The sequence below is a fragment of the Monodelphis domestica genome, chromosome 5 (assembly GCF_027887165.1).
Source record: "Monodelphis domestica isolate mMonDom1 chromosome 5, mMonDom1.pri, whole genome shotgun sequence".
In the NCBI taxonomy this organism is placed as follows: domain Eukaryota; kingdom Metazoa; phylum Chordata; class Mammalia; order Didelphimorphia; family Didelphidae; genus Monodelphis; species Monodelphis domestica.
The window spans coordinates 98,964,550-99,108,728 of NC_077231.1; the positions used below are offsets into that span (position 1 = coordinate 98,964,550).

Sequence of the window (144,179 nt, forward strand, 5' to 3'; positions counted from 1 at the left end):
GAAGTGGGAGCAAAGTGACTCTCTACCGGGGTAAGCACCTTGGTCTTGGAGTTAGGGAAGAGCCGAGTCCGAATCCAATTTTAGGGACTTACAGGCTATGTAACCCTAAGCAAGTCATCTACTCTCTCAGCCTCAATTCCCTCATCTGTAAAATGGGGATAATAATAGACTCTCCCTCACAGGGTTGTGGTAGGGAACAAATAAATGAATTAACCCTCGTTGTTTTGCAAATCTTAATGCCTGATATAAATGCTTGCTGTTATTCTTTCTACTCTCTTTCCTTTCCACTCACCTAGACCACAACAGGCATATATTACATCTTACCTGAACTATTGTAGTGAAGACATTTGAATTGTTCAAAAGAAATCTTGTCATTTCTGAGCCCTCACTGTTTTCCTCCTAACTTTTCAGTGCCTCCCCATTACCCAATAGCACTGGTCTCCCAAAGAGCTCCATTCCCTGACCAGTACTCCTCATAGACAGCTCAGCACAATGGAAAGTGGGTTGTGTTTTGAGTCCAAGGATCAGCTTTGCCACTTTTTACCTGGATAATGTTGGGTAAGGCCCATGGGGTGATGTAGAGTCCAGACATGGCTGAACAACAACAAAAGCTAATTAATATTAATTGATTAAATGATGCTGGGGCACTAATCGCTGGCAGTTAATATTGGGGAGAATATAAGGGAATGGGGACTCTTCTCAGTGGCATTAGAGAAAAATGACCCCAGTCCTTGAAGGGTATTCCTAAAACCCCAACAGAAGACATGGAACCTTATCTAAGGACTCCAGTTGTCGATGTGAATGGAATAAGAATATAATCAAGATTATATGGCGTACATAAGCATTGGAGGAAAGATTTGAACCCAGCTTCTCTGACTTTGGAACTCCTTGTTGTATCATACTACCTTCCATTAAAAGATTTTTATAGGTTCTTTTAAAAATTCCACAAGCTGGCTCCCAGGCCAGGAGGCTACAAGATGGCGGAGGCCGAAGGGGAAAGCCTGGAGTCCTGGCTTAATAAAGTCACCTATCCTTCCAACGGCCAGGAGGACTGGGAGTACATTATTGGCTTCTGCGATCAGATCAACAAGGAGCTTGAAGGGTGAGTCCCAAAGCTGTAGAGGGTGCATAGATCTCAGATTGCTGTCCGGCTGCTGGCTCACAAAATCCAGTACCCACAAGAATGGGAGGCAAACTAAGCCTTAATGATTATGCATGGAAATGCAGTGACAAGAAGTCCTGGCCCCTGCCTAACCACAGGCTGCATCCCAGATTGATACAGATATGCCACAGTATTTGGGGGACAGGATCTCAGAGAAAGTCATTGAGCTGCTATAAAGCTGGACAGTAGCCCTGTCGGAGGAATCAAAAATCCAGGATGCTTACCAGATGCTTAAGAGGCAGGGGATTGTGCAGTCTGACCCACTGATTCCTATGGATCCCCTCCCCACCACCTCGTCCCAAGAATCCCATTTTTGATGATGAGGAGAAATCCAAGCTCCTAGCCGAGTTGTTGAAAAGCAAAAATCCAGATGACCTTCAAGAGGCCAACAAGTTGATGAACTCCATGGTGAAGGAGGATGAAGCTAGGATCCAGAAAGTGACCAAAAGACAGCATCCTCTAGGGGAAGTCAATAACAATGTAAAACTTCTCAATGAGATGCTGGTTCCTTATAGTAAGGAGGACTCATGAGAGGCAGATAAAGAACTCATGAAGGAGCTTTATGATCATGTGAAACCAAGAGGAGAACATTATTCAAATTGGCCAGTGAGACTGAAGACAATGATAGCAGTTTGGGAGACATCCTGCAAGCCAGTGACAATCTTTCATGGGTTATCAACTCCTATAAAAAAATGCTTGAAGGACAGGTCATTAATGGTGAGGTGGCTTCCCTAGCCATATCTGACCCTGAAGGAAGCCACCCCTCCAGGAACCTCAACACCCTCATTGATCTTGCCAAACTGGATATATCCAGCAGCCCATCCCTAGTGTTGGCCCCACAACCCGCCCCCCCGCCCCCCAGACATCCCTATCCTTCCACCCCCTCCACCCCTTCCACTGCTCATCTAGTCAGACCAAAGTCTCCCCTGGGGCCAGCAGTGTGACCAACTCCCTCTCCTTGTTGGATGAAGAGCAGTTGTGCTTAGGCCTCACTCACCCAGCCCCTAGTGCTGCTCCCAAAGAGTCAACAAGGAATAGCCCATGGAACCTGTACCTGAACCTCTGGATTCTAATCCATTCTGCTATTTGTCTACGTTTTATGGGTGAGTCAGGGAAGCCCTCTGAGGGGAAATGGAGTCTCCCTGACTGATGTCCACATCCCATTGGAATCCATTAAACCCAGCCATGCTTTTCCAGTGACAGCCTATGACAAAAATGGCTTCCGCATCCTCTTTCACTTTGCCAAGGAGTGTCCACCCGGGTGGCCTGATGTGCTGGTTGTTGTTGTGAACATGCTGAACACAGCTCCATTGCCTGTCAAGAGCATCGTACTTCAGGCAGCCGTGCCCAAGTCCATGAAGGTGAAGCTGCAGCCTCCATCAGGAATAGAACTATCACCATTCAACCCTATCCAACCTCCTCAGCCATAACCCAAGTTATGTTGTTGGCCAACCCACTGAAGGAGAAGGTAAGGCTACGTTACTGGCTGACTTGTGCCCTGGGGGATCAGCTCAGCACTGATTAAGTGGGTGAAGTGGACCAGTTTCCCCCGGTGGAGCAATGGGGGAACCTATGGCCTATCAGGACAGCTATGATCGCTGCCAGGTGGACAAGGGATGCTGCCAGCTACACCAGAAAGGGAGAGGACCACAGTACAGTCCTGCTTTGTTCCTATGCTCCTCAACCACAGTGCTTGAGTGCATAGTGCTTAAGTACAGAGCATGAGGCCTGGGCAGTGCTAAACTGGCCACTCCTTCTTGGTCTTGAAGCGAACCACTCCCCACCCACCTCTTTTTTCCTACTTCTACTCTAGTAATAACTTGAAATTAGGGTACAGTTGAGGGGCAAAGTACAGTCGACTGCTGACGTGGCTGGTTCCCTCATCTCCTAAGCAATATCTGGCCTGGATCATTTTCTTCACTAGTTCCATGAGAACTCTGCCTGTAGAGAAAGATGTTTCCAGATCTTCTGTCCTCAAATTAACACGTGTTTGTTGCCACCACCAAAGACCCTTGGCACAGGGAGCATTCTGACCAAACCCTCCAACTGCTTCCTCAGTGTTATAGGCTGGAAGTGGATGGGAAATGTCACCAGGGTAACGAGCTGTCTTGTATTATTTCTGGTGTCTGCTGGCTCTGTGCTGTAGTTAGTTATAGCAAGAGAGCTAACTAGACAGCAGAGGAAGTTAAAACAACCAGTGTTTGCGCAGTGCAGGGATAGGGGAACGTGCTAGTTCTAGGCCTGAGCCAATGAACTCTGGTATAGAAATGATACCTCTTCTCCCTGCTTAGTGCAGAATAAAGAACTGCCTCCCCATCCTGCCATTCAGGCTTCTGAAGAATGCCTCTACATACACTTTGGAGCACTCTCGGGTGTATAGAATTAGTGATAACATCAGCAAGTTGCACTAGGCTTTGTCCAAAGCTGCAAGTGACAGTCTGGCCCCGCCACCCTCCTTGCAAGTGTCTGGGTACCATCACCAAAGTGTTGGGCCTGGAAGAAGAAGCTGATGAAAGAAGAGATTGACTGAAGCTCACCGACCAGCAACTGGCCCTGCTTGTAAGACTTTCTAGCTACAAATGGTAGCTAACTACATCCCTTCTGTTCTTTCCCAGCCAACATTAAATCTCAGTTTAGCTCCTGTATGCCCATTTAGAAAGCAGGTTTCCCTGTTCAGATATAGAAGTGAATGAAATGACAGATAAGGAATACCCGAGCTTTTCTGATGGCTGCACCACCCTACCCAGGAAAGACAGTTTAATGGTGTAGCAATGTAGAAGCTTCAGCTTCAGGCACTGAACCTAATGAAGGTAATTTGTTTGTATGTTGAGGTTGCATCTCTGATTCTGCCTTTGGTGCACTGGTTTTGCTGTATGTCAAATAAACATTTTCTGTAGATTTGAAAAAAAATTCCACAAGCTAGACTTGGTCCTCCAAAATTAATACACAAAACTCTTGCCTTCTCATCTTAAACCAGCCTTTACAACTTCCAATGTGGCGGGCCAGTTAATGACGCTGAAGTAAAGTTTATCACTACCTAAATGTTATGTCCATTTATACTCCTAATGAGTAATAGTCATAATAATAATAAATTATGCCATGCAGGACCCAGTCAGCCCATTTCATTCTACCAATGTCATAAAATGAGATTAAATGGTTTCTTGCTAAGAGTCTTCTTGAAGTTTATCTGAACTCCAGGGTCATAGGTGTGTTATGCTGGGTTAGCTATGGGCCTAGATATTTGGCATCCTACTCATTCTTCCTCTGAACCCTCGAAAATCTACAGGATACATCAGACTATTCCCAATTTTTCTTTCTCTATTACATATTCTATGTTGTGTTATTTCCCCTCAATGTCCCCATAATATTCATCCCAGAAACCAGTTCCTTCTTGCTATCGAGACTCAAATATAAAAGAGAACTTTCCCTTATTGGTTCCTAATAATCATAACAATTCCAATAATAAAGGGAATAATAAGAATATAATAAGAATAATAAGAGAAGTCACACACAGGGTGAGTCTGAGTGGGTGTTTCCATCATTCCTGGGGGCCGGGGCCATGCAGTCCCCAGTTTCCACCTGTGACTGTGTCAGACGGCATGGACTTGATGGCTACCAGCAATTTTACTTCAATGGATCTTGGTTTTCTCATCTGTAAAATAAGGGGTGGCTGGATGACCTTCAAGGTTCCATTCCAGCTCTAAATCTATGAAACAAGGATCATTGACAATCAGTCAATCACCAAGTAGTTATGTGCTGGTAATGGGCCTTTTCCCTCCCCCACAACAAACCTAGCTATTCTTCTGTCTCTCCAGATTTTACTATGATCCAATATCATAGAAGGGATGTCTTCTCTTTCTACCCTCTTTCCATCTCTCTCTCTTTCTCTCTCTGTTCCTCCTCTTCCAATGGAAGCTCCTTGAGGGCAAGGATTGTTCCTTTTTGATTCTATTTGCACCCCAAGTGCTTTGCTCAGTGCCAGCTATACAGTAAGTGCTTATTAAATGTTTATTGCCTGTTGCCTGATAGTTACCGTGCTAAGTACCAGGGGGTATAGAAACAAAGCAAAAAGAATCCCTGCTCTCAAGGAGTTTACATTCTAGGAAATTCTGGAGGCAGATTCTTCCTTTGAGGCAGCTTCCTAAGAACAGCAACCCCAAGACTCATGTAGGTCACCAATTTGACTTTGCCAACAGAAGGTCCTTTGAGTGAAGCCTAAGTAACAAAGATAGCCCAGGTGATATGGGATGGGCTCAGGCCACAGGGACAGTGATATGATGTGGATACCACTGGATTGGAGGGTCTGGGTTAGAAGCTTGGCTCTGCTGTTTTATTAATTGTGAACTAGTAATAGCAAATACCCTACCTTCTCTAAGCCTAATCATTGGCAAGATGAGAGTTGGATTGGAGGATGCCTAGGGTCTCTTCTGGTTCTAAATCCTATGGTCTTTAAGCCTCTTGCAAGAGTGAATCTATTAAAACCATATGATTATTTTAAGAGATACAGAAAAAAGCTTTTGACAAAATGCATCACCATTCCTGTAAAAAACCCTGGAGGACATTGGAATAAATGGAACATTCCTCTATCTATCTAAAAGTATCTGTCTAAAAACCATCAGCAAACATTATCTGTAATGGGAATAAGCTAGAAGCCTTCCCATTATCACCACTACTATTCAATATTGTACTAGAAAGCCTAGCTATAGCAATAAGAGAAGAAGAAATTAAGTAATTAGGACAGGCAATGAGGAAATTAAGCTATCTTGATTTTTTTAAACCCTTACCTTAGAAGTCTTAGAATCAATGCTGTGTATTGATTGGTTCCAAGGCAGAAGAGTGATAAGGGCTAGGCAATGGGGGTTAAGTGACTTGTGCAAGATCACACAGCTAGGAAATGTCTGAGGCCAGCTCAGATATAAAATAAACCCAGATAAATAATCAGCATTTCTCTATATTATCAGTAAAGCCCAACAGCAAGAGATAGAAAGGAGAATTCCATTTAAAAGAAATATAGACAATATAAAATACTTGGGAGTCTACCTCCCAAGACAAACCCAGGAATTATATGACCACAACTACAAAACACTTTTCACACAAATAAAGTCATATCTAAACAATTGGAAAAATATTAATTGCTCATGGGTAGGCCAGGCCAATAAATAGAATAAAAATGACAATTCTTCCTAAATTAATTTACTTATTTAGTGCCAAACCAATCAAACTACCCAAAAGTTATCTCATAGAGCTAGAAAAAAACAATAATGAAACTCATTTGGAAGAATGAAAGACCTAGAATATAAAGGAGATTAATGGGGAAAAATATAAAGGAAGGTGGCTTAGCTGTATATATTTCTATATATCAAACTATGTATCAACCATCAAAACAATCTGGTACTGTCCAAGAAATAGAATGGAGGACCAATGGAATAGATTAAGCATTCAACATGCCAGAGTAAACATTCAACATGCCAAACTAAACAGAGTAAACTAAAAAAAAAAAAGTTTGTGTGACAAACATAAAGTTTCAAGATTTGGAAAGAAGAACTCATTACCTGACAAAAATTGCTGGGAAAACTGCAAAATAGTATGGCAGAAATTAGGCCTAGATCAACACCTCATCACATATACATATACCATATGCAAGGATAAAATGAATACATGATTTAGAAATAAAAGGTGATACTAAATTAGGGGAAAATAAAATAGTTTACCTGTCAGACCTATCGACAAGAGAAGGATTTAGGTCAAAACAAGACATAAAGAGCATTACGAGATGTAAAATAGATAACCGTGACTATATTAAATTAAAAGGTTTCTGTGCAAACAAAATCAATGCAACCAAGATTAAAAGACAAATAACAAATTAGGGGGAAATCTTGAGAGCAAGTCTTTCTGATAAAGGCTTCATTTCTCAAATATGTTGAGAACTGAGTTAAATTTATAAGAATACAAAGCATCCCCCAAATGATAAATGGTCAAAGGATATCGTTAGTCTTCTCCTGTAGTATTCCTCATTCTATCCTTAGGCACTAATCTCTTTTAATTAACCCCAAATCTATAATATTCCCAATAATATGAACAGGCAATTCTCACATGAAGAAATTAAAACTATCTTCAGGCATATGAGAAAATGCTCCAAATCACTTTTAAAGAAATGCAAATTAAAACAATTCTGAGGCATCACCTCACATCCACCAAACTGGCTAACACAACAAAAAAGGAAAATGCTAAATGTTGGAGATGTGGAAAAATTGGGACTCTCATAGAGGGTTGATGGAACTATGAAATGATACAACCATTCTGGAGAATAATCTGGAACCATGCCCAACAGGCTATAAAACAGTGTATACTCTTTGACTCAGTAATACTATTATTAGGTCTACATTCCAAAGAGATCAAAGATAAGAAGAAAGAACCTACTTATAAAAAATATTTATAGCAGTTCTTTTTGTGAAGGCAAAGAACTGGAAACTGGAGGGTTGTCTCATCGATTGGGATGGCTGAATACTATTGGGTCATAAGAAATTACAAACAAGATGAGCACCAAAAAAAACCCCAAAAAACAAAACAAAAAAACTTGGAATGACTTATATGAAGTGATGCAAAGTGAAGTGAGCAGAACTGGGAGAACATTGTATACAGTAACAACAATAATGTACAATGATCAACTGTGAACGCCTTATCTATTATCAGAAATGGATAAATCTAGGCCAATTCCAAGGAATTCATGATGAAAAAGTATATCATCCACTGCCATAGAAGGAACAGATGAAGTTCAAATGCAAATTGAGACATAACCATTTTTCACTTTATTTCCTTTATTAATTTTTCTCTAGTGTAAGCAATATGTCTTGTTTCACAACATGATGAACATGGAAATATATATTATAGGATAATATAAATGTAACCTATATCATTTTACCTGCCTTCTTGGGGAGGAAGGAAATATGGGAGGGAAGGAGGGAATATAAACTGCAAATTGTCAGAAAAAATATTAAAAATTATATTGTCTTGTAATCTGGAAAAAATTTAAAATAAAAAAGTGAATCTATTGCTACCAAACCCACGATTCTATGTTGAGTCCTCCAGTATGACCTTGTAGACAGAGGAATTCTCTTCTCCCATTAACAAATTAGGGAACCAAATAATTTCCAAGTTCCTATCTCCATCTAGAGGACAGACAGATAATGAAGCACATTTATGCTGAGCCACAAGCATCATAGAATTAGAAGTATAGAAGCTTAGAGTCTAGTTGCTTACTCTGCTAACTTGGGGTGACCTTGGGAGAGGCACCTGTCCTGTTTGGGTCTTTATATCTAAATGGTCCCTAAACTTCCTGCTAGTTCTGAGATTCATTGTCATGGATGATGATTTTGAATGAAGTTGCCTGGCTGGGGGGGCTTTGCATGAACTCCATCCACCAATTGGGGTGAAGGTATGTCACTGTGGAGAGCACTACTTTTACAGACAGAGGATCTGAGTTCAAATTCTGGCTCTGCCAACTTAATGACCTACATGACTTTGGAGGAATTGGACTGAATAGGTATGAAGGTCCATTCCATCTCTAAGCCTATGCTCCCATGACACAGGTAGGACTACAATCTATTATGTACTAAATAAGAGTCCAGTTTATCCCCCATTCTTTCTGCCCCTTCCTTCAAGATTCACCTCAGAAACTACTCCATCCATGAAATCTTCACAGAAATACAGAATTTCAGAGCTTGAAAGGAATTCATCAGCCATCTGGTCTGCTCATAACAGGAAAGGGATTCTTCTAATAGCTCAGACCAGCTTCTGCTTGAAGGTCTCCAACGAGGGAAGCCATCCATTCTACCCTGAAATATTACTAAATATATTTTACCTAGGGATAGACCCAGAGAGTAAGTGACTTGCTTAGAGTCAAACAGCCAGCCAATTTCAGAGTTGAAATTTGAAAGCAGGGATTCCTGCGTCTACATTTTCCAATGATCCCTTTTGCTGACTCTCCCTAGCCATGATTTATTCTCCCAGGGGCTAGAGTTAGGAACAGAACCCCTCACCATAACCCTGGGAGAAAACATAGCCCAGCTCACCATACACTTTCCAGAAAGGGATTATGATCAACAGGAAGAACTTCTCTGATGGTGCAAACTAAGTACATTGTAAGGGTCAGGGAGAAAATACAGAATGAGCAAGGATCAGAAGGGTGGCTCCTTTATCCCTTAAGAGAAAAAAAGCAGAATTTCAGAACAATCTGGGACTTCAAAATAGGGAATGAAAATGGGAGGGGCCTAAGTAGAGGGGATGTCAGAGCTGAGAGGAGCCTTCAAACAGGGGATATCAGAAGGTGGCAGGGGATCCCCTACCTCCATCTATTTCCTCATCTGTAAAATTAGGGGGTTGGCTTCATTCATCTCTCAGGGTCCTGCCAGCTTTCAGTGTCTCTCTGTAAGAGGGTGAAGGAATAAGCAATGCACAGAGGGCCTCAGAAACAAAGACACAGTCCCTCTCTCTGCAGACCCCTCCAGGTCAAACATTGAAGCAGATTGTGAAATCCAGAGCCAGAGGCCCAGAGAGATGCAGGCTCAGGCTCTAACCCTCCTGCCCTCTCTTCCCCGTACTTGGCCCCACTCGCCTTTGGAGAGACCAATGAATGGTGCCACTAAGGAGCCTAATCAGGGAGCACCTCCAGGAGACCATTTGGATGTTAAGATGCTAGCTAATGCTTGCTAAGTCCTGAAGCCAGAACCCTCATCATACCCACCATGTGCCAGTGGGCTCCCATTTGGGCACCTGCCTAGTCAGCCGACCTTCTCTAGCCACCTATTTTATATGTTCCTCCTTTTCCATATTCAACTCTTCTGGACGGAGAGAATCACAGAGGGAGCACAGCTTGAGGGCTCACTAGCAGCCAGATTTTCCTCCTGCCCTCCCCCTCCCAGAGATCCCTTTTTTCCCCCCCACCCATCCCTCCACCACCTCACTGGAGTCACATGAAAAGCAGCACCTACTATGTGCATGGTCACTCCTAGACGTATCCCTATCCCCATGTGCACTAAAAGGCAATCTAACTTTCCACATGCATGAATCTGACAGTTTTCCTAAGCAATCTTTCCTAACATGCCTGCGAAATAGTTAACCAGCCTTTGCTTAAAGACTTTAGGAGGGGGAAGTCAGAACACAAGGCAGTCCAGTCCACTAAAATTTAGGCTTCTTTTCACTGACATAGGGAAGCTAGCTGGCGCAGTGGATAGAATGCTGGGCTTGGAATAAGGAAGACATCTTTTTGGATTCAAATTCAGCTTCAGACACTTCCTAGCTATGTGACCCTAGGCAAGTCACTTAACCTCTATTTGCCTCAATTTCTCAACTGTAAAATGGGGACACCCTGGAGAAAGAAATGGCAAACCACACCAGTATCTTTGCCAAGAAAACTCCAAATGGGGTCATGAAGAATCTGACACAACTGAACAAGACACTGCTTATTTTATTGGGTGTCAGTTCCTGGAAATCTTAGTAACTTTGCCCTTTTTGTATCCCCAGAGCTCAGTCCAGTGTCTTGATGATTGTCTTAATTTCCTCTTCATTGGAGGTGAGATCCCCCTTTTCATCCTTGATGCTGTTAATTTGCCTTTCTTCTTTCCTTTTTTAAATTAGATTAACCAGTACTTTGTCTATTTTGTCTGTTTTTTCAAAGTACCAGCTTCTAGTCTTGTTTATTAGCTCAATAGTTCTGTCACTTTCGATTTTATTAATTTCTCCCTTAATTTTTAGGATCTCTAGTATGGTTTTCTTCTGGGGGGTTTTAATTTGTTCGTTCTCAAGTTTTTTGATTTGCATTTCCAATTCCTTGATCTCTGTCCTCCCTAATTTGTTAATATATGCACTCAGGGATATGAATTTTCCTCTAAGTACTGCCTTGGCTGCATCCCATAAGGTTTGAAAGGATGTTTCGCCGTTGTCATTTTCTTCAACAAAATTATTAATTGTTTCTATGATTTCTTCTCTAACTATCCGATTTTGGAGTATCATGTTATTTAATTTCCAATTAATTTTTGATTTGGCTCTCCATGTACCCTTGCCGATCAATATTTTTATTGCCTTGTGATCTGAAAAGGCTGCAGTTATTATTTCTGCTTTTCTGCATTTGAGTGCCATGTTTCTATGACCTAGTGTATGATCTATTTTTGTGAATGTGCCATGTGGTGCTGAAAAGAAGGTGTATTCTTTTTTGTCCCTATTTATTTTTCTCCATATGTCTATTAACTCTAATTTTTGTAAGATTTCATTCACCTCTTTTACCTCTTTCTTGTTTATTTTTTGGTTTGATTTATCTAAATTTGATAGTGGTTGGTTCAAGTCTCCCACTAATATGGTTTTACTGTCTATTTCCTCCTTCAATTCTCCTAGTTTCTCCATCAAAATTTTGGATGCTATACCATTTGGTGCATACATGTTGATTAGTGATATTTCCTCATTGTCTATACTCCCTTTTAGCAGAAAATATTTACCTTCCCTATCCCTTTTGATCAGGTCTATTTGTGCTTTGGCTTTGTCAGATATCATGATTGCAACTCCTGCCTTCTTTCTATCAGTTGAGGCCAAAAAGGTCTTACTCCAACCTTTAATTCTAACCTTGTGAGTGTCAACCCGTCTTATATGTGTTTCTTGGAGACAATATATGGTAGGGTTTTGGGTTCTAATCCAATCTGCTATTTGTCTACGTTTTATGGGTGAGTTCATCCCATTCATGTTCAAAGTTATGATTGTCATTTGTGGATTCGCTGGCATTTTGATATCTTCCCCTAGTTCTGACCTTTCTTCTTTAGCTTTCTCCTTTTGAACCAGTGATTTACTTTAGGTCAGTCCCCCTAGTCCCCTCCCTTGAGATGCTTCCCTTTCTAGCCCCTCCCTTTTTGTGCTCCCTTCCCCTCCCCCCCTCTCCTTCCCTCCCTTTTTATATTCCCTCCCCCTCCCCCTCCTTAATTTTCCTTTCTTTCTTGCCCTAATGGGTAAGATAGAATTCAGGATCCCACTGGATCTGGATGTTCTTCCCTCTCAGATTTGATTTCACTGAGAGTAAGGTTTAAGTAATACCACTTCACGCTCTCTTCCTCTCCTTCTCATATGAGAGACCTTCCCCTCCCCTTCCCATGTGTATCTTTATATGGGAAAGATTATTCTATTGAGTCCCCCCCTATTTCTTGAAGTTAATCTTAGTATTATCGATGGTTCCCCCCTCCCTTTTCCTTTCTTTGCCCCCACTTTCCCCAAATCTTCTTAATGCCCCAATCTTTCCCTATGCATGTTTCTTCTAACTACTCTTATGATGTTACAATTTATGAGAGTTACACAAAACATTTTCCCCACATATTAATATATATAATTTGATGTAAATGTAGTCCTTATAGAAGAGTTTGACTTAAAGAAAAAGATAAGATTTACCTTTTCATGTTTCTCTTGCTTTCTGTGCTTGGATATCGAACTTTCCACAGAGCTCTGGTCTTTTCTTAGCAAATGCTTGGAAATCTTCTAGTTTGTTGAATGCCCATACTTTCCCCTGGAAGGATATAGTCAGTTTTGCTGGGTAGTTGATTCTTGGTTGGAGACCCAGCTCTCTTGCCTTTCTAAATATCGTGTTCCATGCTTTGCGGTCTCTTAGTGTGTTAGCCGCTAAGTCGTGTGTGATCCTTATGGGAGCCCCCTTATATCTGAAGCTCCTCTTCTTGGCTTCTTGTAGGATTTTCTCCTTTTCTTGGAAGCGCTTGAATTTGGCAATTACATTCCTAGGGGTTGTCTTTTGGGGATTTAGTATAGAAGGTGTTCTATGAAGCCTTTCTATTTCTATTTTTCCCCCTTGCTCCAGAACGTGGGGGCAATTTTCTTTTATAATCTCCTGTAGAATAATATCAAGTTTATTGTTTATCTCTGGTTTTTCTGGGAGACCGATAATTCGGAGGTTTTCTCTTCTCCCTCTGTTTTCGAGATCGGTGACCTTCTCAGTGAGATAGTTTATGTTTTCTTCTAATTCATTAATTTTTTGGGCTTGCTTTATTGATTCTTGCTGTTTTATCATCTCGCTTTCTTTGAGTTGCTTGATTCTGGTCGTTAGGGACTGGTTTTGCTTTTCAGCTTTGTCTGCCCTTCTATTGGATGCTTCGAGTTCTTTTTCCAATTGAGCAGTCTTATCTGTCAGACTGTTGATCTCTTTCTCCCATTTTTCTTTCCAGGTTTCCATCTTTTGGATAAGTTCCAGTTTGAGATCTTCCAGAGCTTGTTGATAGTTTCCATTTTGGGAGGCATGTTCTGATTTTTTTTGGATTTCCTCCTCATTCAGTCCAGTGTCTTGAGAAACAGTAAACACTTCAAACTTGTTGACTGACCTTCACTACTGGCCATTTCATGTAAACACTGGATAGGTCCAAGATTTTGCTATGGGAATGGGGAAAAAATTGCCCAGAATTTAAAAAATCACTCTTTCACCTGGCCTGGAAGGGCCTTCAAGCTTCCCTTTCACCTTTATTTCCTTATTCCCCAATTCATTCCTTCTGTAGTTCCAGCCCAAATCTTCCCCAGGCTCATTCTTGCCATCTCCCTCCTCTGGGCACTTCTGAGAGCATCAGGTCCTCCCTGCCCAGAACATTCCCTCCTTATCCTGACCTCTAGAAGATCTCCCCTTCCTTCAAGGCACAGCTCAAACATCACTTCCTCCATGAGGCCTTCCTTGATCTTTTCAGCTAAAAGCATTTTCTCCATCCTATGTGTACATCTTCCTTAATAGACTAAGAGCCGTGAGGGCTGCTTTTCAATGCCTTGTACACAGAAAATATTTAAACAAAAAACCTCCCAGCTCTGACATTCCCTGTTCTAAGCCCCCTCCCAGCTGCTATTCCATATTCTAAGTTCTTTCTCAATTTTGGCATTCCATGTTCTAAGATTCCTTCCAGCTCTAACATTTTACAATCTAACGCCTGTGAAAGGTCTGATATTCTAAGTTCTAAGTTCTTTCCCAGTTTTGACTTTCCATATTTGAAGTTCCTTTCCAGCTATCACTTTCTACAACCTCTTGTAAGTTCTGATATTCTAGATTCTAAGATCACTCTCAGCTCTGAGACTCCCAATTCTGACACTCTACCATAAGGCCTCTCCCACCTCCGATATCCCCTGTTCTAAGACCATCCCAAAGTTGCTCTAACTCTTTACTTACTGCAGGGGTTCCTTATCTGAACTCCCCAAAACTTTTAGGCATGTAAAACATTATTTTTAAAAGGGCATTAAAAGTCTTCACTATGCCAGGCCTAGAGACGGGAGGTCCTAGGTTCAAATCTGGCCTCAGACACTTCCCAGCTGTGTGACCCTGGGCAAGTCACTCAGCCCCCATTGCCTAACCCTTACCACTCTTGCCTTGGAGCCAATATACAGTATTGACTCCAAGACGAAAGGTAAGGGTTTAAAAAAAAAAAAGTCTTCACTAGCTTACCAAGAGATCCATGACACATACAAAAATGTTAAGGACTCTTCTCTAAAGAATTTTCCAGTTTTGGCATTAATGATAGTAGTTATAGAATTTTAAGATTTGCAAAAGGGGGAACTCTGTAATACAGTGGACAAAGCAACAGGTCTGGATTAGGCCCTGGGTTCAAATCTGACCAGAGATATGTCCTAGCTTTGTGACCTTGAGCAAGTCACTGAACTTCTAACTGATTCTAAGACAGAAGGTGGGAGGTTTAAAAGAAAAAAAGATTTACAAAGTACTTTCCTTTCCTGTTATCTCATTTGATGGCATCCTGGAATTCTACAATCGTGAAAGCAGAAGAGCAAACTCACACTTGCATTATCTTCCTGAGTCCTAGAAGTCCCTCTAAATAAATATGCTTTGATGTTAAAAATTAAATCAGTCTAGACTAGAGGGCCATGGACAGGGATTCCCATCAGTGATCCATGTCATCCCACACATGGGGAGGAGAGAATTTCTGAGGATATTGGTCCCATCCCCTGTTGCTCCCTGGTCAGCCTCCCCTTCTTCCTCAGAAGCAGACTCCCAGGGGCCACACCTGCCTGTCCAGCCTCCAGGGGGCCCTCCCTTGGGATGCCTGCTTTATTCCCAGCTGACTTCTGGAGCCACTCCCCCCAAGACAAGAGCTGTGAAAAGCACTTGAGGGGCAGGGGAGCAGTTTTCAGACCTAAACCTCAGGCCAGTCCACAGTTCTCTTCTTCCTGATCCATCCATCCTGTCCATAATTTTGGATCCAGTGTTGCTGGCTCCCTTGAGCACACTGAAGCATGTTCAAACCTTTTGCCTGGCATTCAAGGTCCTTATCACCTGCTATGGCCTTAATTTTCCAGCTTTAATGTGTTCCTTCATACTCCACACTCTACTCAAAATGTACACTTCTGCCCTCAGTTGCCCCATGAGGCAATTCACATCTTGTCTGCCTCAGTTTCCCTCCATGACAAAATGGAGATGATAGCACCTACCTCTCAAGGTTGTTGTGAAAAGCTCACCCTTAATAATAATGAGCTTTTCCCCTTCCTTCCTTCCTCCCACCCTAGAATGCTTCTTTCCCCCCAATTTTCCTCCAATCCCCGTCCTCTGCAGCCCAATTGAAATGTCTCTAGAGGTTCTGAACGTGTCCTCTCCCCTCTCCCACTCGGAAGGCAGTGATGGTGACCACATCTTCAATGCATCTTTCAACGTTGTCTACTTACATAAAAATGTCCCAGGGAGGTCACTTGCCCCTCACTGCTATAAAAATGGAGATTTTGAACCCTAGACTTCAATCCCCATAAGTCCTTGGTATTTCCCAGAATTCCCTATAATCTCTCCTGAGTCTCCACATAGGTGGGATCACAATTGGTATTTAACTGGCAGTAATGCCTACCATGCTCTCTTCTCTGCCATTGCAATGATGTGGGAAGTTAGTGGTAAGCTAAGTGTGGGGATTCTGAATTGGCTAATCAGCCATGGGCATGTGGTATTTAATTTTAATTCTTCTTTATTCCTTGATTTCTAATAATGCTTAATAAACCTCATAAAATATATTTTTATTATTAGATGTATAATTTAATTTTTATACTGCCTGGCCCTGATGGCTCTTCTGCCTTGGAACTAATACAAAGGAGTGAATCTGAGATGGCAGGAGTTAACACTCCTCCCCCGAATCAGGTAACCCAAAACAAGGGGCAGGGCGCCATTTCCCCTCCTTGGCACAATGATCATGTTGCACTTCCGCCCTACGGGGAAGGCAAGTGCTGCCACAGGGCTGGGAAGGTGTTCGGCACTTGGCTGGCACTTAAAATGTCCCACCAAAACAACGGTGCCCCACCAGAGGAGGTGTGGAGTCTGGGTCCCCTCGGCACATTTAAGATGCAATATGGACAAAGCTCCGGAGGCCAATGGGGGGCCTCGAGCCCCAAAACAAGCAAGCCAAGACCCAAAGCCAGAGATGAGCAGGTAAGCCGGCCCCCTCCAGCCTCAGCCCCCCTTCCTGCAGGACCCCAGGCAAAAGCCAGGACTTTTTTCTCAGTCCCCGCCATGCTCAATGAAGGGAACATGAGACCCCCCAGATGGGCTTTGAGACAATATGGCTCATCACCCAGGCTGGTGAGCTTGTGCTCTCTAATTCTGGGAGACTCGAGCCTTTCTTCTATGGCCGTGATGGAATGGGGAGAACTTGGATTCAAATCCCTCCTCCTACGTGTTCCTTGGGTTTGGGGGGATTGCACGCCTCCCCTCCCCATTTCCTTCTCTATAAAAGGGAGGGATCCTGGGAACCCCCAGGCCTGCCCTCTGAGCACAGCGCCAGGGAAAATGCTGCTTTTATTTTCACTCTACTGGAAATGGAGCCTTTCATTGGCAGAGGACGACGACGCACACAGAGGACACAGAGGACACAGAGGACCGAGGCAGGTCTGTAGCACGTGGTGCTCTTTATTGAGACGCGCAGGACACTGAGGGCCGCCGGGCGGGACGACGCTAAGGCACTTTTTCATATAAAAAGGGTGGGGCTCTCACTAGTTTCTCCGGGACAGCGACGGGACCTGAACTCGGAGCTCGGGGCTCCACAGGCAGGGGGCCAGCGAGGGCTTTTTCAGGTTCTCTTTGCTCTTAGGCAGGCGAGTCTGAGTAAATGCAGCACGTACATACATACAGTGAAAAATATGGGGAAGTCCAGCAACCAGTGTATGGTGGAGAAACAAAGACAACTGCTCTGCAGGCCGGGCCGCGGGGAAGGCAGTGACATGGTGAGGCGGCTGGGGGTCCTGCTCCCCAGAGGTGGGAGGGCAGGGGACTCGAGGAGGGGCCCTTCGACAGGTTTTTGGTCCCCAAGAGTTACTGTGGGCCTCCTCCCCACCTGTCCCTGTGCCTGTGGCCCACCAGGGCACCCCGAGCCAGCTCGGTCCTGGGGTTGGGGGGGAGCTTCATCATTGCACTTGAACAAGGAAAGGGACAAACGGCCGCCCATCTTCTCCCTTTCGAATCCTCCCTTCCCACTCCCCCGCCATCTCCCTTTCTCAGGGCTCCTGGGGCCAGGCAGGTCCCACAGGGGCACCAGGGACGTGATTGCCAACAGCAGAGGAGGGTGGGGGGTGCCAGGGACGCTCTGGGGTGCTCACTAGCAAAACTCTTAATTCCAAGAAAAATAGATGAATAGAAAACTCCTGCCCTCCCGGCCCGTGTCTGCTGGGAGAGCAGGTCCGGCTCCCCACCCGTGGAGGCAGGCTGTCCCAGGCCGGCCCGACACCCGGGCTCTTTGGTATGTGACTGGGGCAGGGAGAGAAGGGAGGGGAGGGGAGGGAACCGGGCAAGCGCCTGCACGGGCACACGGGTGGGAGGAGGAGCAGGAGGGTCACTGTCACAGCAGGGGGAGGGAGGCACGGCTCCAGCCGGGCGGGAAAGGGGACCTTATTCAGTAGCTTTGGCATCGCCGGCGTCCGCCTTGCCGTCCACTTCCTCGTCAGAGCATTCTCCAGGGCCTTTCCGGGCTACCCGGCGGGGCACGACAAAGGGCAGGTCCCCTCGCCTGTGGAGGGCACGAGGTGTCACAGAGGGCTCGGGGGGCGCCGGGATCCCCCCGGCCCCATCCCAGCCTGGGCCGCGGAGCCTCACCTGAGCTTGTTCTTGAGGGAGCTGACTTCGCGGTTCATGGCGTCGGCCGTCTCAGTGGCATCCTCCAGCTCTCTCTGAAGCTTCCTGCGGGACGCATTGGCCCGCTGAGCTTCCTCCTCAGCCTCCTCCAGCTGCCGTTTCAGCTGCTTCAGCCGCACGGTCACCTTGTCGGCCTGCGGAGAACACAGCAGGGCGGTCACGGGCCGCCGAGGTACCGGAGGGCCCATTGGGGCTCTGGGGGGTCGAGGACACCCACCTGGTCCTTGTACTGCTCTGCGTTGCGCCGCTCGTCGTCCACTTGCAGAATCACATCCTTGAGCTTCTTCTCAGCGCGCCGCACCTGCTTGCAGGCCGCCTGGCGCTCCCTGTCACCCAGAAAGGAGGTGGTCAGCCAGGGGTCTGTGGGGGGGCTTTAGCCCCACCATTTTGTAGGGACCAGCCCTCAGGCCCCCCACCCCCAGCCAGAGTGAGGCTGATCCTCATACTTGGTCTCGTTGTCCAGCTGCTCCTCCAGCTGGGCGATCTTGGCCTCCAGGGCGGTGATGGACGCCTTGTACTTGGACTTGACCGTGCTTTCCATCTCCTGCAGCTTCACTTTGAGCTCCTTGTTCTGCCGCTCCAGCTGCTGGCGGGCGTTCTCATTCTTCTGGCCGTGGCTACGTTCCATGTTCAGGTCAGTATTGATCTGGTCAATCTGAGGGAGGGAAGATGGGTCACTCTAGAGCTCGTGAGGGGACCTGGGCGCTGGGCAACATGGGAAAGTCGGAGAAGGTGATCAAAGCTGCCCTGGCCAGGAGACCAGCTCTGTGCTTACTGCCCCCAAGAAGGGCAGCTGACCCTGGCCACAGACACCACTGTAGCCCCTGAGAGCCCCTTCTCCCCTTCCTCCAAGGCCTAGGGTGTCTCCAGCAGGGGAGCAAGGTAATGGCTGGGCACACACCTGGAGGTTGGCTTTCTTGAGCCGGTCGTTGATCAGCTCTGTGTTGCCCTGTTCCTCCTCCAGCTCCTCCTCCAGCTGGGCAATGCGGGCCTCCAGGCGTCGCTTCTCCTCCAGGGCCAGGGCTCTAGGGGAACAGAGGCACCAGGCTGTGTCCCAGGCCTCTGAGAGCGCAGCCCCTGCCTGCCCTCCCAGCCAGCCCACCCTCCCCACTCACCCTTTGCCACTGCTGTTGGCGATCTCATCAGCCAGCTCATCCCTCTCCTGCTGGGCCTGACGCTTGGCACGCTCTGCAGCTGCCAGTTCCTGAAACGGGTAGGCCCGGGACCTTAGGCGTGCCATAGTCCCATCTTCCACACAGCCCCAGGCCTGCCTCTTCCTGGAGGCCTCTTAGGTCCACCCCCCACAGTGGTCACCTCCAGTCTGGCCCCCAGCCAGGTTGCTGTTGGGTGGGTATTGCTGACGTCTCGGGCCGGTCAGGAGAGGGGCCTGGACCCAACACCCTGGGACAGCCCCGGAAGGGCTTTGGCCCTCACCCAGACGGCTGCCCTTTCAGACCCTTTGGGCAACTCTCAGGGCATAGTCCTCATCCCTCCAGGCCCCTCCATCCAATCCTCACGTGGCACACTCTGGACCCCTGGCCATCCTGGCTTCCACCCCCAGCCCGGTTTGGCAATGTGATGAGCAGACTCTAGTGGCCCAGAGGTGACCTGAGCAGTGCCTGGCAGTGCTTGATGGGGCATCAAGGAAACACATTCTCTACGTTCACAGTCAGCTCAAACAGGGCGGCCTTGACCTTTCCTGTGGGGGATCTTCCAGACTGGTGAAGTGGCTCTGGTCAGCCTCCCTCCCACCACACTGAAAAAGCCCCTTTTCAGGCCGACTACAACTAGTTCTGATCAGACCTTGGAGGTGAGCACCTGAGACAGATGCCAGAGGCCCAGGCCACCTTTGCTTTCTGACTCACCTCCTGCAGCTGGATCATCTCTGCCTCCATGGACTTGAGCTTCTTCTCGTTCTCCTTGGACTGGGCTAGGATCTCCTCTCGGGAGGCCCGAGTGTCATCCAACTCCCGCATGTAGTCCTTCATCTGGGCCTGGGGTGGGGGGCAAGATGGTCAGTGGTTGGCACCCCCAAGCCACAGGCTGCCCCGGACTGAAGCCCCCACTGCTTCCCAGCCCAGAGGTGGGCTCCCACCTGTAGCTTGCGTAGCTGCTTGATGGCCTCATCCCGGCTCTTGTTGGCTGAGTCAATGTGGGCCTCCAGATCCTTCAGGTCCATCTCCAGCTTCTTCCTGGCAGCCACAGCCACAGACCGCTGTTTCCGCTCGTCTTCCAACTCAGCTTCCATCTCCCGAACCTTGGTGGGAAGGCACAAAAAAGGAGCTAAGCCTCCCTGACTCCCAAGCTGGCCTACAGGTACAATCCCATGCACACCCCAGTCCCTCTCAGAAAGAGATACTGAGCAATGGAAACGATTCAAGAATATTGGGGAAGAAGAGGGCCCCTCTTACAATCAGGAGGAGCCAGCTGGACAGAGGCCCCCCAGTAAGAGGGATTTGGTGGTGCTTCCCTCCTAGGGTATTCCAGTCTGTAATAAGGCTCTTCCCACTGACAGGAGAGATGGAGCAGATGCAGGAATCTGAACCTGAGGGAGGGAGCTTGGGGGCTCAAGGCAGGGAAGGAGCCTCACCTGCCGGACCAGCTGTTTCTTCTTCTCCTCACTCTGCTCATCACGGCCCTGGAGGTCCCGTTCAAATTGGGCCTTGAGGGCCTGCAGGTTCACTTCGAGCCGTAGCTTGGCATCCTCAGTGGCCTGGAGCTCATCTTCCAGCTCCTCCAACTGGGTCTTCATCTCTTCCACCTGCTGCTCTAGGGCCCGCTTGGACTTCTCCAACTCATGGACCTGTAGGCCAAGGACAGGGCTCAGGGCTGGGATGCCCCACCCACTGCAGGCTCTGGGGAAGGGGGCCAAACCAGTCAGGGATGCCCCTGTGTGGCAAATTTCAGAGATGTCTAAGCAATGTTCATCTCCAGACTTTGGGGCTCAGATGGATTGCCCCTACAAGCCTCACCCATGCTGGGGACATGACCTAATGCTGCTGGTAGGGGAGAAATGGGGGGAGGGGCACTGGTCAAGCCAAAGGGAGCCCAAGACCAGGCCTCTGGGTTCCCGGCTGGTCTTTCTGGTCTTTCTCTAATTCTTGTTTTTAAAGACCACGTATTTTCTCTGAAACTGTGAAGAAATTCCAAACTTTCTTCCTCGGGTCAGTTTTCTTTTGAAATGTTCCAACCTAGGGGGCAGCTGGATAGCTCAGTGGATTGAGAGTCAGACCTAGAGACAGGAGGTCCTAGGTTCAAATCTGGCCTCAGACACTTCCTAGCTGTGTGACCCTGGGCAAGTCACTTGACCCCCATTGCCTAGCCCTTACCACTCTTCTGCCTTGGAGCCAATACACAGTATTGATTCCAAGAAGGAAGGTATGGGTAAAAAAAAAATTTTTTTTTAAATAAATAAATAGTCCAACCTAGCCAAGTGTGAAGGACCCTTAATGACCTTTTGTTTTCCCTGAAAATCTGCTGCTAAGGTAATGTGCTTTGCACTTAAATCAGAATGATTAAGACAAAGTCTGCAAAGATGGCCAATCCCTAACACAGGAAATAACTGACTTCCACCCAAGAAAAGTCCCACACAGGTGAATAGCAAGACACTGGTGGGGTGAGGGGAAGACCTTTGCATCACACCACCAAAGGTTCAAATCAGGGTAGACCACCTGCACCTGGCTGGGTCATGGCTGCACCCCAGTATCCATCCTGCTTCTCTAGCCTGGATCCCTTCCAAGGTCAGCTCGTATTCCTCAGTCTCTTGACAACCTGCCTCGCAGACCACAGCTGAGGGCAGCTGATACCAGAACTAGTACCAGGCCCCACTGGCCCCAAAGCACACCCGTCCTCCCTCCCATCTGCACATGCTACCCCTCTGTGCTGCTGACCCCTAGGCATATGCACAGCAGGGTGGAAAGCACAGGAAACTCTGAGCCCAGGGACTCACACTCTTGCCAACGTCATCCTTGGAGCTCATCAGGTCCTCCATCTCAGTACGGAACTGTTTGTTGAGCCGCTCCAGCTCAGCCTTCTGCTCTATGGCCTCCTCCAGGGCCCGGGCCAGAGACAGGGCTTTGGTCTCCTTCTCCCGCGCCTCAGCCTCAGCCCGGTCCCGCTCCTCGGCATACTTGGCAGAGATGGTCTTCTCCTCTGCCAGAAGCTAAGAGATGACATGCCATCACCACCTGGTCAGTGCCCTGGGGATGGCTTCCCTTCCCAGCTGGGAGGGCAGGGGCAGGGCAGGCTCACCCACCTGGTCAAATTTCTTTTGCTTCTTCTCCAGATTGGACACAATCTGCCTCTGGTGGTCCAGGTCCACAAGAAGGTCATCCAGTTCCTGCTGCAGCCGAGTCTTGGTCTTCTCCAGCTTGTCATAAGCAGCAGCCTTCTCCTCATACCTCTGACTCACCCCCTCCAGGTCCTTCTGTAACCTCCTCTTGGTTTCCTCCATGGACTCCAGGCAGCCCACACCATCATCCATCTTCTTTTTCATGTCAACCACCTGAGGGCAAAAGAGGCACGATCAGCCTAAGTGAGCCCAGCGGCCTGGGTTCTGAGGCTACTGCATCCCACCTGGAGAGCAAGGTCTCAATCACAGCCAGATCACAGGCCCTGGCAAGGAGTCACGGTTAGTGACGTCTCCAAATAATTCCCTCCATCCTTGGCCATGGAAGGATGAGCTTTCCCTCCTGGTCTGAGAAGTCAGGGAGAAAGGTTCCAGGGGGGTGAAGTTCCTTACTCATAGACATGCCCCAATTTCAAACTGAGCTCAATTTTTGCTGAATAAATGTGAAGGTTTGTCCTGAAAGATCAGAGACCAAGAAACCCAACCCCTTCACTTGAGAGTCAAGGGGCCTGAGGCAAGGGCTTCCCTACTATCAATATTTTTCCTCCTAGCTAATGCCAGAGGGATGGTGCATAAAGGAAAGTTGCCCTCTTTAATTGATGGGAAGAAAGCAGCCCCTTTCCTAACTTCAGAAACAAAACCCCAAGCAGGCCCAGAAATGGGCCTTTGATGAGGATGAAGGCTCTCAGGCCCTCCTTGGGGATAGTTACCTCTTTCCAAGTTGGCTCCTGGGGGAAAGGGAGCCAACAGACCACCCTTGAGGGTGGAGTGGGAGAATAGAGCAGTGGCAGTACCCGCCTCCTCCAGCCCCAGCACCCCATACCTGGGCATGGAGGGTAGCAATCTGCTTCTCCAGATTCCGCTTGGCTTCCTCTTCCTCCTCCAGCTGCTCCCTCAAGGTACCCTTTTCATCCTCGGTCTGCTTCAGTTTGGTGCTCAAGCTCAGCTTCTGCCGAGTCTCCTCCTGCAGCAATTCCTATGGACAAAGAAGGACAGGCTACAGTGGTCCCCTGCTCCCCACACTGGGGTCAGCCTGCCTTCATTGGGACATCAGCAATGGAGGAAACTGCCTCCATCCATACAGAGCAGTATGTGCCCGAAGCTGAGGTCAGCTCTCTGACCATGAAGGCACGATGGCCCTCTAGACAAAAAGCCAAAGTGATCTCGAGGACACAGTGCCAGCCCCTGGCCCAAGCCCCACTATAGCAGGAGAACAGGGGAGAAGATGGTCACTAGGTGAGAAATAAGGACATCTCAGGCAGCTCTGAAGTTGAAGCCCTGGGTTGTACACTCACCTGTGTGTCTTGAAGCTGAGACTCCAGAGCGGAGAAGTCTTTAGCCAGCTTGCTGGATTTGCTGTCTGATTGATTTAGGAGGCCTGTGATATTATCCAGCTCAACCTGGCACACAAGAAGAGACCCAAAGTAAGAGCCTGGCCTAGGCACCCTGCACCACCCAGGCTCCCTCCATGGACACCAGAGAGCCTGATCTCAGGACCATCCCACAGCTGGGTCAAAGCAAAGTGGCCATCAAGGGCCTGTTCTCAAGCCACTGTTAAAAGCCTAAGTTTCTAGAACCTGACCAATGATCCTTTCAACATTAAATGTTTTCACTGCCAATATAAAATCTCTATCAGATTGCCTACTGATGGGGGAAGAGAGGAGGTAGAGAGGACAGAGGGTCAGAAGAAGGGAGGGAATTTGGAATTCAAAACTTAAAAAGGCAGAAACATGTTGAATGTAATTTGTTACACAGAATTTGTGAGAGATTTGAGCTTCATTAATTCCACTTCTCAAGCTTATTTCTCTTATTTCCCTAGTTTGGGGGAGGTGGGAAGAAATCAGATTTTCTTAATTGAAAAAGATCTCCCTACAATGGCATTAACATTTACTCATGGGAGGGGGGGTAGGGGAGAAGAAAGAGAGCAATGGCCTGAATCTCTGACTGTGCTGGATACAAGAATCATCCTGGAGTATTAACTCCCTACCTTGATTCCCCCTCCACCACCACCCTCCTCCTCCTTGTCCAAGGTCATATAGCTAGTGTATGTTACAAGAAGGAACCAATTCTTCATGGCTCTGAGGCCAACCACATCTCAATGGGCTTGTACTCTGTATCTTGGCACTGGGGACACCAAGTCAACAGGCCCTTGCCCTGAGGGGGCAAAGGAATGTACCGTGTTCACAGCTGTGTAAGTAGAGGGCAGGCACCCCCAAATCCCAAGTTAATGGGGGAAGAGAGGAAGGTTTGAGAGCACTGGCAAGACTTGGAGAAATAACCAAGTCAGTCTCTCCAAAGACCCCATGGTAACGAGGGAGAGCTCTGGGGTCAGCTGGGCCAATGGGTCATTTCATAGAACAGGGAAACCATTTCATTCTAATGTGTGGAGTGGGAGACGACAAAGAGTACTCAGCCTGGAAAGTTGGGTAGGAGCCAAGATGAGGAAGGGCCTTGGAGGGGAATTTATTTTTTAGTTAAGATGGAACGGGGAGTCCCAAAAAATTCCTTGAGCAGGAAGCCTTTTGGTCAGAACACCTCAGGAGAATCCTTTTGGATGCAAATGGGTGGGGATAGACCTCAGTCTATGGGTAAAATGAGGCAGGGAGGACCAGTCAATAGACACCAGGCAACAGTGTGGGCAAGAGGGGATGAGAGTCTGGAATAAGGCGGGGTTGGACCCAGGAATAGAGAGAACAGAGTGATCAGAGAAGGAATAACCTGGCAACTGAGAGGATGGGGCAGTGAGGAGGAATGGACTCCAAGATGCCTCCCAGACCCTCAAATTTGGGTGTGTGGCAAAGCCGTGGAGTTCTGGACAAACTCCAGTGAAGGAGGATCATTTAGAGGAAAAGTCCGCTTAGGACATGTGGAATCTATGAGACAACAAGGTGGAGAGGCCTAGCAGCAACAGCTGCAGATTGAGGAGTGAATCTTGCAGAAGTTGGACAAGTTGGACAAGCCCATGTCCAAGGGATTCGCAGCATAAAAATCAAAGGCATGGAGGCTGAAGAGATCATGGAGAGACAGGGCTCCAGTGTGACAGTGCCGAATGGCACAAAAGGATCACTGTGCCACAAAACACCCAAAAGGCAGAGTGCTTGCCAGGGTCACCACATAACAGTGACCTTGGCACAGAAGCTGAGATAGGAGATGACATGTGGGAAGGGGCACCAGGGGAGGACAACTGAAAACTGTAGCAAAGAAGTCACTCACTGGATTAGGAGAGGATGCAAACAAACGGGGAGGAGACAGGCCAAGGAACAGAGTTAAAGCCACTGAGGATGTCCAGAGCATCCCAGGGTGCCAGTCCAGGACACTCCTGCCCATCCCCCTATGCCCCCCATGGCACACCCACCTGTAGCTTGGTGACCTTGTCAGCCAGCTCAGTCCGCACCCTCTCGCCTTCGGTGAGCTTCACCTGCAGCTCCTGCAGCTGGGTTTCTACCTTCTTGCGCTTGTGCTCAGAGTCCCCTTTGCCTTGCAGAAGGGCCTTCACCTCGTTGGAGAGCTCCGCACGCTCGCTTTCCAGCGCCTGCTTGGCCTTCTCCAGGTTGGCTTTCACCTGGGGAGGAGAAAGTTGACACCAGGGCAAGGGGCCTGCATCATCAACAGAAATCAGACAAGATGGCCCCAGAACAGGGCGCCTCACTCAAAAGGCCTGGCAGATAGCACCAGAAGGGGCTGAGACCTCCCCAGCCCAACTCCCAATATAGCCTAGCACCCCCCCATGGGAGAAGCCAGGGCCAGGGCATTGGTGAATGGGGAGCTCACAGGGCTCCTTGCAACAGCTTCTGGCTGAGTCTGGGGCAGATATTCTCTGCAGCTCCTAGTGTTGCCCTCTGGGGCCAAAGGACCCTTGTGCCTCTTCCATAGGGCAGCCTTCAAATCTAGCCACATCAGAAGGGAGTGTGGTTTGGTGGTGAGGGAAGCCGGTTTGGTTTAGCAGCTCACCCTCTTACCAGGAGAGGTTGGCTAAGTGGCATCACCTTCCTGGGTAGCCCAGTGCTCTTAGCCCTAAAGCTAAGGCCCCAGATGGCATGGATTAGAAGTTTTCCCCAGCCTAGGGGCTGACTCTTCCTCTGAAATCTGCACATGCAGTTGGCCTCCCAAGCACTGCCAGACTACCATGCCAGCATGGTCAGGGCTTCCATACCCGCTTGGTTTGTTCCAGCTGCTCAGCCAGCTCCTCCACAGCCTGGGAGTGTTTCTGCCTCATCTCCTGAATCTGGGCTTCATGGGTCTTGGCTTCATCATCAAGAGTCTTCTTCAGAATGTTTACCTCCTGTTCCCGCTTTGACCTGGGCAGAGAAAGGTCAGTTCCTTACTCTGGGCTAAGGCAACCCAGTGACTGTCTCTTCCTAGGGAAACCCTGCACAAGGGACTGGGCACCTGCTGTAACCCCACTTCCACCCCTACACCCCTGTGTGCCCAGGGGCCTTCTCCTCCAGCCCACACACACTCACTGATGGGAGTGACTCAGAGGCCCTGTGGGGGTTTCCAAAAAGCACTGCCTGGCTGGGCCCCTAGGAACTACAGGTGTCCTACCCCCATCCCCTTCCCCTGAGGGTCCCTCAGAAAGGTTGCCCACTGTCCACCTGAGCTCCTGCTGGGCAGCAGTGGAATCCAGAGTGTCCTCCAGTTCAGTCTTGAGAGCCTCTAGCTCCTCTCCCAGATCCCGTTTCTGCTTTTCAGCCTTATTCCGGGAAGCCCGCTCAGACTCCAGGTCCTCCTGAAGCTCAGAGATCTGGGATTCCAGCTCCCGGATCTTCTTCAGGGCCATGTTCTTTTGAGCTGCTTCCTCCTCAACTCTGAAAGAGACCAGTGACAGCACATCAGGGCAAGGACAGCTTCCCTTGACACAGAACCGACCCACTGCTAGGGCCTGGCCACAGAGGTGCAGTTCCAAGAGCTTGCATCACCCTCCAAAGATAGACCCCCATTCCAGGCCCGCAGATCATCTTTTCCCACAAAAAGGCCTGGCCTTGCTCCATCTTGCCATCATCCGGCCCCCTCAGCTTGTGGGATCTCTCACACTGTCCTCCCTCCTCCTGCCTTGGACCCACTTGCTCCCGTCCTGATGCCCTGCTTGGGTGGTACCCGCTGGGTCTGATTGCTTTCTTCCCTCCAATCCTCCTTCTTCCCCTCCTGGTCTCACCCAGGGCTGACTTTCTATGTGAAGCTTCTCTGACCTCCTCCCCCTTTCCTCTTGGTCCACTTTCCTCTCTCTTAAAACTGTTACTTGTCTGTCTTTCTCCTTTATTCACTCCTAGGGTTTGGGAAAGGAAGACCTGAGCCAGCTCTGAGCATCCCAGGGAGCAAACCCTGCTGCCTTGATTTCCATAGGGAAATTGTGAGGTGAGGACTCTCAAGGCCACAGTGCAGGTGAAGAGATGGCAGGCCTCGGAGCTAGGGGAGCACACAGCCTGGGCCCTCACCTGGCCAGGGCAGCCTGGAGCTCCTCTTCTTTCTTGGCCAGCTGCATCTTGAGCTCAGCTATCTGGGCCTGCAGCTCAGCAATCTGGTCGTTCAAGTCCGTGGAGTCTCCCTCCAGCTTCCGCCGGGTCTTCTCCAACTCCTGCCGCTGCTTCTCCTCCCTGCGCAGGCGTTCTGAGGGGCAAAAGAGAGGAAAGGTGGATGTGTTGTGGCCATCTCTCTAAGATGAGGTGATGAACCACAAGACTCATGGCAATAAGGAGTGCCATCAGCAGCACAGCCTTCTTCAGGACATCAAGCAGGCCAGACCAGGCCTCAGGCAACTTGCTCCAGCTGCATTCTCTCCCAGAGAAGTGGCCCTCTGGCAGAAAATGTTGTCTGTCTCCCCCACTCCCAAACCTCATGAAAACCAAGTGCAATGACTCTAATCCTGGGCTTTGCTTGTTGGATGGATAATAGGAACAACAACAAGAATAATTCACAGAGTGTTCCCTTTAATGGTCCCAAACCCCTCCTAGGCCAGGGTCTGGTCTCCACCCTCTTACCTTCCAGATCGGTGATCATGGCCTCATGCTTGTTCTTCAGTTTGGCCAGGCTCTTGGACTTCTCCTCCTCTTCTGTGAGATTGGTGGTGAACTCTGATATTCTGTCCTCCAACAACTTCTTCTCCTGCAGGGGATAGCAATGTGCCCTGAGTGAGGTCCCCTCACTCACACTTCTGCTTTCCCTGGGTGCAGTTATCTATGCTTAACTGAAAGTGCCACTGCAGCTGCCGTAGGCTCTTCTGCTTTCCCTTTCCCTTTTTTGGGGGGAGGTAGGACTGGGACATCTCAGATTGCTGAACCACAGGGTGGGGAGAACTAGCATATCTATACGAGACCAGCTAACATTTGCTTATATCTGTGGCTTTAGCCATCTACAGTAGGCCTTGGAATGTATCCCCAGGGGATACAGGAGCCCTACTGTATTTGGTCTCGAAGATTCCCTTCTTCTAGGCCTCAAGAGAATTCCTAGAGGCAACCTGCCCCAGGAGAGTAAAGACACTGGGAATCAGGATTCAATGAGTTGATTCTCCCAGGATTGGAGCTCTGGCCAGCAGACAGAAGCTTGTTTCTGCAGTGGGGTGCAGCTCCTGACACCTGGTCCCCAGGGCTCCTAGTTCTGCCCAGGGCAACTAGCAGAACAGAAAAGGCCAATCCCACTTCCACAAGCAAACCTTTCCCATCTATGAAGACAGCTTTTCTTTCTCTAGTTTCTAGTTTCCATCCCTGCCATTCATACAGTAGAATGGGAGGCCCCCAGCCCTGCCCAAGGTACTCCCCTCCAGCTGATAGCACCAGGAGGAACTCTGCTGGCTGCACAACCACTCTCAATTCCAGCACCAAGCTAGAGCTGTTGGGCCAAATCCCCAGACAAACCTCCCTGGGTGACGGAAGCTGTTCCACCTATCTCCAGAGATGGCCTCGGAGGCACCGGCTGGGCTAGGCCTCCCCATGCCCTGGGCACAGGCTTCAAGCGGCTGCAGGCCAGCTCACCTTGGCAAGTTTGCAGTTCTGGTCTTCCAGGATAATCTGATCCTCCTCGAGCTTCTTCAGCTTGGCTTCTGTGGTCACCTTTTCCAGTTGTAGCTTTTGCCTGGCGCTCTCCTCTTCCTCTAGCTGTTCTTCCAGCTCCTGAAAAAGGGCCCCAAGACAATAGGAATGGACCACCAGCTCACCTGGTCCTTCTCATTCATCCCTTCATTCAAATGAAAGTTCCTCAAGGACATATTTATATTCCTAGCATACAGTAGGCGTTTAGATGTATTCTAATGGGAAATGTTTACAAAGCCTTCCCAGGCTTTAACCCCAACCCCCCCATTTCCTGGGTTTCAGGTGGGCAGGAAGATGCCCTTAAACATACTGGCTCCCTGGGCTCTCTCACCTGGATGTTCTGTTGCATTTTCTTCTTTTCTGTTTGCAGGTGTTGACAGCGCTCCTCCTCTTCCTCCACCCTGGCCTCCAAGTCATGGCAGATCTCCTCGAGCTCCTGCTTCTTGGCAGTCAGGCGGGCCCTCAACTCCTCGGCCTCAGCACAAAGCTCCGTCTCGGCCTGGAGCTGTTCCTGTAGCTGTAGTTTCTCTGCCATCAACTACCAAAGACACCCCAGAGATCCAGGATCAGTCTATTAGCAGTGGTCATCCTCCCACCTCGCTCCTTCAAAGGGAGCTCACTAGCCTTGGCCCCCAACACCCGGGAATGAACTGAGTCATGAATTCTTACAGCGACGCCACTTGCGGAATAGTGTCCCTAAAGGGGCCTCACCTCCAAAAGGCCGAGTCAAAGACCAAGTTGGTCTAGGGCACCAAAACAAGAGCAAGCTGACTATAACAGGGGTTGAAGTGTCTGGTGAAGTCCAACATTAGGGCAGCTGACAATAAAAACTACTGAGGACACTGGGCAAAGAGGCACAAAAGTTCCTTAGGGTGCAGGTAGGTGGCTCAGTGAATTGAGAGCCAGATCTAGATGTGGGAGGTCCTGAGTTCAAATCTGACCTCAAACATTTCCTGGTTGTGTGACCTAGGAAAGTCATATAACACCTGTTACCTAGCCCTTAGTGCTCTTCTGCCTTTGAACCAATACAGAGTATTGATTCCAAGATGGAAGCTATGAGCTTTGTTATAGGTTCTGTAGGACTGGAGCTGTGTGCCATTCAGTTTGCTGTCTCCCAGTGGCTAATGCATTTAGCAAATCTTGAATTCCATTAGCCACAAAGCCTCTTTTCCAATTACTCTTTAATCAAGGTAAAAAATGGAAAGTTGCAATCACTGCTTTGAGCCTGCAGGCCACAGCTAAGTGATAAAGGCTCCCAAGTGGCTGGTGCTCAGACCCTTTGGGAGTGGCTGTGGGCACTCACCTGAGATTGCAGGGTCTCCATTTCAGTCAGTCTGTTCTCTGCTGCCAATTGCTTCTCTTTAACCTTCACCAGTTCCTCCTCCTTGGCCATCATCTCTTCTTCCTGTCTGCTGACTTGGAGCAGGGGCTTGACCTAGAGAGACACAAATCAGAATCAACAGGCACATCAGCCCTCCAGTCCAGGGCCGGGAACACTCTCAGTCCATGCTGGAGCCTCTGCCTTAGCCCAGGGGTCATGGGCATCCAGCACCAAAAACACCTGGAAACACGAACTCCTCGAGATTTTGTTACTATGGATACTCTTACCACCCCTCTGTGCATCAGTGGGCAGCAAGATTGTGCACTTAGCAGGGTTGGTCTCCCAAGAAAGGACAAGGCCTATTGTTGACCCCAGCCAACACTAGAAGGAGCTGGCAAGGAAAGGCTCCCCCAGGCACATCCTCATCTCATCTCAGAGAAGGGCCGGAGAAGGAATTTGTTCAAGGTTCAAGAAGGCCACCTCTCGGGTCCTGCAGGTATCCCATGTGTCAGTGGGTGCCAGTCTCCCAGCCACCATCCCTGAGGTTCACTGAGCTCAGACCGAGTCAGTGTCCCAAACCCCTTCTCAGCCCACCTTGGTGAAGAGGCGCCACCACTGCCAGTTGCGGAGTTTCAAGTAGGCTGCACAGTTGCGCTGGAGCACCTTCATGGCCGTCAGCTGCTGCTGCCTCTTGGCAAAGGCCCTGGGCCAACAAGCATAGAGTGAGGCCTGGTGCCCCAAGGGCTACAGGCTTCCCAGGATCTGCTGGCTCCAAGCTTCCCCCCCTTAAAGAAAAATGACTGAGCTTGAAGCCAGGAAAGAATGGGGTCAATGCTGGCCTCAGACTCAATGTGGCTATGTGACCAACAGCCAGTCACTTGGCTTTCCTCCTCTATGTAACGAAGGGCATTAATGGGCCCCTTCTAGCTCGAATTCCATAATACAGAATTATGCCTATGCAAGTCTACGGCCAGTGGACACCTTACCCCCACCAACTAATAGCCCTGAAGGTGGCCGTGTAACTGCCCATCAAGGGGTGTGTCCCACACTGAGAGCCTCTATTTCCCAACCACGCATCTGGACTTTGCTTTGAGTAAAACTTCCTCCAGAAAATATTTCTTAAAACTGAATGTGGCACCAGCCACAGCAAGTAAAACCTGGAGCCCCCTACCCAGGTGGGCCTTGCTTGTTCCCAGGCTAATTAACCCATAGCAGCCAGCTATGCCTCTCTGCTAATTAGGACCTTAGGATTTCAGCCCCGAGCACTAACAGCTGCTATGTCTAGCAGGCTCAGGGCTCTCCAGCAGCTTCCTTCCCAAGGGAAATGAAATGACAGGAAGGGCCCAAGCAAACAATGGTTGGGGGGAGGTCAGCATACTTTCTGGCCAGATAGCCCCTGCAGCAGGCCTGGAAGCCTATGATGACATCTGTGATCTTCAAATCTCTCTCCTCTTCCAGGTGAGCAAGGACCCCAGCTCGGAAAAAGACTTTGCTCTGTCCAATGCGATACAGGTTGCTGTCGAGTTCTAAGGCTTTGATCTAAAGGACAGAAGATGACACTTTACTCTCCACCACGGGGGGGGGGGGGGGGGGGGGGGGGGGGGTCTGGGTCTGTTTCTGGATGCTCATCTTTGCAAGGCACATTGAGGCACATCTCTTGCTCCCTTTACTCCCTGCCTCTCCTGCCTCTTGCAGGCCAAGGAGAGGAGAAGGGGAATATGCATTCTTAGCACAGTAAGGGGAAGGAGATGTACCAACAAGGGGGAGAGAGGGTCCCTCTGATGCCCCCCCTACAGATATACTGTGAGCTCTGTGATGGCAGAGATAACAGAGCTGTCTACCTTCCCTAGTACCTAAAGCACCAGGATTCTTCTGCCCAATTAAAAGCTCCAAGGTTAGACCCTGGAAGTCCTGGTGAAGGGCCATAGAGAAAGCAGGGGGGACAGAGGAGGGCCAAGCTATGATTCTTCTTTCCTCTCTGAAATGCTTGACATTCACTCTACATTCACATGTAGAGCTAGAGTGGGAAACCTGAGGCAAACTGGTAGAATCCTCCTTCTCTTCCTCCTCCCTTGTAACTTTTAACATACCCATGCCCACACTCTTTAAGTTCTCAAGTAATTTAGCAATCTGAGACAACAGGAAAGCAGAGAGGGAAGGAAGGCTGGAAGGAGGGGAGAAGGAGAGGAAGGGAGGGAGGGTTTCAACCCCAACCCTGCTGCTAATTTGCCCAATTTCATATCACTGGCCACTTGACTTCCCTTTCTGTAAAATGGGAAGAATTACCTGCCCAACTTACCTTGTGAACTGCTGTGAATATCAAAGGATCCTACACTTAAAAGAGCCCCCAGCCCTAGTGCTTCCCCTTCCTTTTATAGGAGACTGAGAGGAAAAGTCTGGGTACTCTCACTGAACCACACTAGGCTTCCCGTCAAATGAGAATATCTCCAGCTATGAAACATTATACAAACATAGGAAACCCCTGTGGTGGCTCTCTAGCAAGAACAGTGCTAAAGAGTGAGATGGCAGCATTCCAATATCAGCCACTACTCTTGGGTGTCCTTGAACTCCCTGGGTCTCAGTTTCACCCTCTATAAAAGGGGTTAGGCAAGGTGAAATCCAAGTTCCTATCCAGCTTGGGGTCTTTTGACCTATTTGACCATCATGAGTCTCACTGCCTACCTGGCACTACAAGGAAACAGGCATGGTCTGACTGGCATTATGAGCATGTGGATCTACAGAGAGGAAGGAAGAGGAATTGGTAGCCTGACTTACCATCAACACACATGCCTGTTTTCCATCCATGAAACCTTTAGGGATTGAATTTGGAGTCAGGATCTCATATCTGAAGAAGAAATTACATTATTACAGATTAGACCTAATGGCCTCGTTTCTAAAATGCATTCTATCAGAAGTATGAAAATCATAAAAGAATTTGAGAGGAAAGTATGAAATGGGTCAGAGAAAAGAGAATCAGAAGATCTCAGATCTTCTACATGTGAGATGGTAGATGCTTCCCAGGAATCCAAGAGCCCAGGGTAGGACTGGTGAGTTACCTCCCATCACAGGCCAGTGATAGCCCCTATAATCCAAGAGATAAGCCATCAGGAGATGAACAAAGGGTTCTTAAAAAGGAACTGCAAAGTATTTCCAACCCCATGAGAAAGAATGTTCCAAATCACTAATAACAAATGCAGATCAAAAGAGTCTAGGTCTCATCTCACACCCTACAGTCTGGCAAAAATGGCCAAAGTCAATGCTGAAGGTGCTCTGAGAAGAGAGGCACAGTGAAACATTGTTGGCAGAGTTGTGAAATAGTTAAACCCTTTTGAAAAGCAATTTTAAATTATAAGAATAAACTCTCTGACAAAGACTCCATTACTGGGTTTATACCCCAAGGAAGCCAATGATAAGAAAAAAGTTCCCATTTACTCTAAACTATAGCTAAGAATTAGAAACAAAGCTGTTTGTTTAGAAAAAAAATTAGAAACAAAAAGTCAAGTGAGTAATGGTTTAATTGTGGGACATGAATATAATGGGATATTCTGGTGCTATGTGGATGTGTGTGAAGACAGAGAAGTCTGGAAAGAGCTACATTAACTGATGCAGAGAGAAGTTTGCAAGAAAACCATCTACCAGTGAGAACAATGATTAAAATGGAAAGAATGACGACACTCCAAAATCAAAACCTGTACAGATCAGGCAAGGACTGGGATGAAAAGGTATGACTAGAGAAGGGAGGCACCATAAGGTCTATAGGATACACACTTGGGGACTTTCTCATGTATTGATCAATTGTAGCTGTCAGCTATGCTGACTTTTCCTCTTTTTAAAAAATGCCATTTGTTAATGGAAGGGGATGAAGGAATAATTAAGATAATTATGTTGTTGCAAAAAAACTGAAAACCCTCAAGAAAAGCTTTAAAAAGAAGTGTTGGAGGGGGGAAGCTGGGTAGCTCAGTGGATTGAGAGCCAGGCCTAGAGATGGGAGATCCTAAGTTCAAATTTGGGCTCAGATACTTCCCAGCTGTGTGACCCTGGACAAGTCACTTGACCCTCATTACCTAGCCCTTCCCACTCTTCTGCCTTGGAATCAATACACAGTATTGACTCCAAGACAGAAGGTAAGGGTTTAATTTAAAAAAAAGAAGAAGAAGAAGAAGAAGAATTGGAGAAGTGAGATGTTTCCACTGCTCCCTCCTAGAGATGCTCAGGTAATTGAAAGGGACAACAGGAGTAGATACCATGGTGACTGGGTATCAACGCAGCCTCAGGAGTATAGGCTCAAAAGCACTGCCATGTATGACTGCCTAACTTTCCATTCAGGTTCCTTGAAGCCTCCCATGTCTGGGCTGAGCCTTCCAGGGATATTTTATAGCTCCTAATCACTGGAAGAGGTGGTAACTTGAGGACAGTAGAGGGCCAGATCCCAGCTCTGCTGGGGACCAAGTAAGGGCAAATGAAGGATGGCCCCAAGGAAACCATTTCTAACTCATGTCCCAAACTGGCTACAGAAAGACATGGGAGATGCTGATCCAAACTGACCTCTGCCGGAACTCCTGGAAGACAACCCTATTGGGGAAGCCCTGGCGGCAGATCCGGATTCCCTCCAAAACACCGTTACAGCGCAGCTGGTCCAAGACAAGATGAGGGTCCAATTTGCCAGCCTGAAAAAGAAAAAAACGTGAAGATATTTCCATGCCAATGATAAGGGATAATGTGAGAATGCTGAAGGAAGTGAGGGGATTAGGGCAGCAAGGGGTTAATTGTGGAAACCGAGTGACTCAATTCTAGAGCCAGCTCAGTTCCACTTCTATTCAATTATGGGTCTGCCCCAACTTCTGGCTAGTGAGAAAATTTATTCAATTGTGAGAATTGTAAAGAGAAAACCTTATTTCATTGTCTGAATCTATCCCTAGGTGGCTGAGAAACGAGATCACCTTTCCCTGCTGTTTAGAGACCCTTAAACAAGGATCCACATTATATTGACAGGAGATGAAGTCAGATCCTAAGACTAATTATAAGGTTTTCTCATAATCATACATCTCAAGGACCCCATGTATCTTATTTGAAAACTGGCCCTATACTGATCAATTGATTATTGTTTCCAAGTTCCTTGATTGTTTAGATACTTAGGGAGGAGAGGGAAACCATTTTTCCTGATCTCAGGGAATTGTAGCTGTTCACTCTTCCCCTACCCCAAACTTGGAAAGTTCTTAATCTTTTATACAATTAGAAATTGGATCACCAAGAGAGCAGCTGGGTAGCTAAGTGGATTGAGTCAGGCCTAGAGACGAGAGGTCCTGGGTTCAAATCTAACCTGGCACTTCCTAGCTGTGTGACCCTGGGCAAGTCACTTGATCCCCATGGCCTAGCCTTTATCACTCTTCTGCCTTGGAACGAATACACAGTATTGATTCCAAGACAGAAGGTGTGGGTTTAAAAAAAAAAAAGAAGAAGAAATTGGATTACTTAATGCTGCTTTGTTTCCTTTAATTAATTGCTCTTACCTTGATCAATTGAATTTACTGTATAAAAGTCTTCCCCCACCTTTTCTTGGGGTCCAACCCTAAACTAAGGTAAGAGCTTGGTCCTGATTTGTTGGGCAACTGGCATGAACTGCTTAATAAGCTGATTATGCTCAGAAGACCAAACATTTGTTTCCTTAGTCATTTTATCTTTTGCTCATTACACAACTGAGTACGGAAGAACAAGAGTCTCCACTCAACTGAATAGGGTAAGAAGCAGGCAGTGGGATACTCAACATTCAAGATTCAGTGGGTCACTTAAAGAAGTTAAATGCCTCTTGGCTGAAAGGAACAGAACCAACAGGTGTTATAATTGAGCACCTCCAAAGAGAATCATGATCAATGATATGTGTAAAACTCCGTGGAATTGCATGTCGCCTATGGGGGTGGGGGGTAGGGGACAGAACATGAATCATGTAACCATGGAAAAATATCCTAAATTAATAAAATAATTTTTTATGATTAAAAAAAAAATAAGAATTCGTAAGGGAAACCTCCCCAAAGGCTCTGCAAAGGAAGATAATCTATAAATGGGATATAGGAAAAAAATAGTGATGGAAAGATTCAAGCTCCTAATCAAGGTTATATACTCTTCTCTTCTCTTCCCTGAGATAAATGCTTTACCTTCTTCTCATGGTTGGGGATGATACAGCGGACAAAGTTGGGGTTGGTGTTTCTCAGGGTGGCCATCAGCTTGGAGAGCTGCTCCTTATAGAGTTGTCCAACTGTTCGGAACATGCCCTTCCTGGTCTTAAAGGCACCTGGCAGAGCCGTTTCTGACATGCCAGCCACTTGGTCAAGTCCAATGATTCGATCAACTGCAGAGAGCATGCAAAAGGAGATTAATGACCCGCCAAGAAAGAAGCAGGAGGAGAAGCAGACACACAACACTGGTTCTAAAAAAGGCCAACAGCCAGAAGCAGTGGGCCCTTTTTGCTTAGTCTCCACATAGATCTTCCAGACCAGTGGTAAATTAATGCCATCCTACTCTTTGGGGCAGAGAGCAATAGGCAATGGTCACCAGTTTTCATCCTCTTAAGAATGAATTCTTTCCAACGTGGTTAATTGATACTCCAATCAGAGGCAACTAGGTAGCATAGAGGATAAAGCATCAGGCCTAGAGGTGGGAGGATCTGGGTTCAAATCTGACCTCAGATACTTCCTAGCTGTGTGACCCTGGGCAACTCATTAAACCCCATTATCTAGCCCTTACTGCTCTTCTGGTCCTGGATCCAATACATAGTACTCATTCTAGAATAGAAAGTAAAGGTACGCCAATCTCCTAACAAGGACCTATGCTAGAATCAAGGAAACCCTACCAACCCAGGCCAGGCACATGCTTATGAGAAGTCTGACCATGATAATTTATCTTTATATTCAGAATTAGCTAAAGGAATTATTCAGGGGGTCCATGTTCTTCATCAGCTTTAAAGATCTTGAAAGATGTGTTACCTGGTTGACCTATGGAGAAATACACAAGCCTGTTCTTCACAACTCACCCACTTTTAAGAAGCTATTTTAAACAATGAGCTGAAATGTGATTGGATTTAAGGACATTGGCCTAGGATGCTGATGGCTATGACCCTGGGGAGGCCCTGTCTACTCTGTGCTTTGGGCTACAGTGTCCTCACATAGGGATGAGGGAGCAAAAATCAGAAAAGACATGAAGGCACCTGAAACTCTTGGAGATGTTCGATATGGGAGAAACCCAAAACCCAAAATTAGTCTAATGCTTAGTGATAAGGAGTCAAAAGCTTTGAGGATTTTCCAGTTTCTCCCAAGTCCTCATGAACCTAAGCACAGGTGACCCAAACTATGCCTCTCAGCTACCCTAATTCGTTAGGACTTGTGAAATGAACCATTTCCTTTCACAGGGAAAAGTTAGAGGTCTGAGCAATTAATTTGGGGTGTTCAACTGAATCATGTCCAAGAATGTTGGGATTCAGAAAAGGACACTTCACGAATGATTTCTTGGTGGTGACGTAGGTCCCTGTGTAGTTGGCAAAAAGATCTGTTGGCTGAGGTTAGAACTGATGACCCAGCTAACTAAATGCTGACCAATGGGAGCCCATTCCAATTCGCTCACCAAGGCTTCTTAGGCCTGGGCACTTTCCAGTTAAACTTGAGACTGCCCAAGGAAGCTAAGGAATTGCAAACCTCCTCAGAGCCAACAGTTCCTCCCTATCTCAGACTGCTGCATCTCTACTGACATCCAAGCAGTCTAATGGCCACTCTCATTGTTGGAGGGGGTTTGGGAACACTTTCATCCCATGGGACTCACAAGCACTCTAAACACAAGTTTATTTGCCTAAAGAATGTAGCAGGGAAGGAAGGGATCTGCTTTCCTAATCTACTGGGCAGTGTTTTAGGGTCCCTAAAGGCAAAGAGAAGTGGGAAGGGCCAAAAGGAGCATGGATAGATGCCAATGGAATGGAGCATGATGTGCATTCCATTCCTCACATGGCTCTAGGATGGACACACACACAAAGAACAGAACACTTAGGTGGCCCAGTCACCTGGTTCTAGATGAAGAATAGGAAAATGTTGATAGAAATAAGCTCTCTGAGTGCTCTGCATCTCTGGAACAGAGACATTAAAGCAAAACCCAAGAGAAAGACAAGGGAAAACCAACAACAAAATTAAGAGACACTTAAAAAATGGATCTGCTATGAGAACAAAAGGAATCTTAGTAAAATACCCAAATAAATCTTTTTCAAGGAGCCCCAACCACCCTCTTGAAAATTCCCCCCATTAAAAAGAAGCCTAGCCAAATACACGGAGATGATGGTAATGATTCTGGCCTGAAGTTCTCTAGGGACTACTGGGTTCATGGCTTAGTGCTGAAGGGTAGTAACTCCATCTCAATTTAAGGAGACCTCTCTCCTCTGCACACTGAGTGACAACTATGGAAACTACTTGGAAAAGGCAAGTTGCAAACCTCATTTTGGGGGCTCTCCCTACAAAGAGAGTAAACCCAAGCTCACAGAAGTAACAAATGCAGAGGATTAATTTAAGGGCATACCATCTTTCCATAGTTCAGACACAAATTTATCTGAGGACTGGTGGAGAAGTGTGGCAATATTATCATTCAGGGGGTCCATGTTCTTCATCAGCCATTCATCAGCTTTATAGTCGACCTGAAAGATGAAGGATCTTAGCCATCACAAGAACTGGGCAGACTGAGCAGGAACATGACCAATGTGAGAGGCAAAACCACAGGCTAGAAAGGCTCAGTGTGTGCTCAAGGCAAGGCTGGTCTGCAGAAATTAGAATAATCACATTAGGGACTTCAGTATGTGAACAAGTCCATGTTGGGGGGGAATGGATTTATCAAATAGAGATGACCACTATCACCCAATGGAGGTAAAACTGAAGTTTCTTAGACTGTATAAATAAATAAGAATTCCTGTTGGTTAGACCTTCTCAAATCAGGTATACCTAGGCTGAAGGAGCCCAGAAATGGTCTTGATAGCAGCATTCTGTCTTCCTGGACCCTGCTCCCAGAGGTTGGCACCTCTGTGGGGCTCACATTACACTCCTACCACCTCTCCACAACCAGAGAGGGAGCCAGGTTTCTCCTTACCTTGCCAGCATAGTGAATGATACAAAAATCAGCTTTGTCTTTCAGTTGTTTGGGCTTCTGGAATTTAGGGTGTGTGCCTTGTTCCTGCACCACTTTCTCTACAAAGCTTTTGTCTGTGGCTTTGGGAAACCAGCATTCCTCATCTAAAAGTGCCAAAATGCCAGGGGGACCGGCCTGAAGGAATCAGAGAGAACAGGAAAAAGAAATCAGGCTTGGAAAGAGGGAGAAACCAACAATCCATACTACCCTTTAGACTTGGTTTTACATAAATTCTTGGATAATTGGAACCTTGAAATAACTTGAATCTAGGTTTGATTGAGAATCAGAAAGTTCCACTTATTAAAAAATGAATTTCTTAAAGGACTGAAGTTAATTTATTTTTGCTAAAGGAGAGAAAATTATGAATTAGAAGAACTCTGGCCAATACTCCAGAAGAGAATGCAAAATCAGCATTAGCCCATCAATGCACAACAGAGGGAACCAGGAATTTAAGGCTCATTCATTCCCAAAGGTGGGAGTGCAATGGAAGAAACTCTAGAATCAAATCAAGAGACCCATTTTAGACCCCAAACCACAATGGATTTACTTATCCAAAGAGAAGCTAGTGTGCTTGTAAGAGTCCCATTTGAGGGATCTTGTCTGTTAAAAGGGGGGCCAGAGTGTACTAATAATATTGGGTGCCATAAACAAATGGACATTTCTGCTTCGAATAGCTCTCCAAATCAAAGGGCTAATAATCAGGTTATCTGTTCTCTTGCAAGGAAGAGCTTTTCCATTGGATTGGTAGAGAAATGTTTTTTTTTTTAAATAACAAAAGGGTTTACAACAAGAATGCATCTACTCTAGGGAAAAAATGATGCACTGTGCTTTCCATTGGGATTTTACAACAGTCCTGTTTTTATATATATATATTTCATGCACAAAGATGCTATCAATCACCCATCAGGGAAAATAATCTTCTGGGAAGGCTGAGTATTTGGTACTACAGCATTCATGCACTCCTCCTTGCCCACTCAGCTCTGTGGGGTTGAGAAACTAGGAACCCAAGCCTAGCCCAGCCAAATCCAGGCATGATAAAACCCCAATCTTTGATCTTACTAGCAACACACTGGACCAGCTAAATCAGCAGGCTCCTTTTTACAGATTAGCAGCTACTCAAACCCAGATGCAGAGATCAGATAGTGAGGACCCTCATGCCAAGGGGCAGTGCTTTATCGATCCTTCTCATCAGATTGGGAGTGACAGTAGGGTAAGGCCAGCCTGCCTCCATCTCACCTGGTTTGCAGGTCTCCAGGGCCCTACCACTGAGGCTATGAGAAAGTTCCTCAAAGACCAGCATGGCAGAAGCTGAGGGACTAGAACCATAAATGGCTGAGGGCTAACACTTACAGGCTTCTCAATGAGATCAATGCAGGGCTGTAGGTCTAAGCCAAAGTCAATGAAGTTCCACTCAATGCCCTCACGCTGGTACTCCTCCTGCTCCAGGATGAACATGGTGTGGTTGAAGAGTTGCTGCAACTTCTCATTGGTATAGTTGATGCAGAGCTGCTCAAATGAGTTTAGCTGTGGGGAAGAGGCCCACAGAGGGGTCAGCAAGGCCAGGCTGGGCCAGGAAAGAGGTCAAGGAGGTTAGTGGGGCCCAGGTGAGCCAAGGAAGATCCCCATCAGTCCCATGTTGGCCATTTTATGCTGACTCTTAAACCTTCCTCCTCCTGACCATGCCCCAAATCCCTACTCATATTGGGCACAGCATAACTTCAGAATCTGGGGCCATGCCTGAACCAGAAGATGCCCAGAGACCCCAGGGATTCATCAATAGCAGACATTCAGCCTACACTGATGATGTGGAAAGGCTTACATCAAAGATCTCAAAACCAGCAATGTCTAGGATCCCGATGAAGGAGGCACCCTGTCTCTTGGTCTTGTCCAAAGCCTTGTTAATACGCATCACCAGCCAACGGAACATACGTTCATATGTAGCTTTAGCCAAAGCCTCAATGGCAAAGTCAGCCTGGAAGGGAAGGGTAGATGATGGGGAGCCCATTTAAAAAGGAAAAGAGGCTCCCCCTTGTACGAATAGGGTTATAAGGGAATAAGAGAAAGTGCAAATTTATCTCCAAAAAGACTGAGGAAAAGTTTAGCCATGGACCCTGGAAAAGATTCTTGAATGTGAGGGGCTACTGAGGAAGGGCTTGTGAGAAAAAACTGTTATTGTAATTGCTTCTTACCTCTAAGCTGAAGAGAAGCAGCATCTCTGATTTGCTATCCTTTCCCTGTCTGTTTGGAGAATTGGAGGTTCCTGCTACTGGATAACATCGTGAAAGTGATCTAGTTTCCCTGCTGTTTAAAAACTTGGCCAAGATAATCCAAAGATTCTAGCATTGGGGCTTTAAGGTTTTTACCTCAGGAGCCAACCCCAGCTTTGTTTTCCCAATAGCTTGAGGGTTAACTGAACAACAGTCTTGGAATTAAATCTAGGTAAGCTAGGTAGATTTTGGGGTTTCTTAGCTAGAACAGGGAGCTGATAGGAAGTTTTGGAAGACCTGAAGAGCTTCTCTTGTGAGAGAGGCATAGACCACTGGGTTGGAGAGAGTTAAGATCTTAGTATCAGGGATACCTCATCTTGTTTATCAATTTTCTAACCTTAATCTACAAATAAACAGAAATAATGTGTTTTTCTGAAGAGTGTATCTCTGGGTTTTGCGCTCACTGGCCCAAGGAAAGTTTCCTAGGTGGATTTTCACCATTAATCCACCTTGCCCTTTCCCTAGTACCTTCTTTTTCACCCTGCAGATGTGATCCTGAACCATCATGAATTCATGGACACATCTGGAGAATCAGAAACCACTCTTCTGCCTTGTAATTGATAATTAGTATCAATTCCAAGATAGAAGGTAAGGGAGGGAGGGGGTATAAATGTGTGTGTGTGTGTGTGTGTGTGTGAAGAGAAAGAATGGCTTGCTATTGAGGCAGTGTGGTACAATGAGTAGAATGTCATATATGATACAAATGGACCCAAAGCAAGTCCCAGATCAAAGGGATCAGCTTTCCCTTCTCTGTCACTCCCCACTCCCATCAGATATCAGATTTTCCTGCCTGAGAAAAGACCTTGAGAGCACGCAGTGTGTCCGGTGCCTACAAAAGAATCCCCTCCTCCAGAGCTAGAACATGCAGTCTTCCTGTGTTTCAGACTCCTAGGGAAGTACCCACATCTATGAGTGTGGAGCACTCCACCTATTTCTCAGGTTTTTTCCAATGTGTTTATCATTTATCCCGATTCCCCCACCCATCCCTTCTTCCTCTTTTTATTAAAAACAAAACCAAACCCTGTTTGGGGTTTGAGACTTTCTGGTACAAGGAAGGAGATTGCTCAAAAGGTCAATGTAAAAACAAGCTATCAAGAAAAACCGACCGTTTTTTAAAAGTCATGAGACAATGGATATGAGGTGAAGGATGTACCTGTTCTTTGGTCTGGGCCTTCTGGACATAATCCCGTCCCACCTTGATTCGAGGTGTGAGGATTCCTCGAGTGAAATCAGTCACATTGATCCCCAGAAGATGGGAGACCTTTTGGGCAGCTGTAAGCATTCAGGATCAAGCCAAGAAAAGAGAATAAATAGACTCCTTGGTAAGAGGCAGTTAGTTGCACAGAGCAAGACAGCTCCACCCAGCCCCTGATGCTCTCAAGACCTCTGGGCCCAGGGCCCTAGCACACACTTTTCTTGCCTCTTTCACTTCCTCCTCAGCACAAGCCTATTCAGGCCGGTGGGCAGCAGGTCCACACCCACTAAGGGCACCCTCTCCCATTGGGCAGCTCCTTCCTCTAAGCTACCTGAGTATTCCTGGGGTTTGGGCTAGATGAGTCAGTAACTATTGCTTTTGACAAGCCAGAGGACCACCAGGCCTTCCCATCTACCATGACATTACCACTCTAAGGGATGTCCCCATCTCTGTCCCTGCCTTCTCTAGGATCTGAATCTCCCTTCCCCAGTTCACCCCTTTAGGCATGCTCAGGGCTTTAGCATCTGCACCCCTGCTGGACCCTCAGGCATCCAAAGCCTCACTGGTCCCCTTGAGAGTACAAGCTTTCCCTCTGAGCTTAGATAATTTTTTTCTCCAAGTTAAATACAACAAAGATTTTGCTCCCAGATGTCCAAAGGCAGAACTATGGAAGGGCAACTGTTTCAGCATTCAAAAAAGGAGCCTGACTAGAAGGGACAGAAAGGGGAAGCTGGGCACATCTTAGGAGAGGTATCAATCCAGGAGATGGATAGGCACAAAGGAGTGCCTATTGCTCCTTCCTCTGGGGATCTCCAAGTTCTTATTTCCTAACTCCTGTTCTCACACCAACCTCCAAGATGAGTCCTAACTCTTACCTGTATTGTCTGGCATTGAGGCCTGGTCAGTGTTGCGTTCCTTCTTGAAGGCTATATTGCCAAGCTGAAGGACCCCTGAAATCACTTTCAGCAAGCCTGCAGAGGGTGACACAAAGGTCAATTAAAGGCCTGAAACATCCCAGAGAGGCCTGACAGGTCACATTCATTCAAAAGAGCTTTGGGTCCCCACCTGACCAACCCTAGATTAATCTTCACACACATGTGACAGGTGAGCAGGGGCTCCCTGACTTGATTTCACCCTGCCTGTCCTGCCCTCTCTCTATTGCTCCCCTTGTTGAAAGTCTGGATTTTCTTCCAAGCCCAACAGGGGTTCCATACCCCAACATACACCCTTCAGAAAGCCACCCTCGAAGCTAAACTCTTTACCTTTTACAACCCCACATCTATATATGCCCTCCCCTATTCAAACAGCAGTCCTCTTCTCTGAGGTCTCTCTCCCCCTGTTAAAACTGCTGGGCATCTTTGAGCAGACAAAAAGGATTGTTTTTTACATCTTTCTATTGAATAGAAGTGGAACCAAATTGTGACAAATAGTTCCCTTCTCATCCAGTCTTAAGTGATTCCAAAGTTAGGCCCAAAAACAGAAGAGATCACTACATTTCTAGATGCAATCTCCTCTGAGCCAGACTGAGATTATGCAATTTGACCATCTTAAATCTACACTAGGTCAGTGGGAGGGACATAGCCTTCTATTTCAATAAACCATGTTTCCTTCTAATGGAAAAAGATCTGAGCCACAAAGGTTTCTCTAGGCATGAAAGTGAATGTTTCCCATTCTAAAATCAACCAGTGAGTTTATCAGTGGCCCAAAGATCTTCCTTTCCATTCAACTGGCTGAAAGAGACCCAGCTCTCTAGTTTCCTCAAAAGACAACCTCTAGAGAAGTCTGCAGTGGCTGGAACAGAGCCATGGACTCCAATGACATTTACAAGAGAAAGAGAATGGGAGTAGGGGTAAGGAGGGGGAGGAAAAAGAAGAAGACTGTCCTATCACCTGGTCTCCCTTCTTGCTGATGCTCAAAGATGTGAAGAATGGTGATGAGCCAGGCCTCTGCCCTTTTCCCAATTTCTTCCTTGATTTCTACCCATCAAATGAACTGAATTTGAACACCTTGCTATCCCAAACTTCTCCCTCACTAACAACAGCTCCATACCCATCTGCTCCTCCTCCGGAATGCTCATGATCCTCATGGCTTCCATGGTCTCCTGGAACATATCCTTGTCTTGTTGGCCAGGAATGGTGACGTGCCCATTGGACAGGAAACGATACTTGTTGTAGGGTTCCAACAACAGATCAGCTACCAAGGTGACAAGGAGAAGGCAAGAACACATGAATACCCCAGGGTCACAGCCTGAAAGCTGGAGGGGATGCTAGAGATCACCTGATCTAGGCCTTTTACTTTAGCAAGGAGCAAGTGGGGCTAAAGAGTGGATAGAAACAACCCTTCTAACTATATGTGTCGGAGTGAAACCATGGAGCTCCAATTCATGTCCCCTTTCCAAGAAGTAAGACTCTCTTTGTCTAGGGAGTCCTTACAAGGGAAGGGCAAGATTTGCCTTAGTTCTACTAATTCCCATACATACTAGGAGCACAGTGCTTGGCCCATAGCACTGTGAGCTCTTAGAGCATTAGCCTAAGCACAAATATAAGACCAGAAACAGAGGAAAAGTCCCTGAGATAACAAGGGAAAATATCAATAAGTCAGTGCCTACCCTGCCCAACTCCCAAGGTCAATGAAGAAGGAAGGCTACCCTGGTAGGAAACCCAGTGTGCCAGTTAAGCTGAGATAAGCCAAGGTACCCAAGATAACACTTTTACAATTCTGGTTTTTGGGTAGATTTTTTTTGAGCATTAGAAAATATGTATTTGGGGTGGGAGGAATAGGTAGGCACCTTAGTGGACTGAAAGCCAAGCCTAGAGATGGAAGGTCCTGCATTTAAATGTGACATTGGACATTTCCAAACTGTGTGACCCTGGGTAAGCCACTTAACCCTCACTGTCTAGATCTTATCATTCTTTTGCCATGGAACCAATACACAATACTGATCCTAAGACAGAAGGTAAGGGTTTTTTTTTTTAATATGTCTGAAAATATGAAAGTTATCCCTCAGGTTGGGCTTACTAACTGCCTCCCCGACTTCATCTGGTTCCTGCTCTACTCACAGGGTTTGGGCTGTTCCCAATTACCAACAACTCACTCTTTAAGTGTTCTCCAGCCCCAGACAGCAAGTAATAGAAGATATGGAAGGTTCTTTCCTCCTTGGCTTGTCGGATGGCTCTCGATTTCTCTAAAAGATCTTTGAGAATGTCAAGGAACTATTCTGGGTAAAATGCAACAAACAGGGAAGACAAACTCCCAACAGAAGAAGCTAGAACTTTATCAGTAAAAATATGTATAACAGAACTAAAAAAGTGGCTTTTGTTTTTTAGAGGAAAGTCAATACAATCTGGGATCCAATCCATAGAAACCAGAGGGTCTAATATGCCCAAGCGTTTACTTCATAGCAGTATCCTGATTAATTTAATTTAAATATCTGTTTTTATAAGGGGATGGACATACAAAAAAATTAAGTTTCCAAATAATCTAGAATCAAGTTCTGAAACCAATATGGTGGCCAAGTGTGAGATTGTCTAGTACCTCAAAGCATTATACTGCAATGAAGAACCTAACTCCAAATGCAATGATCCTCACTCTACCAAACGCCTTTCAAAAGATAAATACAGGTATCCCTTTCATATTGTGACTTTTCCCATTGTGGTTTCTAGAGATCGCAGGTTGGCATAAAATTTGGGGGGAGTTTTGCAGAAGTTACAGATGACACACAAAGGTCAACAGCTGACACAAGAAAAAGTTTAGGAACTCAGATGCGCATACTTAACCCCAAACTTACAGTGAGGTACTATATATACCCCATAAAAAAAGAAAAATTGTATGCTGGTTCAGATCTCTGCCCAAGGAAGAAGACAACTGCCCCTTGAATGGAGTAGCTGGCACAGCCAGGAAGAAGTCTTCTATGAAGCCCTGAGTCAAGCCAGGCTTATTCCTTCCTCTTCCACTTCAAAACCCATGAAAGCATCAGCAGCAAGGATACAAGTCTCAATATTGGCTCCAACAATGTAACCATTGACATCAAAGTTGATTCGAATGAACTTGCCCTGAGGAGAGAGGGAGGGAGAAATGAGAGAGGTTCACCACTGGGTCCCTATACTCTGGTCACTTCATTCTAGTTGGCTAGAATTCGGCTAGGAAAGCCTGAGAGCTCACTCATCTAAAGGGCTCAGCACATTCACCGACACTTCTGAAGGACTGGGCATGGCTCTATCCCTCTGTAGCTGGCACCAGAGTAATCATACTAAGAAGAGACCCTATTAGATACCAGTCTGGAAATAGGGCCAGTTCACCTAACTCCTTCACCATGGGTAAAACTTGGGAGGTGGTAAAGTTCTTCCATGCCCAGGCCTGCCCACTTCCTAGGCAAGGAAGAGAGTCTCTTATTGCCATGTCCTTGGGGAATTAAGTTTTATGTGGACATCAGACGAAAGCAGACCTAGGCCAGTTTAGCAGGGGAGGCAGGGCTAAGTAAGAGAACTATACTTGAAACCAGGACAATTCTTCATTCCCACATGGGAATACCCAATCTAAAAGCACCCAGAAGTCAGGACTTTTGGCTAAACAGGCAAGAATAGATAACTGGTTCAAGCAAACCAAGTTTTCTGCCATGGCACCATACTAAGTATGAGAGGGAGGTGTGGGAGAAATACCAAGAAGGGCCCAATCAGTCTGCAGTCTGTCCTGAAGAAGTACCCTCTTTAAATAAGCTAGAGGCATACAAGATCCATCCAAAGTAGATGCTGAACTGGGCTAGGCCTTTGGGTTGGGTTTTGAAGGGAATACAAAAAGAGGTTAAGAGGTGGAGGGGAAGAGCTGGGGAGCCACAGCAGTCACTCACAAATCGGGAAGAGTTGTCATTCTTCACAGTCTTGGCATTACCAAAGGCCTCCAGGATGGGGTTGGCCTGCAGCAGCTGCCGTTCTAGCTCACCCTGGGAAGGAATCCAGAGAACCAGTGAGAAGTCTGAGTCAAAAAGTCCCTTAGCCCATGAAAAGCAGGAAGTCACAGAACCTGGCACACTCCTCGTGCCCCCAATCAACAGGCAGCAGAGTTTTCCTGTCAGTGTGGACCTCACAGCCTGTGTGAGCACTAACAGCCCTTAGTCTTCTTGGCATCTGAAAACCCTAGCTGGGTTTGTTGAAAGGGAGACCCTGGGATGGTGGAAAGTCTGCTCCCTTCCTGAAGACCAGGCCTGAGAAAAGCCCATCCCCATCCCACCATGATTCAAAGTATTCATAGCCAGGGGCATTCAGAGCGGCTTAAAGCCAGAAAGGTTGGTGATCTAGAGTTCATCTAGAACCATCTTCGCATTTGAAAGATGAGGAAACTGAAGCCTACAAGGGGAATGCCTTGCCCAAGGTCTAGCAAACACTAAACTTCAGGTCAAAGTTCTTCATCTACAAATTGGGGACAGCCCTAATTGCCTACCCTGAGGCAGTGTTTGTAGGCTTTGAAGGACTAGAGGAATATGGCCCTTATTAGCAGGTGCAGAGGGGCAGAACCTGGCATGGGAAAATCATCTTTCCAGATTCCAGAGCTGGAAGGGACCTCAAAGGTGATCTAGCACAATCCTCTCATTTTACCAAAGGAAACAGGCCTGGAGAGATTTTCATGACATGTCCAAGGCCATCCTGGGTCTAAGAGATAATAGAATGAGGTGTACTCTGGCCCTCAAAGGCATCATCCATACCACCCTGTGTCCTGAAGAAGTTGTCCACTCTCATCATTGGGCCTGGGGTTCCTGATTTGGCCTATGGACCATAAGGCCTTAGTATGAAAAATACCCAGCCATGATGCTGGCAGTGACTTTTAACTGACTTTCCCATCCATGACACAGAATGCTTGTCTCAGCTGAAGTTATCAAGTGCTTCAATCCTTCCAGCTCCACGAGGTAGAGGTGACAGCATTGTCATCAGCCCATTTTAGAGATCAGGAAGCTGGAACTGGCTTAGAGGGCCTAGCCTAGGCTTACACAGGGGAAATCTTGCACAATCTCAGCACACTTGACCATCCATCCCACTGGCTCTAGTATGTGTCCTCACAACAGGCCTGTGAGGCAGGCCAGGTGATAGCCCTATTTTACAGTTAAGAAGTCTGGGTTAACAAGAAGAGTTAAGACTCTAGTCTAGGGCTCTGGGGGTCTGATTGCTTTTGGCATCTCCTCATTTTGGAATCAGGGCCAGTCATCTGCCTGCTCATCTGAGTGACAAGTGATGACCACTGAGAAAGTAGCCCTGATTGACCTTCCAGCTATTAGGTTGGGAGAGCTCCATGAATTGCAAGTAGTGAACTGAATTCATTTCTAAGAGAAAGACCAAGGCCAGGCTCACTGAGGGAGAACTGAAACAGTGGCAGTGATCTCCCTGACTACAGCCTTACAGTACACAGGACCCAAATAACATGTGTTTCCAAAAACCTTGGCTGCATCGGGGTGGTAAGCCAAGAGCAGAGATTTCATCCTCTTAACTTTAAAAGGTGGCCAGATCTTGGGCCAAAACTTCTATAAATAGGAAAAGAAAGAGAAACCTTTCATTTCCAGACAATGGATTAGCAGTTCAATGCCTTACTCTTGGAGAAAATCTCAATAGGCCAGACCACAGAGCTAAAAAATGAGAGTACCACAGCTTCACAGATGTTTTTGGAACTAACAAAGACACCCAGCTACCAGGCTTCCTACTCACTCTTCAACTGCTCATGGAGAGTTGGCTTGGGGAGGCTAGTTGCAAGCCCTTGAGAGCAGTCTAGGAGGAGGTCTGCTTCCCACCCATTAGCTATTCCTCTCCAGTCACATGTCTATCCATCCTACCAGATAAGTTGCCCCATTTTTTTTTCCTACTGAGAAGAGGTGGGCACCAGGAGCCTCTATCTCTCCTTGTAGGCTGTACCTTCTACCTACACTCAGAGAAAGCCCCCAGACCTATATCTGTGACGATGAATAGTGACCATGGAACAAAAGAAAGGCAGCTGAGTCGACCCCAGAGCACTGAAAATCAGGACAACTAATTGGTGGGTTTTCCTTTATTTAAATCTAATTAACCATGCTGGAGATTTTATAAATGCAATTAGCTATGCATAATTATGAGTTCTTCTTATGAGCAACTATGAGTTCTTCTTAATTCAGTTTCTAGAAAAACCGAACATGTGCCTTAGTGAATCCTGCCTGTGCGCCCTTAGCCTGGGCAGTTCCTTGCAGGCATGTGGCACAGATCTCTAGAAGGAAAGATTAACTAAGCCACTGGCTTGAAAAATTAGCATGTCCATCCAACCAAAGGTAACACACTCTAAAAGTGACAACAAGGCTGAAAAGCTGAAATAGTGTCTAGGCTTCAGCTAAGCTTCCTGAAAGGTATGAAGGTATGCCCAGAAACGCTGACTCCAAAGCCTTCTTTTCCTTCCTCCTTCTGATTATTCCAAATCCATACAAGTCACTCCTGACCAGTCTCTGCATTCCCATCTAGTTGAAGAGTCTTGAAGAGGGAGACGACCTACTCCCCAATACAGGGAATACCACTGAGGATTTAAGAAATATTTTAATTCACTGTAACAAATTTTTAGAAAGACTAGTTGGAGACCCAAGCCTCAAGACTCTGTTTTAAAAATAAGCCTCCTAAAAAAGTGAAGAATGGAAAATAAAAGGGGGTGGAAAGGAAGAAAAAAAAACTTTTAAAAGTTTCTAAATATAACTATGATGCCCCATGGAAAAACCATCAGTCGTGCAGGGTTTGGCACCCAGAAGGTTCCACTTGGTTCACTTCCAGAAGTCTGTTCTCATTAAGACGTTAGAATGTCCACACCCCAGGTCTACATGCAAAGATACCACCCCCTACTTGGGGCTATGCTGCACACAGCCTGCCAGGAGGACCAGGTATCAAGAGTAGTGAAGGACCCCACAAGAGCCACTAAGGATACCATGGCACAGGTGCTTCATGATGAAGCTCAGAAACATGGGTGCACGTGAGAAAGAGACACACACACTATCATGCTGAAGACTGACCAGAGGGAGTCTTTCTGAAGGCTTGGCTTACAATAGGGTGGGCAGGACAGCCTCCTCACAACCTCCCCAAGGACAGGTCACAGATTAGGAAATTTCAGATGGACTGTGCGAGGCCAAGTTTCAAGTTAAGCGCCCTGGGGCATGGATCACCAAGGAACAGAGGCTAGGCGATGAGGTCCTGGGACTAATTAGCTATGATGGCTCCTGAGCACAAAAGTAGGTCACTCTGAATCACAAATCTATAGCCTTTGACCTCCCCTCCCAAGAGTCAGTGAGCAGGGGCTATGAGAATTGTTCTAGCTGCAGGTGACAGGGTGTGGAGTGAAAAGCTGCTTGGGGAAAAAAATCAGGACACACGATGGGGAGAACACACATTCCTGGTGCAAAAACGTGCAGTAAACGTGCGGCTCACCTAGCTTGAACACGACTGATGAGTTCGACCATAATCCATCAAAGGAGGGGGGAAAAAACGTATGTAAGATAACTGTGGAGGGAAGCAGCCCTACACAGTCCCAGTGTCATGGAGCACACACTGGGAATTGATATCTGCACCGTGACACCAGTCTAACCCAAGTGACAGACAGCCTAAAAGCTGGGCATCCTGAGGGACCCAGCTTGCAAAGTCATCACCTTCCAGGTCATATATCACATCTCTGAGAGCTACTATAGTCAAAATCAAACAAAAAATCACCACTATTACCCCCTCCCTGCATCCTGGAGCCCACCTTGGGGTGAATTCTCCCCAACTCAAATCATCAAATCTATACTTGACAGTCTTGCTGGTAAGAACTGCCAGGGTCTGGATTAAGCTGGCAAAGCCTTCAATAACAAAGGAGCTGAGCTGGGGGCAGCTCAGAGTACCAAACAATGTAAATAAGATCAGTCTTAAAATTTTCTTATTTTTACAAAATTGTTTTTTCTTTCTTTTTTTTAACCTGTTTTAAGAGTGATTTTCCAGAAGAGGTAGGAGAGAAATGTAACATAAAACCAAAATAAATACATCAATAATGATGGCCAAGAGTCAGCTGCTGAGGTGGCCAGTTTATGCATTTACTAACGGTATCTTCCTGTCACTGGTCCTACAAAAATGCAGTGATAGGAGCCTCAAGAAGAAAAGCTTCCATGCACATTTCCCAGAGATCGTAAGAAGTCTCTGGGGACAGCTAGTTCTAATGGTCTTTTGCCCTTAGCCTCCCCCACCCCCCAGCTTCTCTATTTCCCAGGCTCTGAAATCCACAATAAACCAAGAAAATTTTGGTCTCCCCTAATCACCCGCCCAAGATCAACCAAAGAACAGCAAGAGACAGCCCTTGCTCACCTGGTCCTTCTTGCTCTTGTGTGAAGATGCCACGTAAGCCAAATATTGAATGACCTTCTTGGTGTTTTCAGTCTTCCCAGCTCCTGATTCACCCCTGACAAAAAGACCCCAGGAAGGAGAGTAAGGAAAAGGGCTCACCAACTCTCCCCAACCCTTCCCCAATTCTGTGTGTTGATGGCAAGTGGAACCCGTCCACCCAGAGTACTGGGATGGGTAGACTCAGGCTTCTCTCCACCTCTTATCTCCTCCAAACGTTTATAAAGTCTGCCCCCTCTCCTCCTCTTCCTTTCTAGTCCATTCTGAATTCTGTTCTTCAGGATCATGAGCTGTATGGACTTTTGATGTATTCCTAGGTCCTTCTGAACTAGCCAATGTAGTAAACTCAGCTTCCCCCCTCCAATTCTATTTCTGTATTGATGCATTTGTAGACCTTATCTCATCTTCCCAATTTTCTGTTGTGCCTCCCTCTTAAAACATATCAGTTCAGGAAGGCAAGAGTCACATCAAACTGGAAGCAGTGTCATGGAGACAGTTTCTCTATGTCCCAAGTCCTAAGTTTCAGCTTTACTATGATCACTGTCTATTCCTCAGGCCAGGTTATCCCATAGCTGATTTTCACATCCTCTCCAACCCCCCCACTGCCAGACCTCTACAGTCACCACAGCCAATTTCCATTCTGGTTGCTGTTAGAGACTTATAAATCTCTTCTACTAGCCTATAAAGCCTTCTCTTTTCACCCTGTTCAACTGTCATGGGAGTTCAATTTCCTTAATGACCAGAACGCTAGCTAAAGTCAAGCACTGCTTTCTGGAATCACTGCAGAGAGAGTTTCCCATGCTTCTCAGGAGGCCTGGCAGAAGTAAATGTGTCCACAGCCTGGCCAGGTCACTTGGCAGCTTTCATATCCAAATGGTTTAGGAATAAATTGTAGGCAGCTGGGGGGTCAAAGGGACTTAAACTTGTTTAAGTTCCTTCAAAATGTAATTTGGACTAAAACCAAAATGCTTTATCCCATCAACTCCTTCAGTATAAGAGAAAGCTTGCTTTCCCCTTGTGAGAGGATGATGGTATGGCTTGCAAAGTCAGAAATTCCTTGTAGCCATATAGTGCAGACTTCTATCTGTTTGTAGTCAAATGCATCATAGGTTTCTAACTTTCCTTTCAGGCTTACTTGTAAATCACTCAAGTCACATTGTTAATACAGGAGCTCTCACAGACATCTGCTCCTTGGGGGGAAGATAAACTAAATCTCCTGCTATGAGATAAAGACCATTCCTCCCCTCCAGTGGAATCAGATGGCATTGAACTGAACTGAAGGCCCTGCCACTTGGGAAAATGAATCAAGGAAGTGGAAAACATTCTTAAATGGAAGATAAATTCTTCATACTACACAAAACCCAGCCCTTTTTGAATACAGGATAGGCCAGAAAACAAAACATAAGACACAGCATCAAGACAAACATTTAGAAAACAAGAAGCCACTTACGTGCACAGAATGGACTGGTCTTCTCTATCTAAAACAAAGGAAATGAAGGGTGAGACGGATCAGAATGAGTTTCCGCTTGGTACAAAGGCTCTTTGTTCAGCTCATGGAAAAGGAGTATTGCCATTTCCCCAAACATGAAGCTTGAAGTGCTCCTCAGTCAGTGTGGCCTCAGAAGTTCAACCAAGTGAATGTGGCCACATATCCCAGGTAGTAGGGCCCTTTAGGGTAGCAATGACAGTGGGTGAGCAGCCCCTCATACCTCCCAGGTGGCAGATGCAGGCTAGATGACAGCCAAATCAGAGAGGACCAAGGCAGAGTTCTGTTACCTTTGGAGCCTATTTTCCTTATAATATGGCCCAGAATTTCCCTCCTATCCTGATTTATGAATAAGCACAAGAGGAAATACAGGGACACCTGCATCCCTGGACTTACAAAAATTCTCCTGCATCAATCTCCCTCCTGCCTGGATTATGTGGACTTTGCTAAAAAGAAGACAGTTTTTGACCTAGCAGCTACCAGAGGGCTTAAGAGCAGGTCAGAAGAAGAGAAAATAGTGGAAAGCCTTTCCCTAGGTTACCTGCTCTACCACTGTGCCCTATGACTTAGGAATTCTAGGGTTCCCCTTCACCCTCTCCTATCTTGTATCTTCTGCCTCCACAGTCTCATTCCTTTTGTGGTAAGTGTAGTCATGACTCCCTGACCTTCCTGAGGAACTGGTAGGAATAGATACGGTGCTGTGCACTTAGCTCCCTCCCTAAGTGCATGATTCAGTTTTTAACAGACACTGCTGGAGCTGCCATGCTGCTAGGAAAGGACAAAATTCCTCCCTTCTGGGAAAGGACCTGTTTGCACAAAAATATCAATAGCTGCGTTTTTTGTGGTAGCAAAGGTTTGGAAACTAAAGGGAGGTCCCTCAATTGAGAAATGGCTGAACAAACTGTGGTCTATGGTGGTGATGGAATACTATTGTGCTGTAAGGAATGATGAACTGGAGGATTTCAGAAAGAGTCAGAAAGACCTCCATGAACTGATTCTGAATGAAATAAGCAGAACCAGGAGAACATTGTACACAGTTAACTGCAATATTGTGGAATGATCAAATATGATACTTTGTTACAAACAGCAAAACAATGGTCCAGGACAATTCTGCCTCCAGAGAAAGAACTGGGAGTAGGGATGCAGATGAAAACTTATGATTTATCACTTATTTGTGTATGTTTTAGGGTTTTGGTTTTATAAGATTATTCACTTACAAACATGAATAATATGGAAATGTGTTGTATGTGATAATACATGTATACCCAGATTGAATGGCTTGCTAGCTCCAGGAGGGGTGATGGAAGAAAGGAAGGAGATAATTTGGATTAAATAACTTCAAAGAATGCATGTAGAATTTGTTATTAAAATTTAAAAAAAAAATTTTTCCCCCAAGTTCCTTTCATCTCTTCCTTGGCAGTCCCTCCAGAATTGTGCTACTGGACCACTTACTGGAATGCCCAATAGAAGCCTAGATACCCCCCCACCCCCACCCCCCAGCTCTGGATGACATGGAGGTATAATTAATGCCTCACATGCATATGGCCTCAGGAGATGAAGTCAGTCCTCTGATGGTAGTACAGAGTGACTGCCTTTGCAAAGGAAGGCTTAATTTCTAGACAAAAAAGTAGGAGGGATGAGGGGCCCTTCTACTACCTACCATCTCTTCAACCATAGACCATTGATAATTCAGCAAAGGAGATTGGGGGAGTGGGGGGTGGAGAAGAAGAGACTGACAACAATGGTTCATTAGTCTTGCTTCAATCTGCTGCTCAGCCCCTCACCCCAGACTCCAGAGACCTCCCTCCATCTTCCTGGGGGTCAGCTTCCTCTGCAGGGCCGTTTAGTCACTGCCTCCTGAAGCCTGCAGGAATGTACCTGCGAGTCCCAGCAAGTCTAAGCCACAAGCAGGCGGTGGCGGCTGCTGCTACCATAAAAGGAAGCATCCCCCCACAGCCTAGGAGAAGAACGTGCCTTCCTAGCCCTGTTGAAGGCCAGACCCCAGGAGAGCTGGAATTCTTCTAATTGTGTGAGGAGGAGCCAGATGCTGGGCTGGCAACCAACAAAAAGCCAGGGTTCTCCTTTGAATGCAGCCACAGGGTCATGCTGCTTCATCCAACCTATAGAGGCTCCCTTTGCCTGCTCCCACCCACTGGGCTTGGTACCTGATTCCTGAGGTGGCCCCGAGTCATTAACACTCCAGAAAAAGAAAGAAAAGGTGAGAGGAGAGGAGGCAAGATTGGTCCCTTGGCTGTCCCCCAAGATCTTGTTTTGCCCTGCTCCGACTCAGGCCCACTCTGGGACCTAGTAATTCCCAGGACTCTTGCCTTTCTTTTGGGATGATCCCATAAGTTATGTCCAAGCCTCCCTTCTTTCAGCAGCTATAGTTCTCTTCTTTTCAGACCATAAAGTAGGTAAGCAGAGTGGAAAGAAGTCCCCAGACATGGTCAGGGCCTGACATACCACTCCATGTCAGTGATGAGATCACCACTCTTCTTTGGGGCTCTTGTTTCTTCACCCACAAATTGTGTACAAGTTCCTACAGATACTATCCCCTGGGCCAGTGGCTTTGCTAATCCTCTCTCATCTACCAAACTGTGCTTTCTATATCCAGCAGACAAATCAATCCTGCCTTTTTTATCATCAGATCCACATTTGAGGGGTTTACTCCTCAATGAACATCTTTCCACTCTTGCCTTTCTCAAAGGATACCATACCACCACATGCTTCCATTCCTTATGCCTTGGCTCAAGGCCTTATTTGGGCTTTTGGGTATCAGGGCCTCCCTTCAAACACTCTTCATTCCTCCCTTTTGGGGAGGAGGCAAGAACAGCCTTTGGCTAGGTCCCAGTAGGCTGTATGGAGTCACTAGCGATCCCTCTGCTCAAAAATGGATTTGTGGCATGAATAAATGTGAGCTTAATGTGTCCTGCTTCTCTCCCACCTGCATCCCTGCAAGTTTCACAAGGAAGTTCCCTTCACTCTCCACAGGAGTAGAAATCAAAGCATTTGTGCCTTCAGGTATCTGCTCTGGGTTTCTTCTTTAATCCAAAATTTGAATTTAAGATACCAGCACCAATTCTGATATAATTAGACTTACTTACTGAGAGATGGTTGTTTTTTCTGTGAAAATCCTGACTACTTTAGCATTGAGCCTGTGGGGATGAGGTAACATCATCCTTCAACTGTGAGTCAGCCTGCCCCCACAGGGGTGAGGAGAGACTAAACATCCAGGTGTTTAGCCTCCCAGTCACCTACGGAATAGAACATCCTCCAGGCCTCATCACTCCCTTTCTGAGGAGCAGCTCAGGAAGCCATTTACCTCCATAAAAGGCAAGGCTAAGTGTTTCTCAGAATACTGACATCAGCTCCAACAGGAAATAAGCAGAGCACAGAAGGCTAGAGCACAAACGCCCAGACCCTGGCGATGACTAACTCATTCAAAGACCAAGTGGTGACCAGTCCTCAGTGCTTCTGTCTGTCTGAGCTCTCTGAGTAGGCTTCTTGAGAAAAGGGGCTGGGCCAGGTCCAACTGAGATCAGAGCTTGAATGCTATATGGCTGCATGACCCAATGCTCAACAAATCAGAAAAATCTGAGTTTTGAAAAAAGCTCTTTAGGCACCTCATTTCTGTCTCCAGTCTCAAAGCACCTTCTCTTCCAGGATTAGCCCCCTCAGGCAGGGCAAAGGGCAGACAGCAATCTAAAGTCATATCTGGAAGGAAATACCTCCAAAGAGCTGGCTTTAAGCAGATCCAGACCCCCCTTCTTCCCCCAACTAAGGACCCAGGGTCAAATAAAGGATCAAATGAGATAATAAAGACAAAGGAAACTGTAAAATACTCTAAGAACAGAAGATACTATTATTACTATTGTCAGAAAGGAAGGAGAAAATTTCATGGATCTGAAGACTTCAGATCTATCATTTCACACAAATCTGACCTGATCCAGGATCAGCCCAAGGGCTAGTGCAACAAATATTCTTAAGGACCCACTAAGTGACAGGCATTGAAACAATCTCTACTAAAAAAGTTTTAAATTTAATTTGGAAGAGAAGTGAAGGGAAGCCCTCCCATTCTCCAGATCCATCTAAAGCACAGAGCTTCAAGCATTTCAAAGTCTTTCCTGTGGATTCTCCTTTATTAGATTCCACCCCCTTCCTCAAAGCACACAGGAAAAATGGGACTTGACCCAGTAGCTCATAAAACACAACATTATTTCCTGAGCCAGAAATCAAAATCCTCCTGGAAGAATAACCTGAGCAGCAGCACTGGATGTTGAACTTCAATAAACCTTCATCAGAAACCTCTCTTTCCCAAACTGCACTACTGTCTCCAAGAGGGCCTTGTTTGGAAGTGAAATGGTGAAGAGAAGGTCTAAATCGCTGGTTACATGAGTCAGCAGTTCAAGGGAATCTATGTGGCAGGAGAGAAGGGCCCTCTGTCTGCCTTCTTAAAAAAAAAATCAATAAAACACTAAAAGGGGAGGAGGAATGTCACAAGGAACCAATGAGGGGGAACTGACAGTCTGATGACTAAATCAGAACTATTGATAAAGACCTCATGGAAGGAAGTCACCACTCCATCTGGATTTTAGGGAGAAATTAGAGAAGTTCAAAGGACGACAGGTAAGATCCCATGGCTTAAAGATCTATGCCCAAGGGAAACATGAGACACATGAAGAATCCAAATGATGGTGAAACAGGTACAACTTTCTCAAGAACCCTGAGGAATCCAGTGGAAACTCAGTGAGATGTGCAGAATGTGGCAGCAAGAACAAAATGGAAGAGGAATATAAAAAGGGGATGTGCTCCTGAAGAATGGCAGGAATGCTAAAGCTTCAAACAAGCTGATGCTCAACTAACCAAAGGGCCTTTTTTAATAGCTATACTGGGAACAAGATGATGACAGAAGGGACAAAGACTGCTGTGCTGCTGCTCAGGATATGAGTATTGTGAAGAGAAGGACAGAGAAGGGTACAGGAGACTGAGCTAGTTTGGCAGCATCAGCACACTCATAAGCAGATGGAGCTTTTTTGTCTAGGAATAGACTAGGAATAATAGGGGTGTTGTGATCATTGTACTGGAAATACAGTAGAACCTCTTCAGCCAAGATTTTAGTTATCCCCGGTCATCCATGAAGCTCAAGAGGACTGGTGGTGGGTTTCAGTCATCTATTGTCAACAGGAAAGCTCTAAAATCCACCTGTGGCAGTTGCAGTCTCTTCTGCTTTCATGTTCACTTTTTTAGAGTTCTTGGGAGGAGAGAAGTGTGGAGATCTCAGAATGCCAAAGCAGAGTGGAGAGGCAGAATAGAGAGAGTACAGATATATGGGCTCAGCAGGTGTTGCTTATATCCACAGATCTTACAGTGTATCATACCCCCCTGCACATCACAACCCTACTGTCTTGTTATATAGAAGTCAGACTGGATGTTGTTCTGCTTGGTCTAGGAGGGAAGAGCTAGGAACTGATAACTGCATTTTCAAGGAGACAAATTTAGGCTTTGCTGTGCAATGAGTTTCTCCTAACAAGAGGTGTTGGTCCAGGGGAGGCAAAATAATCATATATGGAGGATGTATGAGAGGGGATGATTTCTGCTCAGGCCTGAATTAGACCAGAGGAGCTCTCAAGACAGTACAATCAATACACATAGTGAGCAACAGTGGATGGGGCACTTACTTATCAAAAGGGTGCTGTAAGTGTTAGGTGCAGAGGGAGTCTCCATTTATAGAAGAGTGAGGCCTCAAGGAACTCTGCCCAAGAGGGAAAGGACATCAAAGGTGGCTTTACACTACAGCACATTACAGGATACCTGCATTGCAAACTGAATTGTTTTGGAGGTCATCACCAACCTAATGCCCTTTCCAGCTTAGTTTCCCAGATTCTAGTAATGGCTACCTCTAGTTTCTATGGTAATGGCAAGTATAGCCCTTAGAAGTACAGCTGCAATATTGTACAATGATCAATTGTGAAAATTTGGCTGCTCTCAGCAATGCAATGATTTGGGACAATTCTGAAGTACTTATGACAGGGAATGATATCCACCTCCAAAGAAAGAACTGTTGGGTGCAGATCAAAGCATACTATCTTTTACATCAGTGTATTTATAGTTTTATTTTGGGGTTTGGATTTTGTATGTTTGTGCTCTTACAACAATGACCAATATAGACATGTTTTGCATAATACATATATGACCCAGATCAATTGTTTAACTTCACCAGGAGGTGGGGAGGGATGGGAAGGAGGGAGACACTTTGGATCTTATAATTTTGGAAAATGTTTGTTGAAAATTATTATTACAAGTAATTGGGAAAATAAATTATCTTTAAATTAAAAAAAAATACAACTGACTCTTAGCCAGGAAGACTTCCCTTTATGGAAATGGAAACCTAAGCAGCAGGGTAGGGACCCCAAAAGACAAAAGGCACTCAGCATTTGGCAATGGGCCAAAGAACACAATTTGTCAAAGAATAGTTCCTCCCAGTGAGGAAGGAGTAAAAGAGAAAAACAATTAGATAACAGGGCAGAGGTTCAAGGCAAGAAAGGAGAAGGAAACTGGAACAATACTACTTGCAAACTTTGCTCAGAAATTACCAAAAGAACCACCATTGGCTTTGATAGCTGAGGTCCCACAATTCTACTGGTATCGTGGAAGTCCAACCCAGCAGCTTAAAGAACCTTGGTCCTTAGGGCAGCTAGGAGACTGACACTGCTCTCTGGGCTCAGAGAAAGAGCAAGGCTCTCAATGGCATTCTTGAGCATACACACACAGCTACTCCCAGTTCATCTTGGGCTCTGTGCTGTCTCTCACTGGTACCAGTTCAAACATTTTAATAAGAATGTCATCCCTTCAGAAATAAGGCCATCCCCCGTAGACTCTAAATGAACATCCTAGTGCAAACATTAACAACATGAAAATAGGTTTTGACCAAGGACACATGTAAAACCCAGTGGAATTGCGGTTACCAGAAGGGGTGGGGGGAAGGGAGGGAAAGAGTATGATTCTTGAAATCATGGAATAATGTTCTAAATTGACTAATTAAATAAAAAATTTCCCAAAAAAAAGGCCATCCCCAACCTGAAAAATATAGCAATTACTCACCAAAAAGTAAGTTCCACAGAAACAAAGACATTTAAGCCTAGAATTGACAAAAGCATCATCTCCCGCCAAGACTCAAGTACTTCTCAGAGAAGCTAACAAAAAATATCCATGATTGCTAGTCCTTCCTTGCTCATGGCATTGTTTCTAATCCTTTATGTATTAAGTCAGAAAGAGAAAGTAGCAAGTACAAAGGATTATAATGTAGAAGAGCCAATCTCTATAGGCAGGGGAGTTAGCATCACCAGGAATCTTCATGGTTCTTTTGCCACATTTATTTTATTACAAATGGTGAAAATTTAGGAAAAAGTAAATAGGCAAGGTGAAGGATTGCTAGCCAAGAAGGAAAAGTACAGAAATGCAGAATGTGTTAGGGATTTTATCTGATTTTTCTTCTTTTGTTGGTTTTGTGGGGAAGGAACCAAGAGAAATAATAACTATGCATTCAAGCTGGAAGGAACTGGAGAGATCATTAGTCCAATCTTCTAATTTTACAGTCAAGATAGCTGTGCCAAGTAATGGTTGAATAAACCATGAACATAATGGAATATTGCTATGCCTTAAAAATGAGAAATACAAAGAAATCAGAGAAAAATGGGAAAAGTTGCATTAAATGATGCAGAGTGAAGTAAGCAGATTCAAAAGAAGTTACACGATGATGTCAATTTGAAAAACCCAACCAATCACTGCAAGGGAACAAACTCAGGTCAGACCCAAGAGGCGGTGTTATCATCCTAACAAAGATGAAGAACATATCTCCTCTTTACTAACAACACACCTGCCACAAACAGCTAGTCAAGGGGACCCATTAAGGGACAGCCTTGAGTGGAGAGTTTTTGTTCAAGAGATGGTTATAAAAGTTTTGTGTCAAAATAAATTGGATCCAATTTTAACATATCATTATTCTACAGCCCTCCAAAGGGCAGGATGCACACCATATGAGGAAAACCATATCTTTGAAAGGAATCCACTTTAATCAAAACTTAAGCTTTAAAAAATAAGCCCAAATCCATTTTGTAGACTGGCTGACAAGCACGACAGCTCCAGGATGCAGGCAAAAGAGACTTGTTGCCAGTCTGCGGAGACACTTATACACTTAATCAGATTTCAAGGCCCCATCATTTTGTCATTAGGAATATACTGGCCACCAAAGAAAATCAATGCTCCCCGCTATGAAGAAATCAACAGGGCTCGCTCTCAGTCTCAGTCTCTCTCTCTCTCTCCTCTTCCCTCCCTCCCCTGTCTATCTCTCTTAATGCAAGCTTCTTCCAGGTTAGGACAAGGATTTCTTTCCTTTGTGTCTCTAATGCCTTAAACAACTTCTGGCACATAAAAGGCGAATAAATATTCATCAATAGACCAACTGACTAATTTGGTAGAACATCTTAGAAAACTGCCTGTTATAGCTGGATAACTTCATCTTCTGTGACCAAACTGGTGAGGAGCTTCTCCAATTCTGAAGCCAGGGGACTGTCACCAGTTCTAAATTCTAATCTATGGTGGGGATGTCACTTTAGGATTAAACTCCAGGTCCAAAGTGCTCTACCTAGCTCAATGCATTTCCAATTAAAACTCCTTTTAAGGTAAAGATCAATAGGTCCAATGACCATGAGTGCTCAGCCCTGAGCACATAAGACAGTAATGTGTGAGGAATGTGTCCCTGGCTTAGGCCCTGATTAGTTTAAAAAAAAAAAATCCTTTCTAGAGGCATAAGGAAAACAAGAACTGTGTTTAAACAAAAGAAAAGGGGCGGGGGGGGGGGGGGGGGAGGCTATGAGGATGATGAGGAAAAGAATGGATCAAGGAAGAGGCTAAGATAAAGTCAGGATACTTAAAGACAAGGCTAACTTCAGAGTTCCTAGATTGTTATCAGATCAAACAAGTAGCTGGGGCTTTAGGGAGTCCTAGGCCTGGCAGCAGAGGGGCCATATGGGTCAGGAAGGCACACCCCTACTTTTGGAGGGTATGAAAGTTTAAGAAAAATGCTGCTATGCCCCGATTGAAAAGCCATTGTCAATGGGGCCTAACTCCAGGCACTTTGGCAGACAGTGTGTCCTTTGTATAAAGGCACTGCTCCCTGCTCTTAGCAGCTCCCACTCAGCCTCCTGGCCAGCACATTCTGACTTAAGTGGAGTCATCACATCTGCGGTTTCCTGCAGCTGTCATCCTCACTCCCCTCTTTCTCCCTCCCCAACCCTGGCTCAACTATCAGGTTCAGGGAATTTGTTCAAAAGTATATGTGGGGACTGTCCTTGAAATGTTTCTCAAAATCTCAGACTGGGGCCAATATTTCCTCAGATAGGCTCATTAAGACACAGTTCTAGGGACAGCCAAGTGGCTCAGTGGATTGAGTCAGGCCTAGAGATAGAATATCCTGGGTTCAAATGTGGCCTCAGACACTTCAAGTCACTTAATGTACATTGCTTACCCCTCTCACCACTTTTCTGTCTTAGAATCAGTACATATTTTGTATTGATTCTAAAACAGAAGGTTAGGATTAAAAAAAAAAACAGTTCTACAAGGCTACCAACCAAAATGAAGGATAATAGGATGAGGGAAGTTGCTTCATCCCCTTCTCCCACAGCTCCTTTGAGAGCATTTACTATCAGGATGGCTGTGGGTGCCTGATCATAGTCAAAGGGGAAACCAATGGGAATGGGGCACTAGACCTAACACACAGGAAACAGCTTATACTGTGTCTCCAGAATGAAGGGGCTGGAGTGAGATGCAAGCTGGAGTTCCAGACCTGCCAAAAATTCAGTGTAATGTTAGACATGTCATTTAATCTCCATGGGCCACCATTTAAAAGCTGCAAAGGGATTTTCCAAGAGCCTTCCCCACTCTGACATCTTATAACACCATGTTTATATAAATGGGTAAGTTAGTCACTAAGTGCTGTGTAGACACTGGCAAAGAAATATTTGCACAAACTCTTGGGAAGTGACCACTTCCCATTCAGTCACCACTACAGAGCAAGTGGCACCCAGGGAGAGGAGGGGAAATGGATTAATGGAGCAAAGGGTTAAATAGTTCTTGGATTAGCATAAGCCAGGAATGAAAGCAGACCCTTGCTGCCTCTCCCCCAGAAGTTCAGAATGCTTATTAAAATACCATAAACCCAGTGGAACTGGCCAGGATCTGGCATTCAAACCAATTAACTTGTAAGATTTTTCCACTCTGCAGTTCTGGAGGAGATAACAGGGCCAGGGTCAAATTCTTCAGTTCCCTGTTCGTCTGTCAGAACAAATCCTTGCTCATGGAGGGATTCTCTGGCTCCAAGAGATAATAGAGGAAGGGCAGATTTTTTTAAAAAGTTCCCTTTCTTTCATTATAGACTTTGGTTTAAGTTCCCAGGGTAGCTTCTCCCATGCCTGACAATGTGGAGGCAGTAAGAAGAGAGTCAAAAGCCATCCTGGGAAAAAGTGTCACAGCTGTCATTTAAACACTGTTTGTAGCAGGCCTTTAGAGCTGCCCACACTCACAAGACAAGGCGGGAGTCAGGAAGAAACCACTGGCTTTTTTAGAATGGGCTCAGGTCAAACTTAACAGGCATCTCTCTGTACAGTCTATAGTTGAATACAGTTCTCAGATGGTGGGCAGCAGGGAATTCTGGCAATTGCTGATAACTTCTGGAATAATAACCTAAGGCTAAGAGAGAAAACAACTGGGTTTCAAGGCCTACACATGTATCTATCCATACACACAAAGGGGTTAAGAATTCAACTTATACTTCCCTAGGCCCAGATTCCATCTTCATTCATGTTTCAGCTGACAATGGGTAAAGCACCATGATAGTGCTGCAAAGAACAGAGATGAGTAGCTCCAGCCCAAAGATACAAGAAAAACCATATAAACCGGAATACTTAAGGGACAAGAGTTCTGAGCAAGGGGACTGCAACATAACACTTAACGTGGGTCCTCGGAGAGGCCAGATTTTGGCAGAAGGATCCCCAGTGGGGGCAAAAGCATGAAAGAAAATAGAGGCCTCCCAGACTCTAGAACTTCTGAGAGAGAGGAGTGTGAAGAGGCTGAAATCAGACCAGGGCTACCCTTAGCCCAAGGCAAAGCAGGGATTTCAGATGCCCAGTAAAGGGACATAATCAGGTCTGAATTAGGCTGCTAAAACTGGCTTTGGTGTGACTCCAGTGGTAACAGAAAGTGAATTGGGCTTGCACTCTTCCTTCTTCTCTCCTCAAATGATCTTTCCTTTACTATATCCCCCTCTCCCCCATGCTCTCAAGTCTGCAAGCACCTTGAAGACAGAAACTACTGCTTTGTTTTTGCTTTTTCAACCTGACTACTTACCTAGCAAGACATGGAAGAATCTTAAAGTGATGGATTTGAATTATTGAGAAGCTAATAGAGATAAAACTGGGCCTGGACCCAGGAAGATCTAAGTTCAAATCTAGCCTCAAATATTTATGAGCTATGAGATCCTGGGCAAGAACCTCAACCCGTTATCTCAGTTTTCTCAGCTATAAAGGGAAATAATATTATCAAATGGCACATGGCAAGTGTTAAATTCATCTTCTTTTCTTCTCTCCAGCAGAAAAGACATAATGAGGGCCTAAACATGGGAATAGTCATTGAGGAATGCATGTAAGATGAAGCTCACAAAAAGCAGGGACTACATCTTAGGAGAACTTTGGTATCTCTGTCCAACCCCTAGTACAATGTATGCAGAAGTCACTTCTATGAAGAGATAGAAGGGACAGGCCCTAAGGACTCTCATTCTCATAGGCAAAGGCCCAGAGAAGTCATGGATAACATTCAGGATAGGGTATAGAGGTCTGAAAGAATAATGGTGGGTTAAACAATATTTGAGAAGTCCTAGGGCTCTCTTGATTTAAGGTTTATTAGTTTAGCACCCAAGGAATTAGAAGTACTAAGTGGCCAGACTGTTTATTATGTCATTGGGACCATGAGATGGAAGTTCAAAAGGAGATCCTAAAGTAAGTAGAGGCGGCTGCCAAGGCATCCTTGGCTCTATTTATCTTCCCTGTCTCTCTGGTCTGGCCTGATATTTCCCTGTTATAGACACAAAAAGAAAGGACAAGAGGAAGTTCTTATTATCATCTCTCCAAACAAATTCACTGCCCTGCTAGGCCAAAGGTAGCTGTGACCTCACCAAAGCATAATTTATTGTTCTATAAAGAAAGAGGAGACACAAAGTTTCCCTGCCATGTCATAGAGGAAAAGCCCAAGGCTGCTCACACCAAAGTCAGGCTACAATCCAGAGCTGGCCCTCCTTCTTAAGGGCAGATAATGACTGGAAAAGCTGAGATAGATCAAGGCTCACTCTTCTCTACAAGCTTCCTCACTGGGAAATCATCCCGAGACACCCAGGCCACATCCTGGGGCTTACTTTCTCCATCTTTCTTGTTCCGGGAATAAGAAACCTGCAGAGTTCACCCTTTGGTACACACCACTGTGGGGCCCAAAGTAGGAGGCTTCACTCAGAACAGAGCACAGCTCTGTTGTGAGTCAAGCACCATGAGAATGCTCCTACAACAAATGCCACCTCTACCCTAATCCTATGTCTCATTGATTTGAGATTGGAGAATAAGAGGTGTCTTTTACATTGGAGAGACATTGTGATCAGAATACCAAAAAAATCATAAGAAAGATCTAGACTCAAATCTCTGCCTCATTTATTGGCTGTGTGACTGATTGAATCATTCTAACTCTGTGTGCCTCAGTTTACTCCTCTGCAGAATGAGGAGATTAAATTCAGTGGTTTCTGAGGGCCTTCCTGCTCCCCTGTTAGTCATCAATCCAGCTTCTATACTTTTCCACATTAAAAAAAAAAAATCTTAAATCTTGAGTCCACCCATGTTTTTCTCCTCCTCTCCCTTCTCCTCAAACTACCATTTAAAAGTGAATTCCTTACCAAACTATGCATTGGCTTTAGGGTCTTTCTTTTTATTCCCATGCTTTCTTAGTCAAGATACAAATCTCTTCTGAGAAACCCTCTGGATAAACAGTTTTCTACAGCAGTGCACCCTTTCATGACCAACATGAGGTATAGGGGTTGATTTGAACATGTACTAAGTAGTTACCAAAGGGTTCATCCCTTCCATTGTCCTCAGCAAAGATGGAAGCTACAATGTGAGGTTCTTTTCAATTCAAGTCTTCTGGAGGAGAGGGGGAATAGGGACAAGACAAAAAAAGAAATGCCAGTAGCCTTCACCAACTGAAGCTATGTGTGAATTTATGGAAATGTTCAAGCAGCCATATACTAATTACATAATATATTCCAGGGAACAAGACTGCTATATTTCCCTGCTTACAACTAGCTCCATCTGGTGAACTTTTAGGGATCTTTTTTGCTCCTAAGATGTTCTAGGATCCTGGGATGGGAAAATAAAAGGGCTCACCCACATTCATTTGTTCAGCCCATAAGTACCCACATAAAAACCTCCAAATGGAGGTAGTTGCTCCTTGCTCCTATGCCAAGAACCATGGCACTATGACCCTGTCATCCTCACATAAGGAAGAAAAGTATGGAAAAGCCACTTGTTTAAAAAGCCTCTTCTTCTCCAAGTTCTAAGTATGGGAACATGAAGAAGAGGAGGGGCAATTTCTCTAACCAGGTTCTGCTGGCTAGTACCATAAAATTCAACAATGATGTCATGATCACTAGAAACATTATCTTTGACCAGATATGCTATTGAATTTAGAAGAATTTTCCTATGGGAGATAGGAAAAAATATAACCATAAGACAACAGAAGTTTAGATTATAACAGCCCACATTGGGAAGGACTGATTTTCAGAAAGCTCTTACCTCAGGGAGCATACAGGCTGACATATTGTCAGTGGGATTAAAATCAACACCATCATCACTCAGAGAACTTCAGTACAAAAGCCTAGCTCTTTGGTTTTGGTTTGAGGTTCTCCCATGATGCTCAATCATCAGCAATTTATGGAAAGGGGATTATTTAAAAGCCAAGGGAGAAAGAAAGTCAATGCCATTTCTAAACAGAAATAAGGGGGAGGTGAACAAAGGAGTTGAAGTCTGGTGACTATGGTGGACAAGGGAGGAGCAGAAGGCCTGGCCTAGCCTAGCCACTCACCTTGCATCATGCTCCTGTAAGCAGTATCTGTGATGGCATAGATATGAGGGGGCATCTCATGTCTCTTTTTGCCTTTGTACATCTCCACAATTTCTTCAGAGTAGATGGGCAGGTTCTTGTAAGGGTTGATGACCACACAGAACAAGCCTGAATAGGTCTGAAAGAAAAGAACAAAACAGTAATAAGGGAGAAGCCTCTGCAGTCCTCACCAAGTTTCTTTACAACAAAGCCTGTGTCTCAAGAGACTTTAGAAGACCACCACCATTTTATGCTTTAACATCTAACAAGTAACTTTCTTCACCAAAACTTTGTGTGCAAGAGAATTATGATCCCCATTTTCAACATTAGGGAATAGGCTTAGAGACAGAGATCAGGGATCAGGCCCACATTCAAGTCCAAGCTTCTAGATCCAAATCTAGTCCTCTTCATATTATAGTTGTTATTTTCCCAAGAAGCCTGGGGTGATTATAAACAAGTCTAACATGAATGTTGGAGCCCCTCCTCAGCTCTTTGGCCCAACATGGGCATTCGTATCCAAAGGTCAAGTGCTTCTCAACTGTATTCTAAAGCCAGCTCTGGTCCAGTACAAGTTTCATCCTTTGCAGTCCATATGACTGCTGTTATTCTTTGTATGCAAACCTGTGTATTTTACTGACAAATTTTTTTTTTTAATGCTTTTGGTCAAGTCCAAAATAAAACAGCAACAGTGGCTTACCTAGCACAATAAGGTCTGCAAAGCATTTGATATGTATTAACTTATGTGATTCCTACAACCCTGTGAGGTAAATAATGCTTTTAGGCCCATTTCACAGATGAGGAAAACTGCCACTTTGATTTGCCCATGGTTGCATAGATAATAAGTGAGGAAGCAGAGACTAAATCTATTTCTGTGGGCATTTGAAAGCTTATACTAGAGTGATATCAAACCTTTTAGACACTGTGTGCCATGCCCACCCCCTTGCCCCAGACAGGAGAGGGATAAAAGGAGGGAGGAAGTGCAGAGGAGAGGGGAAGGGGAGCAACTCCTAGTAACTAACCCTGACAGGGATGGTGCATGTGCCCAAAGAGAGGTCTCTGTGTGCTGCCTTTGGCACACATGCCATAGGTTTGCCATCACGGGATTAAACCATGCTTTGGGGGAGGCTCTCCCATTCACTTTTTCCTTTCTCCTTTTCCATAAAGCCACCATTTTATGAAATTCAGATTCCTTATTTATTATATTACCTTGAGAGTTTTTATTAAGTGTACTTTTCTGGCATTGTAAAAGGTGTGAATAATGCAATCCTGCCTGGTTCCCCCCCCCCCCAATGCCTCTCATTTTCAGGGGAGTATGTGGCCATGAGGACACAAAGAGTTTCTATGGCTCCTTGAATGAGAGAGCAGATCCCTTAAGGGCATGGGAAAAGCAACAATAAGGAACTGAGCCACTCACCTGAGAGGTGGTCTTTCTTGATTTAATCAAACCCTTTAATTAGATGAATTGTGTGCAAGGAACTTAGAACCCAAGGAAGAAGTCTCAAAAAAACTACCTGCCTTCTCAGATAAAGAAATCAAAACTATTAACAAGCACATGAAGAAGTGCTCTACATCTCTTATAATCAGAGAGATGCAAATCAAAACAACTCTGAGGTATCACCTCACACCTAGCAGATTGGCTAACATGACAGCAAAGGAAAGTAATGAATGCTGGAGGGGATGTGGCAAAGTAGGGACATTAATTCATTGCTGGTGGAGTTGTGAATTGATCCAACCATTCTGGAGGGCAATTTGGAACTATGCCCAAAGGGCGACAAAAGAATATCTACCCTTTGACCCAGCCATAGCACTGCTGGGTCTGTACCCCAAAGAGATAATGGACACAAAGACTTGTACAAAAATATTCATAGCTGCGCTCTTTGTGGTGGCCCAAAACTGGAAAACGAGGGGATGCCCATCAATTGGGGAATGGCTGAACAAACTGTGGTATATGCTGGTGATGGAGTACTATTGTGCTAAAAGGAATAATAAAGTGGAGAAGTTCCATGGAGACTGGAACAACCTCCAGGAAGTGATGCAGAGCGAGAGGAGCAGAACCAGGAGAACATTGTACACAGAGACTAATACACTGTGGTATAATTGAACGTAATGGACTTCTCCATTAGTGGCGGTGTAATGTCCCTGAACAACTTGCAGGGATCCAGGAGAAAAAAACACCATTCATAAGCAAAGGATAAACTATGGGAGTGGAAACACCGAGGAAAAGCAACCGCCTGAATACAGAGGTTGAGGGGACATGACAGAGGAGAGACTCTAAATGAACACTCTAGTGCAAATACTATCAACAAAGCAATGGGTTCAAATCAAGAAAACATCTAATGCCCAGTGGACTTACGCGTCGGCTATGGGGGGTGGGGGGGAGGAAAAGAAAATGATCTTTAATGAATAATGCTTGGAAATGATCAAATAAAATAGATTTAAAAAAAAATAAAAAAAAACTACCTGCCCACTCTTGCCAGTGGGATTTGGCCCAGAAGGTTGGTCCCCACTGCTGCTGCTGCTACTGCAGTCACCTATTTCCAAATATCTATCTGAAGCACATTCCCTAAATGTGATCGTGAGTCTTTAGCATATAATGGGCTGGAGCAGGATCATTACCCAGTTGCTGGACTGCTCACTGCTCCCAAGTCATCTGACTCATCCTGCCTTAGGCTTTGTGTGTCTATTAGGAAAACCCTGAATCTAGTAGTGATCCATGGGTTCCCCAGCACCCACACATGTCTTTTCTTAAAAGCAGGAATATTTCCTATTAGCAATAGCACATTTAGTCTTCTGGGCCCTTAGGAAGAGAATAGTTGGGGGGGGAACAAATGCCTGATTATGCCCAGGAATAAAGGCCGTTGAAGGCCCAGCATCCATGCCTTCCCTACAGAAGAAATGGCCAAGCACACTTGCTCTTTTGAATGCAAACCAGTGTTTGGTGTGGGGCCCTCTGGGGTGCTGCTCCCAGGAGGCCCTCAGCTGCAGGACTCTGAAAGCAATATAGTCTTGTTCTGAGTGATGCAGAGGCAGCAGGAGGCCTTCCTGCTCACAGGGCTCCTGTCTTTTTGCATATATGAAAATCAAAGAACTACACTGGCATCAGAGCACCCTTTGAGTGTACCCAATAACAGCAAAGAAGCTCTAATGGGCTGTAAGGAGAAACTCCTTCAAGACAAAGTAGCCCAGTTCCCAGGCAAGAGTTTCCTCACCATTGTAACATTTTGGAAGTGGTTAAAAGTACCTAGTTATTTAGGGAGTCTGGAGACCTGGATTCACCTCCTGCTCAAGATTTAGTAACTGTGTTACCCTGAGGCATAACCAGAAGTGATACAATGAAGACAGTCTTTGTAACAGAATTGTTAAGAAGACAGCTCTGGCACCCCTCAAATCTATGTACATTTGGGTTTGGATTTTCTTATTCCAAGGTCAGCCCTTGTGCTACAGGACCGCTTAACTCTTAGCAAATAATAGCAGAATAGATTGACAAGGTAGAAACTGGGATCCATAGCTTAGATAAAAGGAGAGGTGTCCCCCCAAAAGCAAAATTCAGTCTCACAAAGCTTCCATGTCCACAGATGATTGCCAACAAGGCCAAATGCCACCCCCCCAATGGACCCCTACCAGTAGAACTCCCATGTCTTCTCCATCTATAACGCTAAGCCTATGGGGACCTCGGGTCATTTGAACCAGCCTCAGAAGCTTAGTTAAGGTCTACCAACTACAACAAAAGCCCTCAGCACAGGGTCTGACACATAGTAGGCTTATTATCATTCCATTATATTAATATGATTAGTATTATAGTAACTCTGAGCATCAACTGATGAAAGTTCTTACAAACTGACTAAAATGATAGTAGTTACATGGAATTACAGAAACTTATCAGTCTTTTCCTATTTACAGAATTACCCTTTGTTTTCTGTCAGTCAGTAGCATTTACACTCCTGACATAATGAAAGCTTCAAACTGCATTAAGCCTTGTAGAACGCTCTAGGATTTCTTTGCTCTTATTACTAAGGGACCGCAGCAGGATGGTCCAAGGCTGGGCACCCCTGGCAGAGTGGACCCAGGGGTGACTGAAGTCAGAGACACCTGACACATCCCAGCTGGGTGACTAGAACAGGCCACTCAATCACCTCAGGCCACAGCCATTCTCTAAGACTACAAACTACAGGGCAGCAGACCCAGAATGCTGTATACTAAAGACATCCTTCCCTATTATATATAGTCTGTACATGGTTCACAGCTAGTCCTTCCAGTCTGGGAGAACAGAAAGGGCCCAGCACATCTCTACCAGTTCTCTAGTCTTGAGCTCTGCTCAGACTTCCCAGAGGGCAATAGGACAGGTGACTTCACCTCTCTGGGCTTCAGATTGCTAATCTGTAAAATGAGGGGTTGGACTAGAAGATCTTTAAGGGACCTTCAAGTTCTTTGTTGGTCATTTATGTGGACCTCATTAGGGATTTTCTTGGCAAAGACACTTGCAGTTTAACAGTTCTGCAGATGAGGAAAATGAGGTCAGAGTGAAGTGTCTTGCCCAGTTCACATAGCTAGGCAGTGGATGAGGTGGGATTTGAACTCAGGAAGGTGAGTCTGCCTGACTCTAGGCCTAGGACTCTCTTCACTTAGCCACCTGCCCCCTTTCAAGTCCTAACATTCTCCAGTTCACTACTATTTTTAATACATTATGATTATGGTTCTAGGAGGTCATGAGAAAGGCAAGAGTTCCTGCTCACTCATTCCACCGTTCTACTATTTGGAAGGGCTAGAACTGCTTGGGATCACAGTGAGTAGTAATTGTCAAAGGGCTCTAGCACTTACTTGAGCAGTTACCTTGCCATTTTACAATGAATGGTCAGCCTCAAGAGACTAAAAGGGCATGGATATGTTTATCGAAGGTCAGCCCTCTGAAGCCACTGAGGCCAAGATTACATGTCACAGACCTGGAAGGGACTTCAGGAGACATCTAGGCCAAGGCCCCACCTGAATAGAAATCCCCTCTATACAAATGGTCATTCAGCCTCTGAGTCTTACTGACCTCTACAGATGGGGATCACTACCTGGGTGACCCTGGGCAAGTCACTAACTTGGTTTCTGCCTCAGTTTCCTCAAGATAAAGATAATAATAGCACCTCTTGCCCTGGGCTCTGTTTTCTTTTGTTATGGCTTCAAGTTTTTTAGTTCACTTTAAGACACCTGGCTTTGCCTGATGAAGTGGTCCATTTCATACCTGGATTGTTTTCATTGTTGGGACGATATTCCAGAGAAACTGAAAGCTACCTAGAATAGAGCATAAGATCCTAGAGCAGAACTTTGTGACCTGAAGGAATGGGCAGATGGAAACAGGACATGTTCCGAGGAGCAGACAAAGACACCTGAAGTATTACTCTGGGCTGCCTCTAGTTAAGTCTGTGAAGATTAAATTGTAATCCTCTGATTGAAACAATGAAGGTACTTAGCTCTTCCTTTATTGGGAAGATTGAATTGTAGTCCACAATCTATTTTTAGATTTTAATCCCCAAAGGTGGTAACTCAGTATTTTCAGTAGATCTACCCATTTCAACTACAAAAAGGTGTTAAGTAACTACAAAAGGTGAACTAACCAAAAAAGGTGTTAAGTAACCCAAAAAGGTATAATCTAACCAAAGAAGGTGTGAACTAAAGAGTGGGCAGTCCTGGAGAAAAGCATCTGCTCTGATTGGTAAATGTGAAATTTTGGGAGGTGACACAAGAGAAAAAGATCTTTAAAAAGAGGATTAGAGGCCAGAAGTTGAGATATTCTAATATTTGATTAGAGGACATAGATTAGAGGAGACCTGACTCAGAGGAGAGACTGGAAGAGACACCCAGACTTCTTTCCTTTTAGACAGTCACCTTTGTTGAGTGAAAAGCTGACATAGTGACCCTGCCTTTCTCAAAGGTGTAAACCTCCAAGAAAGGCCTACAGTCTTGAGACTCTTCCCTGATTAGGACCTTAGTATTTCTACTTGGCTCAGAGGAAGTCAGAGTTTCCCCCCTCTCTCTCATTCCTTAATATCTTCCCTCTATTATAAATAAACTACCATAAATTCCATTTACTTTAGTAATTCATTTTGGGATTTAAAAATTAAATCCCTGGTGACCACCTATGTAAATATTCAGAGTCCAACCACAATTAAATTTAACAAGTCTAACAGAAAATGATCAAAATACTCAAAAGAGTAGACACTAAATGAGTTGGTAATACACTGTGGAAGTCAGAAATTCTGGGTTTGCCTTCTGTTTTTACATGAGATAGGTTAAGGAGCTGCGGAAGGAGGAACAGATCAATGAACAGATGTGCTAATATACTGCATGAATGTACCAAGTGGTGAATGGGTAAAAGGGGCAGAAAACTAAGTTGGGACAGAGGAAAAATGGGATAAAGAATCAAAAGATGCCACAGGGGAAAGGGAGCTAAAACCTCCCTAGTACTGATTTGAAGGACTATTGAGGATTTCCATCTCACAACTAAAATCTACAACTAAAACGGAGGGAAATGCCAAACTCTGCATGGGACTTTGAATATCACCTGTGTATTCCCCCTCATCTCAAAAACAAGAAAAACCAAGGACTAGAGAGGTCCCTGTGTGGACTCACTCCTTAGGGTAAAGTGTTGGGACTAGAATTCAATATCCTTCTATTAAGAAGGGTTTAGTATTTATTGGTCATTAAAAAACACTGCAATGTCTGGGGCACAGGCCTTTGGAAGAAAGGGTCAGAGAATTAAGAAAAAGCAGTTTTAACAGAAAAAAGGACTAGACTGGTGGGAACCAACCAGGGTTCTAAGCAACTCCAATTTCTATTTCTTTCTTAATTAAGTTTTAATTTTTTAATTAACAAAAATTTATATTTTATTTCCCTCCCACAACCTCCTATTTGGGGGAAAAGAACAAAACATTGTAATCTAATTACAAAATGAATTTCCCCCATTGGCCACATCCAAACAATATGTCTCCTCTGGCAGCCTAATTCCACTCAGATCTGCTGGCTGGTCTGAAGAACCAAAAAGAAGTTTGTCAGAGTAGGACAGGAGATCAAGATTCTTTATCAGGAAGACTGTCCCAAAGCTAAAGGTCCTAAAAGCCTGGATCATGTTACCACCAAAGTCAATGTGATATCCCCATTTCTTTAAATGAAAGCTTGAATGCTTTCTTTCTGAGATACAAAATATTCACTGGGACTCAGTTTCCTCATCTGAAAAACAGAAAAGTAGAAATAGAGAGAGGAATGAAGATGGCTTTGGTTCTAAAACCTATCACCTGGATGTAGACATCTACTCAAATCATGCTCAAGAGAAATGAGCCTGTAGACCTTCTGCTTAGGCCCCCAATGAGAAAGAGCTGAGAGGAAGCATACCAGGAGAGCCCAGTTTCCACCTCGAAGTGTGAGAAAAGAAGCCCAGCTATGGGTGGGTGAGGAGACCTCATTAATGTCACTTTTTATTAGTTTGTTGGATTTGGATGGTGCTGCCTGTTTACTGCAAAAGGATACTCCTTCATGGGGGCAGTTAGGTGGCTCAGTAGAGCCAGGCCCTAGAGATAAGAGGTCCTGGGTTCAAATCTAGCCCCAAAACTTCCTAGGTGAGTGACCCTGAGCAAGTCACTTAAAATCATCATATAAATCCCCCACTACCTAGCCCTTACTGCTGCTCTCTTGCCTTGTAAGAGGGAAGGTAAAGGCTTAAAAAAAAAAAAGGTTACCAATCAAAACATTCCATCACCAAATTCTAATGCTAAAGACAAAGCATTATCTCCCCATCATTTCTTAAAACCTTTCTTGGAGGGCTAAACCCAAATGGCTAAATGGTGCCCTGACCAAGGACACACTGGTCAGGGGAAATTCATCAGCTCCATGTTTCTACAGAAAGGAATTTCAGCACTAGGAAGAGAAGGGGTTGAACACTTACGTAGATGAGCCCTGAGTAATATCTCTCCTTCAGGTTGTGGAGCACAGAGGCTTCATTTAGACAGGTGAGCTCAGCCATGTCCTCCACCTTAGAGAACTTTGGGGGATTCATCTTCTGGATATCATCCTTATTCACTTTCACCTTCTTCCCATTCTCAATCAGCTCCACAATGGCCTCATCACCAACTTCCTCTTTGAGACTAGCAGGCTCAAAGCCATTCTTCTCAGAAGGTACCCAGACCAGCTTCTTGGCTGCCCAGTCGGCCTGAGCCAATGGGTTGTTGATGAAGTTTTTATCCACATAAAGATATTTATCAGCAGCTTGCTGGGCCATCCTGATATCTAACTAGGACCTGCCAAATAAAAAAAAGGAAAGGAAGACATTAGCCTCACAGCATCAATCTGAGTTCCAGTTAATAACAGCTCTCCCATCTACCTTTGCTAGATCACTTCCAAATGCTGGGGAAATGTAAGAGCTCACCAACCACTGACCTTGTGACAATCTTGTGAGATGAGCACAGTAAGCATTAGCTCTGAGAATTCAGTGGCCTACTTGGATCTCCCAGCATATCCCAGACCCTGGACTTAGATCTAGACCCTCTGATGCCAATGCTCTTTCCACCACACCCCTTCCTAACAAAATCATGTCAGGGTACTGACCAAATTCCCAGTTAACCAGAATGTGTCTGCCCTCTCCCTTTAGAGAAAAGAAGCAGCAAATCACAATTAAACACAAGCTTTTGGAGATAATTAGCTTATAAAGACAAGTCCAGAACCTTAGTCAGGATCAAATCATAGCAGATCTGTGCAATCCTAGACAATAAGACACTTTCAGGAAGATGAAAGTGGACTGAAGGATGAAAAAATTCATTTTCAGAACAATGCTTAGTCAGGGAAATTAAAACTATACTAAACATATGGAGGCCAAAACAAACCACAAACCCCATAAATAACATCCAAGTCTGTAAGAGTTCTTTCTGCATGGAAATTGATAGAAATGTACTGAAATAGGACACCAATTACTTAGATACGTGTACAGATAAGATAAGCAGACCTATCCTGGTTCCTGCAATATTCTACACATCAAGATGGCCAGTAAAGAGAAGCCTTGACTCATAGTTCTGAATTCTCAATGAGCAAACTGTGATTAATAGTCATGTCTCATCCTAGAAGAGGGTCATAGAGACTCATTCCCACTTAGCTATTCTAAAGTCTCTGTCTCTCCTCATCTACAACCCTTTCTTTCTTTCCTTTTTTTTTTTGATCCCTTAACCTTCTATCTTAGAATCAATACTGTGTAGGTAGAAGAGTGATAAAAGTTAGGCAACTGGGGTTCAATGACTTGCCCAGGGTCACACAGCTAGAAAGTGTCTGAGGAGGGCCCTCCCCCCCCTCTCAATCCACTGAGCCCCTAGCTGCCACCACTACCCCTCTTTCTTTATAAAGGGCCTCTGTGCTTATCAAGATAGTTCACAATTAGTCATTTTAAGGTTATAATGTACTTTGCATTGAAAATAGTGTTAAGTAAGGACCAAAACTATATATCTCGGATGGATATAGAACATTTTATATATGTTTTCAACCAAAAGGAGGGGAAGGACAAGGGCTGGTTCTAATTAACCAGAAAACTTAAAATACGAAAATCCCTTACTTGGATGGGAGGGAGCACTAACACAAAATGAAACTGAGGGCACAGTGGATAGAGTGCTAAGCAAAGAGTCTGAAAGACCCAAATTCAAGTCCAGACACAAATAATTGCTATCTGTGTGACCCTGGATAAGACACCTGCCTTCACAACAGGGACAATATAAGCACCTACATCCAAGGGTTTTTTAAAAGATCAAATGAGATATCTGAAATATGCTTAGCACAAGCCCTGGCACATAATAAATGCTCTATAAATGTAAGCTGCTATCAAGTCTGAGACATTTCTGGTCATTCATCCTCTTCTGCCTTTCACTTTCAACAGGGTGAAGAGTTCAGGGTGGACAGTTGGAATTTTGGCTCTACGGATCCCATGTGATCCTGGGATAGGTCACATCATTTCACTGGGCCTCTATTTCCTCACTAGTAAAATGAGAGCTGGATAAATGCTTCCAAAGCCCCCCTCCCTCCCAGTTTCCAACACCATAATTTGCCCCTGCCCTGAACTTCTTTCTGGAGATTCACTGAATCAATTTTCTCCTGTAGGCATTGCTCTTAGCAAATTAAGGGAGGCACTACTCTCTCTCATGACACCTGACATTCAATGCCCTGGAAGAAGTGATATCTCATCCCTTGCTCCTTAAGTCTTCTTCCAATAAATTTAGCAGATGGCTCAGTTTTTTCTTCTCTATCCCAAGTCCAACTCCAACCCCTTTGAACAACCTGGCCTTCCAGTCAGAATAGCCTCAACTTCTTGTGATGTGTCTCCATAATAAAACAGCATCATAGTATAGTGGGAAAAGTCTAAATGGCTCCCTCTGGGTGCAATCCCACCTCAGATAGTCTCAGGCAGATGGCTTACCTAACTTCCCTGGGCCCCAGTTTTCCCATCATAAAAGGATCAAGTGGGACCACATGACCTCCTCTCTCCACTTGTGATCACATCTAAGAGTGCTAATGTCTGAGATCACCACCAACCCCTTCTCCAGCTCAAATGAATTTGCTCCAGGTGCCCCAAGTGTTCTAAGCTTGTCTGACCTAGTGGCAGTGCTCAGGAACACCTAAGATAATCAAATGAACTAAAAATGGGTGAGCGACAACACTACACATCAATCCCAAGAGTAACTTCCAGACTGTGGTTTTAAATGCTTCCATTTAATCATTCCAATGCCATGGACATCTAAAACTATGGAAGAAGCAAAGTTTAATGGGATTGTGGAGAAGAAACTGAGTCATGTACCTGGACTCATTAAATGGGTTTCTGATAAAAGGAGAAGCTCCAGTTGCTTACCCACAGCCCAGAAAAGGTGATCCCCAAGAAACTTATGCCCTGTGGAAAGAGATGGCTACAAGATGTTAATAATGGAAATAGGATGGAAGAGGGATCCCGGAGTACTCTAGCAGATAGCTGTTTGTTTTTCTAAGATAAATAAACCCTTCCCCCAACAGGCACAGTCTCATAGGCATAATACCATGACAGAACTGCTTCCCCTGACCCCCTTGGCAGAAGCTATCCAACCTCAACAAACAGAGGGAGTCCAGGCTCTTGAGTTAGGACTGAGTGCCAGAGCTCTTTAGCACTAAGAGGGTTACATTTGGCTGTTAAGGAGGCAGGAACAGATTGAAGGATTCCATAGGAATCAACAAATTTTGTTTACTAGCACCAACCATATGAAGAGCAGGGCACTGGCCAACTGGATGACTAGCCTAGGTATGTGCCCTCACAAAGCTTTCAGTCTATCAGGACTCCAACAAGATCTCAGAGTACCTGATACAAGCAGGTGTTTCAGGAGTGGTTATCTCCACACCAAAGGAGGAGGGTCAGAAAGTCTATTTCTGCACAAAGTATCTCTACAGCACTTAAGCAAATGTTTGCTTGGCCACTGGTCACATCACATTAATGCCTGAGCTGGAAAACTAGCTGCCATATTCTAGGAGAGGGAGTGGGGGAGAAAAGGAGAAGAGGAAGAAGGGAAAGAAGGAAGGAGAAAGAAGATTGAGATCTCTTTCACTAGATATTTCTATTTTACAATAGTAAAACCTGGGACCTAGTTAGGTGTCATTAGTGGACAAAGCCCAGAGGATGTGTTGGGGGAAAACAGGGAGAAGACAATATTGGAGCAAACCCTAAACAAAGGCTAAAATGAAGGGCTAGGAGAAGGGGAAAGGAGACTACAGTACAGATGGGAATTCATATAAACAGTCACAGTCTCTATGCAATAACTAGTCATTGCCAAAAGGAACGCTTCACTCCCCAAAGAGGGTTACACTCCAGAAACACTGGCACCAGTTTTTCAAGGTGCCTGAGACTACTACAGGGATAAAAACCACCTGGCTGGGCAAGTTACTTTCTCTTATTACATTACATGCAAATTCGTAGGGGGTTCTGTGTCTTCCCCTTGCCTAGAAATTGGAGTAAACTATCTGGTCCTTCATCCAACTCTGCACCTGGAAAACCCTAAACATCACAACTCAGCTATAAAGAGGGGAGGAAGAATTGCTGCAGTGTCTCCTGCCCCTGGTACTGCACCTCTCTTCCCCTCCTCCAAGGCTTGGAATAGTCAAAAGTCTAATAGCTGCACACTGTTTACTCTTGATAATCTAACAGAGGCCTAGAGGCTGAAAAAAAATCACACATCCTGTAAGAGCAGAGCTGGGATCCAGCCCATCCCCCCACAGGAACCTAGCCCTGAGGGCAGTTAATTCCCAGAGAACAAGGCAAAAACAGCTCCCTTCCTGTTAGTGGGAAGGGGCACAAGGAATGTTAGCAGAACATGGTTCTTTGACAGAACCTCGACTTGCTTACCATAATCAGAACTTTTAACTAAACCACCAACTGATAGGACTTTGCCAGGCCAAGGACAAAGCAACAAATAACCTCACTGGTATGACGTGGTTCCTAAGTGGTGCCAAGATCAATACTCTGGGCCTAGGTCTGGGACAGTAGCTTTCCAAGTATAATGGGGCTTCTATTCAGCACTGGCTCTGCTAGTTAGGAACCTCCCAAATGCACAGATAACAAAACCTAGGTCCCCATGCTTCAGGACAAGGACCCTTCCCATTGACTCATTGGAGCCCTGGGTGATTTCACTTACTCAAATGAAGAAACCAATACTAGATGGATGTATACTTAACCAACAATGCTAGGGGATGAGCCAATTATTGTAAAGAACTTTTTTTTTTAATTAAAAAAGTCAATATGAAAAAGCTTCTGAGACAGGAGGTCATTTCCTAAATGCGGAATTGGCTACTGGCTCAGCCTCCACATTGTGTCCCCTTTCCGAAGGACTACAGGCGCTCAAACTAGGGAAGGAGGAGCTGATATCTCAGAGCTGCCATGAATAGGCCCCCAGATTAAAACATCTTTCCAAATAGGCAAGCCCTTCCTGATTCAATACCAAGCAGTTCCTGCTTAGTATATGACACAGGCCAGCACTGTGTCAGGGCTCAGTAGCCAAGGCAAGGAAGGGCTCTGTTCTCACTGCCCCTTCTCAGCTTCCTGCAAATGAAATTCCAACTCCAAGAAACCAAACTAGTTGCCTTTTTAGGCCATAACTGTGCAGGATGCAACCAGAAGCTAAATTAGGATTCTCAGGAAATGATGCAACTTTAAGTAACTGAGTTAACTAAAAAGCGGCTTCAAGCCCAATGCATAAACACACATATATTTTCCCCCCTTGACTAGATGCTTCATGCCCTCCACTCCCACCCTCCTATGTGCACTGGGGCATTTTGCTTCTCCATCATACCCTGCAAAAGCTCTCTTTTTTTGAAGGAAGCTGATCATTCTTAAAAACAGTCATGGGAGTAATTCAGAGGCTCACTACTCTCTCTATTATTCATAGGCATTGCCATGCTATTTCAGATCAAGAGGGAACACACTCTTGAAACCAGAGAGGACAATGAATTTAATAAGTCTGCAATGGCTTTTTTTCCAAAGGGCTCAACTTCAAACCTGAGATCCAGATCTCATGGTCTGCTCAGTCAGATAGGCTTCATTACAGGAATGTGAAGACTACGGATCTGGTTGATTCCTAGTAAGAAGAAAGGCCTCCCAGACAGTCAGAGTACACAGGCCATGGGAATAAACACCAGAACACCTGGGTCTGGAGTTCAGAAGCTCCCAGCTTGACCACTACCTACCTACCCTTATGACCATAGGCAACTCTGAGCCCCTCTGGGCCTGAGTTTCCTCATCTTTAAAATGAGGGTTAGACTAGACTTGAGATTCTTTTGAGCTTTAAATCCCACAAATCTAAATCATGTATGAGAAGTCACTAAAAGGGAAAATAATGACACTGGGAAAGAATCCCATTTCTTCCCAAAAGTCTATCTGCTTGCTGCTAAGACCAGTTGTTCACAAAATAGTATTGCTTCTGCTTTCATGTCTCCATCCCACTAAGCAAGAATGGCTACTTTCCTCTTAAAATTGCTTTTGTGTTAAAATGATATCAACACACTGGGATTCCAGATTCCACTGGAAAGCTTCCATGACGGTATAAATAAATGATTAGCAGATATCCTCAAACATCTACATTACAAGTTCCTTCAAGTGGGACAAAGAAAAATAATCTAGTCAAGCCCCATAGATCATTAAGGAGGGAAGGTGTATGACAATATGACTAAAAGTGAAAATACACCTAGAGAATTCAGCCCCTAGTTTTAAGTAGAGAGCAAATCTTCTCACATAAAAAATCCTTGGTTGGAAGGATTCCTAAGTCCCAGACAATAGAGCCGTCAATGGACCTAGAACTCCAGATGTCATGAAGCATTTCATTTGAATGATATGAGCTCATTTGAAAGGATTTGAACCTAGTTTCAAGATTAAAGCTCTAAAGTTGGGCAGCAGCTCAGAAGCTATTCCGCTTAACTCCCTAACTTTACAAATGAAGAAACTGGGGCCCAGCAGGTCGAAGGTGAGATTTGAAACCAGGTCCTCTCTTAAGTCTTCTTTTACAGGTTCCAACATGTCAGATCAGTACATGACTCAGAAGCAGTTTCTCACTATCTAAATGTGAATTGCCCTTCCCCTTCATCCTCTAGATAACTGAAGGACTATAGGGACAAGCAGGGCCCAGTCAGCCATTTTTATGCTTCCTAAGATCATAAAATGAGATTAAGGGGTTCCTGAGAAATACTGAGCCCAGTCACAAAGTTGGAATGAGCCAGAGAAGACTGTGTCCAAAGAGCTGGCACTTGGAACTTTTCTTGGTCTTTAGACATTTCAGACTCCTAACAATGCAAAGAGTTATCTAGGACAGTTGTCAACAGATGGCTTCTTAGGACCTTTCCAAAACTAAGTCAAGACTTGGGGAATATTCTCATACCTGACCTAGTCATCACCCTCATTCCACTCTTCACAGATCTATAGGTTGAAAGAATCTCCAAAGTTGGAAAAGATTTTAGAATTTAAAAGTTACCCAGCTCAACCTTCAATCCTATTTAATATCCCTGACAGACAACACAGGGCAGCTAGGTGACCCAGTGGATAGAGCATCAGGCCTGGGGGTCAGGAAGATCTGAGTTCAAATCTGACCTCAAGATACTTATTATAAGTGTCCCCACACAAGTCTCTTAACTCTGCCTTGCTTTCTTCATCTGTAAAAAAAATCAGGACTCATAACAATCCATCTGCCTTCTGAGGATTAGCAAAGCAAGGTTCAGAAAAACTCTCACTAGACTGGCCTTGGTGAAACTTGTTCTGTCACCACCCAAGGCAGCTTGACTGAGGCTTCAGGGGACTATTAGTCTATTTAAAATTACAGGCCCTTTACTTTGTTTCTCTGAGGTGGGAAAATCAGCCCAAATCAGCTGAGGAGTTAAGGTGGGAGAGCCCTGAATGTCATACCAATAACAGATCAGTAACTTTGCCCAAGTCCTTTTCTCTGAGTCTCAGCCTCCTCCTCTGTAAATGTGCCTAGCCTGGAGGCCAAGGAAAGATAAGAGATAGATGTTCCAGGCCAGAGTGGTATGTTAGAAGGGTTTATTCTACAAGTTTCAGTTCTGGTGGCTATCCAGAGAGGTCAGTTAAGGTAGGGGCCATAGCAGCCCTGCTTTATACAATCTCCACCCAGTGAAGGCTCCTTCTTGCACTTCAGAGTGGGAGGGAGGGAAGGAGGGGCTGGAGCAGCTGCTCAGGAGGCTGGTGAGGAAGGGGCTGGTGGGAGAGGGCCCAAGATACCACCCCCACCTCAGGAATGTTGTTTGCTTGGAGAAGGAGTTGAGACTTGTTTCCATTAGCAGTATTCCAACCTTTTTGTGCTGATGATTAGCAGATAAGAAAGCCAGACTAGGGAAAGGCAAGAGAGGAATTTAGCACTGGGGCTTAAAAAGTCTCTCCTCCTCCTCCTCCTCCACTCAAAGGCTCTAGGCAGACTTCCCATGACTTATCTGAACTGAAAGAACATTTCCAGTTAACATCCATGATTGAAATGGGGAGCTCTCCATCTTCTCCAATCACCACTGTCACATCTCAGCCTTTCTTTCCGAAGCATCACCAAATTCTGAAACATCCAAAGGCCCCCAAGCCACACAATGTTCAGCTTTTTCTAGGCCCAGAACACTTAAAAAAAAACCCAGAATTCGAGGAGCCCCTTTATTTTGTTATTCACAGCAAGAAGGCCAAATCCCTCAACCCAGTTACTGCTCTTTGTGACCTGGAGTAAGATTTCCCTTCTGGGCCTCTGAACATTAGGGCCTGGAATCTGAAACTGCATGTTATAATCAAGATATTCATAGGGAACAATGGATCTGGAGGCAGAGGACCTGGGTACAAATTCTGCTACTGATTGAGCAAGTCAATCCCTAGTCCCAGACCCTCAGTTTCTTTACCTATAAAAATGAAGGGGTTGGACTTTGGTCTCATAAGGTCCCTTCTAGCTCGGATTCTACAATCCGATGACTAAGCCACTTTCTCCGAGTGTCTCAGGTGGGTGTGTTGAGGGGGGAGGGGGCAGAACAAGATAAGACTCAAATCCCAGGAATGCAGGCCAATCTCTGGGAGAAAGAAAGAAGTCCAGGGCCTTGGAGCAGAACCTCCATTCACATTAAGGAAGACATCTAAGAGGTCACTTAAAACTGCCCCCTCTGATTCACAAGGCAAACACTGAACACCTACGCACAAGCCACTGAACTGGGTCAAGGAGGACAGACAAGAAAGGCTATGGGGACAAGGGTTTCTGTTCCTTACTACTGCTCTGACCAGTGGGGCTAATGCTGGGACCTTCCTACCTTATACTGGAGTTCTAGAAAGCAGGATCCCAAAGGCCCTAAGAGTTTCTAATGTGTGTAAGGCAGCTGGACAGAGTAATCTCCCAAGGTGGTTTTTCTGATAGAATCTGTCCTTCTTTCCCCTCCTATAATGAAGCCAACAGGTTCAACCCTGAACTTTCTCCAGAAAAGTGCCCCAAGAAGCAGAGCTTCTGCTGTTTGAATAAGTGTCTTGGCATTGGGCGTCTGACTTTTGCTTTAATTGGTGAGCTATGTGAAGAATGAGCTCATGCCAACACTGCCCTCACCTGCTTAGCCAGGAGCTCTCCCCAAGTTGTCTTAGGAGCCCAGGGGGAAGGGCTCTCTATGCTGCCATATGCTGCTGCTGCTAAAGGTTCTTTCTGTCTCTAACCCTCTAGGATTCCAAAGGGCCAGTCACTTTCCTGGTGAATCCCCCTAAGTCTTTTATTGACACTTACAGTTACAGCACCACTGTCTCATCCCCAACCATTTCTTTTTTTCTTTAAACCCTTACCTTCCACCTTGGAATCAATACTGTGTGTTGGTTCCAAGGCAGAAGAGTGGTAAGGGCTAGGCAATGGGGGTCAAGTGACTTGCCCAGGATCACACAGCTAGGAAGTGTCTGAGGCCACATTTGAACCCAGGACCTCCCATCTCTAGGCCTGGCTCTCAATCCACTGAGCCACCCAGCTGCACCCCCCCCCCCAACCATTTCTTTTGATTTTAAATTCTCTCAGTTTCTCATTGATGAAGGCAGGCCCAGTAAGGCTTCTCTCCAACTTCCTGCCCACCCCAACCCCACCTTGGATTCATTTGCTGAGTTGGAGGAACAGCTTCCCAGTTCCCAGGGCTCTGTGGAGTCATTGGTTTGGGAGGAGGGGGGGGGCCTCCAAATGGCACATTCTTCCCTTAAACCCCCAGCAAACTGGAAAGAACAGAGCCCATCAGCCTAATCCTCCAACCCCTCCTCCTGTAGCATTTGCCTTATATGGGTTGTCTCAGCTTAGTAAGTTTGAAGGAATTTCAGCTGCAAAGTTACTATTTAACAGGCCCCCGGACTGTAGGTACCTCAGCACATTGTGTACACCTGGCCCAGCCAGAATCCTTGTCCGGAGTCAGATGATATTTTAAGTAAATACACTGGCTTGAAAGAGGGGGAAAAGTCAACTTTCAGATAAAGAAAGCAGATGAGAAGATTAAACCTAAAAAGCACCTTGGAGATCACCTAAATCCAATCCTCTCCTTTAGCAGATAAAGAAACTTAGGCCCAGAGACTACACAGTAAGTAATAAGGCCAGAATTCAGAGTCTGACTCCTGTGACAAGAGGGACAAGACCCACACTATCCTTTCCCTTCCCCTGCACTTCAGCTACCCTTTTCCCTTCATTCTGCTGAGAGAACAGTTTTTCCCCCCTCAAGCATCTGAGTATAGTTTGCTAAAACCCAAAGCAGAAAAATAACCATATTTAAGAGATTTAATTATACAGCAGCTGTCTCAATTGGAAAGTGCAGCCTATTGGGTTTTCTGAGTCGATGCTAAGATGGCTCAAAATCTAGCACGTGACTATGAACCGAAAGCAACTGCTAGCAGGAAATTCTGTCTATTGAGCCCATGACACATTAGAGTTTACTTAACTAGTTGGTTTGGATGGTGGGGGAAGAGGGACAGAGTATGAGAAGAAGCTGCAGATCCTAGCTCCCCTACTAACTACTAAAGGCTGGCAGACCTCTCTGGATCCCTGGCCTGGGGTGAGGCCATGAGCTCTCCAGTCTTCCAAAAGGTCTGGGGCTCCAAGGAAAGGGCGTACTGTGTGCTGGGTGCTTTGCTCAAATATTCTCTCACTGAATTGGGTTAACACCCTGCTTGTCACTTGGCCTTCAGGCCTCCCCAATTATTGGACCACCTTAAATTTTCAAAGTTGCTTTTATTTCAATCATTGCTCCCCACAATAGTGGCCTTGAGACTCCTAATACTTCTACTATCTCTCCCTCTAGAGATCAAATGGTCCCAAGAACCAGAGAGTGGGACACAGGCTCTCCATGGCCATCTGTCCTAGCATGGCCTTCCTGAAGCACATATTCTGTATACAACATCCCAAAAGGTTCACTACCCACAGCACCCAGAGAGGGCAATGCTGACCAGCTCTGTGAGTTAAGCAGAATCCACATCTTTGTGGCTTCCCTGTGAGGCTAAGCACAATATATTTAATACCTCTTTCCAGCTAACTCACCCAAAGGTTGCTGGTGTTCTGTCATTCCCTCATCTCCTCTAGATCATCCCCAGAGGCCTCATTCTCCTCTCCTGATTTGGGCTGCCATCTTCTGTATGTGTTCTGCTTGTCACTGCTGTTTCTAAAGGAGACCTCAAACCAGAGAAATAGCAGCACTAAGACCACAGTTACCTTCTTTGGCTGTGGCATTACAAAGCCAGCTCACTCAGAGAGCCACTCAATAGCATTCATCTCTTTTCACATCAATTCTTTTCTTGTGAAAAGTGTGGTGGGGCTTGTCCAACACTGAGCAGCCTCCCTAGAAGTGGCCAAACTGGATGATAAGAAGCATGATGCTTTCATCTTGTTTTCCTCAGACACCCACAAGATCTAATTTCAAGTTTCAATTAAATTTTCAATAAAAATTTCACCTCTCTTTCCTCATACCTAAAAAGTTGTTGCTGGACTAGACTGCCAAAGGCTGTTTCAGATCTCACAAAATAAGTTAGTCCAGCTTCAGATCAACTTCATGCCGCTACTGAGATCACTGTACAACAGGCTGCTTAAAGTGGGCCTCAGGCCACATCCTGCACCAAGTGCAGTGCCTTTCCCAGAATTCTGCAACAACTTCAATTGAAGATGATGATCCTGCAACAAACTGTGTTTACATGACAAAGCAGAGCTGTCAGGACTTCCAGTACTGGCTACGTACATGGGAAAGAATCACCTAAGTGCAAGGAAGAATCTTTGGTCTTTCCATCAAACTCCATTTGGCAGAAGAGGAAATGGCAGTCCTGGGAGGTTATGTGATTTGCCCAAGGATCTCCAGTTAGTCAGAAGAAACTATAAAATATTCCACCCTCATGAGGCTCATTCTAACAAAGCAACAGTAACTAGGTTGGAAAACTCATGTGTCTTCTTCTGTAACATGGCTGATAAGTCTTCACATGATACCATCAATATTATACTGTTTTGCCTTCTAAAGGAGTGGAGAACTAGGAGGAAGAGAATTTAGAGCTCAAAATTCTTAAAAATGAGTGCTTAAAAATTTTTGACCTGTTATTAAGATCTAGTTAATGAAAGAAATAAAAAAAAATTTAAGTAGCTTAAAAATGCAAGACCACAGTTGCTTTGTTACAAGAAAAGATTCACTGAGTAAGGGGAGGGAAGTAATTTATTTATGAATAAAAGTGATATAAGAAAAAAGCTCTAAGGGAAACTAAGGTTGGAAAGGTAAATGACTCTCTCTCAAACTCCCAAGCTCACACAACTAGTGAAGGAGTCAGAACTAGAAACTGGGTCCTCTGCCTCCTAGTCCAATCTTTTTTTCAGTCCATACAGGAAGCTTTTAACCAGGTCAATGGTCACACCCAGGAAGGAAAAGGTAGCCAAGTTTTTTCAAAGGGGAGAGCAGCTACAAAACAGATCCTGTTTTTTTAAACAAAATATGAGAACAATAATCCCCCACATCCAGAAAATACACTTGAAGATAACAGATATTTGATGCTCCAAAATTTCACAGAAAATATGGATATTCTTCTGAAATCAACAATGAGATGGGCCTAAAGCAGACAATACAATCACAGAAGAAAGATGGACAGAACTATCTCTCCATAGAGGACAGCTGAAAGAGCCCTGGCTTTGGAGGCAGAAAACATGGATTCCAATGCCCACCTTTGCACAGACCATCTGCAAAAGTTAATCTCTCTGGTTTTCACTTCCCTCATTTATAAAATGAAGAGGATGAACCAAAATAACTTCTTACGGTCTGACCCAGTTCTCAGTAGATGGTATTAAATCCATAACAGAAAACAAAGATATTCCCTTCAGGGAATGGGCCATGTCTTATTTAGAGTAATAGGAGTGGAGTCAAGAATACCTGAATTCAAATCTGGCTTTAGATACTAACTTTGGGTCCCTGGGCAAGTCACTTAACTTCCACCTGTATCATTTTCCTTATATGTAAAATAGGTATTCATCAACTTCCTAAGTTTGTTGTAAGGATAAAAATCCTGCACGGTCATAATAAAAAACCTAGGAGGAGCTTGAGAAATCCTTGATGGCTGCATACCAACTAAATCAGGTGAGATGACCAATCCATTCAGTAACTAAACCAGGCTAGGTGACCAATTTGTGGAGGAATCTGAGGATGAGGTTTTGATAAACAGGGCATTTCTGTTCGTTTGGGTTATAACCCAGGCTCCAACATATTTACTGAACTATGTTTGGGGGGTGGGAGGAATCCAAAATCTGACTACTAGAAAGACTTAACTCACTAAGTTCCTGCCATTTAATTCCCTATTAAAGTCAGGGCACCATTTTGCTAAGGAAAATAATGTTGGTAGTCAGCAGACCTGGTTCATGGACTGGTCTGGCCACACCACTTCCTGTGATGGGTGACCTTGGGCAAGTCACTTCCTTTCTAAAGGCCAGTTTCCAGATCTATAAAACAAGGGTAACTAGACTAGATGGTCACTAAAGTCCTTTCCAAGTATAAAGCTACAAACTTCGGTGATTCAACTAATATTTACTGGTAAGATTCAGACTAAAGAATGGGGAGAAAAGATCTCCTGGATTTGACAGTAAACATCCACTAAATGCCCACATTACTGGTTTATCTTTCAGGGAGAAAGCACATGCACATACATGGCAGCCTGAGATCACAGAGGGAAAGTCAGCCTCTGCATCAGGAGAGCCTGATTAGTTGAAGTCCAGCCTCAACTGCATCCTGGTTGTGACTCTGGCCAAGCAGCCATTTCCCCACTAGGTTCTACAAAGCTTAAAGTCATAGCTGAGATGCTGCTGCCCTGAATAGGCAGAGGGAATTTCTGTACTGGGAGTTCCCAACATCAACAGAATCATAGCTTCCATCCCTACCCCTCAATCTAAAGTCCTAGGACAAAGGCCACAGAACAAGCTCTTTCCTCACCCAAACATCCACCCCAATTGCTTTTCTTGAATCAGGAGGCCTATTTTAAAACACAACCAGAAGATTTTCACTGGCTTGTAGGACAAAGGCAAGTCACTCCATGCAAGAAAGGATTTAGTTATTAGCCTTTAGCTGTTTTGCTACCTGAAAAGAATGATTTGTGGTGGCCCAAAGCCATACCTGAAAACAGAGGGGAGAAAAATGCTCAAAGGGGCTTCACCAGAGGCTGATGAGACCCATGGCAGGAAGGGGGGTACTGTGATGATGGTGCTTTATAATAAGGAAATATGGTTCAGATTTCAAAGGATCATAAATGTAGAATGTGAAAAGACCTTGGTAGTCACTTCACCCAATTGTCTGCTTTTACAGAGGAAGAAGTGAAATGTACCCACTTGGCCATAGAGTCTACTATGAGCCAGCAATGTTTTAGAGAAGGGTTTTAGCATCATTAAAAGTATCTTGCAACTTCTCAGACAATCCAAAGCTTTTCTTTCCCCCTACAGATTCTAGGCTATGCTCAATGTCCATCTCCAGTGGTATGATGGACCAGCTGTCCATATTCTTAACAATGTTTTCCCAATGAGGCCGATGTCTCAGAGTTACAGGAAAGAACAGTTTTCAAAGAAACAAAGAGACACAACATGGGCCAACCTTGACTGAAAAGGAATGGTGCCCCCAAGAATCAAGGATGTTACCCGAAAGATGTATGACTGAAAAGAGAAAAGTCAATTATGCACTCAGAGGGAAGGATAATTGATGAACAACCCACATATCCCAATGGTATCAAGATGAGGAAAACCCTCAGCATCCTGGGAAGATTTGTGTAGAAAAACTGAAGGATCAGAACAAGGAGGCAAGTATGGGTTACAGTCTGTCCCTGGGAAGGAAGATCCATATCATCAGTAAGAATAGGATGTGTAGGGGGCAGCTGGGTTGCTCAGTGGATTGAGAGTCAGGCCTAGATACGGGAGGTCCTAGGTTCAAATCTGGCCTCAGACACTTCCCAGCTGTGTGACCCTGGGCAAGTCACTTGACCCCCCATTGCCTAGCCCTTACCACTCTTCTGCTTTGGAGCCAATACACAGTATTGACTCCAAGACGGAAGGTAAGGGTTTAAAAAAAAAAAAAGAATAGGATGTGTAAAATATTGTGCCGAGTTCTTGAGACACACAGGGAAATGCCAGTGTGCCAGCCTTGGAGAGGCATACAGTCTACTAAAGTGCAACATGCTATTAGCAGAGTGATGGATCTGGGGTCAGGAGGGCAGGGTTCAAATTCCATCTCTGCCACTTACTTCTGGAAGTCACTTCCACCTCTTCTCTGTAAAAATGAACAGGTTGGGCCAGACAATCTTTAAGACCTCTCTCTTCCCAAGTTCTAAACCCCACAGCCCTCAGACCCACACCCAAGCTAATAAACACATTCTCTCTCTCCCCTTTTTTTCTGTTTCCTCTCCCACCCTTTTAGGCCCTCAGAGAGAGTTGGGCCACCCCTCAACTTGACCTAAGTTTCTCTTGTTCATATATTAAATGGAACATCTCATCAGACTGTCATGAATTATGACAGACAGAAAGAATGACTTCCAATCACAGATAGTTTTGAATGTACCAAATAGGTCCAGGAGTACAAAAGTCATCTGATAAGCCTTTCAGATACTTTGACCTCTTCCCTTTAACTTGATCAGTTAACTAAAACATTCTTTAAATTCCTACTGGAAACCAAAATGTAAGAAACTTCAACCACTAGTTCACCCAAGGACAATTAAATAAGAAAAAGAATCACTGAACCGTGACCTTCTCCATGGTGAGGTCTACCTGCTCTCCTTGATCTATGATGTAGAATTACTGATGGGTTCCACACTTCTTCCTTTTAGAAAGGAATACTGTTCTGCTCAAGGCCTGGATGAGGATTGAGAAGGAAGTCCAAATGAGATGGATTGATGGCAAGTCAGAAGCTAGAGGGCATCCTGATATTAGTGGGACCTCAGTTCTTCAGTTAGTGCTTCCAATGGCATTAATAGTGTAATGAGAGATTTCTCAATGGCTACTCAACCCTTCCTCTGCTTGGCACATCCCCACATCCACTTCTTGGAGCAGCAAACGTGAAACAAGTCAGAGGGTGACTTAGCCAGGCTTTGCCTAACCAGAAAGCTCTCTGAGAAACAAAATTCTTCTAGCAGGGTGTGGGGTTTTCCTTAATGGACCTCCCTGACCAGCAGGGTCCCACAAGGGAAGGGGCTCACCTTTGTGATGGGACCCGAGGAGAGGTAGGAACCGAGAACCAGGGTGGAAATGAAAGACACGGACAAGTCAGTGGTTGGATAGGGCAGGCAATCCCTATGATACTCCCTTTGATAGGAGAGTATGAGTACAAAGGAACACGAGGTGGAGGAGGAGATTAAGGTAGGGAATGCTGGCGGAGATGGTTACAGCCTCGGGGAAGGAGAAGGTCAAGAGGAGAGAGAGACATAGTCATTGAGGAGCCCAGTGGAGCTCCATGGAAGGGGAGAAAGGCCAAGAGCCAAGAGGAAGTTCATGGGATTGCCTCTGGATTTTATTCCTGTCCTGCTTGGGCGGTACTCCCAAGCACGTAGGAGCCACATCACAAAGTATAGACAATCAAGATTGGGTGGCAAGGTAGAGGGAACACCTTTGGGCATGTAGATTGCAAACCGCGCTTTCCCGGGGAATTGAGTCCGAGCATGTTAATGAGTTTGTCTTAGCCAAGGGCCGCATGGCCAGTTCAAGGTTACATTCACAAGCCTCATTGGTATAACCTTATGCTTGGAGACACAGTAGCCATACAGTCATTTATATTTCATAGATGTGAATATGCTTGGGATGCTACACAGGGTACCTAGTTTTGGGAAGACTTGCCTCCATCATCGCTCTTAAAAGAATGGGAAAGCTCAGGGCCCCTTAAATGTAAGTGGGCTAGCAAGGTCTTTGACCAGTCTCCTTTGCTGTTTTGAGCAACCAGACAAGCACTGGCTGGAACACAAAATGTTGTGCTTCATAGTGGGGCCCATAAAGCTAGCTAGGCTAAATAAGCCCATGCCTGGGATCTAGGGAATAAATAGCCAAGCATCACTCCAAGCATGAGGAGGAAATAATGTGGCCAAGTAGAGGAGGAGAAGGGAACAGGAGGGAAAAGGGGAGGAGGGAGAGAAAGACACAGACAGGCAGACAGACAGAGATGTGCTTTCTATAAAGCAAGTGTCAGCTGGCTGCCACCCAATGTCTGGGCTTAGAATCTGAATTTCAAGTTTACAATCAGAACCAATAACTCCTTGGGGGACTGTTGCTTCTTATTTGGCATAGGCATGGGACACACATCCACAAAAGAACATTAGTCTTCTCTGAGAGGCTGTGCCCACAAGCAAATGACTTCCAGAAGGGAGAAGACATTCTTGGTGGCCACTCTAAAATCAAGACAGAAATAAATCCTTCCCTCTTAAGGAGGAAAGACAAGTTTGGTGGCGGCAGCCCCCTACAAAAGAGGCCTTTAGGCCCAGTATTCTACAGGATCACTCTAAAATGAGACAGATAGAACTCTTCGTTTCCAGAGAGGAAGACAAAGTAGGAGGTATGGGTATTTTGTAGAAGGCCAGAGGGCTTCTAGTAGGCCCAATCTCATCATTCCTTTCCCACCTCTCAATATTGGATCAGAAACTACTTTCATCTCAAGAGAAAAAGTTATTCTCTAGATGCAACAAAAATCAATTAAGCACCTACCATATTTCTTCTACTACTAACTTAAATACTTGAAGGTTTACAAAATTCTTTAGACACATAATCTCTCTCACAATTAACTTTGTAAAGTAGGCAGCACAAGTTTCTTTCTATGTAAAATGAAGATGAGGCTCAGATTCAACTGACCTGCCCAGAATCATACAGGTATGCTGAGTGTCAAATTCAGGACATCTAGGTCTTTGGTTTAAGACCACAGCTTACTCCATTACATTAAGAGTCAATACTTAATTTTCAAACTTCAAGATGGGCAGCCAGATTATTACTAAATCATGGGAATTAGTCTCAATCATAACTTATGGCAAGATAGGGTAAGTCCATTTTGAGAAAAAAAATACACCCACCCACACATATATCCCTTCTTTTTTTTCCCCTCAGCAAGTAAAAAGTGTTACATGCCAGTGAGTCAAGGTAATAACCCCAGGAAACAGACAAGGCTGATGCAAATGGATGAGGCTCTGGAGTGGGGATCAGGCAACCTGGTTTTCACTAATGACTAGTTATGATTGACCCTGGGCAAAGCACTCTCCTTCACTAGGCCTCAGTATCTTCATTCATAAAAAGGAGAAAAGCAGTGAGTTGAATGTTTGTTCTGAGGCAGAGGTGACTGTCAAACAGGTGGCTGCAACACTACTGAATAAAGGCTGAACCAGATTAAAATGCAATTAGGAAATACTTAACAAAATAAATTAAAACATAATAAAACATAGATAACATTACATATTCGACGGTAGGGGCCCCTCTTCTGTGGGGTTTGACATCACTACCAGGAAGGCACCAGGAAGCTGTGAGATTCTAAGGTCTCTTCCCTCCTCTCTAACTGGGATCTGCCATTATTTAGGAGCCACAATCCATCCAAACTCTGATCTAGGAGAGCACTTCTAAAAGGCAACTTCAAACATAGTGGCTGCCTTCTGACCAGTATCCTACAAATCATTCAAGTCCAAGTCCTTTAGAGCTTGAAAGAATCTAGGGGTCCTCCACCATAGTCCTTAGAAGAAAGTCCCAGAAGCAATCCATTAGGGCTCTGGAATAAAAACTGTCAAGAGAAAGGGAATTTGGAGGGGAAGGGGGTGTCTTTACACTCCCATCATTCACTGAAGAGAGGGAGGGAGAATGGAATTAGCCAGCCATCTGCTCAAGTTATGGTTATATTAAAGGGCTACGTTTAGCTAACAGGAAATCTCTCAAAAGGTGCTGGTAATTTACTAAGTGTTGTTCTGCCCTGAATCAATATTGAGCAGAGCTCATCCTGAGCTCCTTTCAGTTTATACAATATTCCAGGGTATTCCTCAATGAAGGGGCCAGATCATGCCCCAGACCTTTCAACAGGAACACAAACTCTGTTATTCTCATTACAATTGGGACACCTCAAAAATCAGTTCTTGTCCTTAATGAACAAACTAAGCTTTGAACTGGAACAGTTCTTACCATCATCCATGAGAAAATGTGCTCCTTTCCTACCATCTCCTTAGTTTTGTCTGAGGAATAGTTGTGTGTATCTTCAGCTTGCATTTTTCCTTCCTCCTCCCTAATTCCTTAATTCTTTTTCAGTTTCTGATTTTACAGTTTCTGACCTGGTGGGTGGCAGAGAGGGTCTGGTCAATTTAGTTCCAAAGACATACCTCCTCAGACACCTTCCTACTAGCTAGATAAGTGGCACCTCACCCTATCAGTTGTCTTACTGTAGAATGTTAGTGTGACTACTGTACAAATCCAGACTCTGGAAAAACAATCACATGCCCTGTGATGCCTATTTGGCAATTGCTTCCTTGGTTCTTCAAGTCTCTCCCTAGGCCAATTCATCCTCTACCCAAGGTGATTTTTCCAAAGTGTAGGTCTGACCCTATTACTCTCATGCTCCATGAGCCCCAGTGGCTCCCTATTGCCTCCAGAATCCAGTATCCATTTCACTGTTTTTGGCATTTTAAGCTGATCAAAAACTGATCTTCTTACTCTTTTATTCCTTTCCCTGCACTCTATGATCCAGCTAGACTGGTCTAACTTGCTGTGCCTCCCACACACTCCTCCATCTCTGGCCTCTGTGCCTAGAAGGCTGTGGGCCCCTCTCATTTGCCTCTTAGTTCCCTTCCTTCAAAACTCAGCTCCAATCTCACCTTTTTCACCAGGTCTTTCTCAAGTCCTCCAGCTGCGTTCCCTCAAGATTATTTCTCATCTGTTCTATTTTTCATCTTTTTATGCCTAGTTATTTGCATTCTATCTCCTCTATTAAGATTTGAGCTCTCTGAGGATAGGGACTACCTTTTAGCCATTCTTTGTATCCCCATGGTAAGTACCTCATAAATGCTTGTTGACTACCTAACTGGTTATGAAACTGGTAAGCTGAGCCTTATCAGCACCTTCTCTTCCCAAGAAGGCTACCAAGACCATCCTGCTTGGCTAGCTGGGATTTGCACTAACTCTGTTCTCCTCCCTAATTCGAGTCTGCTGCAGGTTCCTTGCAGCCTTCCCTGCACACTGCAGCCTATGAAGACTCTCAGGAAGCATTTATTAAGGACCCACTGTACTAAGCACTGAAACTCTAAAGACAAAAGGAAACAGTCAAAGAATTTACATTCTTGTTGGAGAGATATAAGTAAATATACAATAATTTCAGCAGAAAGAAAATTCTCAACACTAGAGAGAATGCTTCCAGTAGGAAGTCAGTGAGCTATCCCTTGAAAGAAACAATTCTAAAAGACAAAGGTAAGAAGAGAGTGCATTCAGGCACAGAGAGGATAGACAGCCCGTGAAAAAGCATGGATACAGAATATCTGATACATCACTATGGGTATAAGCCAAAGTAAGGGAAAAAGAACACAAGTCTGAAAAGAGAAGTAGGAACAAGACTATAGGTGCCTGTAAATGTCAGACTAAAGAGTTTGTATTGTATCTAGCAATAATAGGGAGAAGAAGAAGATTTTTGAGCAGGGGAGAGACATAGTTAGACCTATTTCTTGGGAATATTAGTAACTACTGGATTGAAGATGGATTAGAGAGGGAAGAGGCTGAGAAGTGAGGAGATCAATTAGTTGTTGGGTGGAGAGAAGACTGAAGCCAAAGAAGAAGAGACACAGAAGGAATAAGATTTAGCAAATAACTGGGGGAAAGACGGAGAAGAATTACAAATCTGGGCAACTGGGAAGATGATGGTATTCTGAACAATAATAGTAGAAGGCTTGACAGGAGTTAAAGGAAAGATGATGAGCTTTTTTTGAACAAGTTGGAGATACCAGTGAGATTCATGTCTGACAGACCTGGAGAAAGATTAAGTTTGAATACATAGATTTTAGGTGAGTACCTAGAGATAATTAAAGGCATAGAGGCTAATGTAAAATATGTAAAGTGAAAGGTCCAAAACAATCTTGAGGGGATAGTTAAGGATGGGAAACAGATAATAATAGAACACTAAGAAGGAACAGTCAGAAAAAACAAGTCAAAGGAAATCAAGACAACAAAACAAGGGTTTTATGCTTCCAGTAGGGAAGGCAACTAAGGGGGAGGGCAACTAAATGGCTCAGTGGATAGACTGCCGTCACTGGAAACAGGAGATCCTGGATTCAAATTTGATCTCAGACATTCCCTAGATGTGTGATCCTGGGCAAGCCACTTAACCCCCATTGCCTAACCCTTAATACTCTTCTGCCTTGGAATCAATTTGCAGTATTGATTCTAAGATGGAAAGTAATGGCTTTAAAAAAAAAAAGAGTATGCTAAATGACCAAGAAGTCAGAAGAAGTGGTGTTTATATAAAAAACAAAGATGACCCAGGGACATGAAAATGCCCATGGTCTCCAAACAATAGGCTGCCCAGAAGAGGCACTCAAAAGATCAGGGCTTTCCTGAAAGAACTGCCACAGAGCCATCACCATTTTCACTCTACTCACGAGGAAGATAGGACTATCCAAGGCCCACCAGTCCTTGATATTAAACAGGAAGTTGCCTTCTTCAGTCCAATAATTTCATCAAAACACAGGAAACTCAAGCTTCTGAACCTATGAAGGCTCTGAAGTAACACAATTTCCTTAGTTTTTTTTTTATTTTAAAGAAAGTATCTAATGTAACAAATGTCTAAAACAGCTTAGTAAGGTAGTAAACCTTAAACTAAGAGGTAGGAGTAAACCAGCTGGAATGGTCAGTCATTGCCTATCTCATTCAAATAGAAAGAGAGGACGTGGTTATTACTAATAGCTGACTTTTAAGATATGCAGAATCCTTTATAAAGATCACCTCCAGGACCAAGGTTCAGATTTGGCCTTAGACACTTCCTAGTTGTGACCCTGGGCAAGTCACTTAACTGAATTTGCCTAGCCCTTGCCCTTGCCCAGAAAGGGCTAAAAAAAATTATCTCCCATATGCTCTCATAACCCAGTGAGGTAAGTACTATTATTTTTATCTGCTTTTTAGAGATGGAGGAAATTGAGGTTGAGATGTTAAGTGACTTGCCCAAGGTCAAATGTACCAAGTACTTGAAGACAAGATTTCAGCCCAGCTCTTCCTAACTCAGACTGAGACAGTCCCCAAGATAGTACCTTGCACACAGTAGGTACTTAACAGATGCTGAATAAGTAAAGCTCAATACCAACATAATACCAGAAATAGTATCTTGGAAAGTATCTGTCCTCAAGCCAGTACTCTCTGGTGATCCTGCATTCTCTAATCAATTTAAGTTTAAAAAAGTTACCTTTCTGCTCACTTGAGGCTAGATGCCAATGTAGAACCAGAGCCAATTTCTAATTTAGAATAAAACAAACTGATCTGGACATGTTTAGTAGCTATCCATTTCCTGGCTACCCAGGGGAGGATAAAAAATTTAAATCACTAAAAACCACAGTAGTAGTAGTAGTAGTAGTAGTAGTAGTAGTAGTAGTAGTAGTAGTAGTAGTAGTAGTAGTTAGTAGTAGTAGTTAGTAGTAGTTAGTAGTAGTAGTTAGTAGTAGTAGTTAGTAGTAGTAGTTAGTAGTAGTAGTTAGTAGTAGTAGTATAAAGCCTAAGGAAAGCTACTGGAACATCTCCGAATTAATGGCCTTAAGAGCCCATTCTCTAAATGTACCCACCCCCTAACAACAAGCTGGTAAAAGGCCCCTGATCAGAGATCACCAAGTTCCCATTTGTCCCTATTGCTCAGAAAGACCTCAAATGAAATACTGACTCAGTTGTGGGAATCTCAGTTCTAACAGGCTGAGTCCAACTGGAAGGAATTCAGATGAACATTAGCCTCTTCCATCCCCAAAGATTAAGGGACTGGAAGGACTGACTTCTGAGGCCAGATTAAAAAAGCTAAGCATGTGTTGTTTGGCTAAAAGCTATCTGGGAGGAAAGAAGGGGGAGGAAGACAGGCAATGATAAGAATTTTGAAAGAGGCAAATACCAAGAGCTAGTAGGTCTTTTGGGGGGAGTACTTTGTTCTTCTCACATACTTGTCATAATTTATTATCTTCCTCACCACCATCCCCCCCAAGTATATAAACCTGAAGGCAGACATATTGTAGTTGTTTACCACTGTGCTACCCTCAGTGCCTAAGAAACTTTCTTCAATCTATACAAGAATATTCATAAAAATATTCATAGCTGTGCTCTTTGTGGACTTTGTGGAAAATGAGGGGATGCCCTCCAATTGGGGAAAGAAACTTCCTTCAAATTTGTGAAATCAAGGTTTTGTTTTTTTTAAAGCAGGGGAGAAATTGAGTTATTCAAAACCAAAAGGGAAAAAACTAAGTAAATCCATAAATGGTTTTCCCCAAATTTAGACACTCTCATAGTCAAGGAACATTTGGGGTTCGATGGAGGAGTAAGAATGAAGACCTCAACTGTGCTTAAAATCAGAAAAGATAACAGTAACCTACAAAGTTCCACAGGGACAGATCCCCATTTAATTTTTCTGAATTAAGTACACTCATTCAGACTTCTCTGAGGATCATAAAAAATGAAAGTCCCTGAGGGCAGGGTACATTCCTGCAAGGACAATTTCTAGGAGCTTCTGGTTTATCTTTCCCCTGCTCTCTAAGGCCCACTTACCATGATGCTCAAAAGCTTCCTGAATAAAGGCAGTATTTGCAGGTTCAGCAACACAGATTGGAGGGTAAAGACAGGGGAAGGGGGGCAGCTAGATGGCTCAGTGGATTGAGAGCCAGGCCTAGAGATGGGAGGTCCTAGGTTCAAATCTGACCTCAGACACTTCCCAGCTGTGACCCTGGGCAAGTCACTTGACCCCCATTGCCTAGCCCTTACCACTCTTCTGCCTTGGAAGTATTGATTCCAAGGTGGAAGGTAAGGGTTTAAATAAATAAATAAAAATAAAAAGACATGCATCAGCCAGTGACAAGTGGCTTCTACCATTCTTCCTGCATCTGGGGACACATCTAAGAATGGAGATCTTAGCAAGAGGTGTGCCAGAGCCTCTCTCCGTAGTCAAGCCTTCCAGGGGTTCTTTGGACAGGAGTATTGGCTAAATCTGAAACCTAGTCTCCTGGGGTTAATGACTCATCATTCCTCCTCTAAAAGCCAAAACACTCCTCTGTGGGAATGCAGACCCAGCAGAAAAGATGCTTCACCCTTGTCTTTATCATAATTCTCTTCAAAATGGAATGTCTATACTCACTCAGCTATTCCACTCCACTATTAGGGTTACTAAGAAAGGCTTCTTAACCATGGGGTCCAGGCTTTCTTTAAAACTATTTTTAGATTTCAATAGATTTGGTTTCTTTTGCAATCTTCTGTATTTTATTTTATGTACTTTAAAACATAATTGTGAGATGGGTTACTCCCTCTGGTGTCCCCAGACCCATTGCCCACACAAGGAATAGACCCCTGACCCCTTGCTCTAACCCTGAGGATAGCACCACCACTCTGCTCATCAAGGCGCAGTTGGCATAAGAATGGCTTTTTTAAAATTTTATCTTACCTTCAACAGTCTTTTCTATTCAAGTGTTATTAATACAATGTCTACATAAAACCACCAACCAGCCAGATGTCTGTTGGAGCAGAGGTTGGCATGTAAGAGGAAGCATACTTACTTTTGCAAGTAAGCAAAGTTTGGGCAGGAGGAGTCATCTCTGTTGCCTAGTTAGCACTCCTAGGGTTTTAGAATATGAATCGGGAAAAGAACCACTAGAGAAACTGAGTCAAGACAGATATCTTGGGCTTTCTCTAGATGGTACCTGAGGTTTTTAATTTTCCCATGCAGTAAAATGAAAGGCAAACCATCATTCACTCCCCTCAATGAAGAGTAGGAAATGGTAATGGGCAGAATTCATTAGGAGATTCTAGGGACATTCAAGGGAAGAATGTCAGAGAGCAGGTTTCCAAGGTCTTCCCTCTTGGCTTTATATTACATGGTAGGCTCCTGAATTAGTGGAGAAAGATCCTTGAAATGCAATTCACAGAATGCATGGTGAAAACATATGGAAACATTGAAAATGAGAAGAATGAGACCTCTGCAGCATGGTGACAAGCCCAAGGTCACACAGTTCATTTAATACACTGAAGTTCCCTCCACCTCCGACTTCTCAATGACTGTTTCCTGTGCTATGAATCACGAGGCCTTTGATAGAAGTAGGGCAAATAAGACAGAATGCCATGAAGTAAGGAGAGTGAACCTGGGAAAGAACCCCAGATTTAAAATCCTCCTCCAACACCTAAAAGCAATGAATGTGCCCTTGGGCAAATCACAACCTCTGAAAGATCCAGTGTATTCATCTGTAATACGGGGACAATATATGTACTATCTAGCTCACTGGGTTGTTGAAGAAAGTTGTTTGCAATCATTAAAGCATTATACAAATCTGAATCAGTATTATGATAGGGAATGTAGTCAAAACAAGCATTTATTATATTAAGTGCCTACTGTGGATCACAAACTAAGCTCTAAGGATGAAAAAAGGGGGGGGGGGGGGTTCAAAAATCAGTCCCCACCTGCAAATAGTTTACAATTAGGGGAGAGACAACTGAAAACAATTAGGTATTAATTGAGCTGTATATAAGATAAATTGCTTTGTGACCTCAGAGGGAAGGCACTGGGCATTAAGGAAAGGCTTCCTGTAGAAGGCAGGATTTTAGCTGGGACTTGAAGGGATGAGGAGAAGGGAATAGCATTCCAGGCAAGGGACAGTCAAAAAGGACCCCAGACATCTTAGGCAAAGAACAGCAGAGCAGGCAGCCACTGGAGAGAGGAACACTTTTTTGTTTGTTTGGTGATTTTTGATAAACTCTTAGTTTTGGTCTTAGTAACAACTCTAAGGCAGTGGGAGTTGCCCAGGATCACACAGCTAAGAAGTGTCCAGTCCATCCTTCACCACAAGCCCGAGGGGGCTGCCAGGGGCCTCATCCAGCCTAAGATTGCCACAGGAAGTCACCCTCCCCAAACCCAGAGTTAAAAATGAGATAGCCCCCTGCCCACTTGAAGCCAACACAAAGAGAGAATACGTTTCCTGCCCTGGGCAGCTCTGGAGATGCTGCTTTACCCAGTAAACCAGGGATGCTCATTCAATTCCGACACCACCACCACCACCACATGTGCTATTCTGTTTCCGGAACATGAGATGAAGAGGAGGTGGCATGAACTAGGTTGGGTTTTTTACCCCTTTTTGTTTATGGAGGGCTATGTGGAGAGGAAAACAATTGGCATCCTCTTCTCTCCTTCTGAAATAAAGATGCCAAGCTGGTTCCAGACAGTCCAGGGGCACTTCATTGAAAGCTTAGCAAAAAAAAAAAAAGTGCAAAAAGCAGGCCCATGCCGGTTCCTGGCAACATTCTCCTGGGGCCCAGTAAGAGGAACTAAGAGAGGCCTTGTCTCATGCATCTGAAGGCCAAATAAGCAAATGTAATTAAGATGCATGTCACCCTAGAGAAGGATAAACAGGCCACCATTCTCAAATAAGCCAGATTAAGTTTAACTCCAATGCTCCTCAGAATAGTAGCTCCTGACTCCAGAGCCCTTTAGGGTTCCCCATCTGCCTTCTATCTCTGCTCTCATGGACAAGAATGTGAATGATCTGTAGGAGTCCGAAAGCCACCCTCCATTAGGGCATTTTTAGAAGTCTCTGAAATGTTGGACAAATTTCTACAACCCACAGTGGCTAAAGAGTTATCCTGTGCGTCATCTCATTTGCTTCTCACAACAGTCCTATGAGGTAGGTAGCCAGGCAAGTATCATTATCTCCACTTTACAGATGAGGAAACAGCCTCTGCTGGGAGCCCACATTCATACAACCTATTAAGGAGAAGCCTTGGGCCTGGAATTTCTTTGGACTGGAATCCAGGGCACTGCCTTGGCCCTCCAAGCCCAAATGCACAAGACTAGATCACTCAATACCAGCCTTGAAGGAGATGCATCTCCTAACTTGCTGAAAAGCAAGTTTTCCTGTCCTGCTCAACCCAGGCTGGGCCAGCCACCTGCAGCTGTGATGGCCCTAAAATGAGAAGGTACAATTTGCAAGGTTTTAATTACCCCCAATTACCTGCTAAATGACTCTTCACTTTCTGACTGAATCTAAATTTGCCTCAGTGAGCAAAGCTTGCATTGTGCTCGGAACCTTCCGTGATCTTCTTCCCCGAATCACAAAAGTACTCTCCCAGTTCCCACAAGGCTGAGGCGCTTCTCATCCAGAAGATCAAGCCCTATGAAACATCTACTAGATGCCAGGCACTGAGCTAGGTGCTAGATTGTGTCTTACTGCACAGGTAGGAGCCATCAGAGGCAAGCAAGTCCCTGATTCTCTGAACTACCAGCCCATGAGCCATCTACAATCAAGGACTATTTTGCATACTCCACAGCGGCTGAGATGGTAAAGAAATGTTTGCTAAAAATATAACATCTGATTCCTCTGTTTAAAAAGGGGGCAAGACAAAGCAAGACAGTATGAGGGAGGCGACCAGAGTTCTTAAACTGAGTGGCTCAACTTAGCCACACTGTTACACAGTGAACAAGAGGAGGTGTCTGGGCTTTCAACAGTAACTGATGCATCCTGTTACTTTCAAAGCCAGGAAAAGATGTCAGTGAAGAACCCTGCAGCAGGGAAGTGAGTGAGGGCTGGGGACAAACAGCTGGGTTTCTCTGTAGGAACCACGTGCTGCAAAATACAAACTTTTCAGGCTCACTTCACTCCGGGCTAACAACTGGTTCTGAAATTATGCTGGGAGCCCTTCTCGGTTTAAGAGATCTAAAGAAATTGATCAAGTTTTCTGTCTACTGGAATAGCTTTCTCCTCCCCCCCCCCCCCCCCAAGAAAAACCACAGGGTTTACAGAGGGGTTTTTGGCCTACAGAAGACCTGCCCTCAAGCCCCACAGGGTGTGGCTCAGGAGGGGAAGGGGGAGGGGGAGGGCAATCTGGAAAAAGCCCCGAACACTTGCACAAACAGGAAGGAGGAAACTTAGATCAGCCCAGAGTAGAGCCACAAAAGATGGGTAGACTCCGATGTCAGGGTAGGTGATCAGAGAGGGAAGCAGAATTGAGGCAGTACCTCACTCAGCAAGTTAAGGCAAAGTAGGAAAGACTCCTAGGCAGAAAGCCCACAGTCCAGATTCCAGACACCACTGCCAGGTCCTCATCCTTAATGGCCCTCCTAAGCAAAGTCAAGGGTCAGAGAATGGAGGAGCTGATGTCTGTCCAAGCCTGGGGCTCCAGGATGCCACCTCCTGCTGCTCCTGCTCCCTTCCTTGGCCCAACTACACCCACCTCCCTCCACCCTCCTCTTTCTGGGCTCCACGGAACAAGGCCAAGTGAATAAGGAAGTCGTGTTGGGAGGGCGGAAATCAGGGCTGAGCTCAATGCAATGTCTGCAGCAGGGCTGTCTGCCTCTGACTCAGAAGCTAACCCTGACAGCTGCCAACCGGTCTCCCTCCGCCCGTTACCTCAGAGAAAGGCCTGTAAACTTCAAAAAGTGCCCCCCACCCCTCCTTTGCCCAGAGTCTCTGCTGTCCCATGCAGAGTTGGGAGCCCGGCTAGCCCAACTTCCCAGGGAGGGGTTAAAAAGTGGGGCCGACTTAAGAGTTCTCCCAGTAAGTAGTCATTTATGGGAGGGTGAGCTCCGGTACAGAGTGAACAGAGATAAGGAGGCAGGATAGGCAACTTCAGGAAACTGAGTCACCAGAGGGCCCCAGGAGATGAAGGGGAAAGGCTAGGAGACTCAAACTTCCACAGAGTGGAAGTTCCTTGAAGGCAGTCACTTGGTCTTTGTTTTTTACTTAAGGTCCCAGATCTAGGAGGTGTTTAATAAATATTTCTTCAATTGAATGGAAGAGGATAAGAAATAAGAGAAGACTGAAAGAAGGTAAAGAGAAGAGGGAGACAGAATGGGGAAAGAATAGGGTAAAGAAAAGGGGAGACAGAAAGGGAAGAGGGAGAGAAGGGAGACCAAGGGAGAAGAGGGAGCATTAAGGGGGATGAGGACCAAGTGGGTTTCGGCGCTGGGGGCGCCCTCCTACCCACCAAATGCCTTCTTCGCTCCCTAACGCCCCTATTCCAGCCCTGGACCCCCAATTCCAAAGAATCCGAAGTCGTCCTCAAGCCTCCCTGCGGCACCTCCTCCACCAAGAGACCAGGGGTCGCAGAGAGCCCAAGCGACACTGCTGCCAGCCCTCGGGGAGCGCCCACTCATGCAGGGTCCTCCAGTGCTCTGGGAGTCCGCCCTCCCGCACCCCATTTTCGGGCGCGCCGAGGATGCGAACCAAGTGGCAGCCCGCCCGCGGCCGCTGCAGAATATGTGCCTCGTAGCCGCCCGCTCCGCTCTCGGGCGCGCTCCCGGCGGCGCGCGCAGCAGCCGCCGTTGGCCTCGGAGGACGCGGAGAGCTCACCTGAGCCCGGGTCTGGTCCCTCGAGCCGATGTCCGGCCGCTTCTGTGTGGGTACCTGCTTCGGCTTGCCACCTGCGCTCGGGCGGAGGGGACGAAGGCGGGCTGGAAAGACGGGCAGGAGTGAGGAAAGGAAGCCGGCAACGCCAGCCAGCCAGCAGGTCAGGTTCGCTCTGCCTTTTACCCCGGCCGGCCTGCCCAGGAACGGCGGTGATCTGCCAGCCGCGCCTCGCCTCACCGCGCCCAGCCCCGCCGCGCCGCTCCCCGCACCGCCCAGTCCCGCCCTCCCAGCTTCACTGGCCCAATGCGCGGCAAGCCGCGCAACCCGAGACCCGCCCCTGGAGTCCCCGTGCCCAATTGCAGCACTCTGGATGGCCGACGGACGGGCCCGTGGGCCCGTGGGAAGACGATGGAGGCGGAGCGAGGAAACGCCAAAAGCAAAGGGCTTTTCCCTAGCTCTGTTCACTTTCTCCCTGCCCCCTACCGCCTCGCCCTCCAAGGTTCCGCCCCTGCTTCAATTGAACCAATTACAACCAATCGTTGAGCTTGATGAATAGACAACACGACCCACGGGAAGCCTAGTGAACGGAGGGAGGGGCGCTGGAAGCCAAAGGAACCGGGTTTTCTCTCCAGTCCCAGCCCTCTCCCTTTACTCTCTCGGAAAGGCGGGAGCCCCGCCTCTCTAGACACTCCCCAACGGATCGCCGGGTTTGAGAATAATGACTGGCAGAAGATGGAGCCAACCAGAAGATTGCATCTGGGTCTCGGAGCCGGCGACTCTGGCTGGGCTTCCCGGCTTTTGGATGGGGCGAGGCCGGTCCAGGAAGAAACAGTAGCTCCATGCAGCCTTTATGGTTCTGGCGGAGAGTTGAAGGAGTTTTGCACGTGATTATTGCTGCCGAAATTCTTGCGCATCCTTCCCATCAGTCACCTTTGCTAGTCCTAAATCGATTGTGCCCATTTTACTAAAGATGAAACTGACCCCCCCCCGAAGGGGAGACCCTTCCCAGCCAACTGGAGACGGGCCAGGATTTGGGTTTTGAACTTAAATCCTCCAGCTCCAAATCTAGGACTCTTCCCACTACGTCCCATTGCCTCTTTCTCAACCATGTCCATGTCCTCGAGCCCCAAACTTACTTCTGGGACCATGACCTAGCCTTGGAGTGGTCAGAGAAGATGCAAACTCACAGTCTGGCTTTCCTCGGGGAAAACCTCTGCGTTCCCAATCCCCCCCCCCCTTCCTGGGCTCCCAAAGGAAAAAGTATTCCTCCTCCTCCTAATCAAGGTTAACCTGTGCCCTGATCCCATCCCCCCTCTGCACCATCTCCGACTCAAGCACTGATTCATCAGTCCTGTCCAGCCGTTCCCTACGGGTGTACCCTTGAGCCTGTCCAGGGGCCCTCTCCTTTCTCTTCCACTGGAATCTGATGTCCCCCAGGCATTTCGGACTTAAACTCTCCCATTATCTTTCTTTCCCAAACTCCCCTCTTCTCAATTTTCCTGGCCACTGTCAAATCCCACTCCCACCTGGCCCCCAGTCACGGAGACTTAGAATTGTCAGGGTCATCCTCTATTAGGCTCACTCGCTCCCAAATATAACCTGTGACCAAATCTCGTCCTTTTTGCTCTCACAACACCTTCCCAGTCTCAGGGGTCCTCATATGCCACCACCACTTCTGGCCATCATCTCCTCTCCTCTGACTGTACAGCCTACCTCCCCTCTCCAATCCTTCTCCAAAGCCTCGGAAGAGATTTCTTCTAAAGGGACCAGTAACCCTCCTCTACTCGGCTTCAGTGGCTCCCTATTAAGCCCTACAATAAAATGCCAATTGCTCAAAGTAGATGAAAGAAAACTCTTCAAAAGCTAGCCCCTGGGGGCAGCTGGGTGGTTCAGTGGATTGAGAACCAGGCCCAGAGACTGGAGGTTCTGGGTTCAAATGTGGCCTCAGACATGTCTTAGCTGTATGACCCTGGGCAAGTCACTTAACCCCCATTGTCTAGCCCTTACTACTCTTCTGCCTTAGAACCAATACCCAGTATTGATTCTAAGATTGTAGGTAAGGGTTTAAAAAAAAAAAACCCTAGCCCTCTTTCAATCTTTTTTACCATTGCTCTCCTCCATTCACAATCTGATATAGCCATACTGGTCTACTTACTGTAATACGCCCAGGATACTCCATGGTTCTGGGCACCCAAACACAACTGAGTATTTATTATATAATATAGGGTGTCCCAAAATTATTGGGTGCAGTTTTAAGCCTTAGTAGCTTAGAATACACTAAGACTTTGGGGATATCTTATATTCTACACATATTGTAGGTCATATGTTTCTTTTCCTTAATGAAATACAAGCTGGAGGCAGCTGGGTGGCTCAGTGGATTGAGAGCCAGGCCTAGAGATGAGAGGTCCTGGGTTCAAATGTGGCCTCAAACACTTCCTAGCTCTGTGACCTGAGCAAGACACTTAACCCCCATGGCCTAGCCCTTACTGCTCTTCTGCCTTGGAACCAATACATAGCATTGATTCTAAGAGGGAAAGTGAAGGGTTTAAAGCTTTAAAAAGAATTTTAAAAAATTTAAAAATTCCTCAAGGGCAGGGACTGTTTTAATCCTGATGTTGCTCATTATCCAGTACATGGTATGTATTTAATACTTGATTGATGGGATGATAGTATAAAAGAATACACATATACACATAGGGGCATTTAGGTAGTACAGTAGAAGAGCACCAGGCCTGGAGTTAGGACAACCTGGGTTCAAATGTGGCCTTAGACACTTCCTAGTTGGGTGACCCTGGGTAATTGCCTAGCCCTTACTGCTCTTCTGCCTTAAAATCCATTCTAAGGCAGAAGGTAAGGATTAAAAAAAAAAAAGATTCACATATAGGTAGGTACATGGGGGAGGGGGGGGAGAAACCATAGTAGAAAGACGGTCCCCAAGAATGCTGAGGGGAGAATAAGTAGCTTTCAGGGGTCCCGGCCAACCATATAAGTGTGAGAGTTAGGGAAGTAAGCCCCGGAGAAGGTGCTACAGAGTGGTTAGGTGATGGGGGAGGAGAGAGCAGATAAAAGAATCCAGAAAAGCTTCTTGTCAAACGGGTCACTTGAGCAGAGCCTTGAAGGAAATCTGGAACTCCGAACAAACCCTTCATTCTAAAGACATGTTCCTAGGACATTTCCTGGGGGTTTTCACAGAGGGATTTTTATTTTTTTTAAGGTGACTACTCAATCATAAAGGCTATCATTTTTAGTCATCAAACCAACCAAAGAAACAAACGTAAATAAAAAGCACTTTAAAAAAGGTGACTAAACTTGACTTAAAATACAAACTTTCAAAAAGATACAAAAGGCCAAAATGTTGCTCTAGGGACAAGCAGTCATATATGAAAATAAAATCCATGTTTATGGTCCTTGTTCTTAATCTGACAATAAGTTCTGTTCAGTCCACCATATTGCTTCTTGGAGGTCATTCGTGATCAGAAAGCCAAGTTTGAGTGGAGGGGCTGTAGTCCATAAGTATAGATCATTTAAATTTCTAGAACCAGAGAGTCAAATGGAGGTGAGAGATGAAGTGATACATTGAAAAGACAGTAGCAACAGAGTCAAGAGAAAATGTATTGGTCTTTTTTAATAGGGTGGGGAGAACTAAACATTGTGAGCACACCTGAGGAAATGGAGAAGTCAAGGGGCAGACGTCTGGTCATGATAAGGATGAAGACCAAATTCAGAAAGAACAAGAGAGTGGTAAAGATGGACCATTTCATGGTCCCAGATCTTCAAGATAAGGAAATTTCAAGTGATAAATGATAGCACCAATAGAGGGAGAGAGAAAATATCAATACCATAGAATGTCTCAAGGCCTCCAAAGCACTTTATAGATATAAGATTCTAACAACAGCCTTGTAACCTAAGTACTAGGGAAATTATTACCCCATTTTACAAGTAAAAAAAAAAAGTGAGGCTTCAAGAAGGTAAAATTATTTGTCAAAGATCTCACAGTTAATAAAGATTTTAACCCCAATCTCTGATGACTCTAACGCTGCCTCGTTTCCCATGATATTACATTGCCATGATGAAGAGGGAATGATTAAAGAAGCAAGGTAAGGGAACAGAGGGAAAGATGGAAGGAGTAAGAAGGAATTCAGGGATGAGATGATAGCCTCAGGACACAGGATTCTAGATCTAGACCCAGAAGGGGACTTAGAAGTCTACTTCCCCCCTTTTACAGGTAAGGAGACTGAAACCCAGGGACATAAAGTGAGCTGCTAAGGTGGAAATGTCAGCCTTGGCAAGCCATTGAAATCAAAGGAAATGATAAGACAGATGAAGACAATGTAGAACTTTGGATTCTTGTTGCCTTCTTTATAGACTCTTCCTGCCCCCTCCTAAATATGGCCTTCCCAAAGTCTTTCTGCTTATTTTTCTCCAGAGATGAGTTTGTCTTCCTTGGGAATTCTCAAGCAGATGCCTAAAGACCAATGACTAGGTACATTATTGAAGGGATTCCTTTCATTTCTGACTCAGACTCCATGGCTGCTAAGGTCTTTTTCATTTTTTTCAGATTCTGTGACTTGTTATCCTTTTTCTGTCTCTATCTTTCTGTCTCTCTCTCCCTGAACTCTCCTATCTACTTCCACAATGTCACCTAACCCCTCTAAGTGGATGACTCATAAATCCCTATGCGCAGCCCTGACCTCTCATCTTACACCCAGTTTTGTGTTGCCCAGTTGCCCAGTAAATATTTCTAGAGTTTTTGGATGTCATCCCAGCATTTCAAATCCAACATGGCTAGTATTAAACACATTGTCTTCTCTTCTTCCCCAAGCCTGCTCCTACTACTGATTTTCCTAATTCTGTCAAAGGCACCACCATCTCCCTAGTCACTTATTATGCAGTTCTTCACCCTTATTGCCTCCTTACTCTCCTCATAGTCCAGGTCTAGTCAGTTCTCCTGACTCCTCCTCAGATCTACATTTCTTTGCCTTTATCCTTCATGAGATAGTCATCACATTGGTCTTCTTTCCCCTACTAAACTATAAACTTTTTGAGTACAGGAATTCATCTCATCTACATCTAGGTCCCCAACAGGGGGATTTAGGATAGTTTCTTTGCCATAAATATTCACTTGATGAATAAAAGATTTGCCTGCTAAGAGAGGCAGTATGGCAATAGGAAAGAGCTGCTGTTGGAAGTCTAGACACCCCGGCCTAACCCTAGCCTTCCCTCTATACCTTTCGGGGTTATGCTAGGTCTCTTAAGCTATCCAGCTTGAGAAGCCTAAGGATTCCTCTCAGAATCACGATTTTTGTGAGAATTTAACCACATTATTCGAATCCATTTTTTGATTGAATGAAGAAAAAGACCTGGGGCTTTCCTGTATAAGGAGGATTCACATGTACTCTGGGAGGACATCAGAAGCTTAGTATCCTTGGTACCTGCAAGACTTGCCTCTTATCCCACAAGACTCCTGGACACTGATCCAGACTGAGGTCAAGTTCACCAAATCAGAGGGACTAAGAAAAAAGATGTCAGGAAAGATGTAAGTTTTGATTCAGGAAAGGAAGGAGGCCTCTTTTGCCAGGAACCAAGGAAAGAGGAGGTGGCTAGGAGAGTATGATGGTGTGCTTCAAAGCTGGCTCTTTTTGGCCCTGTGTGTGAAACAGTTTGAGGAGGCACATCTTTTGATTTATTTAATAAATAAGTATAAATTAAGATACAGTCTCCAGATAACTTTAATCTTGACATTTTAAATTCATAAAATCAACCACATAGGATTATAAATGAAGCCAATTATAGTTATATGTATAGTTACCAAAATGCTGCTATTGTTTTTTTAAGTGCATAGATCCCAGGTTAAGAAGCCCCAAACCAGGAGGCAGAAATATGGTTCAGTGGATTAAGAGCCAGGCCTAGAGATGTGAGATCCTGGGTTCATAATCCAACCCCAGATACTTCCTAGCTATGTGACTTTGTACAAGTCCCTTAACTCCCATGGCCTAGCCCTGATTGCTCTTCTGCCTTGGAATACAGTATTGATTCGAAGATGAAAAGTAAGGATTTTTTTTTAGAGCTCCAAACTAGACTCAGGTTGGACAAAAAAATCATAAAAATTTTGAGCTAAAGGGACCTTTTATTAAATTAGTCCAAGACAATCTAATGTTAACCCAACTCCTTTATTTTGAAGCTTGAGAAGGCAAGTGACTATACTGAAGCTTTGGTTCAGATTGCTTCTGTCTAGACCTGGGATTTCATTTCTGTGGTTCTGAGTGAAAAAATTCTACTCATGCAGATCTGAATGTTCCATAAATTATAATTTTGGAGACTTGCCCACATTCATATAGCAAGTCAGTATATAGCAAAGGGAGGATCTGAACTCAAGTCTTCCTGACAGTCAATAAACATTTATTCATCATAAACCCTGTCAGGCACTGTGCTAAGCATATCAGTCTATCTCTCACTGCATCTTAGTCCATAGTTACCTAGCTAATTAATAGTAGAGCTGAGACTAGAGGTCCTTTCAATCTCTAAAGTTGATGATTGGAGTACAGTTGGTGGCTCAATGGATTGAGAGCCAGGCCTAGAGATGGGAGGTCCTGGGTTCAAATCTAGCCTCAGATACTTCCTAACTGTATGATCCTGCATGTCACTTGACCCCCATTGCCTAGCCCTTACCACTCTTCTGCCTTGAAACCAATACACAGTATTGATTCTAAGATGGAAGGTAAGGGTTTAAAAAAAGTAAATAAAGTTGGTGGCCCTAACACTGGATTTATTTTGTTCCTTCCTTCTGAATGGCACCACATTTTAGCCATTTCTGACTGTCACCAAATACAAGAGAGCGGAACTGATAACAACTGCACCATAGTCATAGTTTATTAGGTGTGACCAAAGGGGAATGGGCCAGCACTGACAGGGAGCCCCCCAAGTTACAAAAAATAGCTCTGGGAGGAAGAGATTCTTTGGCCCTAAAGATCCAGGACAGAGTTAGAGTTGAGCCAGCTCCAAGTGATCTGAAGCTTAAGGTGGGTATGTAGTAAAGGTCCTTGGGTGGTAATGGTTAAAATTGCATAGAATGTCTTTGCCCTTCCATCTAGGTGCCCATGAGGGCAAAGTGAAGGCAAGAGATTGGGGAAGCTCTCATCTTGCCCAAGAAAAGCACTCACGACCATCTTTGAGACATTTAACTAAAGGAAATTGTAATCAAACCACAGAGTGTTCTTGGTCAAGAGAGGGAAGTGTCACTAAATGTGATGAAAGAGCCTCATAGCTAAGTGCCTTCAGTGTCAACAGACGGCAAAAGTATTAAGACAATGATAACAAGACAGAAATGAGAAGGATAGAACAGAGGACAGAAGTTTTCTTCTCGAGGTATTGCAGAAGGCTAGACCACAGCTGGAAGGGCTATTGTTCAAGGTAGAGAAAGAAGGAAAGAAGTGCATGCCATCCATTTTCTCCAGCCTTTGTGTCTGAGGTGCCTCTGGTCCAAAGGTACAGAGTTATATAGGTAAGGGAGAGGGTAGACAGACCAGCATAGTGGCAAGGAGCCTAGTTTGGAGTTAGAAGACTGAAGTTTGAAGCCTGGCTCTGCCACTTGCTAATGTGTGGTTTAGGACAAGTTATTTCTCTGGGCCTCAGTTTCCTCCTCTGTCAAATGAAGGGGCTTGAACCAGAGGACCTCCATTGGTCCCTTTCAGTTTTAGATCCTAGCATCACACTTCTCTTAGCTCAAGCCCACATCCCATGAGACAAAGCTCCAAATCGGAAACCTGTTCATAACCATTTTAACACAAGAACCTCACAGTTCTTCCTCAACTCCATGCTTACTTTAAATTTCATGATCGCTTAAAGCTGTCCCCACTCTAAGATCTCAGGCTATGAAATGGTGCTCTCTGTTCTCTCCTTTCTCCTTTCTATGTCCCTTAACCTTCCCCTATTGTTTGGTTATCACCCTGAGATAATACTTCTAAGGTGTTTAGCTCAATAGTAAGTACTTAATAAATGTTTGCTCTTGTGTATAACTAATATTGTGCTTCTTACCTTCTCAATAGATAAGAAAGAGGCTGGAGGAACTGAGCTAGTTTGGAATTCGAAATTCTGATAAGTGAATGTAAGGGGGACAGGTAGGTGACTCAGTGGCTTGAGAGCCAGGTCCAGAGATGGGAAGTCCTGGGTTCAAATGTGACCTTCCACATTTCCTAGCTTTGTGACCCTGGGGAAACCACAACCTCCATTGCCTGCCCCCTACTGCTCTTCTGCCTTGTATTGAATCCTTAGTATTCATTCTAAGATGGAAGATAAGGGTTTGGGGAAAAAAATGAATGGAAGGATGGAGGGAAGGTAGGAAAAAGAAAGGAAGGGAGGGAGGAAGAACTAATTTTCTTTAAAAGAAAGATGAAGAAAATAAACAAATGAATAAATAAATAGATGCTTGTTCCCCATTCCCCTATCAGAGTATTGCCTTGCTGAATTTTGGGCACCATGGTTAGTCATATCAACGATATTTGTAAATATTACACATGTACAGTACATGTTGTATCCCCTAATCGAACATAAATTCTTTTAGGACAAAGACTACTTCATTTTTGTCTTTGTGTGTCCAGTACCTATCGTAGTGTCTGGCACAGAGCAGGAAGAAAAGTACTTAAAGCAGGAAGCAGGTACTTAATAACTGACTTTTGCTCCAGTCCACTTACTACCACCCAGGATTCCTGCTCCCCCTTGACCTTCTGATATTCTGGGCTTGCTTCCCCCCAACCCCAGGGGATCCCCATTCTTTGCTATCTCTGACCATTTTCCCAGGCCATCTAGTATTACTCAAGGAGGTCATCAGGTCCGTGCTGACCATGCCCACTGCAAATTCATGCTATTTAACCTCAGCTGGGCCCTGTGTGCTACTCAGCAATCCTAATTTATCACGTGTAGACATCCTATTAAATTCCCCAAGCAGCTGTTAGAAAGCTCTTCCACTGTCCTCGAGCCCCCAGCCCCACCTGCCCCCTTTACTCCCAACAGATGATCTCACCTCCTACTTACAAAGATTAAGGTCATCCAAGGTGACCTCCTTCAATTGCTCTCCTCTCCACCTCAAATCTTGCCATAGCTTCAATTGCCTCCTTTGAACTAAAAAAAAGGGGAAAAAAAAAGAGCCTTGTCTCCTTTTTCAGGCTGATACAATAATTCCTAGCAAGAGAGCTTAAAACTTGAGACTTCAGAGCCTGACTGGTGCCATACACTCCCATTTTATAGGAAATTAGGAAACTGAGTCCCCAAATGGCAAGTGACTCAACCAAGGTTATAAAGGCAGTAAGGGTCAGAGGCTGAATATGTATCTGGCTCTAGAACCAGGGCTCTTTCTACTGTAGCAGGCTGCCTCCAAGTACCTTCACCAACCCACTCACTTTACAGAGGAGCAAAATGAATTCTGAATGGTCTAATGACTTAACCAAAGTCACAGAGGGTAGGAAATAGCAAAGCCAGAATTTGAATCCAGGTCCTCTTTTCCAAATCCATCAGTTATTCCATTGGACCTCCATTTGGATTCATCCTGTCTCCTTTTCTCCTTCTCTTTTCTGCCAGCCTTTCTCACTCTCTGTTCTCTCCATTGTCTTCTTTAGTCTCTGTCCTTCAGTATATCTTTTCTCTACATAGTTCTTTTTATCTCCTTCTCTCCCTCCCTTTCTGTTTGTCTCTGTGTGTGTTTCTCTTTGTCTCCCTGTTCCCTTTCTGTCTCCTCTCTCTCTTTTTACTTTCTTCTCTCTCTGTTTCTGTCTCTCTCATCTCTGTGTATCTTTCTCTGTGTTTCTCTTCTCTCTGTTTCTTCTCTCTTTTCTCTGTGTGTGTATACGGGTATGTCTTTCCTCTCTCTGTCTCTGTCACTCAGTCTCCTTTCTCTGTCTCTGTCTGTCTTTCTCCCCTTTGGTGAGGTGACCGCCTGTCCTCTGAAAGGTTGATACTATAAGTATTCCTGATCCCCATCTTCAGATAACAAAACTGAGAATCAGAAAGTTTAAGTGATTTGCCCAAGGTTACCCAGTCAGTGTCAATGGTGGCCTCTGAACCCAGGTAGCAGCCACTTCAGTGAGGTCTCGAGGGAGTATGGCTATGTAGATGGGGAGAGAAAAGCCATTGATGGGGTAGATGCCAACCTTTTCTCTGCTGTGGGGCATAAATGCATTTTTCATTAATTAATACAATTTAATTGCTTCTGTTTTCAGGCAGTCTTCACAGTGTCACAAAACCAGACTTGTGTCTCCCAGAGATGCCTTTTGAAGGATGTCATGCTCCAGAGAGGGGCATTGGCTGATGGGAAAAACCTGCATATCTTTTGTGACCTGGTGCCAACAGATGCCAAGAACTGGCCACTTGTAGCCAGTCTCATTGATTTGTTTTTCTTCCTGGACAGAGTGCTCTGAGGTAAGTGCTTTCTATACCGCTGAGGTGTCCGTCCTCTGGTTTCGGGGAGGGAAGCTGACTCCCTGGAAGCCTGAAATACCTTGTTTAAGACTCACAGATGACCTGTCCTGGTTAGCCTTCTGATGCCATTTGGACAGCTCCAGAGCTCTTGGTGACTCACTAGGTCACACTGTTCTGGTTACAGAGTCCCAGTTAGGAGAAGGTCTCAGTAGCTGCCCTTCAAGCTGTGGCCAAACTTTCACTGAGTGGCAAATCAGCCTCCTAAGCTCACCAAGAGTCTTGCAACAAACACCTACCACCAATGATGCCTTCATTTGCCCCACCCCCACTAACTCTCAGTCCTGGCACACCTCAGTACTATTCTAGGGGTCAGCTACTCCTCAACCAGCTCCCATCTAAGTAAGCTCCATACCAGGGATGGGGGCTGGACCTTTGATTTCAATGGTTTAGGGGCATCCCAGAGAAGCAAACTCCTTCTACCAACCCAGGTACACACCCTCTTATCGTCTTTGGGAGTCGCCTGAAGCACTGAGCAGTTAAGGGACTTATGCAGGGTCAAACAGGCAATAACCAACATTTATATCTATTTGCAAAGCCATTTCCTCCTTTCCTCTTTTGGGCCTCAGAACAACCTCCAGCATAGGTGCTACAGGGATTGTTTTCTCCTCTTTACACAAGGAAACCGAATGAGTGATGTGCCCAAGATCAGGCTGCTGTCAGGCAGGATTTGCACCCAAGCCTTTTGACTCCATGGCCAACATTTCTTCTGAGATACTGAACTCCTGAGAAAAAAAAAAGATGGTATTCTTAGGTCAAAAAGGTTTGTCTCTTCAGTCCCCACTTTCATTTCCTTTTCTAACCTTGTCCCTAGTCCAAGTTCTGGCCTCAAGACAAGTCTCCTCTGGAGGCAGAATAGAATGATGAAAAGAGCACTAGGTTTGGTACTAAGGCCCCTGGGTTCAAATCCTACCTCTCTCCCTTTACTAGCTAGGTGATCTTAGCCAAGTCATTTCACATCCATAAGTCTTAGTTTCTTCATCTATAAAGTGAAGGAGTTGGCCTATGTGATTTCTGGCGGTCTACAGATTCTATGTTCCTAGACAGACTAGTAGTTAGGCATGTCTCAGAATTCTCAGGGCACTGAGATGGCAGAATGAAAGAGTTCTATCCTCTAGACATTCATCTCTTCTATCCACCCACCCATCGTCTCCCTGCTGGGCTTCTGTCCTCAGTGAGCTCCTTTCTTCCTCTCCTCCACGGTGACCCCTTGCTCCGACTTCACTTTTTATTAATGAAGGTGGCTCCACAGTGACTGGGAGGAGATAAATCAATGGAGGGGGCCGGGTTGCCTGCTGTCCTTCCTTGGCCCTACAGACCATTTATGGAGGATGAGAGACTCATCAATTGACTTTCCATTATGTTACTCCCAGTCTGGGACCAGGACCAAGTGCCAGGCAATGAGTTCTGCCTTCTCAATGAATCACAGCAAACAAAATGAATGAAAAAAGCCTTGATTTTAAGACAAGGAAACGGAGGCTCAGAGGGGTCCAATGACTAGCCCAAAGTCACACAGTTATTTAGTGGGCTGAGCTTAACAAAATTGTTTCTTTCAAGCAGATGCTGGATTTCTTGAGCTTCTCAATCAATCCCTTTGCCTGCAGGTGGTCACTCAGAGTCCCCAAATCTTTGATGCTTTGGGATATGTTCTGTTTAGGCCCTGTACGATGGCTGGAACAAATTGTACAGTGCTGCTCCAGCTGTTTTTGTTTTTAAGAGAACCAGAGGAAGATAGTCCCTGGAGGTCCGGGGCTGGTCAGTTTGACCAGGCTGAAAGCTAAGTCAGAAGAGAGCACCCACTGGCCTATGTTTGAAGGAGAACTTTTGCCTTCCAGGGGCCCTTGGATTGCAGTCCATCAGATATTCATAGATATAGAGGGAAAAAAGTGTTTACTTCAGAGATGAAAGTACATTGCTAAACTAACCACAGGGCCTTGTGTACAGAAACCACATGTCTCCGCAATGCCGGGGAGTGGCACAAACAACCGTGGGGAAAGGATTGCTTCTGCCACTGGACTCGAGAGACCAGACATCTTCTTCCTTCCAGCTGGCCCTCCCTTTGCTAGAGTGGCATCATGCCCCATGCTCCCAGGCGCTGTTAGCTTGGAATCAAGTCAAGTTATATCAGCCATCAACAAACATTTCTATGATCCCTACTATGTGCCACTAAAGATATAAGGAAAGGTAAAAACAGTCTCTGCCTCAGGGATCGCAGTCTCATAGGACCTTAAGAGTAGAGGAACATTAACTCTCAGGCCCCGGGACCTGGCACCTCTCTCCCATCCCCAGCTTCAGGCACTGGAGAGTCCAGTCAAACTGGCCTTTTGAAAGATGAATCTTTTCTTTTTACATCCCCAGATTCCTGATGTGTCCATCCCTCTCTCTCCCCCATACTCTATCTTCCAATTAGGGGCAGCTAGGTAGCATAATAACTAAAGTGGCTTCAAATGCTTCCTAGCTGTGTGACCCTGGGCAAGTCACTTTACCTCATTGGAAAAAAAGAGGGAAAATTATATCACCTACCTTGCAGACTTGTGAGGATCAAATAAGAGAATATTTATATAGCATGTTGTGAACTTTAAAGTGCTTTATACATTCTAGTTATTATCATTATTATTATTTGTCTCCTTTGCAAAAGCTGTCTGCCCAGGCCTGGAATGTTCACCCTCCTTATCTCTTTCTCTTAGAATCTCTAACTCTCCTTAAAGATCCATGTCGGGGCAATTGGGTAGCTCAGTGGATTGCGAGCCAGGCCTAGAGACGGGAGGTCCTGGGTTCAAATCTAACCTGGCACTTCCTAGCTGTGTGACCCTGGGCAAGTCACTTGATCCCCATGGCCTAGCCCTTATCACTCTTCTGCCTTGGAGCCAATACACAGTATTGATTCAAAGACAGAAGGCAAAGGTTAAAAAAAAAAAAAGATCAGTGTCAGCTCCAACATGAAGTCTTTCCTTATTCTTCGGGTTTCCTGGCATCTTCCCCAGCCTCAACTTCCAAAATTGCTTTGTGTGTATTTTGTATCCTCCTGCCTAAGCTCTTTGAGAGGAGAGATTGTTTCACTCCTTGTCTTTATATCGCTGATACAGTGTCTTAGAGGCATTTTGTTAAACCCTCACCTTCTGACTTACAATTGATACTAAGTATCCATTCCAACTTAGACGAGCAGTAAGCTGTCAGCAATTTGGGGTTAAGTGACTTGCCCAGGGTCACACAGTTATGAGCCAGTGCCACTTGCTGCCCCCCAATGGGTGATTCCTTGTACACGCTGTCTCCTTGGCAGAGAGAAGGCAGGGGCTGTCTCATTATCCCTTGGTATTTCCAGTGCCCAGGATAGTGCCTGCTCCATAGCTGCATGGCCAAAGAAAGAATGGCTGCTTGTGGAATTCAAGTGAAATGGGCTACGTTCAACTGAGGAGAGCTGTTCCAGGTGCAGAAAGTGAAGCAGGAATCTGGCAAGAGAGAAGGGCTGGGCTTTTCTACCAAAAATGGTCACTAGGAATGATTTGCTTTGGAATAAAAACAGGCAGGGGGAGTATTATCTGATGGGATGTCGGCATGTGGCAAAGGGCAGTCAAGCCAGGAGAAGAGGGTCCTGAACTAACCCCAGGGCTGGGGGGGGGGGGGGGGGAGGCTGGGAAAGGGGCAGTCTGGGAGTACGTGGTATCACACATCAGCAAATGAGAAGGGAGCCCGGCCCTCCCGTCATAGCCCCTGGATTTGCTTACCCTGGCTCCAACCCCACCTTGCCCCTTCCTAGGTACAGGTCTGTTCCAGGGAAGAACACTTGCCACTGATCGGAGGAGGACAGCTACAGGAACCTTGGGAACCTTGCAGATCATCCCGGCTCATTCCTGTCCAGACCCATCAGTCCACAGGCATTCATCAGATGGGCACTCTGTGCCAGGTTCTGTGCTGGATGCTAGGAATATACAGTCAAAAAGGAAACAGGTTCTGCCCCCAAGGAGTTTGGGGAAAATAGCATGTGTAGATGAGGCCTGGGACCCAGGTCAGGGAAATGACTTGCCCAAGGCATACAGGTATATATATATATATATATATATATATATATATATATATATATATATATATATATATATGTGTGTGTGTGTGTGTGTGTGTGTATACATGTGTGTTGTATATGTGTACACTAAAGCTAAGATTAGAATCACCCCCAGCCCCAGCTAGTCTGCCCCAAGACAATTGCTTCATCCACATTTTCTCCAGCCAGCACTAAACCTTTACACCCCAAAGATCTAAGAGGTGCTTCCAGACAGAGCTCCAAAAATCACAGACTTTTTTTTAAGGTAGAGGAGATATCGGGAACCATCTACTTCAGTGTCCTCGTGAAACGAAAGCAAGGGAATTGTGACCCAACAGAATGCATGTTGGTCCCAGAGGAAGAGGACCTGCTTTAAATCATGCCCTGTGAATGACTTTAGATAGGACACTTCCTCTCTTTGGGCTTCAGTCGCCCCATTTTTAAGATGAAGGGGCTGGATCCCTCGGCTTCGGAGGCCCTTCCTGCTCTAGATCCACAATTCTGGAATCTTCCTGGGCCTCGGTTTCCTTGAATAATAACGGTGGTCTCTGAGATCCCTTCCAAGTCAAAGTTCTGATCCCAGCCTGCTCTCTACCAAGCACCAACCGTCCACTGTGCCCAGTCAGAAAGGAGGGTCCCTAGCTGTCTACCGGGACAGACATGGCTAACAGTGTGGATGAGGCAACAGAGCCCAAGGTCCAGTGAGGGCTGCCCACAAAGAAGAGAGATCAGATCGTGGTAGACTGGGATGGCCGTGGAAGGTTCCTGGGGGAGGGTGGTAATGGCTGAGCCGGGAGGGTGGGGAGATCATGGAAAAGGAGGAAAGCAATGCAGATTGAGATGAGAGGGAAAGTCATCCCCTAGAAATGGTTCCACCCATGGGCTGCCAAGGCAGCTTGCGTTTGCTAAAGCCCCAGATACATTTTGCTTGGGGTGTTCTTACTTAGGGTCTCTAACTTTTAGGGAAATGTGATCCATATGTTTCTAAATCATTCTCACCGAATGCATCCCAGGGTGCTTTTGCACAAAGCTGTTTGATGTACACAGAGCCCCTGGAGTCTTTTTTTCCTAGAAGTGGGAAGTGAGGTGTGCCAAGACTAAATTGCCCAAAACCCAGTACCCCTGAGGTTCAAAGGCATTGAGAATGTGGAGGACTGCTCTTTCTCATGCAGGCGGAGATCAGTTCAGATTTTTCCCAGGAAGCCCTGGGGACTGGCTAGCCAGGTGAGAGGCCCACTACCCAAACACAAACTGGAAAAAGTAAAGCTGATCGGCCGAGACAGCTTTTTTCTCTTCTGGTTGGCCCCTCTCCTTAGGCCATCACGATTATGCCCCTGTTCCCCTTCCTTCTCCCCCCAAAGAAGCCCAGCAACTCAAAAAATGGAAGGGAGTTTTTACCAGAACAGAAATCCCATACAGGATCCCCAACAAAGACTCATTATGCCTCCACCAGAAATCCTTTAGTAGTAATTTACTAATGAGCATTTATTAAATACCTGCTGTGTGCTGGCCATTGTGCTAGGCCAGGGGATACAAAGACAAAAAACAAAGCAAACCCTGCCCTCAAGAAGCTTGTAGTCTAACAGGAGAAACAACACATACATATATAACTGAATATGAACTCTCTAGAGATAGGAAAGGGGGGGAAAGATTCCTTTTAGTGATTGAAAGTCCATTTCCTCTTGAAGCATTCCAGTCCATTTCTGGGATCGAGGACACTGAGCTGAGATCTGTTTCTCTGCAATGTCACCCTTTGTTCCTCCAGAATTCTACTACCCGCCCCCTTCCCCAGCTAAGTAGTACAAGCCTAACCCTTCTTACACAAGAGAATTCTATCTAGACTTCCAGGCAGTGACTACATTAGCATAGCCCTGAGAAACTGTCAGAAAATTTAAGAGGTAGTGGAGCAGCTAGGTGAGATAGTGGATAGAGATCCAGGCCCGGAGAAGACCTGGGTTCAAATTTGACCTCAGACACTTCCTAGCTGTGTGATCCTGGCCATTTGTCTAATCCTGGCCCTTCTGTCTAGAGTTCCTAAGACAGTTCTTCCTAAAACAGAGTTGTTCCCAAGACAGAGAATAAGGAATTTAAAAAAAAAAAAAGAGGGGGCAGCTGGGTAGCTCAGTGGATTGAGCGCCAGGCCTAGAGACAGGAGGTCCTAGGTTCAAATCTGGCTTCAGCCACTTCCCAGCTGTGTGACCCTGGGCAAGTCACTTGACCCCCATTGCTTAGCCCTTACCACTCTTCTGTCTTGGAGCCAATACACAGTATTGACTCCAAGACCGAAGGTAAGGGTTAAAAAAAAAAAAAGATTAAGAGATAGTAATTAGGCACTTAAAGACACAGCATGGTTTGGTGAAGTATTATACTTGGAATCAGGAAGATCTGTGTTCAAATCCTACCACAGTTTGCAAATCTGTCAAATGAGTGGTTTGGGCTGGGGCTGGATAACTTCTGGCCCTAATTCATGATCCTATCCCATGATCCTGTGGCTGCTCAGAGTTATTAACAACTCCTTCTACAATGAAGAAGTCATTAGGTCATATTCCTGACACCCCAGTTTGATGGAGTAGGCACATTAGGAAGCCAAGAAGCCAAGCCTTGGATATTTGGACAGAGGGTTGCTGAGAGCAGAGTGTGAATCAAGTTCCTGTGGTTTGTGGGATGATGCGGCGAGCAGGGCAAGTCAAAAGGTGGGAGAGAGAGTGTAACACGTTATGAGTGAGTGGGCTAATGTTCAGCTCAGAGGACCGACCAACCGCCCAACAGTGTGTCTGAGTGCAGATTCCTAGAGAAAGGAGGTTGTTCACTAAGACAAAACTTGATTTAGATGGTGTGGGAGTGTGAGAATGAAGGTGGCACTGGAAAGTGGGGATGTCCAGCCTGGGAGATTTTATGTCTTCTGGGGCTACTGTCCTTCCTATGGATTCCAGTTCTGAAGACTCCAAGGACAGGGTCCAGGCAGATGTGGGCTATCTGAATGGCTCAGTCCTGAACCCCAAGTAGTCTCATAGGATTCCAGAATGCTTGTTGGAAGGGACTTAATCAGCCCAGAGGCCTGATAGAGGATTCCCTATTATAACACACCTGACAAATAGTCGCTTGGCATCTGCGTGAAGACCTCCCAGGAGGAAGATCCCTTCCCCAGGCAGTCTCCACATATAGAAGGGAGGGGGGGAAACTTCTGGGAAAAGGGACTGCAGCTGAGCCCAGAACAAGAGCTTCATAGTGTGTATGGGTCCAAGAAGCAAGTTTCAATATCCCCAATCCCTTCATCCGATTCTGCTATAATGGTAGCCTAGGGTGGTAGAAAGAGCCCTAGCCTAGAGTAAAGAGAGATCTTTGATTGATTTCTATTTCTCATATCAACCATGGGACCCCAGGCAAGTCTATTAACTTCAATTAGTCTCAGTTTTCTCATTTTTTAAATGAGGACAATAATAGCCTTAATGTCCATTACAGAATGTTGTGAGAATCAAATGCAATCAAGTGCATGAAAAACTTTCAGTAAATTTTAAAGCAACATCTAAATGTCAGCTATTGTTAATGTATTATGGTGTCCAGTTTTCTTATCAACCTGGTTGCCCTATGGACTATTCTAGTCAGTCAAAGCTGTGGCCATATGTGTACAGAGCACAGTACTTCAGATGTGACCTGAGTAGGACAGAAAACAAGGGAACTGTCACATCCTTCTTTCTGGATATCATATGTCTATTGGTGAGATCACATGAACTTTGGGGGCTGGCATGTCATACTTTTGACTCACTTGAAATCCACAAATATCTCTATTTTTATATAGAAGTTATACGCAACATCCTTCATTCTGAACTTATACAATTGATTTTTTGAACCCAAGTAAAGGACTTTACATTTTTCCTTTTTCCTAATTTTTTAAAAATTATAAGTAGAATGGCAATATAGATAAAGAGTTGACATGAGAGCTGAGAGGCCCTGGTTTCTGCCACATCCTAGCTGTGTGACCCTGGACAAATCATGGCACTCCTCATTTCTCTAAGCAGCTCTCTAAAACTATAAATTGCAGATAAGGTGCTTACCTGCAATAATAGAGAGAATTTCCTCATGTAGGAGTTCTCTATACTAAAGAAATTATAGGGGCAGTTAGGTACCCATTGGATAGCGCATCAGGCCTGGAGTCAGGCAGACTCGGGTTCAAATTTGGTCTCAGATACTTCTCTAGTTGTAGGATCCTGAGCAAGTCATTTAATCCTATTCACCTAACCCTTTCTCGTCTGTTTTAGACTTGTTTCTAGGAAAGAAAGTAAGGGAAGGAAGGAAGGGAGGGAGGGAGGGAGGGAGGGAGGGAGGGAGGGAAGAAGGAAGGAAGGAAGGAAGGAAGGGAGAAAGGAAAAGAGGGAGGGAAAGAGGGAGAAAGGAAGGGAGAGAGAAGAAGGGAAGAAGGGAGGGAGGGAGAAATTATTAATTCCACTCCCTATCTCCTACTCCTTATTAAATTCAGGTCCTGAAACAAAATGACAACAAAACATTCATACCAAATTATACATTAATGGGAACCAGTTAAAATGCTATCCCCCGTGGGGGTTTCTGATTTTTAACAGAAGTCAAAGAAATAAACTAACAGAAAGAAGCACTAATAGCCCAATTAATTAGGTAGGGTTGGGAAACAGGAGGGACCCCCCAAAATCCATAAAGTTGACTGCATTCTTGAGTCATTCATTAATACTCAAAAGTCATCCCAGACTAAGCCCATTTCCTTATTTTAAAAAAAATTGTTTTGTTACAAATTTAATCACCATTAACAAAAGTATGCCATCAAATAAATATACAAAGAAAGAATAAAATCTTGCATAAAATGCTTAGCCTTTAAAAGTGCAGAAATAAATGAATTAGCAAACAAGCAAAGAAAAAGTTTTGGTTTTGTTTGAGTCCCCCTCCAGGTCTGTTATCTGGTTGTCTTGGTGTATTTAAAGGTCTAGTTCTAGTTTTATATAGGTCTCTCCATATTTCTTTGAATGATTCACGTTAACCATCTTTATATCAGCATAACATGTTATCATTAATATGTTATTCATCATTTATGGAAGTATTCTCTTGGAGCAGCTAGGTAGCACAGTGGATAGAGTTTCAGGCCTGAAGAGGGGAGGTCCTGGATTCAAATCTGCCTTTAGACACTTCCCAGTTCTGTGACCCTGGACAAATCACTTAATCCCATTGGTTTACCTCTTACTGCTTTTCTGTCTTGGAATTGATACTAAGACTACTAAGATACTAAGGTAAGGATTATTAAAAAGAAAGAAGGAATAAAAGAAGAAATATTTTCCAAGTTTTGGACATAGAGCTGTTCAAGGTTTTACCAAAATGAATTAAAAGGCTATGAAAAATTTCCCACAGACAAGTGCTCTTTTTCTTATTTCTTATTTTGGGAGGCTAGGGTCCTTGAAATGGAGTCATTAAGTTGAAATGGATCACATTTGTGACTCCGACTCTCTGTTGCCATACTGTACTCCAGAATGCTTGGACCAATCAATCGTCAGTGTTTCTAGTAGTGAACCATTATAGTGCCCATTTCTCCACAGCTTCACCCATATTGTATTGTATTCATTTTTGCTATTTTTGCCATCCAAATGGGTTTAAGGTGTTCTTGTTGAGTTTAAGGTAATGGAATTACCTTTAATAAGGCTACTGGGTTGTAAGTTTGGATAATTTAATTCAACGTTTACTAAGTGCTTCACAGTAGGTTTAGCACCCTATCTTAAGTAACATTAGCACTATACCAAGATGCAAAAGGCCATAGCTTCTGCCTTCAAGAAGTTTAAAATCCAGGAGGAGATAGAGACATGTACAAATCCCTATAATATGATTTGGGATTTGAAGAGTGGATTGTGGAGTTCAAACAGTAAGGAATGAGAGATTAGAGAAAGAAGGGATGGGAAAGGGAATAGGCATTTATGGAGCACCTACTATGTGCCAGACATTGTGCCAAGCATTTTTTACAAGTATCTCACTTGGGAGAAATAACTTCTTTCTTGGAGAATTTTGGAAGACAAGATGTATTGGTCTTGAAGGTAGAGAAGTCTTCAAACAAGTAGACGTGAGTTGGTCCAAGGCACAATTTAGCTTTTGTGAAGGCAGGAAAAGAGAATTTGAAAGACATAACATGTCAATATTTCAACTTGACATTGGACAAAATTCTTTCATGACCTTCTTGTTGACAAGATGGAGAGGTATGGACTGGATAATACTAAATCTAAATGGATTCTTGATTGGTTGAACCACCAATTCGTTGAGGATATTGAAGTATCAGTTAAGAGAATAATGTTAGGGCATTTAGATGGTTCAGTGGATAGAGAGCCAGATCTGGAGATCAGAAGGCCTAAATTCAAATCTGGCCTCAGACACTTCCCAGCTGTGTGACCCTGGGCAAGTCACTTACTCCCCATTGCCCAGCCCTTACTACTCTTCTGCCTTGGAACCAACACACAATATTGATTCTAAGATGGAAGGTAAGGGTTTAAAAATAAAAAATAAATTAAATTAAATAGAAAGTAAAGATTAAAGAAAAAAAAGAATAATGTCAACCTAGTAGTGTGTCTCTAGTAGAGTGCCAGAAAGCTCTGTCTTAGTCTTGTCTGATTAACAATTTTTTTCAGTAACTTTTAAAATGGCATATAGATGGTGTGCTTATCAAATATGTGAATATCATCAATCAGAGAGGGCTATATGATAGAATTAGGCCTCCAAAATATCTAATAATTTTGTATCTGTGCCTTATCTTTTTTTAACCCTTACCTTCTGTCTTAGAATTGACACTAAGTATCGCTTCCAAGGCAAAAGAGAGGCAAGGGCTAGGCAATTTGGGTTAAATGACTTGCCCAGGGTCACACAGCTAGGAAGTTTCTGAGGTCAAATTAGAACTCAGGACCACCTACCTCCAAGCCTGGTACTCTATCCATTGAATCACCTAGCTGTTCCTGTGCCATTTCTAATATGCTGAAATTAATAAATAATTTAATAATTAATAAATAAATTAAAAATAAATGTATTTGGGTTTAAAAAGTCAACAGCACATTCACATGTTGGGAGAGACCCAGCCATATAGCAGTTTGCATGGAGAAGAGCTAGGAGCTTATTTCCCTACAAGCTCCAAATGAGTCAGCAGAGTGATATGTCAGTTAAAAATGTTGATGTGAACTTAAGTTATGTTACTAAAAAGGCCCAACTTCCAGAATGAGGGAACTGATAGTCCCTGTGTTCTGTCCTGGGCAGACCGCAATGGTCAGACCACATTGAGATTAGTGACCAATTCTGGGCATCACATTTTTAGTAGGGATATTAACAGGCTGAATTATATCTACAAGGCAATGACCAGAAGGCTGTGAGGAATAAAAACTCTTCCCTGTGAAAATCAGTGGAAGAAAGTAAAGTATTTAAGACAAGAAAAGAACAGAAATTGGGCAGATTTGGGACAAAAATTAAATTCTAAAGCATTAGAAAGAGGCAGCTAGATAGCACAGAGGATAGAGTGCCAGGCATGAAGATGGGAAGTCCTGGGATGAAATCCAACTTTAGACACTTCCTAGCTGTGTGACCCTGGGCAAGTCACTTAATGTCCATTGCCTAGCCTTTACCGCTTTTCTGCCTTGGGACCAATAGTATCCCAAATAGTAAGTGTTTTTTTTTAAATAAAGAATAAATGATTATAAATATAATCATGTAGAAGATAGATTAAACTTGTTCTGGTTGGTATCTAATGAGATGATATTTGGAAAAAACACTTAGCACCAATGCCTGGTATATAGTAGGGGCATTATAAATGCTCATTTCTTTTCTCTTTTCCCTTCCACCTTCCTCCCTTCCATGGGGAAAATGTTAGAGTTATAATTTGTGATTCAGGTCCAAATATTGAACCTTTTGAGCTTTTGAGGACTCTTCCAATTCCAAGAATCAAATTATGACCCTGATTCTTTGCATTATCAGGGAAGGCAGCGAGGGGTCAAGGGGCAGAGCCCTGGATTTGTAAGATGAAGACAGCTAGAACACATCAACTGTGTGATTTTAGGGCACTTGCCTTCACATCCCCCTCCAATAGATTCTTCAAAATGCGCCCATTGTGAGTGTGACAGCAGGGCATAGTGGAGAAGGCAATGGACTTGGGTTCAGAATTCCCTTGGTGGAATCTTGGTTCTGTCCAAGTGTGATCTGTATGCTCTGGAGATATCACTCAGCCTTTGGAGCCACCATTTCCTCATCTATCACATGAAGCCATTGGACTGGATAATCTTTAAGTTCCTTTCTAAAGCCCTATGAAGAAGTAACATGGTGTTTGTGAGATTGGCTGTCTGGTCCCTGTCTCACTTCACTCTGCATGTCACCCAAATCCTACCTGTCCTGGGAAAGGCTGGCTTCTCCAGGAAGGTTTCCCTGATCATCCTGGCTAGGGCTGGCTCTCTCCTCAGGTGCCTCCTGGTACTCAGATCAATCCTCCTATGTGACGATCCAATTCTACCATTTCCCTCAGGACTTTTTAGGCTGTCAGCCACTTGAGGGCAGGGATTGTTTTATGTCTTTCTGTGTATCCTCAGGGCTTAGCAGAGCAGGTGAGTTATATTGTAGGCACTTACTAAATGCCTGTTGATTTGATTGCAGTACTAGCTGGGAAGATCCTTGAGGGCAAGGGCTGTCTTATTTGTAACTGTTCCTGCTTCAGCGCTTAAACATGGAATGGAAGCTCTTCGAAGACAGAGACCGGTCGGTCCATTGTTGTCTTCATGCCCCAGGGTGTAATATCACAGGAGGTGCTTTTCAATGCTTCTTAGCTGACTGCTAAGAATTTTGAAGGATGCTTGTGGAAAGAATGAATGAACACAACTAGTCCTAGGCCTCTTAGAAAAGATACTCCCCCCCCCCATTTCTTCCTATTTGGGAGGAAGAAGGTGAACTGAAAAGAATCCGTGGTCACTTTCTCAGCCTGGATCTAACAAGAGACAGAAGTAAAACTAGACTCCCAGCCTGATTGTGTCCCTGATAGGGTTCCTGATTGGCTACAGGAGGGAGGGGGATTGAGGTTTGGGGTGGGGTGAGGGTTCTTGGGAAGAGGGAGTTTCCCATCACTCTTAGCCCAGAATGGTTAAGCAATTCAAAACTGCCCAAGGAAGAGACCTTGCTGGGGACACCAAAGGCCACAGGATTTCCAATCAAGAGACCTGCAGTCAAGTCCAATGAGACCAAATCATTTCCCCTCTCAGAGTTTCAATTTCTTCATCTTCAAGAGAGGATCATAAGAACACAGGGCCATAGATTTAGAACTAGAAGGGCCCTTGGAAGTCACCAGACCAACCCCCAAATACAGATGTTTGTGCTCACTGCCTCCCAAAGATGGTGTGAGGAAAGCCAGAAAGGTGAATTTCTTGACTAAATAATTTGTGATACCCAAATGTTGTAAAAGGGAATTCTTTATTCTCTTTGAGCTTACACTTGTGAAAGGGAATCCTCTATTCTTTGCCTACTTGGAGCTAACACTTTGGTTAACACTAACTTGGAAGTACCTCACTAGACTGTGAAGACAGGATTAACTCTCCTTTGTTTACCTTTTGATTGAATCAACATAAACTTGAATTAGGTGGAGGAGCTCACAGACCACTTATTGAGTTCACACCATACTAGGTGAGAAGCCAGCAAGGTACTTGGAATAACTCCACCCCTTTTTAAAACTCAATCACTCAGTAACTTGTAAGCACCTTTGAACCTCCCCGCCTCCCCAGTGCTAGACAATTTTGGAAACTGTGATTGGCCCCTGTGAAGAGGGGCAGAGACAAGGAGTCACCATAAAAGCAAGCCCTGAACTCAGTCTGGAGAGGTGGCCTTGGAGAAGACTGTCTGAAGAGATTGTCTTCTGGAGATCATCTTCTAACTGGGAGAGTCTTCCCCCTAGGGAGCTTGCTGGAGACTTCAGCTTGGATCCTGGGCTTGGAGCTCAGCTTCAACTTAGACTCTGACTCCTGGAGTATTTTGCTGGGTGAGTGAAAGGCTCACTCCTTTCCTAGTTTCCCAAGAGACTAGCTACCATCTTGGAGGAGGCTGTGTGGTTACTGCTATCCCCCTCACATTTCTCTTCCTTATTATTCTTTATTATTCCCTCTCTATTTGTAAATATATTTTCTGACTTAAGATATAATAAATATTGGCCACCACATAATTTCATAAAGTTACTGTCTAACCATTAAATTTAACCCTTACAATGTGAGGCAGTTGACTGTACTTGAAGAAATTAAGAATACAGAAAATAGAATATATGAACTACAACAGAGTGAATTAAGCAGAATGAGACTGTATGAGGAGTAAATCTCTATATCTATTCTATTTACTTAGTCATATACCTATGTGTATATATATATATAAGTATATGTGTGTGTATATATATGTCTACATATATATTCCTCTATTAGTCTGGATCTGATTAATTCACTCTGCATCACTAATATAAATCTTCCTATTCTTCTCTGCATTCATCATAAAGATACATAGACAGATAGATAGATGATAAATAGACAGACAGATAGAAATGATAGCTAGATAGGCGGATAGACAGACAGACAGATAGATAAAGGGACATAACAGGGACAAACAAAAAAATGAAACCATCCCTGCCCTAATGAAGGAACTTACTTTCAACCAAGGGAAACAACATATCTATCCAGATAGGAATATGGAGTTGGAAAGTTCCTTCCAGATCATTACTATCTTAGAGGTTCAGAGAAGGGTAATGCCTTACTCATCCACAAAGTATGTGACATAGTCAGGATTTAAATCTAGGCTCTCTGATGCCAAATCCAGCTAGTTACCTTTGGGGGACATTTCTCTAAACATGGCCCATGTCAATGTCCTCTCCAACCCCCTCATAGTCTATCCTCCCTAGGTTCTTCCCAGCTAATGAGAATCTACCCTCCTTTCTCCCTATGCTAGACTTACTTAAGAATCAGCTGAAGTTCCTGATCTTCAGAGAAAGCCTTCCCAGGTCACTTTAGCCCACACTGATCCCACCATTTTTCTGAACCCTCCAGCACTCTCAGTCTGAACCCAAAAGCCCTTGCCTTTGATCCTATTGTGTTTTTCCTTTAATTGTTTCGTGTTTCTTCATCTCAAACTAGATAACACACAGGTCAAACAGTCCAACCCCATCATTTTACAGATGAGGAGACTGACACTTAACTGATTTACCCAACTTCAAAGATGGAGTTAGTGGAAAAGCTGGGACTAAGCTTAACCCAGGATTCCTTCCTCTTACATCAATGTTCTTCCCACTAGTCTTCCTCTGTTTTGTTTCTCCCCAACAGGATTGTAAGTGGAAACCAGAGACTTCTTGGGTATAGCCCAGGCCCCTTGATAGGGTTCTCTTCTCAATTATACTCAGGTTCATGGTACTTTGGGGAGCTGCTGTCTAATTCAAAATCACAGTTTTGAGACTGCCCCCATTCACGTTTCTCTCTTCTTGACCATACCAAATGATACACAGATTCAAAGCAAACACATTTAATTAAAACAGAATGGCAAGATAATTGTAAGGAATTTGATTAAGCATTAAATGTTCTCAGGACCCATTCCTAAATGGCTGCCACACCCAAATGTTTCCTGGGACTGCTAGTCAACCTCGGAGAATCCTAGCTCCTTCTCCTACCTGGTGAGGAGAGGGACAGATCTTGGAACTCCCCAGAGAGTGTTGAGGATTAACCTTCACAACAGGCTCTATTATATGCTTATATTACACATAATATAACAAACATATTATTTGTGTCCTTGGTTCCTTCCCTTTCCTTCTCAGTGTAGTGGAGGCCTCTGGGGTGCTGCTGATTTCTCTGAGGAACCATAAGGGAAGGCCTCCTGCAAAGTTTCTCCCCACCTCCATCTTCTGTGCCAAGTGCCTTGACTTGGCTCTGTAACCAGCAATAGCACTATTAGCATTGTCTGGGCATGGCTGCCATTTCTTGGCATCTCTCCCTTCTCCCTGGCTCCTCCCACACCCCTCAGCCATAGCAACTGCTGGAGTTTCGCCTCAACCTGTAATACTCTCCTTCTTTTGAAAAATATACTTGAAACACATCTACACAATTCACTCAAATAATGTTGCCAATCTGGAGACCCCCATAGCCAGCCTTCAGAGCAGTGTTGTTTGAAGAGAATTTCCTGGGGCAGCTGGGTGGCTCAGTGGATTGACAGCCAGGCCTAGACACCCTGGGGTCAATTCTGGCCTCAGCCACTTCCTAGTTGTGTGACCCTGGGCAAGTCACTTAACCCCAATAACCTAGCCCTTATAGCTCTTCTGCCTTGGGACCAATACTGAGTGGAGCTGCTAAGATAAAAGACAAAGGTTAAAAAAAAAGTGTAGAACCAAGAGAACATTATATGCAACTGCAGATTTAATATTTGAAGGATAATTTGTGAATTCACCTCCAGAGAAGGAACTGAGAAACAGAAATACAAAAGACAATCTCTATATTTTGCCAGATGATGCCTTCTTTAGTATGGGCAGGGGAAGGACTGAATTAAAAAATGTTTTGACATATGATTATCACTTGTTTGTATGGATGTATGATTTGGGGTTTGGGTTTTTAAAGATTACTATAAAAATGAAATATATGGAAACAGGCTTTGAGTTATAATACATGTATATCCCATTCCCAGTGGAATTGCTTGTTAGCTCTGGGAGGGAGGAAGGAAGAGGGAGGGAGAGAACAAGAATCATAGAAAATATTTTAAAAATAAAATAAAAATGTTTTTAAATTAAAAAAGAGCAGAGGAACTCCTTAACAAGTTGACCCCAAGAAGATGAAGTTTTCAGTCATGGTCACTGGCAGAGACCACCTGCCAATCTGTAGAAGGGCTGGGATCTTGGTCTGTACCAGCAAGATCAAAGATGTCAGAACCAGGGAGTGAGTATCAGAGGTACAGGATCTTCAGAGGCCATCTGAGCCAAATGTACCTGAAGAAGAATCCAGCATTTTAGATAAGAAGCAATCTTTTGCATGAAGGCCTCTGGGGAGAGAGAAGCCTGGACTCAAGAAGACCGGAGTTTGAGTCTGGCCTCAGATACCTACTAACTTGTATGACCCTGGGCAAGTTACTTAGCCCATTTGCCTCAGTTTCCTCATCTATAAAATAGGAATCACAAAACACCTATATTTGAGGATTATTATGAGGATCAAACCAGATAATAATTGTAAAGCACTTAGTACAGTATCTGGCACATAATAGGTGCTATATAAATGTTAGCTATTACTGTGATAACGATGATGATGATGTGAGATAATAATTGTAAAGATCTTCTATATATATTTGTATATATACATAGATGTCAAATGTTGGCCTTCTCTAATGTTCTGCTGGAAGGGAGAGAAGAAGAGAGACATCTTATAATTCAAAATGTAACAAAAAAATTTTTTTATTGTAGTGCTTAGCACACAATACCAAGGACTTAGTAAGCATTCAACAATGTTGTTGTTATTATTATTACCACCCAAGAAAGCCTGTTCCACTTTTGAACAATTTGAGTTAAGGCTGTTTTTTTTTTCCTTTCTTTACATTAACCCTAAATTTCCCCCTATGCAACTTCCATTCATTGCCTTTCTTTCTGCTCTCTGGGACCCAGCAAATCAAACCTATTTCCTTTCCCAAATAACAACCCTTATTACATTTGAAAATGATGGTCACACTCCCTCTTAGGTCTTCTTGTCTCCAAAATGGAACCTTCTCAGTTCCTCCTGTGGTCCAGTTGTGTGCCCCTTTGACCACTGGTTATAGAAGCAAAATTGGAGTAGGATGGGAGAGGAAGAGAATTGGTGAACAAATTTATGAGAAAATTCATCAATGCACCATGACCTCCAATCCAGAGGAACTGTTCAGGAAATTTGGTAGCAGAGAAGGATGGTGGATTCATTTTTATCACATTTTCTTTCTCTCCTTTTCCTATCTCTATTTCTCTCTCTCAACTCTGTCTCCCCCTTTCCTCTTTCTCCCTCCTCCTCTCTCCCATCCTCTGTCTCTGTCTCTATTTCTCTCTGTCCCTGTCTCCTGTCTTCTGTCTCTTGCTCCTTCTGTCTTTGTCAGTCTGTCTCTCTTCTCTCTCTTCCCTTCTGTCTATACTCTTTTCTCTTCCTTCCTTCCTTCCTTTCTTCCTTCCTTTCTCCTCTCTCTCTTGCCACCTCTCTTCTCTTTCCTTTTTTCCTCCCCTCTCCTTTCTCTTCTCCTTCCCTCCTGATCTCTTCTCTTCTCTGTTTCCTTCTTTCTCCTCCTCTCCAACATCCACCCAAGAGCAGCTGGAGTCTGACAGAACTAGCTCTCCAGAGGCTCAGAAGGGAAGTGTGGTTTCCCTTCCCACCCAGGCATCCAGACACAAGGGAATCTGACTTGTCTTCTACTCCTCCCCCACTCCACCCCCCTGCTTATTTCTGTAACCATCATGTTGCCACCTCCTTAAGGGAGCCAGTAAAGACACGACTTCAAACTTGACTTCATTCCTTTACTTCTCTTTCCTTCTTTCCTAGATATACAATTTTTTTCATGCCCATCTCTGGCCTTACCAAGATCTTACCAAGCCTGTCAATGTCAGAGTCCAACCTGAGACCCAGTGATCCCTCCCCTACCCAGTAGTGCCTCCTCTGGGTCATACCCTTGAAGAGCACCATCTGAGGCAAGAGTACTGGCTAAGAAAGTGCCTTCTGCTCCACATCCAGCAGAACCAGCTGCCATATTCCCAGGATGGGCAGTTTCAGGAGCTGCCTACCCTCAAGTAGGTCTCCTGAGAAGACTACTGCACACCTATTTGTTTGCTTGGCCTTTGGGGATTTACAAAGCAATTTCCCCAGTAATCTTCAGAAGGGCTTGTTGTATACATGAGGACACTGAGGTTTGGAGGGGTCATGTGAGAACCTCTTTATCCTCAATCTAAATTGAGCCCTTTGTATCTGCTACATTATCAGGTAACAGGGAAGGACATGGTCGTTGCCTCCAAGCAGAGAGAACATCTTGGTGCTAGAAGAATAGCATGTATTGAATCAAGAAACAGGAATTGCCAGAGAAGGAATTGGTGGAATCTGCCTGCAGATCAAGGCATGGCATCTGTCGTCACTTTATTTCCTTCATGAGCTTTTGTTTGTACATGTGATATGTGTCTCTTGGGGAATATGGAAATATGTATGGCATGAAAGCTCTGGTGTGTGTAGCTATTGCCTTGGGGAGGAAGGAAGATGAGGGAGGAATGGAGGGAATCTGAATCACAAAAATGTCAGAGAACAATTGTCCAGAATTCCTTCTACATGCCACTGAAAAAAAAGAGAGAGAACTAGGAGCTGACTGAAAAGCATACCGTTCCTCGCTTTATTTCCTTCATGAATTTGCCTCTAGTATAATGACTTCTGTCTTCTTTCACATGACCAGCATGGAAATAGGTATTGAATGATAATATATACACAACCTATGTCATATTATCTGCCAACTTTAGGAAGGACGAAGAATGGGAGAGAGGGAAAGAACATGGATCACAAAATGTTAGAAAAGGATTATTAAAATTATATCTACATGTAATCTGGAAAGAATAAAAAAAGAAACAGGAGCAGGTAGTCCCAAAGCTCTTTCCAAAACTCCTTTCCATTAATCATCACAGGATACCCATCTCCATGCCTTTGTAGGGGTTTTCCCATGATCTTGACTCCCTCCCATCCTGGCATTCTATATTCTAGGTCCCCTCTTATCCAAGGGGTCTTAGATCCCTCCTGTCCTGCCATTCTCCTCATCTCTGTCTCTTAGAATCCTGGTTTCCTTTAAAAACTTAGCTCTAATTGGGGGCAGCTGGGTAGTTCAGTAGATTGAGATCCAGGTCTAGAGATGGGAGGTCCTGGGTTCAAATCAGGCCTCAGATACTTCCCAGCTGTGTGACCCTGGGCAAGTCACTTAACCCCCATTGCCTAGCCCTTACCACTCTTCTGCCTTGGAGCCAATATACAGTATTAATTCCAAGATGGAAGGAAAGAGTTTTTAAAAAAACAACAACTTAGCTCTAAGCTATTACTGGTTTATCCCACCTCCTTAGTCAGCCACTAGAATCTTCCCTAGCAAACCATCAAAATTGTTATTGTTTAGTCATCTCCAACTCTTTATGACCCCATTTGGGGTTTTCTTGGCAAAAATTCTGGAGTGGTTTGCCATTTCTCTCTTCAATTCATTTTACAGATGAGGAAACTGAGGCAAACTGGGTTGAGTGATTTGCCCAGGATCAGGTAGTTAGTAAGTGTGTGAGGACAGAATTGAATGTAAGAAGATGAGTCTTCCTGGTGCTCTATCCACTGTCCCACCTATCTGCCCATGAAAATTACCTTGCATTTATCTATATGTATTTTAATGAAAAGAATCAGGGTATGGCAGAGAAAGAACCAGCCTTCTAAATGAGGAAAGTTTGGACTCTGAACCAGACCAGATGTATGACCCTGGACAAGTCACCTAACCTCCTCCAGTTCTAAGCAGCTTTCTCCAGCTCTGAGAGCTAAGATACAGAGCTGTCTTGAATAAAGGAGTTTCTTCATCCAGGCATTGCCTGTACTAATGAACTCACAGGATGATTCTATCTCCTTAGATTTATTCACCTGATTCAACACTATTTCCTTCAAAAAGGAATCCCCTGAAGCCAAGGATTGGTCTCCTTGGAGTTCCCAAGGGCTCACATCTTGCCTGACCCCTCATAGGTACTAATAAACGCTTGCTAATGAATCTCATTTGGTCAATACCACAATCCTGTGAGCAAGATAGGGAAGTTTCCTATTATCCCCATTCAGTGGATGAGAAAGTGGATGAGGTCCAAAGATGATAAAGAAGTTGTTCAGCTAATTTCTGGGGTTGGGGGAGCATCAGCCCCCAGGCTGCCACTAAAGAGTATTTCAGGGACACTGGGTAGCTCAGTGGATTGAAAGCCAAGCCTAGAGACAAGAGGTGCTGAGTTCAAATCTAGCCTCAGACACTTCCCAGCTGTGTGACTCTGGGCAAAGTCACTTAACCCCCATTGCCCAGCCCTTACTGCTCTTCTGTCTTGGAACCAATACACAGTACTGATTCTAAGGAGGAAGGTGAGGATTTTTATAAATAAAAAGTCAGCTGAGGTGAGGAAGGGTCTAGGGCCCAGAAAACACCCCACAGACTGAGCATGGAGACAAAGCTGTCCTTCCAGGTCCTCACGCGTGCTGCCGGTGTCTCCATCTCCTCCCTTCCCCACTCTGACAGACCTTCAGCTATGTTGAATGTTGGGAAAGCAGCTTTAAAAAAGGGCTCTGTGGTAGGAACATATTCACAGAATCATAGGATGTCATGGCTGGAAAAACCTTTCGAGGGTAGAACGTCAGAGCAGGGAGGGCCCTTGGAACACGGAATGTCAGGATGGAAGAGATGGGAGAATATGGAATATCAGAGTTGGAGGAACCTTTCCAGTACAGAATGCCAGGCGGGCAGGGACCTGAGAACAGGATAACAGAACTAGGGGGACCTTAAAAAATGGAGTGGCAGGCTGGGAGGGGGCTTGGAACACAGAATTTCAGAGATGGAAGGAACTTGGAACAAAGAATGCAGACCTGGGAGGACCCTTGCATGTTACCTAGTCTAAGTTTCTTCTAGTCAAATGAAGTCAGCCTGACACAGGACGAGGCACAGATCTGATGTCCTTCCTGCTCCCAGTCCAATGTTTATTCCGTTAAGAGTAGAATTTCTCCGGGTGCCACGTCCCCATTTAAGGCTGAAGCACCAAGCCCCCCAGGAGAGCCAGCTAAGGAAGTGCCCCCTGTGGCACCCTTTCTAGAATCAGCCAATGCTCTACAGAAGGTGGCTCCATCTAGGTCTTTCCAGAGAAAGGAAGGGGCAACAGATGAGTTCCATTCTAGGCCCAGCTCCCAACCAGAACTCTTTGAATGACCTCAAAGAAGCCCCCTCTCCCTCTGGGACTTAGCTGCCTCTTCTATAATATGAAAGTGCTGGACTACATGGTTCCCTTCCTGCTCTGACATTCCATGATTCCTCACTAGGCCATCGGGGATTTTGTTTTGCTCTCCCTTCCCCCTCCCATTAATAACTTTCTTTTTAAAGGGCAAACAGGCCTCCTGGAGAAATGGTAATCAGAGCTGGGATCTCTGGCCCCCACGCTCCAGACCCCAGTTTCCCCTCAGACCTCTCCCAGCTCTGTGGTTTAGCAAACATTTCTCAGCATTGGAGAAGAGGCCTCCTCCCCTTCTTAGCGGTGGCAAGAAATACTTGGCATTCCTGAGTTAAGAGGGACTCAGGGCCATTCTTTTTGCTCAGCAGAAGGACAAGCCAAAGAGGAAACCCTCCCCCATTCCTCTGCAGCTTTCCTACCCTCCTCTCTCATTCCCAGGGTCCCAGCACCCATTGCCCCAGGGCTGCCTACCCATTCATCGGAGCCAATTCAGTTTTACTTAAGTCTGACAAAGGCACTTGGTAAATGACTAAGATGTCCTGGGTTCCAAGAGTGCTGCTCTGGGTGAGATAATGAAGACACATTAACCATGGAAAGAGCACTGGATTAGAAGTCGAAAGACCAAGGTTCAAATCCAACCTCTTAATGAACAAATTGTGTGGCCTTGGGCAAGTCACTTTAATTCTCTGCACCTCAGTCTCTTCATCTGCACAAATGAGGGGGTTTAAAGTCCCTTCCTGCTCTAGGTCTCTGATTCTAATAATAAACGGAGCTGGGGAGGAGGAGAAGGGAGGGTGGTGTTGGAAGCTGGTGGGAAAGACAGGCAGGGAGCTCAGAAAGGCCAGGACAGAAGGTCAAATGGGAAGTGGAAAAAACAGAGATTTAAAAAAAAAACACATTCTAAGAAAACTGAGGAGAGGAGCAAAGCTGAAGGAGTGGGCTGGGGGAAGGTGCCCTTGGAGGAAGAGACTTCAGCATGTGGGAAACAGAGTGGTCTAGCTTGGCAGGAGCATGGCGTATGGAAAGGGGAAGGAACGGCCCCATTTATACTTGGCTTTTATCCACCAATTTAAGTGTATTTGTCTCCCAGACAGAATGTAAGCTCCTCTAGGGCAGGGACTGTGAGTTTTCTATCTCTGTATTCTCAGAGCCTAGAACAGCACGGGGCACATAATCACTGATGTTCAGTCATGTCCAACTCTTTGGGATCCCACAGACCATATCATACCAACCCTGTCCAGGGAGTTTTCTTGGCAAAGATACTGGGGTGATTTGTCATTTCCTTCTCTGCTAGATTAAAGGAAATCGAGGTTAAGTGATTTACAGTTAGTAAAGTGTCTGAGACTGGATCTGAACTCAAGTCTTCCTGACTCCAGGCCCAGCACTTCATCCACTGCCTCCTGGAACATAATAGGCACCAATAAATACTTGATGGCTGATTGATTGATTGAAACCGGAAAGACAAAGCAATGTGGCCAGGCTTGGAGTTCCCAAAGAGACAGACAGGCCCTATCAAAGGGAAGTGTCTGTGATTGAAAGACCAGTCCTAGACATTCTGTGGCCCCGCACTCCTAGTCTGAAATTTTATTTTTGTCCAAACTTGGGATTTCATAGATGTAAGAAACTCTACGTAAAGTCATCGATGTGGACTGGCTCATTCTTGGCAATTTATGATCTACTTTTGGGCACTGGAAAGTAAAATATGTTCCTAGGGTCACAGAGCTAACCCAGAGGGAGGCTGGCCCTCTATTCATTACACCACTAAGGACTTGAGGGGGCTAAAACCATGATCTTCCCATTTCCCTATTGCTCAGCTCATTCCCTCTTCTGCTCCCACCTCCATTCTCTTCTCACCCCCAAAGCATTTCTTTCTTTCCCCATTTCCCTCTCTTCCCTGATCTTTCAAACTTCTCCCCCATTTCCCATTTCTTTCTCTCCCCCCACCAAATTCCTCACCCCCTTCTCTGCTTCTTTTTTCTTTTAACTTCTCTCCTCATTTCCCTCTTTTCCTTCCACTTCCCATCAATCACTAAACGTTTATTAAGCACCTACTAGGTGCCAGAGAGGCAGTGAGGTAGTACCTTGGATAGAACGCTGAGCCTGAGATCAGGAAATCTCATCTTGCTGAGCTCAAATCTGGCCTTAGTTTCCTTATCTATAAAATGAGCAACAGAAGGAAATGACAAACCACTCCAGTATCTTTGCCCAAGAAACACCAAATGGGGTCACAAAGAGTGACTAAAATGACTGAACAACAATAATAACATGTCCCAGGCACTTAACTATGCTGTTTCTTTTTTGGACTGGATTTAGGATATATTTCAATAGGGAAATTCTGGTGAGGAAAATCCCTCTGCCCATCCAGAGAGCATCTGCCTCCATATTTATCATCTTTGATAATTACCTAGGTATCTAAGAGATTAGATGATTTACTTAGCATTATCCATTCAATTTGGGTCAGAGGTCAGCTTTGACCTTGGTCTTTCTGCCTCTGAGGCCTTCTTTCTGTCCTCCACACTAAACTTTCTCTTAGGCACTAAGGACACCAAGTTAAAAATAGAAATCTCGACCCTCAAGGAGCCATCTTCCTACTGCCATCTCTTCTCCCATCTTCCCAGCCCAATGTTCTTTTTCCCATACCTCCATCCCCCCTCCCCCATTGCCTTCTTTTCCTCATCTCCCCAATCACTTTTCTCCCCCAGGCTCTTTCTCTCTCTTAAGTATCCTCTTCCCCTCCCCCTTTCCCTCTCTCAGGCCTCTGCCCTTCCTGTCTTCCAGAAGTTCTGAGCCCTCTTTCCACTCAGCCTCACAGTAAACACTTCGCTTCACCCCTCATCTCTGGTGCCCACAAAGTAACAGTAGGTTCTATGGAGCCATTGCAAACTGCCTTCATCACAGTCATATGAAAGAGGACTTTGACTCGTAGGTAGCAAAAAGCTGTAACCAATGACTAGAGACTGGTCATTTCTTAAAAGTATGAGAAATTTAGAAGAATCCAAGCCGTTCCCCAATTGGCGAATGGTCAAAGGATGAAAACAAGCAGTTTTCAGATGAAGACATCAAAGCTACCGATAATTGTATGAACTCTGGAGTCCAAGGACTTGGGCTCACATCCTGTCTGTCATCAAGTCACTTTCCCTCCCTGAGCCTCATTCTCCCCACCCAGATGAAGTCAGCTACTTCATATAGAGAGTACCCAAGTGTTAGTGGTATGCAAACGGGGTCTGGATGGAAGAAATGTTTGCATTGGCTAGGGGAGAGGGCTAGATGATCTCTAAAGCTGCTTCGATTCTATGACTTCCCAGAGTCCTCTGCTCTAAAACTGTGGATCTATTTAACCACATCCCTTTGAGATCACAGTTTTGTGGCAGCTGCAGCGTCCCAGGCATGTAGAGACACACCAGTGGTAGTGATTCAAGTTTCCTCTCTTGTATTCAGGGATTGCTCAACAGGTTATTAATGGGAAGTGAGGGATGTGTGGGATCATCCCCAGATGAGGCCGTGTTACCCCATAGGTATCTCAGACGAAACATGCCCCAAACAGGACTCTGCCCCACGTGTGTGTCCTCAACCTTCTTCTTTATTTCTGGCCCAATCCTACTAGTCACCTAGGTCTGAGACCCAAGACTCATTCTCCACTCCTCACCCTCCCTCAGCAACCCTAACCCCATCCCACAACATCTCCAGCATTCTTCTCTTCATACCATAACCACCCTCATTAATTTCCCTTATTACCTCCAGCCTGGACTATTACAACAGTTTCCCGACCAGTCAGTCTCCTTGCATCCAGCTTCTCACCTCGAATTCAGATTCCATCCACGTGCCAAAGTGACATTCCTAAAGCTGAGTCTGGCCACGTCACCCCCTGTTCCCGAAGGGTCCCTGGCTCTCTCGTGACTACCATAAAATACAAGCCCCTCTCCTTGGCACGAAGAGACCTTCACCACCTGGTTCCACCTACATTTTCAGCCTGATCAGACTCAGTTTACTCCAGCCCACCCTCCAGGGCTCTGTGTTCTAGCCAAATGGACATTCACAGCCCTCCAGCCCTCAGGTCATCCCCTCTGCCTAGAGCGCAGTTACCTTTTAGATTCTCTAGCTGTAAGGGTCAGTGCAAGCATGATCTCCTAAACCTCACAGGTCTCTTTCCATCTCTCTATTCCCTCTTCTCCTCCCCTCCAAAATGGCTTTGCATTTAATACGTATATGTGTATAATGTATAACAGTGCACATTAACATAGAGGGCCATGTGTGTGGTATACTACTTTTTTAACTTCTCTGTGGGCATGTTTCCTCCAAGCAGCATGGAAATGGCTTGAGGGCAGGGACTGGTTCATTTTTCTCTTTGTTTTCTCAAAATCTACCTAAAGCATTTGAGTTTCTGCCTGTACCCTATGCTGATACCCCACTCTTATTATGCTTATTGTGGTTGGTCAGTCATTTCAGTCATGTCTGGCTCTTTGTGACCCCATTTGGAGTTTTCTTCACAAAGATACTGGAGTGGTTTGCCATCTCCATCTGTAGTTCGTTTTTTTTTTTCAGATGAGGAAATTGAGGCAAACAGGGTTAAGTGATTTGCCAGGGTCTTACAGCCAGTGAGAGTCTGAGGCTGGATTTGAACTCAAGAGGAGAAGGTCCTGCCTCTAGGGCCAGGGCTCTATCTACTGGACCAGGATATTTCACTATTATTATTACTAGCACAATAAACTGAGAGGTGAGAGGTGCCATAACTTAGTAGTCGCAGAACTAGGAAGTCCTGAGTTCAAGTTCTCCTTGCACAGGTCACTCTGTGCCCCTGGCTAAGTCTTTAAAAGGCTCTTAAATTACAGACCGGATGCCCATCTGCACTGGGAATTCCTTTCACTGCTGAAAGCCTGGGTCTGAGATTTCAAAAATAAAATGAGTATCAAATACATTGGGCGATTATCCAGTTGTTGATGTTAGCTTTTGATTTTGAATTGGGCAGTTAGGTCCTGTCCTGGGCAGCTGACTGACAGGAAATAAGGGTCCACTGAGAGTGAGGTAAATTGGGAAAAGGGAGCAAGACCTGGAGTTGGGCTAGTCTGGAGTAGTTCTAAGGGACGCCCTGGGCAGCTGGGGGGTAGGATGAGAGCACACAGTCCGGAAGGAGAAGGTCTCTGGAATCCAAGATCAAAGATCACCGGAAGCCAGGGAAGGGCCTTGTTTCCAACGTCACTTTCAACCAAGAGTTAAGAAAAATGCACTGAGGAACCTCCCTGCCCTATTCAAGAAACCCTCCAAACAACTAGCCCACCCTCAGAGAGCAAGATCTGAGAATTCAACATTCTTAGAATGTTGACACGGGAAGGGGAGTGGTAATCTGCAATGTCGGAATCAGAGTCACTAACTTGTTATGTGACCTTAGGCAAGTCTCTTCCCCATCCTGGGTCTCAGACTCCTCATCCATAAAATGAGGGGACTGGATAAGATGGTCTTCAAGGGTGACCCCCTTTCTCAAGTCTGATCCTGCCCATATGACCCTGGGCAGGTCATTTAACTCCCTGGGCCTTAGTTCCTCATTTTTAAAATGGAGAAATTGAAGCCAAGAAATGGAGATTTCAGAGAATCAAAGGACTTGGGGCAAGAAGAGACTTTATAGATATTTA

General features: G+C 45.0%; 1 protein-coding gene and 1 pseudogene across 2 annotated transcripts; one reads left to right on the forward strand and one right to left on the reverse strand.

Moving 5' to 3' along the window:
• The first annotated feature begins 977 nt into the window (after positions 1 to 977).
• LOC100024871 (ADP-ribosylation factor-binding protein GGA3-like) lies at positions 978 to 2,867 on the forward strand (annotated as a pseudogene).
• Positions 2,868 to 17,041: 14,174 nt separating this feature from the next.
• MYH9 (myosin heavy chain 9) lies at positions 17,042 to 106,394 on the reverse strand. Of its 2 annotated transcripts, none has more exons than XM_001375963.4 (41): positions 106,109 to 106,394; positions 76,553 to 76,904; positions 68,611 to 68,767; positions 54,403 to 54,430; positions 52,917 to 53,010; positions 48,443 to 48,535; positions 47,585 to 47,648; positions 46,691 to 46,789; positions 45,646 to 45,789; positions 44,472 to 44,567; positions 43,555 to 43,673; positions 41,954 to 42,106; positions 41,485 to 41,658; positions 40,096 to 40,269; positions 39,535 to 39,649; positions 37,137 to 37,330; positions 35,530 to 35,651; positions 33,760 to 33,829; positions 32,363 to 32,523; positions 31,579 to 31,687; positions 30,967 to 31,098; positions 29,995 to 30,201; positions 29,607 to 29,744; positions 28,617 to 28,740; positions 28,074 to 28,245; positions 27,234 to 27,446; positions 26,792 to 26,936; positions 25,994 to 26,200; positions 23,934 to 24,038; positions 23,462 to 23,614; positions 22,546 to 22,794; positions 22,240 to 22,452; positions 20,881 to 21,093; positions 20,386 to 20,547; positions 20,156 to 20,284; positions 19,406 to 19,494; positions 19,192 to 19,315; positions 18,737 to 18,945; positions 18,508 to 18,616; positions 18,252 to 18,424; positions 17,042 to 18,165 (listed from the first exon to the last, which is right to left on the reverse strand). In XM_001375963.4, exons 2-41 carry the CDS (start codon positions 76,883 to 76,885, stop codon positions 18,048 to 18,050), a joined length of 5,883 nt encoding a protein of 1,960 aa, XP_001376000.1. In that variant the 5' UTR covers positions 76,886 to 76,904; positions 106,109 to 106,394; the 3' UTR covers positions 17,042 to 18,047. The 2 variants fall into 2 exon arrangements, with proteins under 2 accessions (XP_001376000.1, XP_056654864.1); XM_056798886.1 differs by lacking the exon at positions 106,109 to 106,394 and adding an exon at positions 104,776 to 104,976.
• Between the last annotated feature and the right edge of the window lie 37,785 nt (positions 106,395 to 144,179).

Excerpts from the sequence above, each read along its gene's own strand:
- MYH9 (XM_001375963.4), bottom strand. The coding sequence starts at position 76,885 with ATGGCCCAGCAAGCTGCTGATAAATATCTTTATGTGGATAAAAACTTC. Across the intron at positions 33,830-35,529 it reads TTCCAGGAGTTCCGGCAGAG|ATATGAGATCCTGACTCCAA; the intron begins GTCAGTTTGGAT and ends TTTCTTCTTCAG. Across the intron at positions 18,425-18,507 it reads CAGAGCAGTACAAGGACCAG|GCCGACAAGGTGACCGTGCG; the intron begins GTGGGTGTCCTC and ends TGTTCTCCGCAG.